General features: G+C 36.5%; 10 protein-coding genes and 2 long non-coding RNA genes across 19 annotated transcripts in view; 3 read left to right on the forward strand and 9 right to left on the reverse strand.

Annotated features, from left to right (window-relative positions):
- The window catches only part of LOC110895659 (putative F-box protein At1g32420), a 10,214-nt gene extending 8,408 nt beyond the window's left edge, over positions 1 to 1,806 (forward strand). The window contains exon 2 of the mRNA XM_022142983.2: positions 1,638 to 1,806. The gene's annotated coding sequence lies outside the window, so the exon portion shown is untranslated. The remainder of the gene's footprint in view (positions 1 to 1,637) is intronic.
- A 26,779-nt stretch (positions 1,807 to 28,585) lies between these two features.
- Positions 28,586 to 32,306, forward strand: LOC110895658 (putative F-box protein At3g16590). 2 transcript variants are annotated; one of them, XM_022142979.2, is made up of 2 exons: positions 28,586 to 29,803; positions 31,543 to 32,306. In XM_022142979.2, the coding sequence occupies exon 1, from the start codon at positions 28,659 to 28,661 to the stop codon at positions 29,601 to 29,603; it is 945 nt and encodes a 314-aa protein (XP_021998671.1). In that variant the 5' UTR covers positions 28,586 to 28,658; the 3' UTR covers positions 29,604 to 29,803; positions 31,543 to 32,306. The 2 variants fall into 2 exon arrangements, with proteins under 2 accessions (XP_021998671.1, XP_035836325.1); XM_035980432.1 differs by having other exon boundaries at positions 31,557 to 32,306.
- Positions 32,307 to 45,474: 13,168 nt separating this feature from the next.
- On the forward strand, positions 45,475 to 49,228 carry LOC110893341 (protein FAR1-RELATED SEQUENCE 5-like). Its single transcript, XM_022140450.1, has 7 exons — positions 45,475 to 45,962; positions 46,046 to 46,304; positions 46,781 to 46,928; positions 47,071 to 47,129; positions 48,266 to 48,400; positions 48,624 to 48,750; positions 48,819 to 49,228. The coding sequence occupies exons 1-7, from the start codon at positions 45,475 to 45,477 to the stop codon at positions 49,226 to 49,228; spliced, it is 1,626 nt and encodes a 541-aa protein (XP_021996142.1).
- Positions 49,229 to 49,790: 562 nt separating this feature from the next.
- LOC110897020 lies at positions 49,791 to 52,655 on the reverse strand. Its single transcript, XR_002568371.1, has 4 exons — positions 52,190 to 52,655; positions 51,383 to 51,748; positions 51,127 to 51,307; positions 49,791 to 50,242 (listed from the first exon to the last, which is right to left on the reverse strand). It is a non-coding gene; the product is annotated as an uncharacterized LOC110897020 (long non-coding RNA).
- A 5,142-nt stretch (positions 52,656 to 57,797) lies between these two features.
- On the reverse strand, positions 57,798 to 83,078 carry LOC110895656. The gene is made up of 2 exons (XM_035980433.1): positions 82,595 to 83,078; positions 57,798 to 58,144 (listed from the first exon to the last, which is right to left on the reverse strand). The coding sequence occupies exons 1-2, from the start codon at positions 82,729 to 82,731 to the stop codon at positions 57,814 to 57,816; spliced, it is 468 nt and encodes a 155-aa protein (XP_035836326.1). The 5' UTR covers positions 82,732 to 83,078; the 3' UTR covers positions 57,798 to 57,813.
- LOC110895655 (F-box/kelch-repeat protein At3g23880-like) lies at positions 64,954 to 67,554 on the reverse strand. 2 transcript variants are annotated; one of them, XM_022142976.2, is made up of 2 exons: positions 66,320 to 67,554; positions 64,954 to 65,399 (listed from the first exon to the last, which is right to left on the reverse strand). In XM_022142976.2, exon 1 carries the CDS (start codon positions 67,451 to 67,453, stop codon positions 66,515 to 66,517), a length of 939 nt encoding a protein of 312 aa, XP_021998668.1. In that variant the 5' UTR covers positions 67,454 to 67,554; the 3' UTR covers positions 64,954 to 65,399; positions 66,320 to 66,514. The 2 variants fall into 2 exon arrangements, with proteins under 2 accessions (XP_021998668.1, XP_021998669.1); XM_022142977.2 differs by lacking the exon at positions 64,954 to 65,399 and adding an exon at positions 65,406 to 65,623.
- Positions 73,958 to 76,060, reverse strand: LOC110895657. The gene is made up of 4 exons (XR_002567296.1): positions 75,979 to 76,060; positions 74,836 to 75,341; positions 74,579 to 74,760; positions 73,958 to 74,204 (listed from the first exon to the last, which is right to left on the reverse strand). It is a non-coding gene; the product is annotated as an uncharacterized LOC110895657 (long non-coding RNA).
- Positions 83,079 to 87,043: 3,965 nt separating the features above from the next.
- On the reverse strand, positions 87,044 to 89,812 carry LOC110895653 (F-box/kelch-repeat protein At3g23880-like). 3 transcript variants are annotated; one of them, XR_004873785.1, is made up of 3 exons: positions 88,537 to 89,812; positions 87,871 to 87,927; positions 87,044 to 87,758 (listed from the first exon to the last, which is right to left on the reverse strand). XR_004873785.1 is itself a non-coding variant. In XM_035980434.1 (1 exon), the coding sequence occupies exon 1, from the start codon at positions 89,687 to 89,689 to the stop codon at positions 88,544 to 88,546; it is 1,146 nt and encodes a 381-aa protein (XP_035836327.1). In that variant the 5' UTR covers positions 89,690 to 89,811; the 3' UTR covers positions 88,414 to 88,543. The 3 variants fall into 3 exon arrangements, 1 of the variants encoding a protein (XP_035836327.1); XR_004873784.1 differs by having other exon boundaries at positions 87,044 to 87,761; XM_035980434.1 differs by lacking the exons at positions 87,044 to 87,758; positions 87,871 to 87,927 and having other exon boundaries at positions 88,414 to 89,811.
- Positions 89,813 to 93,049: 3,237 nt separating this feature from the next.
- On the reverse strand, positions 93,050 to 96,173 carry LOC110895654. Its single transcript, XM_022142975.2, has 2 exons — positions 95,738 to 96,173; positions 93,050 to 93,353 (listed from the first exon to the last, which is right to left on the reverse strand). The coding sequence occupies exons 1-2, from the start codon at positions 96,085 to 96,087 to the stop codon at positions 93,326 to 93,328; spliced, it is 378 nt and encodes a 125-aa protein (XP_021998667.1). The 5' UTR covers positions 96,088 to 96,173; the 3' UTR covers positions 93,050 to 93,325.
- Positions 96,174 to 96,565: 392 nt separating this feature from the next.
- On the reverse strand, positions 96,566 to 97,703 carry LOC110893337 (F-box protein At3g07870-like). Its single transcript, XM_022140447.1, has 2 exons — positions 97,578 to 97,703; positions 96,566 to 97,534 (listed from the first exon to the last, which is right to left on the reverse strand). Exons 1-2 carry the CDS (start codon positions 97,701 to 97,703, stop codon positions 96,566 to 96,568), a joined length of 1,095 nt encoding a protein of 364 aa, XP_021996139.1.
- A 2,650-nt stretch (positions 97,704 to 100,353) lies between these two features.
- Positions 100,354 to 102,853, reverse strand: LOC110895652 (F-box/LRR-repeat/kelch-repeat protein At1g09650-like). Its single transcript, XM_022142973.2, has 2 exons — positions 101,593 to 102,853; positions 100,354 to 100,656 (listed from the first exon to the last, which is right to left on the reverse strand). Exon 1 carries the CDS (start codon positions 102,735 to 102,737, stop codon positions 101,622 to 101,624), a length of 1,116 nt encoding a protein of 371 aa, XP_021998665.1. The 5' UTR covers positions 102,738 to 102,853; the 3' UTR covers positions 100,354 to 100,656; positions 101,593 to 101,621.
- A 9,299-nt stretch (positions 102,854 to 112,152) lies between these two features.
- On the reverse strand, positions 112,153 to 114,544 carry LOC110895651 (putative F-box protein At1g32420). Of its 4 annotated transcripts, none has more exons than XR_004873786.1 (3): positions 113,334 to 114,544; positions 113,098 to 113,166; positions 112,153 to 112,423 (listed from the first exon to the last, which is right to left on the reverse strand). XR_004873786.1 is itself a non-coding variant. In XM_022142970.2 (2 exons), exon 1 carries the CDS (start codon positions 114,477 to 114,479, stop codon positions 113,364 to 113,366), a length of 1,116 nt encoding a protein of 371 aa, XP_021998662.1. In that variant the 5' UTR covers positions 114,480 to 114,544; the 3' UTR covers positions 112,153 to 112,423; positions 113,334 to 113,363. The 4 variants fall into 4 exon arrangements, 2 of the variants coding, with proteins under 2 accessions (XP_021998662.1, XP_021998663.1); XR_004873787.1 differs by having other exon boundaries at positions 113,098 to 113,197; XM_022142970.2 differs by lacking the exon at positions 113,098 to 113,166.
- Between the last annotated feature and the right edge of the window lie 29,635 nt (positions 114,545 to 144,179).

Here is a 144,179-nt window from a genome sequence, read left to right on the forward strand (position 1 = left end):
AGTTGTTGGATGCTGGCTATATCCGCCCATCAAAAGCCCCATACGGTGCACCGGTACTATTTCAGAAGAAGAAAGACGGGTCCCTCCGAATGTGCATTGATTACCGGGCACTTAACGAAATCACGGTAAAGAATAAGTACCCTATTCCTCTTATTGCTGATTTGTTCGATCAACTTGGCAATGCTAGGTACTTTTAAAAATTGGATTTACGTTCGGGCTACTATCAAGTAAGAACAACCCGCTAAAATTCAGATCGCAAGTGTCGGTATTCCGGAATTTTCTACGAGCTTCAAGGGACTTTTATAGCAGATTTTTCCTTAGAAAAATCTAGATTCAAGGCTACAAAAATATCAAGGAGCTCTAGAGAAATCCATGGAAAATATCCAAGATATTTCCTTAATCATTCTAGAGTAGTCTTTGTAAATATCTTAGATATTATACTTAGAAATATCTAGATTAGGAATAATCTAGAACCATGAGCACAAGTATAAATAGGTGATCCATGCTCATTCGCTAATCACCTTCCAAGTTGTAACAAAGCATCCATTGTAAAGAGTTCTCAAAGCAATACAAGCGTTCCTTTCATTCACAATCCTTGTTCCCTTTGTTCAAGTCGTTGAATCGAGTTGTAAGTTGGTGTCAAGGCTGATCTTAGCACGGTGACTAAGAGCCGCACGTGGGTTGAAGGACTAACTCCGTGACATTATGCTTGCATAAAAGAACTCAAAGTGTGTCTGGTGAGTTTTGGGGTGTTCGGGAGAGCAGGGGTGGGGATTATTACTCTTATTTTGTTTATGAGTGTTGAGAGAATAATCTGTGAGGTAGAAATCGGGATGCCGGAAGAAGGAAATTTGCAGGGGTAAGGTTCCCTATAAAGCGTGCGGTAGTGATCTGGCCGTATAGGCTTCCTGTTACCTTCTATAGTGATATGGTAAGCTCTCTGTTTCATATGAATTGTTCAATGAGGGTTTTGTTAGATCATAGTAATTGGGGATTTTTATGTTTGATTGAGGTTTTTGTTCAGTTAGGGTTTCGAGATGAGGGTTTCTTGCTTTCCAAAGTTTAGAATAGAGCGATTGTTCTTGGAGTGTTAGTTATAATCGTAAGTGTTGCAAGCAGTTTTATGGGGTTAAGGATGTTTATGAAGAGAGTTTGATGTATGTGTATTAATAATATTAATTGTATTTCACTGGTAAGAAAGAGAATGAGACACTAGCCCTAGCTTGGGCGGACTTGGTTTTCGAGAAGAATTTTAGTTTATTATGTGTAGGAGAAAGTGAGGATTCACTTTTGTTGTTGAAGGAGGGGCAAAATGTGTTAAATTGCTTTTTGATCACATTAGTTGTTTAAATACTTTAATAGTTGTTGAATCGATGGATTTCAATTGCTTTTTGATCACATTTCTTGATTTCTTGATCAGACTATTGATTATGTTCCAGATTAGTTGTCTGAATGTCTAATTACTTCGATTGTTTCTAACTCGATGCCTTTGAATTGCTTTTTTATGGCATTTCTTGATTTCTTGATCAGGCTAGTGATTATGGTCCGGTATAGATGGATATTATAAACTTGGAGAAATGAGCTAAAACATGATATGCATCAGATTACAATCTGTGTATATGGTTTCTGTTTTTCAGGTATTTGGTGAAAAAGCATTTGAGGAGTTGTTCATCTCTGATCAGCATAATAAATAGTGTGTGTCGGTGTGGGGAAGAACTAGAGTAACATATGATATATGGGAGTGAGTGAGAAGATATATAATAGTATAGGGCATGGGTGTGTGTCGGTTAAGGAAGAGCTTCAAAGTATATGCATTATGATATCACGTCGTTTTGTAAAGATGATTGGAGTGTTTGCTGGAATTTAATCTTCCATACCTTAACAATTCGACCGTTAGGCTTGTATAGCCTCCTCAACATGTTAGAAAATAAAGAAACTAGTATATGAGGAAACAACTGCACTGGAATAACCACTTAGCAAACAACTAGGAAATAACTTAAGAAATGCAGTACAAGTACAACATGGGACATGGAAACGGGGTGTATGGGACGTGACGTGCATGGGATACGTATTGGTCTATTTGGTTGCTGTGAAGGATTGGATAATGTCACACCCCAAATTCCACGTGTCACCGGTGGGCCCGGTGTGGGGGTATGGTGACGTAGTTGGCGTCATCATAGACAAACAACGCAATATAATAATGCACAGCGGAAGCAAAGAAAAATTCATTTCAACTTTAATAAAATGTAATATTTAAATATCACTTGTAGTTGAAACGGATCCACAGGCGGATCAAATAAAATAAGATAATTGTTCAACAGTTTTATTGTCGTCCGAGCTTGCGAGACTATTGTGGACGCTCTAGGAGACAGCCAGCCTAGTACGTGTAGTACCTGCACTTAACCTTTTGGGAAAATACGTCAGTTTACACTGGTAAATACAAATTAACTGACTCATTTTGAAAATGATTGAAAATTGATTTAAATGCACATGGCATAAAATATTTTTATAACTTGGGATAATTATGCAATATAAACTTGTAATGGATTTACTTGTTTCTCCGCGTTCAGTAGCCTGATTCGCAGACCGGGTTAAAGATTAATAGACACACCACAATATAGAGTTATACACTGACGGGTGTACGCCTACACCCCGTGCTCTGGTCGTGGCCATCTCGTAAGATAATGCCAAGGATATCCGGGACATGGTCATTAACCCCCCAAAGGCTTCAAGTAATAAAACACATTCAAAACAGGGTCATCTCAATGGATTTAACCACTATACGATTAAATGATTCGATGCCGGACCAAGCGGTATTTTATATACCTTACCCCAAGCCCGTATAGGGAAAATAAGTTAAAGAGTATTTACCTTAGTAAGTATGAATCACAATTGGCAAGTGAGGGTAGCTTTTACTGGGCCTCCTATTCTGGAACAAAGGTTTATAATAACCTATTAGATTCCTAACGGGTCTTTATTTAAGCCTAAGCTTAGACCGGTTAGTTTTTAAGGACGATACGGTTCAAGCGCACGATTAAGCGGAGACCGGATGGAACGTGATTTAGACCCGACAAGTTTGAATACTTGTATAATATGGGTATACTAAATACATTCTGGATTTTGAGACAAAAATGATAACGTTTGACCCGTTTCGGTCAATTTATGCAAACTAGTTACATAAACCGAACCGAACGCTAAAAGAGCGTTACGGGTAACCAAAAGAGTCATATGCAAGTTCCCTGAGATAATATGCTTTAATTATGATATAATATCAGCAAGTTATGTTCTATTATGCCCCGAACGAATTTAAACTCAATTTATGCCTTAGAAGGGCATTTTGGTCATTTAAAAGATTATAAAAGAGTTAAATTGGAAATCTGAGTTACAGGTCTGGTTTATATAGTAAATATACTTAATTTGATATATTATAACAGTAGGGTATGACCCATATACAAAACTTATCATTTAAAATCAAACTATGCACCGTAGGGGTATTTTAGTAATTTCACAAGGGCTAAAAATGTCAAAACTGGAAATCTGAGTTCAAAAACTTATACTTACTGTTATTATATAAAAATATGCTAAATACATCAGTAGGTATAATCCTTATATGTTTAATATGGGTATAATGCATACTATGCGTTAAAACGCTTAGAAAGGCGATTTAGAGCCGTTTCCGGGTTTTCAAAAGAAAGCTGAGATTTTTATATTTCCAGAATGCCCAAAATAATTTATTTAACAAATAAAATCAGTAGAAAAAGGTTTGGGATCAAAAGGATTTATAAAACTCATTTTACGGCTTAAAAAGGTCAAAACCGGTATTAACCGAATCAAACTTAGAGACCTATGATACGATCAGCCAAAAATTAAATAAAAATCCTCAAAAATCCCAAAATATTATATAACATCAGTGGGTAAAAAGTTTTATATCAAAAAGTGGCCTTAAATAGGTTATACGCTAAATGCGCCGTTTATTTAACATAAAGCTATAGTTTTACGATATCGGCCATAACTCGAAATCTGGACCTCCAACTGATATCAAATTTTCGGTGCAAGTTTATAAATCAGTAATAAAGGTTTCTACTCTTTCATTTTTCCAAAAATCACGTTTTATAACAAAAAGGGCAAAATAGTCAACTTTAAGCATAAATCGGAAACATGCATATGAATCGGTTAAGCATGGACTCAAGATGTAAAATTCCAGAGAGTTAAACATAAATATAAAAGGTCCAAAATAAGCTCTAATGCAGATCTCAAACATTCATGCACGGATCCGAATCGAGAGTCAAAGAAAAAGTCGTTTTATAAGACTTTCGGTTCCGATCCGAGTTTATACTAAAGATTGTCGAGTTGAACATGATAAAACATATTCTTACATTCATTGTAAAGTTATTTTTGATGATCAAACTGATTGCATGTCATCTACATTACCATTTATGCTACATTTTGCAAAAACAAGTTCTGTTGACTTTTTTTAAGAACAACTTTGACTCGACAAATAGCATACTTAGAGTGGGAATCAGAGAATACCTTTTTGAGGGTTTGTTTCCCACATAAATACCAACTTGTAGGTACTTTCAATTTGAGAAATGACTGAGCCATTTTTGTTTAATCGAAAAGTCAAACTATATTTACTACGGATTGACTTTTGGCTAATAATGAAAGCTAGAACGAATTAGAGAAGGTTATGGATGCTTACAAGAGTCCTAATGAAGCTTAGGAATCACTATGAAGTTGCCTTGTCGTCCAGAAAGCTCCTGGAGATGCCTTGTGAATTCTTGAAAGTTGAATGTGTTCTTGGTTACTACTCAAGACCCTCAAAAATGAAGCTTTTGATCTGATTTTATGGAGTTTCAGAGGTTATGAGAGGCTCACAGGTGTCCCAACATGCATGTCCTTCAATTGGTGAGTTTTGGAGGTGTTGATAGCTGTAAACCACTCAAAAATCAGACTCAACAGCAGCTGATCGCGAGTTTCTGTATCTGGGCACGGGTCGCGGCCCGCGTAAGGCCGCCCAGGCGGGCCGCCTGGGGTCTGCAACTCCAAACATTGCTTAAAAGTTGCAGTTTTGGTCCCTGTTCTTTAGTTACGAGGTTTTGGCCATTAATCTTGACCCTTAGACCCTCAAGTCTGATTTTTAGGAACCTTGGGACATTTACCAACATGGTAATATCCTCGGTTAACTTTGCGCTCACCCGAAAAGTCATGAAATTCGACGTTGACGCTTTTAACCCCTTAAGTACGGTTTTGGCCATAACTTTCTCATACGATAACGAAACTTCATGAAATTCTTGCCACATATTCTAGTGAGTATATTCTAGCATTACAAAGCTTCGGGGCTGCTAAATGATCACTCAGAGGTATAAATTTAACATGTTGACACTTTTAGTCCCTGTAGTTTGTAATTCCTCATTTTCGTGCATTTTCCGCTTCGTATGATCCATGATCCATCCGTTTAGGGTTATAAACACCATGTAGGATTATTTTAGAGTCTATTTATCCACTGTTGACACTTTGGACCCTTACGTTCCATAGTTTTCACTGTTTGTCAACTTTAGCCCCTCTAAAGTATGTTTTCGCATATGCAAAGCCTATGACACGCGTCAATACATTATTGGACGTAAATTTTCGAGGTGTTACATCCTCACCCCCTTAAAAGAAATCTCGACCTCGAGATTTACTGGAACAAATGAGGGTATTTTTCCTTCATCGTGGATTCCACTTCCCACGTGTATTCGGGACCTCTACGGGCATCCCATTTGACCTTAACAATAGGTACATGCTTCCTTCGAAGCTTCTTTACCTGTCGATCCTCAATCGACAATGGTTTCTCCACAAACTTCAAACTCTCATCTATGTGTATATCTGTATGCGGTATGACCAGTGATTCGTCAGCGAAACACTTATTCAGATTACAGATGTGGAACACATTATGAATAGCGCTAAGTTCTTCAGGCAAGTTTAACTTATAAGCGACTGACCCGACACGTTCGACAATCTCGAAAGGTCCTATGTATCTCGGGCTTAGCTTGCCTTTCTTACCAAATCGCATCACCCCCTTCCAGGGCGATACTTTAAGCAACACCTTATCACCTACATCGAAGTGAAAATCTTTGCGCTTAGGATCCGCATAACTCTTCTGCCTATCCCTGGCGGCTTTCAAACGATCGCGAATTTGAACGATCTTGTCCGTCGTCTCAAAAACGATTTCTGGTCCTGATAGTTGGACATCTCCGACTTCTGCCCAACAGATGGGCGATCTACACTTTCTACCGTATAAGGCCTCAAAAGGCGCAGCTTTTATGCTGGAATGGTAGCTATTGTTGTAGGAGAATTCAATCAGTGGTAGGTTCTTATCCCAACTACCACCCAAATCGATCGCACATGCACGAAGCATGTCTTCCAAAGTTTGAATAGTACGCTCACTCTGACCATCGGTCTGAGGATGATAAGCCGTACTAAAATTCAAACGAGTGCCCAATGATTGTTGGAAACTCTTCCAAAAATGCGACGTATATCTAGTATCTCTATCGGAGATAATAGATACAGGTATACCATGCAACGCTACAATCTTATCAATGTATAATTGAGCTAACATATCGGAGCTATACGTTTCCTTGATGGGTAGAAAATGAGCTGACTTCGTCAGTCTATCTACTATGACCCATATGGTATCATTTCCCTTTCTCGTCTTTGGCAACTTGGTGATGAAATCCATTGTCACCATTTCCCATTTCCATGTGGGAATTTCAGGTTGTTGAAGCAAACCTGACGGCTTCTGATGCTCAGCCTTGACTTGCGCACAAGTCAAACATTTAGCTACATGCTCTGCTACAGACTTTTTCAAACCAATCCACCAGTAGTTTGCTTTTAGATCCTGGTACATCTTATCAGCTCCAGGATGAACGGAATATTTAGAGCTGTGGGCTTCCTGGAGGATAACATCCCGAAGTCCTCCATAAACTGGAACCCATATTCGTCCGTTCAGTCTTAGCATTCCATCCTTGTCGTAGGATAACTGCTCTTCAGTTACTCCTAACTTCTCTTCAGGATAGTTAGCTTCCAACACAGCTTCCTTCTGTGCAGCTAACACCCTTTCGTTCAAATTATTCCTTATTTCAATGCGCTTGGCATTGATCCTGATCGGTTTCACTCTTTCTTTCCTGCTTAAGGCGTCGGCAACTACATTAGCCTTGCCTGGATGGTATCTTATCTCACAGTCGTAATCATTTAAAGTTTCCATCCATCGTCTTTGTCGCATGTTCAATTCCTTCTGATTGAACAAATGCTGAAGGCTCTTGTGATCTGAATAGATTACACACTTGGTTCCATACAAGTAGTGTCTCCACAGTTTCAATGCAAATACAACTGCACCCAATTCCAAATCGTGGGTGGTGTAGTTCTTCTCGTGCACCTTTAGCTGACGTGATGCGTAGGCAATGACCTTGCCTCTCTGCATGAGTACACAGCCCATACCAGTGTGTGACGCATCACAATACACCACGAATTCTTCTACACCATCAGGCAATGTTAACACTGGTGCATTGCTCAACTTCTTCTTCAGAATGTCAAACGATTCCTGCTGCTTAGGGCCCCAATCAAATTTAATCTTCTTACGAGTCAACGAAGTTAGGGGCGCAGCAATCCTTGAAAAGTTCTCAATGAATCGCCTATAGTATCCTGCTAATCCTAGGAAACTGCGAATCTCGGTAGGAGTCTTTGGCTCCTGCCAATTCATAACTACTTCTACCTTAGCGGGATCTACTTGGATACCACGCTCACTTACCACATGTCCAAGGAATTGGACTTCTCGAAGCCAAAATTCACACTTTGAAAATTTGGCATAGAGTTTCTCATGCTGTAGGAGTTTGAGAATACAACGAAGGTGTTTCTCGTGGTCAGCTTGGCTCTTCGAGTAAATAAGAATGTCGTCAATAAAGACGATAACGAACTTATCCAGATAAGGCTTGCAGACGCGATTCATGAGATCCATGAATGCGGCTGGTGCGTTAGTGAGCCCAAAAGGCATCACTAGGAACTCGTAATGTCCATAACGAGTCCTAAACGCTGTCTTGTGCACATCTTCATCCTTGACCTTCAGCTGGTGATAGCCTGACCTCAAGTCGATCTTCGAAAAGTAGCTTGCTCCTTGCAATTGATCGAACAGATCGTCGATCCTAGGTAAAGGATACCTATTCTTGATAGTAACTTTGTTAAGCTCACGGTAATCGATGCACAGACGCATCGATCCATCCTTCTTTTTAACGAATAAGATTGGCGCTCCCCAAGGAGACGAGCTAGGCCTAATAAAACCTTTAGCTAACAGATCATCTAACTGCGTCCTTAACTCCTTCATCTCCGTTGGTGCCAACCTATATGGTGCCCTTGCTACTGGCGTTGCACCCGGAATGATGTCAATTCGGAACTCCACCTGCCTATCTGGTGGTAAACCGGGTAGTTCTTCAGGGAATACTTCAGGGTATTCTGAGATGACAGGGATGTCTTCAATCCTTGGCTTTGGCTCATCAATAGTAACTTGTGCCATGTAAATGACACATCCCTTCTGCAGGCATCTGGATGCCTTGAGCATGGACACTTGCTCAGGCAATCCGTGCTGCGTATCTCCTTGGATAGTAAGTGACTCACCCAACGGAGTCTTAACTACCACTTGCTTTCTGTTGCACACAATCTGGGCGTGGTTACGCGATAACCAATCCATACCTATCACTATATCGAATCCGGCTAGCTTAAAGGGAAGCAAGGATAACGGGAAAGAATGATTCCTAATGGATATAACACATCCATCTAAAATAGTTGAGGCGGTTTCTATGGTTCCATTGGCTAATTCCACCTCATACTTCACACTTAAGGCTTTAACAGGTAGGTTTAACAATTTACAGAACTTATCATCTACAAATGACTTATCAGCTCCTGAATCAAACAGGACTCTAGCAAAGACATCATTTACAAGAAAAGTACCTGTAATAACGTTGTCATCTTGCACCGCTTCCTTAGCGTCCATCTTGAAGACTCTTGCATTGGTCTTCTTTCCCTCATCGGCTTTCTTTGCATTCTTTGGGCAATTAGACTTAATGTGCCCCTTCTCGTTGCAACCGTAACATGTTGCATCCTTCAGACCTTTGCACTTCAAAGTTGTATGATCCGCAGATTTGCAGATCCCACAGGGCCTCATGGGAGACTGTGATTTCGATTCTAAACGACACTTCCCAAAATGGTGTCTCTTGCAGGTCTTGCATTTGGGCTTATCCCCTGATGGTTGCCAATCTCTCTTAAATCCCGACCCTTCCCTGTGGTCGTTATTCCCTCGGTGTCTTTTCTCCGACCTCCGTGAGGTATCGTCCTCACGTTTCCTTTTGTTCTCCTCCGAGTTCTTAAGAGTCCTCAACCGGACTACGTCCTGGGTGAGAGAGAGAGAGAGATAGATCAGCTGCTGATCTGAACGTCGTAGGCCTCGATGCCTTAACACTTGCCTTGATCTCTGGTGCCAAACCCCCAATAAAACGGGCGATCCTTCTTGGCTCTGGGGTTACCAGGTATGGCACTAATCGAGATAGGGTGTTGAAGGTGGTGAGATATGCCTGGCAGTCTAGGTTCTTCATCACTAGGGATACGAAATCTGACTCAATCCTTTCAACTTCGTGTTGTGGGCAGAAATTTTCTTTAATGAGAGCCACGAACTGTTCCCATGACATACTGTAAAGTGTGGCCTTTCCGGCAGCTTGTAAGAGAGATTTCCACCACGCTAGTGCATCCCCTTTGAACGATTGGGACACGTACTTCACTACGTCCCGATCAGCACACCCACTGATATCTACAACCGTATCCATTTCATCTAACCAGGTCATACAGTCGACCGCTCCTTTCTCCCAAGTAAAATCTCTGGGTTTGCATGAGACGAAATATTTATACGTACAGGACTTGCTGTGCGTTTCATGCTTCTGCTTGATCTCCTTTTTCGGAACACTGCTGTGGTTAGAGGAGTGATTATCCTCATCATCCTTCTTTAGCTCCTCTTTCTTAGACACGTCTTTCTTAGAGGGCGGCTTGCTATGAGCCTCCGAATGAGTCTTGGGCTTGGTGTGCGATGCGGTTCGGGTCCTACTTCGGGTCCCGCTCGATTCTCTGAATTGCCTTTCAATGGCTTTGGCTACAGCATTTTCTACTAGTGCTTGTAGCTCTGCACCAGTTACATGAATCCTAGTGTTACCAGGATTTTCCTCTGAACGACTGTTTGTTTCTTCCGATTTTGCCATGTAGCTTTAAGGGCTACAATAAAGTAAGGACAAGGTCTATTTAGAAACCTAACAGTATTATCGTTCTTGACGATTTATTAACCATGGTAATAATAGCCATAATAGTTAATTTATTTAATTTCATTCAGCACTTTTATTAGCATCATAGAATGAAATTTATATATTGGCACAATAGGCCTAGTCACTTTGGACAAACTTCTAAATTTGAATTTAGATTTTATAGGATTGGATTTGTATAATTTAAAACAAATAAATCCTTTACTTGGTAGGGAGTTTATAAACCACGGCTGCCTTTTTGTCTTATATGACATTAGTTATAACCCGTAGGCATCAAGTCACAATCAGATATATATACAAATATAATCTTTGGATAATTTATTAAAAGGGTGACTTGTGTGATTTTACAGATCACGCTAGCCAAGAATGTTAACATGTTTACAGATGTTAACAGAGATTCGAATCTTTTTAACCAGGTTTTACCATATTGGCCAGGCCTTTTAATAAGACATTCAGGCTTGGTTTTACCTTCTTAAGATTCTTATTAAAATGGTAAATTAAAATAATGATTGATATTTTTCATTTATTTGTATATTATGTTCATGCATATAGATAAAATGAAAAGCTTAAATTAACCATTTTAAATAAAATAGACTAGTACAACTTTGCCCTAAACGGGACTTTTACTCAAGTAACATGCCCACGCAGGGGCTAAACCAAATAACAAACAACAAGCAAACAAACAAACCCACGCAGGGGATAAACAGAACAACATACCCACGCAGGGGTAGAACAAGAGAAATATGCTCTCGCAGGAGCAGAGTACAGAAGATAAATGTCCTCGCAGGGACACGAGTAAATAAGCTAACAAACAAAGGATTTAATAATCCTTCTTGCCTTTCCCTTTGATCAAATCAACCATCTTCTTAAACATTCCACGGTTATGCCGACGATCTTCCCGCAATTCATGTCGCAATTCACGTCGCACATCATTTATCCCTTGAAGGATTTCTTGAACTTGCGGTGGCGACATCATCGGCGCCTGCGGCGGTGGAGGATAATGCGGTGGTTGAGGAGGCTGCGGCTGCTGATATCCATATGAAGGGTATCCAAAAGTCGATTGTCCCGTAGCCCAGGGACCTCCAAAAGTACTCTCCTGATTGAGAGGGTTGAAGCTCGAAGCTATCCAGTAGGGATCCCCTGTGTAGTCATATCCTGGGGGAAAAGTCGGCTCGAAGGGATTGAACGGTGCCGAGCTAGCATAAGCAGGGATTGGCTCTCCAAAGTTCTGCGGTAGCGGTGGCGCGATTGGCGCAGAAGTCACTTCTGAGACGGGCTGCGAAGATTCTCCCATCTCTGGCTCTTCGTGAAGAGGCGAGTATCGGCTGCTACCGGGATGTGGAGGGGTGCCGATGCGAATCCCTCCTCGTGTAGACATACGGGCGTTCCTTCCCCTTCGCCTCGGAGGCTGAGGAGGCAAAACCGGAGGTAGTGGCGGCGGCGGAGTGACTACATCGCGCCAGAAGCCCTCAGAAGGATCCTGCTGCTGAGGCTGCTGCTGAAGCTGCTGCTGGGAGTGATGCTGGGAGTGCAAGGGAGAGTTATGGTAGGACTGGTGCATGGGAGAGCTGTGATAACTAGGGGTATACACCCAATCGTGCTGCTTGAATCTCTCCTCGAAACTGTCGGGACCATTGTAAGGTGATCCCCTGAATGGTGACCCATCTGAAATCTCAATGGGGTGGTTTGGTGTACCGGATGGTGGCATGGAATGATCGGTATCCTCATCGACCTCCATCTCATTGCCACCCGGAAAGTGGTCTTCTGGTCCAAGTGGGTTATAACCCACTGGTTCTCCCAAATAAGCATCAGGGTTGTATAGGCCCTGATAGACAGGTGCTGGGTAATCAAAAGGTGATGGGCGGTCCTGGAGAGGTATGAAGGATTGATGGGAGTTGTGGGGCTCATTTTCTGAATGAGGCCCAAAGGAGTGGGGGAGAGAAGGCGAGGTACTCAGTGAGGCTGAGTGCCTGGCAGGTTCAGCGAACGATCTCCAAAGGTTTCGGGTATCTGCGTTTTGGGGTCCTGAAGGCGTTCGCCTATGCGAAGGCCCAGCTTCGTGGTCGTGTGAGGTTGCGCATGCTTTTCCTCTTCCTCTAACACGCGGCGGCATTTTGAACCTGTCAAAATTAAACAAGTGGCACAACAAAATATATATAAGACAAAGTTAGAAAAATAAAAGAAATTTTTGAACATTTCCTAAGTTCTTTGTCTAGACTCGCGAATCGAGGAATGTGCAATTGTGTATCTGAGTTTAAACACAGAAGGCTAGTGTTTAATTCACTCAGCGTTGGCTCTGATACCAACCTGTCACACCCCAAATTCCACGTGTCACCGGTGGGCCCGGTGTGGGGGTATGGTGACGTAGTTGGCGTCATCATAGACAAACAACGCAATATAATAATGCACAGCGGAAGCAAAGAAAGATTCATTTCAACTTTAATAAAATGTAATATTTAAATATCACTTGTAGTTGAAACGGATCCACAGGCGGATCAAATAAAATAAGATAATTGTTCAACAGTTTTATTGTCGTCCGAGCTTGCGAGACTATTGTGGACGCTCTAGGAGACAGCCAGCCTAGTACGTGTAGTACCTGCACTTAACCTTTTGGGAAAATACGTCAGTTTACACTGGTAAATACAAATTAACTGACTCATTTTGAAAATGATTGAAAATTGATTTTAAATGCACATGGCATAAAATATTTTTATAACTTGGGATAATTATGCAATATAAACTTGTAATGGATTTACATGTTACTCCGCGTTCAGTAGCCCGATTCGCAGACCGGGTTAAAGATTAATAGACACACCACAATATAGAGTTATACACTGACGGGTGTACGCCTACACCCCGTGCTCTGGTCGTGGCCATCTCGTAAGATAATGCCAAGGATATCCGGGACTTGGTCATTAACCCCCCAAAGGCTTCAAGTAATAAAACACATTCAAAACAGGGTCATCTCAATGGATTTAACCACTATACGATTAAATGATTCGATGCCGGACCAAGCGGTATTTTATATACCTTACCCCAAGCCCGTATAGGGAAAATAAGTTAAAGAGTATTTACCTTAGTAAGTATGAATCACAATTGGCAAGTGAGGGTAGCTTTTACTGGGCCTCCTATTCTGGAACAAAGGTTTATAATAACCTATTAGATTCCTAACGGGTCTTTATTTAAGCCTAAGCTTAGACCGGTTAGTTTTTAAGGACGATACGGTTCAAGCGCACGATTAAGCGGAGACCGGATGGAACGTGATTTAGACCCGACAAGTTTGAATACTTGTATAATATGGGTATACTAAATACATTCTGGATTTTGAGACAAAAATGATAACGTTTGACCCGTTTCGGTCAATTTATGCAAACTAGTTACATAAACCGAACCGAACGCTAAAAGAGCGTTACGGGTAACCAAAAGAGTCATATGCAAGTTCCCTGAGATAATATGCTTTAATTATGATATAATATCAGCAAGTTATGTTCTATTATGCCCCGAACGAATTTAAACTCAATTTATGCCTTAGAAGGGCATTTTGGTCATTTAAAAGATTATAAAAGAGTTAAATTGGAAATCTGAGTTACAGGTCTGGTTTATATAGTAAATATACTTAATTTGATATATTATAACAGTAGGGTATGACCCATATACAAAACTTATCATTTAAAATCAAACTATGCACCGTAGGGGTATTTTAGTAATTTCACAAGGGCTAAAAATGTCAAAACTGGAAATCTGAGTTCAAAAACTTATACTTACTGTTATTATATAAAAATATGCTAAATACATCAGTAGGTATAATCCTTATATGTTTAATATGGGTATAATGCATACTATGCGTTAAAACGCTTAGAAAGGCGATTTAGAGCCGTTTCCGGGTTTTCAAAAGAAAGCTGAGATTTTTATATTTCCAGAATGCCCAAAATAATTTATTTAACAAATAAAATCAGTAGAAAAAGGTTTGGGATCAAAAGGATTTATAAAACTCATTTTACGGCTTAAAAAGGTCAAAACCGGTATTAACCGAATCAAACTTAGAGACCTATGATACGATCAGCCAAAAATTAAATAAAAATCCTCAAAAATCCCAAAATATTATATAACATCAGTGGGTAAAAAGTTTTATATCAAAAAGTGGCCTTAAATAGGTTATACGCTAAATGCGCCGTTTATTTAACATAAAGCTATAGTTTTACGATATCGGCCATAACTCGAAATCTGGACCTCCAACTGATATCAAATTTTCGGTGCAAGTTTATAAATCAGTAATAAAGGTTTCTACTCTTTCATTTTTCCAAAAATCACGTTTTATAACAAAAAGGGCAAAATAGTCAACTTTAAGCATAAATCGGAAACATGCATATGAATCGGTTAAGCATGGACTCAAGATGTAAAATTCCAGAGAGTTAAACATAAATATAAAAGGTCCAAAATAAGCTCTAATGCAGATCTCAAACATGCATGCACGGATCCGAATCGAGAGTCAAAGAAAAAGTCGTTTTATAAGACTTTCGGTTCCGATCCGAGTTTATACTAAAGATTGTCGAGTTGAACATGATAAAACATATTCTTACATTCATTGTAAAGTTATTTTTGATGATCAAACTGATTGCATGTCATCTACATTACCATTTATGCTACATTTTGCAAAAACAAGTTCTGTTGACTTTTTTTAAGAACAACTTTGACTCGACAAATACCATACTTAGAGTGGGAATCAGAGAATACCCTTTTGAGGGTTTGTTTCCCACATAAATACCAACTTGTAGGTACTTTCAATTTGAGAAATGACTGAGCCATTTTCGTTTAATCGAAAAGTCAAACTATATTTACTACGGATTGACTTTTGGCTAATAATCAAAGCTAGAACGAATTAGAGAAGGTTATGGATGCTTACAAGAGTCCTAATGAAGCTTAGGAATCACTATGAAGTTGCCTTGTCGTCCAGAAAGCTCCTGGAGATGCCTTGTGAATTCTTGAAAGTTGAATGTGTTCTTGGTTACTATTCAAGACCCTCAAAAATGAAGCTTTTGATCTGATTTTATGGAGTTTCAGAGGTTATGAGAGGCTCACAGGTGTCCCAACATGCATGTCCTTCAATTGGTGAGTTTTGGAGGTGTTGATAGCTGTAAACCACTCAAAAATCAGACTCAACAGCAGCTGATCGCGAGTTTTTGTATCTGGGCACGGGTCGCGGCCCGCGTAAGGCAGCCCAGGCGGGCCGCCTGGGGTCTGCAGCTCCAAACATTGCTTAAAAGTTGCAGTTTTGGTCCCTGTTCTTTAGTTACGAGGTTTTGGCCATTAATCTTGACCCTTAGACCCTCAAGTCTGATTTTTAGGAACCTTGGGACATTTACCAACATGGTAATATCCTCGGTTAACTTTGCGCTCACCCGAAAAGTCATGAAATTCGACGTTGACGCTTTTAACCCCTTAAGTACGGTTTTGGCCATAACTTTCTCATACGATAACGAAACTTCATGAAATTCTTACCACATATTCTAGTGAGTATATTCTAGCATTAAAAAGCTTCGGGGCTGCTAAATGATCACTCAGAGGTATAAATTTAACATGTTGACACTTTTAGTCCCTGTAGTTTGTAATTCCTCACTTTCGTGCATTTTCCGCTTCGTATGATCCATGATCCATCCGTTTAGGGTTATAAACACCATGTAGGATTATTTTAGAGTCTATTTATCCACTGTTGACACTTTGGACCCTTACGTTCCATAGTTTTCACTGTTTGTCAACTTTAGCCCCTCTAAAGTATGTTTTCGCATATGCAAAGCCTATGACATGCGTCAATACATTATTGGACGTAAATTTTCGAGGTGTTACAGATAATCAATCAATGTTGTTTGGTTTGTAGGAAATTGGAATGCAGTACATGAACTAAGGGTTTGACTTTGACTTTTACGTCTTTGGACCTTAGATGTGTTAGAATCAACCATGAATTTGGACTGCCTTCAACTTTGAATATCAACACTTTTCATACCCAAAATCCATATAAACATTTAAAAAGAATCCTTAAACGGGTTGACGCGAACCCACTTATTTTGCGGGTCATGTTTGGGTTAATTGAAGGAATTGAGTAATCACTTTCTTGATTATCTCCTACATAATTACAAATATAATGACAATATCTTCTATCATATTAACCATATGCACACCCCCACAATTGAAGTGGGAGGAGAATGAATGCTGAGACTGGTCCGGAAGTCTTTGAAGAGGACCGTGGTAGACCCTTATTGAAGATGTCTGCAATTTGATGCCGAGTAGGGATGTGAAGAATGCGAACCCGAACCCGACCCCGTTGCACCTGTTCTCGAACAAAATGAATGTCTAGCTCAATATGTTTTGTCCGCTGGTGTTGTACTGGATTACCGGACAAGTATATGGCGCTAACATTATCACAATAGACAAGTGTAGTGACGCCATGGTACTCGGCTTCGGCGCTTGAACGAGAAATGTTGGTTGATGTTTGGAGGACAATGAGAGGAGATTGTCACCTAAGTAGACAAAATAACCCGATGTTGATTGGCGTACGTCCGGGCACCCCGCCTAGTCATTATCGTGCAAGCAAGGAGAGAAAGATTAGTAGACCTGCTGAGAGTTATGCCGAGGGATGTCGTGCCTTGGATGTACCTGATGGCCTGCTTAGAGTTATCATGATTAAAATAACAATAATAATATCAATAAAATAAAGAGTAAACTCAAAATCATCCCTGAGATTTACCTATAATTGTGAGATCTATTAAAAAATGTTTTTTTTTCTCAACTAGACCACCGCTCATGTTTCAAAATCGTTGCCGGATCTATCCATTTCTTTAACCCTGTTAAAAACTAACGTTAAATGAGGTATATTTTGGCCATTCTCTTTATTTATATATTTTTCCTAACTTTTTAATCTGGTTTTATTGTATTATTATATTATGTTCAATGTGATTAGAAAATATTTTTCTCCTTTTTTAACCTGGTACTTTTTCTCTTATTTATGCAGCCACTTAACCAAAATCCAAAGCAAACCCAAATCGTTGTTGATAATTGCATATTGGCAACTCTCGAAACTACATTAAAGCTTTAAATAACTGTTTTATTGAAAACAGTTTTGCACGCCCGTTTTGGACCCCAACCTTCTCCGGTCGCAACAACATAATGACTGGATCGAAGAGTGTAACCGAACAGAAGATAACCTTTGGTTAGAAGATTGGCCCGTCACCACATCATCAAGCTGAGGGTGGAGATTTGCCGCCACACCAGCCATTTGTGCGACGTTAGGTGTTGTACTGGTTCGGCACCGGTACCGGGAACGATTTGCTCATCCCTAGAGCCTCCCGTTAGTGGTGCACAAATCGGGTTTTTTAAAAAACCGGGTTTCGGGTAGGATCGGGTTCGGGTAGGATCGGGTTTTACAAAATCGGGTTTTTTAAAACCGGGTCGGGTCCGGGTCCGGGTTCTCTACCAAAAATGTATACCCTGTATACCCGGGTTCGGGTCGGGTTTTATAAAACCCGGGTATTATAAAACCCTATTTCCGGGTTCGGGTCCGGTTCGGGTATTCATCGGGTAGGGTTAGGGTATGCATCGGGTTGGGAAAAGAACCTGCACCGGGTATTAAAAAAACCCGACCGGAACTATGATTATAAAATGTATCAAACATAACTCTCACACATAGACATCAAATCTATTGATAAACAGAGGCACAATTTATAAACAGAGACACAATTTATAGTTCTTCATGTGGTTATTCTTGAACTTTATAAACAGAGGCACAATTTATTAAATACAAAAACTAATAATGATATTAAACAAACAAAGAAAATAGAAGGGCCAACATATATTGGCATATTTGTTTCCACTTGTAATGAAATATACTAAATAATTAAGTAGCGGTGGCAAATATCATTAGAAACCTAATAATTAAACAAGATTACATCAAAGTGCATACATAATTTTGTTAAATCATAAGAACTAGAAGTCTTAATGCATACATAATTAAACAAGATTACATCAAAATCGGGTTTTTTTTTAAAAACCGGGTTTTGGGTATAAACCGGGTATAAAAGAAACCGGTTCCGGGTTCGGGTTTTAGATCAAATATGCATACCCGGTCCCTACCCTACGGGTAGGGTCGGGTTCGGGTATAAAAAACCCGGGTTTTATAATACCCGGTTCCGGGTTTTTTTTTTTCAGGTCCGGGTTCGGGTTTTTTGTGCACCACTACCTCCCATTGGTTATGAGGAGTGGATTTTACGGGCCAGGTCGCTATTTAACTAATTAATAACTTTAATTAATTTCAATACGCACCGTATTCTTGGATTATTAAAAACAGTTATACATTAAGGTCGTAATAATTTAACAATCTTTATATATTTTTCTTAAAGAGTTAATGTCATTTTAGTCTCTGTGGTTTGGGTCATTTTGCCAGTTTAGTCCAAAGGTTTCATTTTTAACTTGTGGGTCCAAAAATGTTTCACAGTTGCCATTTTAGTCCACTGGGTTATCTTCATCCATTTTTTCTGTTAACGAGAAGGCCAATTCGGTCATTTTATATGGCTGAATTGCCCTTTTAGTTAACAGAATTACATACAAAATGACCAAATTGGCCTTCTCGTTAACAGAAAAAATGGATGAAGTTAACCAAGTGGAATAAAATAGCAACTGTGAAACCTTTTTGGACCCACAGGTTAAAAATGAAACCTTTGGACTAAACTGGCAAAATGGCCCAAACCACAGGGACTAAAATGGCATTTAACTCTTTCTTAAAAAAAGAAACTAATACATTTAACATTTAATGGGAGAGGATCAAATATGAAGTTTATTTTGGCTAGAAATGATAGAAATCAATAGGATTATGACTTGTGGCAAAATTTAAAATAAAGAGAAAATACATTTTAGTCAATTTTATTCAATCTCCTCCCTTCTTCTTCTCTCTGTAACTTCAAAACCCACCATTTTCAAAACCCATCATCTCCAACCGTTTCTTCACTTTCTATCTCAATAATCACTACATTATAGTGTGATTTTCGTCACCAATCAATGATTCAAACACCCAATCAACATGTTCTTCAACTTTTTAGAAGAAACCCAGTTTAATTTCATACAATATCTCATTTTTTTTCCTGTGATTTTGAAGCGAATCACTCGACTCGTTCGATTCGATCGCTGATAAGTGTTTCTAACATTCAAATTTCGTAAATCGGTGAAGAAATCGGAAGAAATCTATGTTAGAAATTTTTGAATTACATTTCTACGATCTGGGTTTTTGAATTGAGTCATTGCATTTTACAAAGTAATCTTGGTGGGGGTCCGGGGGCAGCGCCCCTGGGAGCAAGGTCCAAGGGGCGGCAGCCCCTAGCGGGGTCCAAGGGGCAAAGCCCTTGGCTGGAGTCGAGCTGTACCAGAAAATTTAATTTTCTGGAAATTGCTTTAATAAATTGTCTCATTTCGTAGACGGTTTTTGATCTCCTACTTCCTGGTTCAGACAATTCACAGACAAAACATACACTGGTTCAATGCTTTTTAGAAAAATACATTTTTGAATAATTTTTTTTGATTAAATTGCTTTAATAATACTGCATCAGAAAATTTAATTTTCTGGAAATTGACTCATTTCGTAGACAATTTTTGATCTCCTATTTCCTGTTTCAGACAATCACAGACAAAACATACACTGGTTCAATGCGTTTTAGAGAGAACAATTTCTTTTGTGTTTTTAGGCCATTGTTGTAACACCCTAACACGTTTAACCTTAAAACGATGCAGCGGAAATTCGAGCCTTAAAATTTCTTTCATGATATACGTCTTGACATTCTTAAAATTCATTTTATAATATAAAAACATAACTTATCATCACTAGATTACATATCTAAACATTCCCGTACAATCTGTCTAGTGACTCGATCCTCGATCTCTATACCTTGATGATCCTCATGGCTTGTACAACCTGCACTCACCACATAATATTCATAACATTAGTACGTATTATAAACATATAAGATTTATTCACGTTTATTTTTCATTCCATCAACTCTTTACATCCTGGCTTTCCGTCTGATCATACGATCCGTGGTGAGACTTCTTTGATATTCCTGCATTAAACTTCATCCACAGGCACGCTATTATTATCGTTAGTACTCAATTTCATTGAATGCATGCGTAAATACTTTCATACAACTTATACATACACTTGCGATCTCACATAGCAACTTACATACATACGTACCTACATACATACGTACGTACCTACGTACGTGCATACCTAAATACATCCATTCATACATACATACATACACACTTATTACATGCCTTTACACAAACCTACATACGTGCATACCTTCGTACATACTCACTTCCGTACATATACGTACTACCTACATACACACCTTCATACATACACTTAGACTTATACAACATACACACGTATATACCTACATACATACCTACATTTTTATTCACAATCCCTATCGCAATATACCCGACTCATACTCGCCTACTCATATACAAACCTTCATATATCCGCGTATTCTTGCTCACATACTTATCAACATACCCACGTAGGTGTATACATGTTTTCATACATTCTATATACGTGTATCGAGGTATACAAACATACATATGTACCTATCTACATGTATGCTTACCCTAATGGTCATAAAACATAAGTTAAATTAGTAATACGCAACTTAAAACGCGTTTAAACGAGTTCCCAAGCCAAAACGAAGCAAACGAACGCTTTTCGCTAACAAGGGGGGGGGGGCTCGCGTGACGCCAAGGGCCTTGGCATCACGCCAAGCCCCTGTTTTCACATAATGTCTGCAGCTGAAGATCTGCAGATTCCCAGCACGTCCGTGTTTCACGGAAACGGTCATAACTTCTTCGTTATTGGTCCGTTTTACCCGATTCTTTTTCCTACGCATCCGTAATTTAATTCTCCATCTTATGGAGTTAAGATCCGACATCCGGATTAACAAAATTCCTGACTTTTAAGTCTTCGGCTTACTACCCTTTTTACCAAGAATTGACCCGTTCATAATTCTATCACATAACTTGTTTGTTTGACCTTAACTTCGTATGAATTGATAATCAAGGTCATTTGTCATAAACGAATTCTTTCCCGGATACCTTACATCCTATTTCACCCGTTTGCGCTCAAAGCTTATTTTGACCCGTTAAGGGTAATTGCGCATTAAAACGTTTCTGCCTTACAAAACCATACCCCTCGCTTTCATACTTGACCAAAACATTACACTAATCGAATAACTTGTTCCTAAACTACTTTTTAAGATCGTTTGCCTAAAATACCCATCAGGGGCATTTTGGTCAACTTTAATCCCATCATTTAGGACGAAAGACTACGTCACCTATTTGACCTCAACCATCACGTTTAGTTAATTAAAACACCATGTTACTTAATCGAACTAAGAAGTGATTACAGAAATCACTTACCTTATGCGTCCGTGCTCATATCCGATTCCTTGCCTCTTCGTGACCCGTTAACACCTCATGCTTGAGTCCGTCTCGACGTGATTCCTATACTTTCATTTCATCGAAACCACGCTCTTATTAGCATACTCATTTGTACATGTAACAATCATATCATTCGCATAATTCACACTTAACTTTCCTTAGTCATTTCTAACAAGCATTAAAACATATAATCAACTTCATATCCTTTCCATCACACGTAATTCATCATGTAATTACAAATAATACATATTAACATAACATGTACCAAACGACTTCCTATAATCCTACCTTTTACGACAACGAGTCAAATCATGTTTCTTATACATGTTGACTTTCAAAAGTCAACTATTAACCATATGTAACCATCGACTTATCAACATATACCCGTAACATCATAATCGACTATACGGACGACACTATATACATTTCATCATACACTTGATGTGAGTACTACCTTTTAAGCATAACGTACAACTATTTCATGCACAAATCTTCTAAACTCATACATAACCCATCAAAACCTACTACTAATCATCATGTATCATTCCCAAATAAACATCAAACATATCATCATCACATTTCTCCTAATTCTTCTAACAAGTATTCATCATACCCACATAATACATCAATCTTTCAACAAGACTCGAACATGGGAGGTGATTCTAGTCATCATCTTCACCCTAACTAACGGGTTTCACCTCTAATCATCAAATTAACGCAAACCATACATAACCCATGTTCTAAACGAGGATTCTAACCCTTGTACATGATCAATTTCATATTAACTCACGGATTAGAACATAACCCACTTCACCCATGATCACCAATCTTAGATTTAAGACATACCTTATGATCCCCTCGTGTTGGTGATCATTAATCCATGCTCGGTTATGGATTTAAGCTTCATCTTGCCTTCCGATTTGAGCATAAAGATGATGTTAGGGTTTGAGGCTCCATGGGAGCCTCCTGATCTTTCTCGAACACACATATGTGTGTGTTTGTGTGTGATTAAGTTATTTAATAACTTAACTTTCATTTGTTCCACTTTAGCCCCTCGGGTTTACCTTTAAAACATAACTGACACTACCCTTATCATTTAATACTTTTGACCATACCCTTAACTAGGTTAAATAGCCTAGTTATTTATTTCATGACGTGTCACATAAGAACATACGACAAATATTAACATTCAGATTTTGGGGCGTTACAATTGCGTTTAGAAAGAAAGAAAAAAAGACATTTTTTTGTGTTTTTTGGTCCATTGCGTTTTAGAAAAACATTTTTTGAAGTGTTTTTAGTCCATTGCGTTTTAGGTAAAACACATTTTTATATGTTTTCAGTCCATTGTGTTTTAGAAAGAACACTTTCTTTTATGTTTTTAGGCCATTGTGTTTTAGAAATAAGACATTTTTAAGTGTTTTCTGGCCATTGTGTTTTAGAAAAAGACATTTTTGAAGTGTTTTTAGTCCATTGCGTTTTAGAAATAACACTTTCTTTTGTGTTTTTAAGCTATTGCGTTTTAGAAAAAAAAAACACTTTTAAGTGTTTTTTGGTCCATTGCGTTTTAGAAAAACAAATTTTGAAGTGTTTTTAGTCCATTGCGTTTTAGATAAAACATATTTTATGTGTTTTTTTAGTCCATTGCGTTTTAGAAAGAACACTTTCTTTTGTGTTTTTAGGCCATTGCGTTTTAGAAATAAGACATTTTTTTACGTTTTTTGTCCATTGCGTTTTACGCAACTGGGTTTTCGAATTTTTTTTCGAAAATATAGCAATAGTATACTCGTTTTAAAGATAAAAAACACTCGTTTTTTTGTGCAATTTTTATAAAAAAAATATTGTCGCATGAAAAAGTTATTAACGTTTAAAAAATGAGGGGAGAGGGGATTGGAGGATAGAGAAACTATTGTCCTTGATTGGCTAGAATCCCCTTACACAAACACACGCACCTATTTTTTTTTTCTCTTCAGTTTCACTCATTTAATCTTAGCCATTGATTAAATCAATTGATGGTCAAGATTACTTCGTAGCCTTGCAAGCAAAAAAAAACTTCATATTATATCCTAACCATACGTTTAATTACTTTTTTTAGAATATAACTTTTTTGTTTTTCTTTTTTTTGATTAATTAGCATTAGAAATATCTTATTAAGTTACAATTTGTTATTATATATTTAAAATTGGGGCAATTTCATATACCCCTACAAATTTGCAAAATATTATATATACCCTTGCAAAACTATAAATATCATATATATCCCATATATACCTAATTCATTAAAAACAATTTAATAAAAGACAATTTTACCCTTATTTTTCTATACCTTTGAATCTTATGTGTGACCTTTAACTTGAAATATCATATTTACTTTTTTCTAGCTTAATTTATTTAGCTTATATATATATATATATATATATATATATATATATATATATATATATATATATAGGATTAGGTTCAAACGTGAACAAAATCCTAAGAGTGAACTACGTGAACTGATCTGGGCCCTTGATTTTTATGATCTTAAGATTAAAGTGAGTGGCATGATGGTAATTATTTGGTTAATTTTTTTCATTTAATTAAATACAAAAAGGGTATATGTGTAATTTCAATCTTAAATTGATTACATAAATCTCTCACAAATCAAGTAATCAATTATCTTCTTAAATTGATTGCATAAATCTCTCACAAATCAAATCAAGGATTAGGAAAGATGTAACTTAATTCAATTATTAAAATAATTATTTGTTTAAATGCGATGTACACATGTGTATTCTGATTTTGCCCCCTTTTTAATGCGATGTACACATGTGTATATCGTCTGTTTTTGTGATATATCAGAATTTTTTTTGTATTGAATGTTGATGTACACCTGTGAGGGAATTACTGTACACATATGTACGATGCTGAGTACACATGTGTACTGTTCTATTTATATCCAAGTACACATGTGTATACCGTTTAAATATGAAGGTTACGTGGATCTTAAAAATAAAAAATTGAATTCTCGTGATGAAATCTGAAATAAAAATTAAAATTGAAATCTGGTGATTTGTTGTTTGTTTTGATAATTATCTTATTAATAAATAAACATAATGTGGATAATGAATTTAAATTAGGAAAGATGTAACTTAATTCAATTATTAAAATAATGATTTAAATCTAATTTTTTTATATAATTACAATCCTACCCTTAACAACTAAAAAGGAAATCAAGGGTCCATATCTGTTCACGCAGTTCACTCTTGGGAGGTTGTTCACGCTAGAACCCTACCCTATATATATATATATATATATATATATATATATATGGAGAATAATATTGATTATGGGAAAAATAAAAACAAAAATAGGTAAAAATAAAAAAAATAAAAACAAAAATAGGTAAAAATAAATTTAAGCTTAAAATGTGTCATATAAAAATATAAATTTAAAAGATGAGTATGTATGAAAACTTAGAAGTTAAAAAAATAAGTGTAATAAGTGTAAAATGATTATTTATTAGATTGTTTTTAATAAATTTGCTATATTTGATATTTTAAATATTTTGTAAGAGCATATATGATATTTTTAGTTTTTGTAAGGGCATATATGATATTTTTCGTTTTTGTTGGGTATGTATATGAAATATTTCAAGTTTGTAGGGGTATATATGAAATTAATCCTTTAAAATTTTAGAGCTGTTGCAATATTGGTTCCATGATGAACCGACCAAGTCATCAAACAACATCACTTGTATCGGTGCTATTAGAATTGTTACAAACATTCATTTTTATAATTCCCGATCAATTTAAAATACATGTCACTATATATAAATATTATGTATTTATAAACTATCATGACATAACCAATCATATGCATATCTTACATAAATTGTTAGGGGCCTTTAGATCAGGATCTTTTCGTAACGAACGTGGATGAATCCATGGATCAAGTCACAGAATCACAACAATGTATTCAACGATTAAATCCGTCCGATCTTTCTATTAGATTGATATGAAAGTACAAGAATCAGTAGAGAGTCAGACTTGACCGAGTCTCCTGACAGAATGATCTAAAGTCTCCAAAATTTCAAAAGTTCTAAATGACATACCCAAGTTGGGTATTTATAGGCAAACTCAGGGATGAGATAGGTGCTGTCCGGTCGGATGGCAATCCGGTCGGATGGCCATCCGATCGGGTGACACTTTGCCAGCCGTTGGACATCACCTTTACAGTTCAAAGCCATTTCCTGGTCTGTCATAGTACACACATACATACATATACATACAAGTTTACAAAAGACATAGACAGTACAAAATAAGACTCAATGCTGACGGAAGCTACAGACATATGAACTAACAGACTCCCCCTTGGATGTAGCTGTATTTCCTTCCAGCATAGACTTCAATCCTTTCTCTTACGTCTTCGTTCCTTGGCCCTCTGTCTCCTCTGTTCAGCTTTTTCTTCTAACATTCTGCGTCTTATAAGCCTTCCTTCCTCAATCCACCATTTCCTGTACACTGGATCACCATCACGCTTTCTGTCCCACTTGGGAATCTTGTTTTCTTCTTTTTCGATTGGCGTTTGATCTGTTGGCGGCGGTCTCTTCCACTTAAACTTTCCCATCTTCGCAGCTTTCTCAGAAATAGCCTTGAATCTCTGCTCACGTTTGTACTTCTTCAAAAACTCACGTTTTTTCATTATCATTTGCTCAGTTTCGCCGCAACGCGCAACGTTAAAAAAAACTAGTATAAAATTACTATACAATATTATATTGACATTTGCTTTTAGCAAAAAAAAAAAAAAAATCACACGGAAATAACAATAGAAGAAAATATGTAAAGCAAAAAAAAATTGTTTGGCTGAAGAGTCGAACTCAAAAGCCAGCTTTAATCAAGGTGTCATCAAACCAATATACCAAACTACAATTTATTTAAAGATTTGAAAATTAATTTATTTAAAATGCCATAAAAACGATGGCTATTAAAAAAAATTAAAACCCAGTCGGCCTCCTCCACCAACCAATTGAGGCTGGAGCCGACCACCTTCCACCTCCACCATTTGGAGGCGGGTACTATTCCCGACCAGGGAATTGTAGTTATAGGAAATACCAAAATTACTAAAATATAATATAATGTTTTAAATAAATAAAAGGGTAAATTAGTTTTTGAGTCCCTGTGTTTTATGGGTTTTAACTAGTTGAGTTCAAAAGCAAAAAGTTTAACGACTTGAGTTCTCATAAGCATTTTCTTTAACCATTTGAATCCAAATTCCTAACTCAATCCACCAAGTTTGTTAACTACAAGGGTAATTTGGTCATTTACACACAAAGTACAAATCTTATAAGCACAAGAGTATAAGGAACAAATCTTTAATGCAACCCTCCTCTCTTTCTCTGTACCCCTACCACCACCATTAACACCACCACACCACCACTACACCACCACCACCATCCCTACCGCACCCCCACCACTATCACCTTTATTGTGGGTTTTTGTTGGATGATCAAGCTTATGCCACACGGCAACCTCTTGTCGAAAAGACATACGCAGATTTGCGGTCTCGGCAGCAGTGACAAGACCGTCCTCTCCCCAATCCAATACCTTCACTGTAAAAATTTCAGAGTAGCCTTATCTTTTGGAAAGTGGTTGTACCTCTTTTGCTATGATTTAGTAGCCTTATTTCTACAAGCATGTAAGCCCAGCCACAGTACTCTTTTATCTTCAATTACTTTCTTCGTATTTTTTTATCTTGTTATGATAATCTAAATTTTTATGCCTTGTTTGCGGTGTGCACATGTAACGTATATATGTGTGGGCGCTCGGGGGCAAAAGTGAATAGCTACTAACTTTAACGTTATTTTACTAATTTCGTGAAAATAACGTTAAAAGCAGCGGATGGTTAATCATGCATCATGTGGTGACGTTGATAGCTGAAAGACACGGGGTACATGCACCAATCAGTCTCTGTCCCGATTGTTTGAGTGTTATGTGTCTTAGGTCCAAGGCTTGATACAAAACTACAATCGAGCCGGGGGTCTCACTGGAAGCAGCCTCTCTATTCCTACGGGGTAGAGGTAAGGCTGTCTACATCTACCCTCCTCAGACCCTACCTTAGCTTTGCTATTGGTGAGATTTACTGAGTATGATGATGATGATGATGATGATGATGATAATCTAAATTTTCATTATCTTATCTGACGGAACTTGTGAATCTCATAGGCTCACTGCTGTCGGTCATTATCATGAGTTGTAGAATGCTTGATCGGCACAACAATGGGCATCTTCTTTACAACTTTTCAAGGACCATTACTAGTCTACTGTTTATTACTTTTCAAAAAACTTTCAGTGGTGGGGCTGAGGCGGTTGCTGGAGTAGCTACGGCGATGATTTCTTGACCCATGTTGGTTAATTTTCTATCTGCAACAACAGAGATTGAAGTTGTGGGTGTTGTGGGTGATCAAAAGGGGATTTAATTAGGTTAAAAAGAGAGATTGAAATGGGGATTGAAGATGAAGGATATGTGAAATGAGGATTTAATTAGGTTAAAAAAAGAGCGGGAGAAATATTTTTTTATTTTAGTTATAAAGGTATTTTGGTCATTTAACAATAGTTAACCAAAAAATTCTAACAGTGTTAGAAATTTTGACTCAAATACTTAAAGAAAATGCTTATGAGGACTCAGGTCGTTAAACTTTTTACTTTTGAAATTAAGTGGTTAAAACCTATAAAACTCATGGACTTAAAAAGTAATTTACCTTAAATAAAATATAAAGTTACGCCATCGTATTGCCTCTTAAAATGCTGAAATACGAATGATACGCATGCGTGATCGTCAATGTAAACCCTAGAATCAATCATCAAAGTCCAAATGCCAGACAACATTCCCTTCGAACTCCGAGAGCTAATCATCAACAAGCTTCCAGTGGAACCCTTGATTCGATTCCGAACAGTCTGCAAAGCATGGAAGTCCCTCATCGACAGTTCCGATTTCATTCGAAATCATATCACCCAACAGAATCAGCAACATCTGCTCTTAAGGTATCACGACGCTGTTCATCTCGAGCTAAAATATGTTTCAATTGCTGACAATGATGATGCTACTTTCCCCCATCATAAGGTTCCTGTTACTATCCCCCAATCGGTAGTTAATATGGTTCACTATGAAATAACAGTTGACAGTTCCCACGGATTATTGTGTTTGTTCGGTTATTTCGACGAGAAGGCGGTTATTTGGAATCCTTCTATTAGGAAAGCAGTTGATGTTGTTCTGCCTAATATGGCTGATTTTGAGATTGATGTGTATAGAACTGTTCTAGGGTTTGGGGTTTGTCGGGAGACTAGGGACCCGAAGATTGTTAAGCTTAGAAAAGACATGGAAGGTGTGATCCCGTGGCAAGTTGAGGTGTTTACGTTAAGCACTAGGGTTTGGAGAAGTGCGTATAGCAGCAATGTACCGAGTAAGTATTTTTGGTTTGGTGGGGAACAGGTGGTTGTAGGTGGAGTTGTTTATTGGCTTGCTATTAATAGGGTTGATGCTGTAGGTGGGTGTGGGGATTTGATTGTTTCGTTTGATCTGACAAGTGAAGAATTTGGAGAAGTGAAGCTTCCGCATAGATTAGACTATAATAATTGTCGTTTGTGTATGTTTAAGCCAAGGGAGCAACTTGTTGCAATTGAACGCTGTCCAGAGGGCTATAAACCCCGGGTTTACCATGTATGGGTGATGAAGGATGGTGTTCCAAAGTTGTTTGAAAAGCTCTTCACTATCAGTGGTCATACACTGAATGGATCACTGGTTTCTTCTGTACAGTGATTCAGGAAGACAGGTGAAGCTTTAATCGTGCAAGCTAATCCTGTGCAAGCTATATCTGGCTTCAATAGAACACTTGCTGCCTATGAACCCTATTCTAAAGCCATCAGTGATCTTGGGATTAATGGAAGCTATATTTCTGTCTCTGTGTGTTCCTACACAGAAACACTGCTTCTGCTTTGATCAGCTAATTTATGAAAAAGGTAATGTCATTTTCTCTAATTAGTTTTCAATCCCTATATGTTCAAATATTATGAATGTCATTAATTGTGTATTTATTTGGGATATATTTGTTAGTGGAAATCGATTTAAATGATATAGTGAAATGGGTTAGAAGACATAGTCTAAAGAGGGTTAAGGCAATCCAGGTCAAAGTTAAAGTATAGATCAACGTGTCAAGAATCAAACCTGCTTATGCTTGCATAAAAGAACTCAAAGTGTGTCTGGTGAGTTTTGGGGTGTTCGGGAGAGCAGGGGTGGGGATTATTACTCTTATTTTGTTTATGAGTGTTGAGAGTAGAATCTGTGAGGTAGAAATCAGGATGTCGGTAAAAGGAAATTTGCAGGGGTAAGGTACCCTATAAAGCGTGCGGTGGTGATCTGGCCGTATAGGCTTCCTGTTACCTTCTATAGTGATCTGGTAAGCTCTCTGTTACATATGAATTTTTCAATTAGGGTTTTGTTAGATCATAGTAATTGGGGATTTTTATGTTTGATTGAGGTTTTTGTTCAGTTAGGGTTTCGAGATGAGGGTTTCTTGCTTTCCAAAGTTTAGAATAGAGCGATTGTTCTTGGAGTGTTAGTTATGATCGTAAGTGTTGCAAGCAGTTATATGGGGTTAAGGATGTTTATGAAGAGAGACACTAACCCTAGCTTGGGCGGACTCGGTTTTTGAGAAGAGTTTTAGTTTGTTAGGTGTAAGAGAAGTTGTTAGGTGTAAGAGAAGATGAGGATTCACTTTTGTTGTTGAAGGAGGGGCAAAATGTGTTAAATTTTAGTTTGTTAGGTTTTTAACTACTTTGATTGTTGCTTTTTGATCACATTTCTTTATCAGACTAGTGATTATGGTCTAGATTAGCTGTTTAATTTCTTTGATTGTCGCCGAATTGATGACTTCTATTGCTTTTTAATGGCATTTCTGTATATCTTGATTAGTCTAGTGATTATGGTCCAAATTAGATGTTTATTTACTCTGATTGCTTCTGAATCGATCGCTTTAAAATTGCTTTTAAAAGGCATTTCTTGATTAGTTGGTTGATAACTTCAATTGTTGCTCAATTGATGAGTTTAAATAGCTTTTTAAATTCATTTCTTGATTAGGCTAGTGATTATGGTCCATATTAGGGACTGTTTGTTTACCTCTTAATGAGCCTCTTAATGGTTCAGACCTCTTACTGGTTCAGCACTTAATGGTTCAGACTGTTTGTTTCACAAGCAGATGTCTGAATGGTTCAGACATTTGCCTTTGAATGGTTAAGATTTATACAGAGTCTGAATGGTTAAGACCTCTAATTTGAATTGGTCAGCCATTTGCCTCTGAACGGTTAAGCATTATACATGCTCTTAATGGTTCAGACCTCTTACTGGTTCAGCACTTAATGATTCAGGCCTCTTACTGGTTCAGCACTTAACCATTCAGATGTTGCCAAACCGCCCCTTAGTTGTTTAAATACTTTAATAGTTGTTGAATCGATGGATTTCAATTGCTTTTTGATCACATTTCTTGATTTCTTGATCAGACTATTGATTATGTTCCAGATTAGTTGTCTGAATGTCTAATTACTTCGATTGTTTTTGACTCGATGTCTTTGAATTTGCTTTTTAATGGCATTTCTTGATTTCTTGATCGGGCTAGTGATTATGGTCCAGTATAGATGGATATTATAAACTTGGAAAATGAGCTAAAACATGATATGCGTTAGATTAAAATCTTTGTATATAGTTTCTGTTTTTCAGGTATTTGGTGAAAAAGCATTTGAGGAGTTGTTCATCTCTGATCAGCATAATAAATAGTGTGTGTCGGTGTGGGGAAGAACTAGAGTAACATATGATATATGGGAGTGAGTGAGAAGATATATAATAGTTAGTATAGGGCATGGGTGTGTGTCGGTTAAGAAAGAGCTTCAAAGTATATGGATTATGATATCATGTCGTTTTGTAAAGATGATTGGAGTGTTTGCTGGAATTTAATCATCCATACCTTAACAATTCGACAGTTAGGCTTGTATAGCCTCCCAGGGGCGATGCTTTGAAGGGGCCGGGTGGGGCGCCCGACCCCCCGAACTTTTCGGCCAGTAGTGTTATATATGTAGTTTTCGTATAGAAATTTTTGGGTATATACGTTTTCGACCCCCCGTAAAAAATTTCAAGCTTCGCGACTGTAGCCTCCTCAACATGTTAGAAAATAAAGAAACTAGTGATGAGGAAACAACTATACCCACTTAGCAAACAACTAGGAAATAACTTAAGAAATGCAGTACAAGTACAACATGGGACATGGAAACGGGGTGTATGGGACGTGACGTGCATGGGATACGTATCGGTCTATTTGGTTGTTGTGAAGGATTGGATAATCAATCAATGTTGTTTGGTTTGTAGGAAATTGGAATGCAGTACATGAACTAAGGGTTTGACTTTGACTTTTACGTTTGTGGACCTTATTTGTGTAGAATCAACCATGAATTTGGACTGCCTTCAACTTTGAATATTAACTCTTTTCATACCTAAAATCCATATAAACATTTACAAAAAAATCCTTAACCGGGTTGACGCGAACCCACTTATTTTGCGGGTCATGTTTGGGTTATAATTGAAGGAATTGAGTAATCACTTTCTTGATTATCTCCTGCATAATTACAAATATAATGACAATATCTTCTATCATATTAACCATATGCACACCCCCGCAGTTGAAGCGGGAGGGGAACGAATGCTGAGACTGGTCTGGAAGTCTTCTAAGAGGACCGTGATAGACCCTTATTGAAGATGTCTGCAATTTGATGGCGAGTCAGGATGTGAAGAATGCGAACCCGACCCCGTTGCACCTGTTCTCGAACAAAATGAATGTCTAACTCAATATGTTTTGTCCACTGGTGTTGTACTGGATTACCGGACAAGTATATGGCGCTAACATTATCACAATAGACAAGTGTAGCGTGTGACAATGTACGGCGGAGCTCGAGCAGAAGGTTACGCAACCAACATATTTCTGCCACTACATTCGTGACACCACGGTACTCGGCTTTGGCGCTTGAACGAGAAATTGTTGGTTGACGTTTGGAGGACAATGAGAGGAGATTGTCACCTAAGTAGACAAAATAACCCGATGTTGATTGGCGTGCGTCCGGGCACCCCGCCCAGTCAATATCGTGCAAGCAAGGAGAGAGAGATTAGTATACGTGCTCAGAGTTATGCCGAGGGATGCCGTGCCTTGGATGTACCCAAGGACCTGCTTAGAGTTATCATGATTAAAATAACAATAATAATATCAATAAAATAAAGAGTAAACTCAAAATCATCCCTGAGATTTACCTATAATTGTGAAATCTATTAAAAAATGTTTTTTTTTTCCTCAACTAGACCACCACTGATGTTTTAAAATCGTTGCTAGATCCATCCATTTCTTTAACCTTGTTAAAAACTAACGTTAAATGAGGGATATTTTGGCCATTCTCTTTATTTATATAATTTTCCTAACTTTTTAGTCTGGTTTTATTGTATTATTATATTATGTTCAATGTGATTAGAAAATATTTTTTTCCTTTTTTAACCTGGTACTTTTTCTCTTTATTTATGCAGCCAATTAACCAAAATCCAAAGCAAACCTAAATCGTTGTTGATAATTGCATATTGGCAACTCTCGAAACTACATTACATTAAAGCTTTAAATAATTGTTTTATTGAAAACAGTTTTGCACGCCCGTTTTGGACCTCAACCTTCTCCGGTCGCAACAACATAATGATTGGATCGAAGAGTGTAACCGAACAGAAGATAACCTTTAGGGTGTTAGGAGTGGGCGGCAAACCCACTCGGCAAACCGCCTTTGCCGCGCGGTAACACCGCCGCCGGTGGGTTTGCCGCTCGGTGAAGTTGCCGAAGTGGGGAAAGGTTGCCGTTGCGGGGAATTGATCGGAGGAGAGAGGGAGGGTATGAGAGAGAGAGTAGTATGGGGTGGGGTCCATGTCATCTGTCAACCAATCACACATTTTTCCTTTTTTTTAAAAAGAGTTTACCACTTTACCAAATGTCTAAACCATTGCCAACACTTTTCACCAAAGTTTAAACACTTTTCACTGATTGACGTGGCACACTCTCATTGGTTGATTTTTTTAGTTTGCCACTCTCAAGTGTTTAACCACTCCTAACACCCTTAGAAGATTGGCCCGTCACCACATCATCAAGCTGAGGGTGGAGATTTGCCGCCACACCAGCCATTTGTGTGACGTCTGGTGTTGTACTGGTTCGGTACCGATACCGGGAACGATTTGCTCATCCCTAGAGCCTCTCGTTGGTTATGAGGAGTGGATTTTACCGGTCAGGTCACTATTTAACTAATTAATAACTTTAATTAATTTCAATACGTACCGTATTCTTGGATTATTAAAAACAGTTTTATATTAAAGTCGTAATAATTTAACAATCTTTATATATTTTTCTTAAAAAAGAAACTAATACATTTAATGGGAGTGGATCTTGTGCCAAAATTTAAAATAAATAGAAGGGGTATTTTAGTCAATTTTATCCAATCTTCTCCCTTTTTCTTTTCTCTGTAACTTCAAAACCACCATTTTCAAAACCCACCGTTATAGTGCGATTTTCATCACCAATCAATGATTCAAACACCCAATCAACGTTTTCTTCAACTTTTTTAAAGAAACCCAGTTTAATTTCATACAATATCTCATTTTTTTCCTGTGATTTTGAAGCGAATTACTCGATTCGCTCGCTGATAAGTGTTTCTAACATTCAAATGTCGTAAATCGGTGAAAAATCTGAAGAAATCGGCTTCGATTTATGTAAGAAATTTTTGAATTGCATTTTTACGATCTGGGTTTTTGAATTGAGTCATTGCATTTTACAAAGTAATCTTGGCGGGGGTCCGGCGGCAGCGCCCCTGGGAGCAAGGTCCAAGGGGCGACAGCTCCTGGCGGGGTCCAAGGGGCAGAGCCCCTGGCTGGGGTCGAGCTGCATCAGAAGATTTAATTTTCTGGAAATTGCTTTAATAAAACTACATCAGAAAATTTAATTTTCTGGAAATTGCCTCATTTCGTAGATAGTTTTTTCTCCTACTTCTTGGTTCAGACAATTCACGGACAAAACATACACTGGTTCAATGCGTTTTAGAAAAACACATTTTTGAATATTTTTTTGATTAAATTGCTTTAAGAAAACTGCATCAGAAAATTTAATTCTCTGGAAATTGTCTCATTTCGTAGACAGTTTTTGATCTCCTACTTCCTGGTTCAATGCGTTTTAGAGAGAACACTTTCTTTTGTGTTTTTAGGCCATTGCGTTTTAGAAAAAAAAAAGACATTTTTATGTGTTTTTTGGTCCATTACGTTTAGCTAAAACACATTTTTATGTGTTTTCAGTCCATTGTGTTTTAGAAAGAACACTTTCTTTTATGTTTTTAGGCCATTGCGTTTTAGAAATAAGACATTTTTAAGTTTCTAGCCATTACGTTTTAGAAAAACACATTTTTGAAGTGTTTTTGGTCCATTGTGTTTTAGTAAAACACATTTTTATGTGTTTTCAGTCCATTGCTTTTAGAAAGAACACTTTCTTTTGTATTTTTAAGCTATTGCGTCTTAAAAAAAAGACATTTTAAGTGTTTTTTGGTCCATTGCGTTTTAGAAAAACAAATTTTGAAGTGTTTTTAATCCATTGCGTTTTAGGTAAAGCATATTTTTATGTGTTTTCAGTCCATTGCGTTTTAGAAAGAACACTTTCTTTTGTGTTTTTAGGCCATTGCGTTTTAGAAATAAGACATTTCTTTGTGTTTTCTGGCCATTGCGTTTTAGAAATAAGACATTTCTTTGTGTTTTTTGTCTATTGCGTTTTACACAACAGGGTTTTCGAAAAAAAAATCGAAAATATCCAATATAATACTCGTTTTAAAGATAAAAAAATGCTCGTTTTTTTGTGAAATTTTTATAAAAAAATAATGTCATATGAAAAAGTTATCAACGTTTAAAAAATGGGGGGGGGATTGGAGGAGAGAGAAACTATTGTCTTTTGTCCTGGATTGACTAGAAGTCTAGAATGCCCTTACACAAACCCACGCGTCTCTTTTTTTCTCTTCAATTTCACTCATTTAATCTTAGCCCTTGATTAAATCAATTGATGGTCAAGATTACTTTGTAGCTTTGCTAACCAAAAAAACTTCCTATTATATCCTTACGTTTGATTACTATTTTTAGAATATAACTTTTTAGTTTTTCTTTTTTTGATTAATTACCATTAGAAATATCTTATTAAGTTACAGTTTGTTATTATATATTTAAAATTGGGGCAATTTCATATACCCCTACAAATTTGCAGAATATTATATATAGCCTTACAAAGTAGTTGAAATATCATATATATACCTAATTCATTAAAAACAATTTAATAAAAGACAATTTTACTCTTATTTTTCTATAACTTTGAATCTTATGTGTGATCTTTAGCATGAAATATCATATTTACTTTTTTCTAGCTTAATTTATTTAGCTAAAATGTTATATATATGGAGAATAATATTGATTATGGAAAAAAATAAAAAAATAAAAACAAAAATAGGTAAAAATAAATTTAAGCTTAAAATGTGTCATATAAAAATATAAAGTTAAAAGATGAGCATATATGAAAATTTAGAAGTTAAAAAAATAAGTGTAATAAGTGTAAAGTGATTATTTATTAAATTTTTTTTAATAAATTTGCTATATTTGATATTTTAACTATTTTGTAAGGATATATATGATATTTTTAGTTTTTGTGAGGGCATCTATGATATTTTCTGTTTTTTTAGGTATATATGAAATATTTCAAGTATGTAGGGATCTATATATGAAATTAATCCTTTAAAATTTTAGAGCTGTTGCAATATTGGTTGCATGATGAACCGACCAAGTCATCAAACAACATCACATGTATCGGTGCTATTAGAATTGTTACATTCATTTTTATAATTTCCGATCAATTTATGTCACTATATATAAATATTTATGTATTTATAAATTATCATGACATAACCAATCATATGCATATCTTAAATAAATGTTTTTCTCACTCTGTTTTGAAACATAAGTAGCATATAAACATAGATCAAACATATCATATATTAAATAATATCATGCTCAGTTATCAAGATCTTTATGGTTCTGTTGATATTGTTATATTACTTAATTTTGTAACATGTTACGGAACATTGTTGGGTTCATAAAATCAAATTTTATGCACTAGCCAACCAATTTTCATAAAGTAACATGTTAGAATCAATTTTCATACAATTGTAACTTAATTTAATTTAATCTAGTGAATTAGCTGAGTTTTTGAATGACAATAAATAATAAGAATTGACAACAACGTAACTTAATGTAACTTAACAGTAATTTAATGCAAGCTTCTCGATAACACTGTGCGTTTGCACTTTTATGAAGGTTGTTTAGTCCACTTAAAGATTAAGCACGAATTAAAAGGCTTGTAGCTTTGTCAAATTCTCTGATTCTACTTGTTTTTTTTTGGTCACCAAAGCCTTTGATTGAAAATTGAATCCCATGATGAGAAAAGCAACCGTATAGTTGTGTAGAAATTGATAATAACCGATTTTCACTGTTATCATCACAAGTTGCATAGTACATAACTCTCTTTATGAATTGAGTCCTATAAAATTTTTAGAACTAGTTGATTTTCTGACCCCGCGTTGCGGCGCGGATCCAATGTCTACAAAACACGTGCCCACAACGGCAAGCGGATATCGAATATCAAAACATAGATAAAAATGACTTAGTAACGATAGTTACTCCGTCCAGAAAACGATTTTAACGATTTTAAATAATCTGATATATAATAGTAGGACCACACGTCCTACATGCTGGAAATTCGGTTGTTTTCAGTTTAGTTATGACGTTACTAACACGTTAAAATATGGATGAGCTCGTCCCGATCCCGAAAATAATCAAAATTAGGTACTGTAACACCTCGAAATTTTGTGTCCAATAATGTGTTAACACGTGTCATGAGTTTACACGTGGCATTAAATAATTAATAAAGGACTAAAGTTGACAAACCTTGAATGTATGTAAATTCGAGGGTTAAAAATGTCAACGAAGGGTAAATATACTGTATAGTAACCCTAAATGATGCTCGTACCTTCAAACGAAAAAATCATGGATCGTACGGAGCGAAACGCGGAAGAAAGTGAGAGATTACGGGCTGCAGGGGTTAATTGTGTCAACATGTTTAATTTATACCTCTGAGTGACCCTTTGACGAACCCGAGGCTTTGTAACAGTAAAATACGCTCACTAGAATATGCTATATAAATTTCACGAAGTTCCGTTTTAAAACAAGAAAGTTATGATCAAATTCGTATGAGAGGGGTTAAAAGCGTCAACAATAAAAGTTAAGGCTTTTCGGATAACAATTAAACTAACCGGGGACTTAATAATGCGGGTAAAAGTCACGAGGCCCTTCATTGTAATTAATCGAGGGCCAAATCGCAAAGTTACCCCTTCGAAACCGAAAGGTCAGGTTAATCATTACAAAAGATTTGAAAATCTTGGAATTTAACCCTCAGGCGGGCCGCGTTAAGATTATGATTGAGCTAATGCGGGCCACGCGCCAGTTGAAGATACGTTTTCTGACATTAGGATTCATGCGGCCCGCGTACGAGTTGCTGAATCCTAATGCGGGCCGCGTACGAGTCCCAGATGCAGAAACTTTGGACAGATTCAATGGTTTAGCTTGTGAACGATCTTGTGAGCAATTAATGAAGCGTGGGCGCCCTCTACATGACCCCTAGCACCCAGGGCCACCTGCTGAACATCCATGATCCCTTGTAGGTTGAGTTGTAATGATCCTATGCCATTTTTTTCACTATAAAAGGCAAGGTATTGTGCACAAATGAAACACACCTCAAAACCTGCTCTCTTGATCATCTCTGGAGCTTCCAAGCATTCTTCTATCATCCTTAGTCGTGCACCAAGCTTCTGTAAGTTGCCTAACCCTTTGTGGTTTCGTTTTTCCATAGTTTTAGCCTAAAAGTCAATCCGTCGTAATTAACAATTGACTTTGCGATAAATCACAAATGGTCCAGTGGTTTGTCGAATCAAAGATAGTTATATGATGGTAATCATGTGGGCTTTAAACCCCTAAAATGGCACCCTCTGATTCCCACTCTAACTAGTCCAAATGTCGAGTCAAACGTGCTTAGAAAAAGTCAACAGAAATGCTATTTTGCGATTTCTTGCATAATCTGTAATGTAGATGATATGTAACCTGTTTAAACACTCATAAAACATGATAATAAGTATACTAACTAGTCTAAGCTTGTTTGATCCGACCATTTACTGTTTTGACCAGGTTCGGAGCCGAAAGTCGCAAAAGTTTGATTTTTGCATTGACTTCAGTTCTGACCCGTTAAAGTATGATTTAGATATGCCTTAGGACTCTCTTAGGACCAGGTTACATGATGGTATAAACCTCTGTGACCGGTTCGTTGTTTGTCCGAGTCTTATACACATTTCCGTTAACTGCTTAAAAGTTGACCGTAACGCCCTTTTTAATTTAAAACGAGAATTTCGAACATGTGAAAGGATCATAACCTTGGTTACTGATTTCTAAGCATGTCCCTAAAATTTCACGTCAATCCGAGGTCCAGAATAGGAGTTATGCTAAATAGCGCAAATTACGGAACTTTAGTAATTAAATAGCGCAATTAGCATAACGCCTATCTAAACCCAGATTTCGACACCAAACCTTTTACACACTGATGTAAAATAATATTTTGGGATTTTTAAAGATTTTTAATTATTTTTAACCTGCTCATAACCTGCGGTTATGGCAACGGTTCGGTAAATACCGAATATACCCTTTTCGGCCATAACTTGAGTTCTACAAAGCCTTTTTTACCCGATTCCAGTGGCCACTGATTTTAAATAATAAATGAAGTATTTTAGGCTTTATAAACTGTTCGGGAAACTCAGATTTCCTGTAGAACTCAGAACCCTCTTTTATAATCTTTAAAAAGACCGAAAAACCCCTACGGGGCATAATATGAACTTAAACTCGTTACGGGCATTATGGAAGGTATCCTACTGATACCACAACCTCTTTAAAGCATATTGACTTAGGAAAACAGTGTAGGAATCTTACGGTTACCCGTTGCGCCTTTTGCGCACACGGTTCGGCTTATGTAACTAGTTTACATAAACTAGCCAAAACGGGTCAAACCATATTGTTTTGACCCTAAAATACAGAGTGTGATTATTATACCCCTATAAAACAAGTCTTCAAACTTGTTGGGTCAAAATCACATTCCATTCCCGGTTTTCGCCTTTCACGCGATTAAACCGTAACTATCCTTTGAAACTGACCGGTCTAAGCTACAGCTAGATTAAGGACCCGTTAGGATTCTAATAGGTTATTTTAAAACCTTCGTTCCAGAATAGGAGACCAGTAAAAGCTATCTGCAATTTATTTCAATTAAGGAATTATACTTGCAAAGGTAAATACTTTTAACTTATTTTCCGTTATACGGGCTTGGGTTACGGTATTTAAAATACCGCTTGGTTGGGAAATTGACCCCAACTCATTAGTAGTTGGGTATTATCAATGTGACCCGTTTAAAAATTTGTTTTGTTGGCTTTACGCCTTTGGAGGCTTAATGACCATGTCCCGGATATCCTTGGCATCATTTTACGAAATGGCTACGACCTCGACATCCAGGTGTAGGCGTACACCCGGCATTATGTCCATGACTATAAAAGTATAGCCGTTGGTTTATCCACCACGGTTTTATGCTATGTGGTGTGTCTATTAAACTTTAACCCGGCACGACCCGGGCGACCGAACGCATAGCAAACATGTAATTCTTTACAAGATTTACTTATAAATTATCCCAAGTTATAAAGAGTTTGTGCGTTGTGCATTTAAACCAATTTTTATTAAACATTTTACAAAAGTGTCAGTTGAATGTATTTACCAGTGTAAACTGACGTATTTTCCCAAAAAGACTAAATGCAGGTACTATGCGTAATTGGCTGGGATTTCTCCTTAGCATCATTAGAAGTCTCGCAAGCTTAAGATGCCTAAAGTCTGTTGAACAATACTTTTATTATTACTATTTGATCCCCTGTGGATTTTATTTCAACAATGGTGATACTTTGATATTACGAATAAAGTTGAAATATATTTATCTTTATGCTTCCGTTGTGCATTCATATAATTGTGTGGTTTAACTATATTGTTGCCAACTACGTCACGGTAATCCCCCACCGGGCCCACCGGTGAGATACGTGGAAATCGAGGTGTGACAGGTACCGGCACCGAAAATGGTCGGTACTATCAGTGTGGTATTTGAAGGTAAAAATAAGTAAATATAGGTATGGTGTTAGACCGGTGTCGAATCTAAAGTAACGATTCTGAAAACGCCAAAAGGTGGGTACCAAATTGGTATCGAAAATGATTTGGTATAGTAAATTTGGTACTGATACGATACCGGTTTGATTACAGGATTTGATACCATTTGCTCATCAATAATTTAAATGTTCAAGTTAATTTTACATGTCACAATCCATTCATTACAGGAAAAGACAAAAAAGAAAACAAAAGAAGTTGTGTATATGAAACCTCATTCAAACGAAATATAATTTACTTACCATGTGTATGAAAAACAATCTAAACGGTGTATTACTTGCGTTGCTACGTGGCATGAGCTCGAAGGTGATGTTAGGAATGATTTGGGTACCGAAAACCCCCAAAAGTGGGTAGCGGTACCGAAATACCTGGTACGGCACCGGTACGGTACCAGTATTTAAGGATAAAAACCGGTACCGAAAATGTACCCGCTTTGGTAAAGTTGGTACCGATACCGGTATCATTGGCTTATCCCTTTGTAGTGTTACTGTTCATTTGGTTTTGTTTTTTTAAGGATAAAAACCGGTACTGAAAATGTAAAAAGTCGGTACCGAAAATGTACCCACTTTGATAAATTTGGTACTGATGTGTGTAAAATGCAACATATAAAACACATCAATTAAGGCATAAAACTAACCCTTTTTAAGTACTAATGTTGGGAAAAGAGTGTTTTTGTCTTCCTTTTGTATTTTCAGGATGAAATGAGCTCAAAATCACAAAAGAAGCAAAAAGACCCCTAATTCTACCATAAATACAAGAAAAGGAACAAAAGTGGACTGCCCGGACCCTCAACGGCACCTCCCAAGACAAAGAGAAGAAAAACAGAGTCTGAACACGCCCCGTGTCCAGCGAACACGGGGGCGTGCCCAGGAAGCAGCAGATAAGACAAACCAGTAGAAGCTTCTATTGCTGGGCACGGGGCCGTGTCCAGCGAGCACGGGGGCGTGTTGAAAGTACAGCAGGCGCATTAATTGTAATTCGCAATTACAATTAATGAAGAGAGAGAGTGTCAGACGGGCACGGGGCCGTGTCCAGCGGACACGGGGCCGTGTCCAGCGTTCTGTCCAGCCTATAAATAGAGGAGCTTGGTTTCATTCTCCCTCATCCCTTGGCACACCACCTCTCTCACACTTCATCCACCACCCACCACCACCATAACACCATCATCCACCACCATCATCCATTGTCCATCATAGAGTGTGTGAGTCGTCTCGGGATCCAAGATTGATCGTAAGAGTTCTTGACAATCAAGGCCATGTTTGCCTAAGTCTCTTACATCACTTGGTGAAGACAAGTGTTTAGTATAATACTTTTTATTTTTAATCTTTTGCACTTTTTATTTGGTTTTGTATTAATGACTTTAATAACTAGTTACTTATGTTGAAGGTGATCTTTCCTTATCGTTTGTCCGTGGTGTCTTGGCATTATTTTACTGTCTATATAAAATAAAAGATTTTCACCATTCATATCTCCACGGTCTATATGGAGGTATGTTGGCTACCTGGTCGGGGGTTAAGGGAACGGTTTGGTAAGGGTCTTGCCCTTGTTCAGCGTTTAGAGGTCCTGCTTGGGACCTGGGTCAAATTTAGTAGGATCTCCTTCAATGCCCATAGGTATTGGATGGCGGGGATCCAAACTCTTTGACCCCCTCATAAGTTAACTACTATTAATACTATAACCCGGCTATTTAGGACTGTATCCCTGCTGACTCAGACTACTTAGCCGAGGGTAACGTCACCGCCAAAAGCGGGGCCTACCATAATTTGCATTAATAACTTAATTCATTATCTTTCAATAATCCGACCCTTTAGGATTGTATCCTTGCTGACTCAAACTACTGGGTTGAGGGTAACGTCGCCTTCAAAAGAGGGGCCTACTACAATAACTAAGATAATCTCTTAAACAAGTGCAAAAGTGCGAAAATAATCAAAGGTTATACTAATACACGTGTCGGATCCAAGTGATTCATCTTGTCTATCTGTTTTTATTTTTATTTTATTTTTCAGCATTTAGTTAGTTTTTATTTTTCTTAGTTTAAAACATTTTTCTAACTTTTTGATTTGGTTAGACGTTGAGGATAAACCGGTATTAAAAGCTCTTGTGTCCTTGGACGACCTCGGTATCTTACCAACACTATACTACGTCCACGATGGGTGCACTTGCCCATATGTGTGTTTAGTGTTAGTGAATATCGTGTTTTATAAATTTAAAACTTGGTTAAAAGTGTAAAAAGGGCTTAATTATATATTAAAAACATATACACACTGACACGCATCAGGTACCGATACCGGTACCATTGGCTTATCCCTTTGTAGTGTTACTGTTCATTTGGTTTTGTTTTTAATGTATAGGTTGTACCCGCTTTGGTAAATTTGGTATCGATACCGGTACCATTGGCTTATCCCTTTGTAGTGTTACTGTTCATTTGGTTTTGTTTTTTTAAGGATAAAAACCGGTACCGAAAATGTAAAAAGTCGGTACCGAAAATGTACCCGCTTTGATAAATTTGGTATCGATACCGGTACCATTGGCTTATCCCTTTGTAGTATTACTGTTCATTTGGTTTTGTTTTTAATGTATAGGTAATAACCAAAATATGATCATGGATCAGGTATAAATATGAATGATAACACTTACATTTTTGTTTTCAAAACACAAATGTTGATTAGATAATATGACAAAAGATCAAATACAAATAAAATAAACATACAAAACGTACGCATTGGGGGAAAAGTAAAAAAAAGGGGCGGTGACAATCTTGTAATTATGCAAATATCTTTTTTCTCCTATAATCAACGCTGCTGATTGAGTTGCCCCATTTTATATTTAGGGTTTATTACGATTCTCCTTCATCTCAATTCATACAAACTTACAAAATCAACGTCCCTAATTCTATTCTATTGATCGTTTCGTTGTTTTTATCATCAATGGCGGAAGAACATTTGAACTCTAATTTTGAAGGATTGTGTTGTTTTTATTGTTGGAATTGATATAATTTCACATCAGTTGATTGTATTTTGAAGAATCAGCTACAAATCAACGTCGCCGATGTAGAGTAATTTTAACATTATGCATTGCATGTTTCTTTTTTGGAATATGTAGAGTAATTTTTCTTTTTTTGAAATATGTAGAGTAATTTTTCTTTGTACACCTACATTCACATATGTATTGCAATTTTACATCTGTAGAGTAATTTTTATAGAGTAATTTATTTAGTTTTTGTTTTTATATACGTAGAGTAATTATGTCTAAAGGTTTTTTTGAGTGTTATTTTTGAATTACTGTATAGTTGTTTTGGTTGTAGGGTAATTTTTAATGAGTTGTTTCCTGATGCACTTGTAGGGGTTATTTTTTGTGTTATTTTGATTTAGTGTACAGTTGTTTTGGCTGTAGGGTAATTTTGTAGGACTTGTAGGGTAATTTTGAGTGTTATATTGATTTAGTGTACTGTGTTGTGGTTGTAGGGTAATTTTGTTCTATTGTAGGGTAATTACGAATGAGTTGTTATCTAATGCACCTCTAGGGTAATTTTGAGTGTTTTTTTTGATTTAGTGTACTGTTGTTGATGATGTAGGGTAATTTAGTAGTACCTGTAGGATAATTTTGAGTGTTATATTGATTTAGTGTACTGTGTTGTGGTTGTAGGGGTAATTTTGTGCACATGTAGTGTAATTTTGACTGAGTGTTATTTTGATTTAGCGTATAGTTGTTGTGGTTGTAGGGTAATTTTGTAGGACTTGTAGGGTAATTTTGAGTATTATATCAATGTGTAGGGTAATTTATATAGTAGTAGGACTGCTCCATCAGTAGTGTAATTTATGTGTAATTATTTTAATTTTATGCATATCTGTAGCATAATTATACATCAGTATAGTAATTTATATTTTAAAGTGTAATTATTTATTTGTTTTAATTTCAGATGTTGGAATCGAAGGTATAATTTCAGGTTTTCAGCGTTTGTCGCCTTCTGTTGAAAGGACTTTCAAACCTAGTGTACCTTCTTCTATAACACCGGTTGTTGGCATGGTTTTCTCATCTTTGGATGCTGCATATGAATTTTATCAAATTTATGCCAAGAAGGGAGGATTTTGTGTAAGGAAGGGGTCTCAAATTGAAAAAAAATGGTTTCATTGCATATAAGTATTATACATGTTCAAAGAAGGGTCATAAGCCATTTAAGAAGTTTGATGGTGCTCTAGAAGTTATTAAAGATGGAAAAAAACCAAGAAAGGGTAGGAATAGGCCCTCTATCCGCATGGGTTGTCATGCACATATTGCATTATCTTCTGATGATGGCGAATCATATAATCTATACAGGTTTGTAGAACAACATAATCATACTTTGATTTCTCAAGAAGATATGCAATTTGTTTCATCATCAAGGAATTTAACGGTTATGAAACAAAAGAGAATATATTCTTTGTCAACGTTAAACCTAGGTCCTGTAAAGTCATTTCACATTATGAGGACCGAATATGGTGGTTTTGAAGAGGTTGGTGCAACTATTGTGGACTGCAAGAATTTTAAAAGAGATTTAAACTGTTTCATTGGAGAATACGATGCTGAAATGATTGTTCAAAGATTGACCAATAAGAAAGAATATATGTGGGATTTTTCATTTGAATATACTGTAGATTCAAATGGTTGTTTGACAGGGTTATTTTGGGCAGATGAAGTTTCTAAACAGAATTATTCGGTTTTTGGTGATGTAATATCATTTGATGCAACTTTCAAAATGAACAAGTAAGTTTATAGTCTATTTTTTAATCATTTTTAATGTTATTATTAGTTTTTTTTACTTATTTACTATTTATTTTTTTGGGCAGATACAAAATGGTTTTTGTTCTGTTCTCTGGCATTGATAATCATTTTCATAATGTCAATCTTGGAGCTGGTCTAATTGCAAAAGAAACTACCGAATCTTACGTTTGGTTATTGACATGTTTTTTGAATGCATTTGGTCATCAACCAAAGGTTGTAGTTACGGATCAAGATGTCGCTATGAAGGCAACAATTGAAACTGTTTTCACGGATAGTAGACATCGATTATGTATGTGGCATATTATGAAGAAAGTAGCGGATAAGGTTAGTTTGAGCAACTTATTTAGAGTAATTATATTTATTATTGTAGAGTAATTTAGTAATTTTGGTTGTAGAATTTTAGTGTAGAGTAATTATGATTATAGGGTAATTATGTGGTATTTGTTTTTTTAAGTAAAGTAATTATGTCTATAGTTTTTGGCTTAATATGATGAATATCAGTAGAGTAATTAAGTACTTCTTGTTTTTTATCTAATTAGAGTAATTATGACTAGATTAATTTTATGTGGATATTTGTTCAACTATGTAGAGTAATTTTTATAGATTAATTTATCTATTTCTTGCTTTATATGAGCAGAGTAATTATTTATTATTGTAGAGTAATTATCTAAATTGTGTAGTAGAGTGAAGTGTTAAGTAATTATGTTCATAGGGTAATTATTAAGTGATGTAGAGTAATTAAGTAACTGTTTTGTAAAATTAAGTATGCAATTATTAATTGATCATTTATTTCTTTACAGGTTGGGAATGTATTGTGCAATGATGATACTTTTAAACGACGTGTTTGCAATATTGTGTGGACAGATGCAATTGAACCAGAAATGTTTGAGAAGGAATGGCAAGAAATAATTCATGACTTTGGTCTTTTAGAGAATATTTGGTTAGAAAGTATGTTTGACTTAAGATCAATGTGGATTCCTGCATTTTATCGTGATGAGCCTATGTCAGGGCTTATGCGTACTACTTCAAGGTCTGAAAGTGAAAATCAATTTTTTTGGAAGTGTTTTAAACTCGCAATTGACTCTTGTAGAGTTTTTTACTCATTTTGATACGGCAATTGAAGCTCAAAGATATAAGAAAAATTGGCTTGTAATAATCTCACCTATACCTTATTGGCCATTAATAATCTCACCTCAGAATATTCCCCCCACCAGTCCCACTTTTCACCTATTTTTCCTACAATGGTCCCTTGTTAAAAAACCTAAACGGAGTTAAGCTTTTTTCCAAATTACAAACATATTTTTAAGGCTTTTGATTAGAACGACAATATGAGTCCATTGATGTAATGCTTGCCTCGAAACGGTGCTCCAAACGATGAAAACGGTGCTTCAATTCTGGTTTTTAAATTTCCAATTAACCAAAATCAAATCACTTGGAGCACAATTTCGAAGTAAGTTTTACATCCATGGACTCGTATCATCGTTCTGATCAAAAGCCCTAATAAAACTAGTTGTAATTTGGAAAAAAGCTTAACTCCGTTAAGTTTTTTAACGGGGGACGGGACCATTGTAGGAAAAATAGGTGAAAGGTGGGACTGATGGGGGGAATATTCTAAGGTGGGATTATTAATGACCAATAAAGTCTAGGTGGGATTATTATAGGCCTATAATAATCCCACCTAGATCTTATTGGCCATTAATAATCCCACCTCATAATATTCCCCTCACCAGTCCCACCTTTCACATATTTTTCCTACTGTGGTCCCCCGTTAAAAAAAGTTAACGGAGTTAAGCTTTTTTCCAAATTACAAAAAGATTTTTTAGGGCTTTTGATCAGAACGATGATACGAGTCCATTGATGTAAAACTTACTTCAAATGGTGCTCCAAGTGACTTGATTTTGGTTAATTGGAAATTTAAATACCCGAATTGAAGCACCGTTTTCAACGTTTGGAGCAGCGTTTAGAGGCAAGTTTTACATCAATGGACTCGTATCATCGTTCTAATCAAAAGCCCTAAATAATTTGTTTGTAATTTGGAAAAAAGCTTAACTCCGTTAAGTTTTTTAACGGGGGACCATTGTAGGAAAAATAGGTGAAAGGTGGGACTGGTGGGAGGAATATTCTGAGGTGGGATTATTAATGGTCAATAAGGTCTAGATGGGATTATTACAGGCCAATTTCCCAAGATATAATCATCGAAAAAATGATCATGATACGCGTAATACTGAACCTGATTATTGGACCGATTGTCCTCTTGAAGTACATGCTTATAAGTTGTATACCAGGGCCATATTTTTTACGTTGAAGAAGAGATCCTTGCTAGTTTTGCGAAATGTTTTTCAGTTAATGTCAAAGAAGAAGGAGAGAATGCAAGGTTCTTTATTAGAGATATTTCGGCTTATGGAAGTGGGTTCTTTGAGGTCTTTTTTTTTTATTTCATATGTATCAGTAGAGTAATTATATCTATATGTAGGGTAATTTTATGAAATCTCATAACAATACAAACTGTGATTCTCTCAGTAGAGTAATTGTAAATATATGTAGGGTAATTTTATGAAATACAATAACACCAACAGAGGATATACCAGTAGAGTAATTGTTTCCATATGTAGGGTAATTATCGTCTTTTTTTAATTTTGAAAGGTATTAGCTAAAGTTGATGATGATTTTTCTGCTTCGTGTTCTTGTAAAAGATTTGAGCAATATGGGTTATTATGTCGACATGTTTTTCTTGTCATTCGAATGTTTGAAATTGAGGAAATTCAGAAAAGTACATTTTGAGGTGTTGGAGAAGGGAAGCAGTTACAAATAGAGCCAATTGTTCTTTTTTTGCGGAAGATAGTTCGAATGTCAACATTGATAAGGCAAATCAGGTTGTCCTTGAGATTATGTTTGCTAGTGAATGCCTTTGTAATCGATATTTTACAAATAATGAAGAATTGATCAAGATTAGAGATCAACTGAAAGGAATGATTCAAAAGGCAGATGAGAGTAGTAAGACTGGGCCGGTTTTGAAGAAAAAAGATATGCTGGCTTCTCTTCTTGGATATAATCAACCATCAACATCAATTGTTAAACTTCCTCCCGGTATTAGAAACAAGGGACGTGGCTCACACAGGAGAATTAAATCTAAAAAAGAGAGGGGAAAAGGCGTCGAGGATGTAAGGTTTGTGGGATGGTTGGTCATGATATTCGACTTGCAGTGCACTTGTTCGTCCAGTTGTAGAGGGTTCAGTTTCTACGGATAAATAACTTTTTATATTCTCGAAATTTTGTAAACTTTAATTGATCTTAAGGATTTTTGGATTTTGCAGTGTTTTTTTATATTGAATTATAGTTCAATATTCTTCTTCAATGTGTAGGGTAATTATTGGTTTATATGAATATGTAGGGTAATTAACAGAATCATAACAATGCCTACAGTTGATTTTATCCATAGAGTAGTTATATCAATGTGTATGGTAATTAACATAATTAGAACATAGAACAAGAGTTATTATGACAATTATAACAAATAATAACAATTGTTTTAATTTGTAGAGTAATTATAACAATGTGTAGGGTAATTATCAGAATTATTACAATACCAACTATTGTAGTTATCAGTAGAGTAATTATACAATTATGTAGGGTAATTATCAGAATTATAACAAATCACAAAAGGTGCATAATCCATAGAGTAATTATATCAATCTGAAGTGTAATTATCATAATTATATCTATACCAACAATTTAATAATGCATAAAGTGAAACAAACCATATTCTAAAATAAAGTTCAACAGTATTCAAACATATTAAAAAGTCGACAATTCTAGAAGTTAAATCCAAACATTAAACATGAGTTCAGACCAGCAAATTGAAACAAACATTCAAACAAAGTCTTTTTGCCTTTGATGCATCTTTTCCACCAAATCTTTTTGATGTTCTGCCTTAACTTTATCATCCATTTTCTCATATTCAAGGGCATCCTTCATAAGATTACCTTTCAAGCTGTTGATTTCTGACAACAGAATTTTTGTCAAGAATTTTTTCCTCAATTCAGAAATTTGATCTTTATGAGATTTCTCATTTGATGAGAAGTCGCAATCCCAGTTTTCTGCACCAAAATAAGCTTCCATATGGCGCATTGTATAAATGCCACAGTCAATGTAGTTTTCTTCTGTCCTCCATGACATTTGCAATCTTTTGATGACTGCCCTTCTTAGTGTTTTTTGGCGAATCTGATCTTCTTGAACTCAAGGTAGTCACATAATGCATTTCTCTACAATATTTCAAAAATAAAATATGTTAGTTTCTCAAAATTCTAAAGTTAGTAAAACTGTAAAGTTATTATTAGTCATACCAGCATATTAGGGACCCCTTGATATCTATCATGGAAATTTTTACCCATTTTGATGTTATCGATCAACACAATTTTAGAAGTGTTCATATTGAAACAGATGACGTAATAATGTTCTGAAGCTAAAATGGGGAAAAACAGGAGGTCGAAATCTCTTATCGATTTGACCTTAAACTGTTCAAGCCATTGATCCATGTTTTGTGTGAACATTAAAAGTCGAACTTCGTCGGTGCTTGTAGGTGCATAATGATCCTTTAACTGTAAATTCACAATATCAAAAGTTTTTGCAACAGTTGATCTATCAATAGAGTAATTATAGCTATTTTATAGAGTAATTTTATACTTACAAAAGTACCTATAGCTATAATTATATATATTTTTTGCAGAAATAATATCAGTAGAGTAATTATATCAATGTGTAGGGTAATTATCAGTATTATTAGAAATAACAACAGTTGTTCTTATCAATAGAGTAATTATAGCTATAGGTAGAGTAATTGTATTAAATATAACAATAACAATGAATCTATCAATTTAGTAATTGTATCCAAATATAGAGTAATTATGCATTTTCATATTGTAAAATCATTTTAACATAATGATTTAACAAACTCTAACACAAGATTGAGACTAAAAAAATCCTATGATACTCATCAATTTAGCAAACGACATTATTTTGATCCCATTCGTATACAAATGAAATTTCATGCTTTCAATACTACCACAGCAGAATAATTATTTGCAGAAAACAAAATAATCTACATAATAGCAAAACAAAATATAAAAGAGTAAGTTTGAAAACATACCAATAGAAGCGATGAGCAAAAAAACCTACTAAGAGAATACCGGCTTTTCATTTTTTCTTCATTGTTTAGCACTTCAGCCCAATTGTCAATGATGACGGATGTAATTTTTACACCATCAAACATTGCTTCAAAAACCACTTTGATTGAATCTGTCCCATAAACTGACTTGTATACAAACTTTCTGTTGTTTTAAAAAAGATAGAAAAATTAATAAGATATATAAACAACATTTGCAAACAACTAAAATAGTACTTACAATTCATCTGTTGGAGAAAATATGTAATCTACTATCAATTGTTCATCATCACTCAGCTTTGTTCCAAGTTCAACTTTCCAGTTAACTTAAGGCGATTTATATGCAGAAGTTGGCTTAGATATTCTCTTTTCTTTTGTTTGTGCAGGGGTAGTGTGGGTTTCAGTTGTTTCTTGGGTGATGGGTACTTGAAGAAATGGAAATGTGTTGAGAATTGACTGTATCTTGTTTTCGTTTTCATCTTTGTTCTTTGTTGTAGAAGAATCACCTTCAAGAGGATTTACTTTCCATTGATCCTTTAAAGTAGAAAACTTATTGAATCCCAACGAAGCATCCCTTGTTCTGGTTGATCGTTTTTAGCAATGTCACCTTTATTTCAAATATAATTTTATTTTGTAAGTAGGGTAATTATTTCAATGTGTAGGGTAATTATCAGAATTATAACACATAACAGTATTTGATCTTATTAGTAGAGTAATTATAGCAATGTCTAGGGTAATTAACAGAATTATAACAAATAACAATATTTGATCTTATCAGTAGATCAATTATCAGAACTAAAACAAATAACAACAGTTGATCTTATAAGAAGAGTAATAATTTCAATTTGTAGGGTAATTATCAGAATTATAACAAATAACAATTAATTTTATTAGTAGAGTAATTATTTCAATGTGTAGGGTAATTATCAGAATTATAACAAATAACAACATTTGATCTTATCAGTAGAGTAATTATAGCAATGTCTAGGGTAATTATCAGAATTATAACAAATAACAATATATGATCTTTATCAGTTGAGTATTATACCTTCTAGCCCACCATCTTTATTTTTATCATTATTTAGACTTCTTTCTTCATGACGTGATTTCATTGTTTGTTCGACCTCCGCTTCTTCGGTGAAGACACTTTCAAATTTGTCAAATAATACATATGTTAATTGTAGGATAACTATTTTATAAAACTAGTGTAAATATGTACCTTCTTCATCAGCTTTTTCCATTGATGGAGTTATTTTAGGTGGTTCATTCAAATCGATGATGTTAGTATCATCAGCTTTTTCCATTGATGGGGTTATTTTAGGTGGTTCATTCAAATCGATGATGTTAGTATCATCATTTGTACTTTGACTCAATGGAAATTTGTCTTCCCATTCCTTACACATGTCTTGTACATTTTGATTCCATGGAAACTTTGATTTTCCCTCCTTCACCATTTGATTAATTACTTCTTTAAACTCTTCATATTTTTCAATATGGTTTTCAAGAGTAATCAACCATTGCTACACATGATTAATAAATGAAAAAATATATAAGTATACTAACTATTTTGAATTGATAGCGTAGTTTTTGTTAGTAGAGTAATTATTACCTTTTCATTTGATCTATAATCAGGGCCTAAGTAGGATAATCCAGATAATTGTTGTGGTGTAGCACAATAATCGAAAATCTTTTGAGTTGACGTTCCAATCCCAAATTTATTGATGTCAAAAGTTGAGTCAGACAGTCTTGTATAAGGCACTACATAGAACAAGTAAAACAACAAATGGTTAAAACAGTTTTTTGATCTTTTGATTGCATAATAGTGTAATAATATGACATTACATACTTGATGTGGTGATATCATCATTTGGTTCATTTCGACCTTCTTCAGTTGTATTATCACCAATAGATTCTTCAACATTTGAAACTTGAACACTCTTTTTGCTTTTATCTTCAGTATCAGATTCAACGTTCTTCGGATTTTCATTCATTTCTACATCATCATCTGTTTCTTCATCGTCTGTCAATGGGCCATTATTGTAGAAATGTTTTTGCAAATTGTTGAGTAGCTCCGTTGTGATGTACTTCACTGCTGGTGTTTCAACTTTAAAACCTGATTTTTTATGCCTCTTGAAGTATGAATGTGCGAATATTACCTGCCATTAATTTAACGAAATATAAATTTTAAATTCAATAAGTTATAAAAAATAACTAAATTAGCTACAAATTATAAGTAGAGTAATTATCATACCGCAAGTAATATTATTGGGCCAGTGAATTGATCAATTCCTCCTTTCCATTTTTTCTTTGATCTTCTTAGACATTCGAGCATGTAGCCACACCAGTTCATATTTGGTATTTCTGAATCTTTTTCAATACCAATTATAAACCTCTGGTTGACTGTTGATGATTGTGTTGTTTCCCCCAACAAAGTATTCACCACAACAAGAAAGTTTGTGTTGAATAACTTTCCAGCTTGTGAAGATTCTTTGATCAAATCAATAACTTTTATCACATGGATTTTTGGGTTATCAAATTGATTCTTAAATTCATCAACTCTCTCACCAACACCTTTTCTAGGTTTGTTCTTCTCAAGCACTGCAATCTTACCCCTTGGTATTCCGAGACATTCTTCTACTAACTTTGAAGTTATTTTTATACGATGATTTCCTGTATTAATCTCTTGTCTGTCTTCATCGTAGTTCATTACCAACCAATGTCCTAACCTTGTTGGCACAGAATTTATCTTCAGTGAAAGTAGAGCTTCAAACCCCATTTCTATCACAGCTTTTTTTTGTTCATCCGAAAGTGAACTTATAGCATCCAATAGACCAGATGACTTGCATTTCATGCGTAGGGGATTGCTAGTGAAATCTACAAAGTTCCTTGGTAGGAATTCTATCTGAGGTGTTCTTTTTCCGATCTTAATAGGGGATTGAAAATCATCTTGAGAGTCCACTACTTGAGGTGTTTTTTTACTGCTGTTTTTGACTTTCTCCGTAGATTTTCCAGCTTTTATTTTTTTAATTGGTGACTCGAAATCGTCTTGAGAGTCCACTTCTGTTCTTTTGCCACTCTTCTTTTCACAAACTTGCTCATCTTTCATGTTTTTCTTTTTTTTCCTACTACATTTCTGTTTCACAACAGTCTTTATCGGTGTAGATTTTGAAGTTTTCAATTGTTCAACCGGAGACTCAAAATGGTCTTGTGAGTCTAATTGCTTTCTTTTACGAGTGTCCTTTTCACAAACTTTTTTATCTTTTGCAGCGTCCTTCTCTTTCAGAACAAGCTTTTCTTTTGCAGTGTCCTTTTCTTTCACAACAGACTTTTCTTTTGCAACGTCCTTCTCTTTCATAACAGCCTTTTCTTTTGCAATGTCCTTCTCTTTCACAACAGGCTTTTCTTTTGCAGCGTCCTTATCTTTCACAACAGGCTTTTCTTTTGCAGTGTCCTTCTCTTTCACACCATCGTTCTTCGCAACAGCAACCGTTGTTTGTTTTCTTTTAAGATGTGTTTTTCTATCTTCCTTCTTTCTCTTTGCTATATTTTCTGTTTCAACATAGAGTAAAAAATCATCAATTGTTATATTTGCTATAGATTATTTATCTACATAATTTAGGCTTTTCTAACCTGCTAATGTTTATCCGTCATCAATTTCATCAACATCAAAGCAAACAGGGTTTGTTGCATCATTGGCATATTTTTTAAGTGATTTTAAGTGGTTTGTTGCATCCTTTTAATAGAAACTAAATATACAAAATACACAATTTTTATTGATAATTAATTATTGATAAAATTACCCTACAAGTTCAACAAAATTACCCTACAACATAACAATAGTACACTCAATCAAATTAACACATAAAACTGATTCAAAATTACCCTACAAATGCTTGATTGTCGTTGAAATTACCTTTTGTAGACATGACTAATGGTAGAATCGAAGAGTATTTTGAAGATTTGGAGACTTTGAATCAGAGCATTTGGAAGTTTTTTAGGGCTTTGATCTTTTGAAATGATGGTTTTTGTGGAAAAAGGGAGGAAATAAGACAAACAGTGCGAGTATGTTTAATTACTAAAATGCCACCGTCAAAAACTTCCATTTGTACGTTTAGTACGTTTATTTTTTTATACAGGAACTTAGCATTTCAATTGGTTTAAAAATATTAAAGCCCAATTAAACTAGTATAGATGGTTAATACATCCAGAACTTTATCAAGTATATTGAACAAAATTTAGACATTTAACTCAACGATTTAAAAGATAACAATTACATGTAAAGATACCTCGTACGCCTGTGAGATATCGACACAAACTGCAACATCGACTCAAAAAGTGAGTGGAAAGCTAATGATTGATGGTCTTGTGATAATTGAGCTCCGTGGAAGGACGGTCGGCGTTCTTGGTTGTGGTGGTCGGTTTTCCGTTGGGCACAAACGTTGTGTTGTGGGCGTCTACGGCTTGACAAGACAAAATAAGTGAGTATATATATTGAGAGGATAGGAACTTTGAAGTAGGGATGAGATTGGTACGGTACTTGTATCCGTATAAGTTTGTTTTTTTAGCACTGTACAAGTTTGTTTTTTTTAGCACTGGTACGGTACCCCTTTTGGTACACTTTTATCGGTACGGTACCACCATGTACAAGTTTGTTTAGCAAACCATCTAAGCCCCTGTGCCTGATGACTTTCTTTCTATCTTTCTTACTCTCCCAAGCATGCGACGGCTTTATAATCGAAGTTTTTAGGGCAAGAATGGAGCAAAACCAAGAAGAAAATAAAAATCAGATCTATGTATCTTCATCATCAGATTTGGTGGATGTTACTTTTGAATTAATGGTTGTTGAGATAATGGTTAAAGTTTTAAGTTACCAACTAAAATTCAAATTTTTAACTAAAAATAAAGATATGGGTTACATACTTTAACTAAAAAATTAAGATACGGGTTACATACAACTTTTAAGAAAAGTAACAATTTTGTAAAAAAAAATTAAATCAACTTTTGGTAACAAAACGAAAACAATTTCGGTGTGTATTGATAAATGGATGGATTTACTTTCAATATTAAAATTATGTGTATTCATTGTGTATTTTTTATTTTTTTTGGCTTTTGTTTCTTTTTTTAATCTCTTTTTTAGGTTTGTTTTCAAACGTAAAACCCAATATTTTAAAAACCAGTTTTTAAACAATATCGTGAAGGGCTCATAAATGGGTCAACCGGGCGGTAATACCGAATGTCCGAGTGGTGTCGATCAGTTTAAATTGTCATGGTATTGATACCAATATTCATTTATCATCACTAACAGAGTTGTATAAATGAAAAGAAATGGAAACCGAAAACCATAAAATGAATACAGGTATTGGTACAGATGTTGTTTGGTACTGTACGCTAGCAATGCGATGTCATTTATTATCGAAAGAAAAAACAATAATAATAAATACCGGTACTGAATCGATGTTCGTTCGGTTTCGGTTCAATTCACTACGGTAGCGGCACGGTATATGTTATCAAGCAAGAAACCATAAAAAATAATACATATTGGTATCAATGTTGTTCTGTCCGGTATGGTATGGTAGCCATACGATCTTAGCTTATTGAAAGCAATATATATATATATAGGGCAATGTTTATTTGAGAAGAAATTTAATGTGAGAAGAAAAAAAAGAAGAGGCATAATGGTAAAACATTAAATAGTTTATAACTCCTTCATTAATTGTTATGTTATCTTTCATTAATAAAGAAATAAACATTTTATCCTACACATTTCAAAATTTATCCTACATATATCTTACACTTACCGAAATTTACCCTACGCATATCTAAATTTTCATACATATTTAAGAATTTATTCTACACATACTAAAATTTATCCTACGCATGTCGAAAATTGTCCTTCACCCTAAATTATTTTATCTTGAAAGAGTATATTTAAAAGTGAGTTACAAGTTTTTAATTAGTTAGTTAATTAATTACAATTAGAAATTTACCTATATGCCCTTATTAATAACATTAAATACACATATTAAATGAAATAAAATGTAGCATTTCTATTGGTTTAAAACTTATTCTTTTTATTCTTACAAAATTTTTCTTCTTATTTGAACCATCCACTATATATATATATATATATATATATACCGGTACCGAACATCAATACAAAGAGCCGGTGAAGGTTGATAACATTCTAGGAGGGATCAAGCACTTAAGCTTCATGTGGATCACAAATAGGGCTAGAAGTAAACAAAACGTGCATGAACGAACATCAATACAAAATACAAATCTCTGCTTTGATTTCGATAAACTTGCTCAGGAGAACAAAACTTTCAACCAACCCTAAACGAATGTCGATAATCCATGCTATACAGTTAATGCGGTAAAATCTTGGGTATCAGTAAAGGTCCGATATTTGAGATATAGGCTATCTCGGTGGGATATCGGTAATTTTAAAATCATGCAAAATTTACATATATAGCAATTTAACACTAATAATTCAGTGATATATCGGTTATATTGGTCAATATCGCCAATAATATCAGTACCGATACTAAAAGCTAAACGAATAACTTTCTGTGTAATATCATCAATCAATCAATCAACCAACCGATTAACTGTATGCAAAATCATCAATTTCAAGTACCTTATTTCAAAGACACAACACAACATTTTCACTGATCAACGCAAAAAATTCTTCAATTTGTTCAAGAAGTCGCCGGTTGGTTTCTGTTCTTCCGCCCCTGAATCCGATGCTCCGGCCACCGGCACCGCTGCAAGCGCCTCTTTCTCCTTATTCAACTGGTTAATAGCTTCATGTTCGGCCGCCTTCTCGGCCTGCAAAATAGGAGCATAATAATCTGAATGGGCCTCCATACATTTCTTCAAAGCGGAAGTAACATCGAAACATTTATCCACTATATTCTCCTTGTTTATCTCGCCTTCTACGATGCAGTTTTCCCAGTTGATGAACACTTCTTTGCACCCGCCTCCTTTCATGAACAAACAAAACCCACATTCTCCTTCTTCTTCTTGTTGATGAAAGGGTTAGAAAAAAAGACGTTGGAGACCAAAAGGGTTAGAAAAAAAGACGTTGAGAGCTCAGATGTTAAAAGATTCTTTTTGGACTAAAAGGGTAAAAGTGATATAACCACATGGGCCAAAATCGTAATTTACTCTTATAAATTCAAATTGCTATCCATTTTCTCTCTTAATAGTTACAATTGCAAACTATATTGGTAACATAGATTGATCTAGTATTATTGTTGTTATATTCAAAATTACAAAAGTAAAACTAGGTTTTATTCGTTCAAAGGTTTTCATCTCAGAGGATGTTTGGGATTTCTTGTTTAACTCCAAAATAATAAATAAGTAAGTGCGTCATATGTTACAATACCATGAGGCTAAAAAAAAGTTTTCTATTTTTTTTATTTCACTCATTCGTATTCTATTTCTTATATGTAATTTCAGTTATATTATATCTCGATAGGGTAAGGTTATTGTAAAAAAGACCAAAAGTATGAGAAAGGTAAGAAAGAATCTCAGCGATTAGATCTAAATTAATTGAAAAGGGTAAACAAGTAATTTTATCATTAATTCAATTAATTAAAAACTTCCCATAACCGCCACCTTAATTATAGGAAGTATATAACATCATTCAGCAAGTATATAACACCATTTAGCAAGTATATAACACCATTCAACATTCAGCAAGTATATAACACCATTCAGCAAGTATATATAACACCATTTATTGACTAAACGACTAAACATCTGATCGAAACATATTTTTTTATCTATAAAAATATAGCAATATGGTACTCGTATTAAAGATAAAAAAACGCTCGTTATTATGGTGTATTTTTAAAAAAAAAAAAGTTACGTATAAAAAGTTATTGATGTTTAAAAAAGACGGGGGAAGTTACATGTGCATAACCTAATTTCTAGTGGGTTTAAAAGACTATATTGCCCCTAGATATTTCAAATCAGTCCAAATTAATGAAAATATTTTACAATTTGGTCCCTATTGATCTCAACCATTAGATCAAAAGATCTAATGGTTGAGATTCTTTCTTACCCTTCTCACATTTTAGACCTTTTTTACAGGATCCTCTACCTATCTCGATATATCGTTTATTATTTTTAAATCTTTATCAATAACTACTTAATAATTTCTTTATTCAATCCATTTTATACATGGTTTCTAACCTAGTTTATTGAATAAAGATACATGAAAAATTTATATACCCTAGACCTAATAACTAAAAACAGATGTAGGAATACAAATAAAATGATTGATAAATGGATCGTTTAGTTATAATTCATTTTGTGAAGTTAAAACCAATACTATTTTTTATTTTTTATAAAAAAAATATGTTATATGTTGATGAATTTTGTTGTAATTTTACGATAACATAGAGTTGTTGCTTAATCACTTCGATAAATTACGATAATTGAATGCTTTATTTTACACACTATATAACAGGGTGTCTGGATTTATTAGATGAAATTAGCTTAAATACACTTACGTTCAAAGTTGAAAGTTCGGTTAGCCGAATGAACCAACCCAACTTTTCAATAACCAAGTTAATCCGTACGCTTATAACTGAAATCAATACGTAAGATAAACATAAAAACTAAAACATTGTACAACCTATATGAAATAGGCAAATTGGAAATAAATAATCCCAACTCACTGTTATTGGCCAATAATAATCCCAACTCATTTAATCACCAATAATAATCCGAACTATTCACTTTTGTTTGTAAAATACTCCCACGTTAAAAAAACACTAACTAGGTTAAAATATTGTTGATGTGGCTTAACATGTGTGGACTGACGTGGCTGGTTAACATCTTACTTGTGTATAAAATGATTATCAGCCTCATTTGCACACACAATCGCACTTTCCCTCAAAACCCTAATTCTACAAATTGGGCAAATTCAGTCGATTGTGTGTGCAAATGAAGCTGATAATCATTTTATACACTAAGTAAGATGTTAACCAGCCATGTCAGTCCACACATGTTAAGCCACGTGAGCAATATTTTAACCTAGTTAGTGTTTTTTTAACGTGGGAGTATTTTACAAACAAAAGTGAATAGTTCGGATTATTATTGGTGATTAAATGAGTAGGAATTCTTATTGGCCAATGACAGTGAGTTGGGATTATTTATTTCCAATTTGCCTATGAAATATTATAAAACCTAACATAAAATAACCATGTACTTATGTGTAAAGAATTGTGTAACTGATAATTTGATATTCTGACTTTGGTAAGAAAACATAATAGAAAAGAAAGATGGAGTAAATGGGCTCATTCAGTTTGAGATTTTGGTCCGGTCTTAGTAGACCAATAAGCCTCCTCTTAAAGAGAAAACTCAACTATTTCCACCCGGCATATATAACTCAACTAAGTTCACAATCAAACGATATGCATAATATTTGGTACAAAATTCATTAAAAAGGCATTTACTACATTGATCGTATAGGGAATGAAAACTAATTAGAAAAAATGACATTACCTTTTTCATAAACTGGCTGATCAAAGCAGAAGCAGTGTTCCTGTGAAGGAATACACAGAAATATAACTTCCATTAATCCCAAGATTAGTGATGGCTTTAGAATAGGGTTCATAAGCAGCAAGTGTTCTATTGAAGTCAGGAGGAGCTAGCCATCTGAGTAAAGCTTCACCAGTTTTCCTAAAGCCCCTTATATAAACCATTGATCCATCTGGTGAGTAGTCGATAGAGAAGAGCTTTTCAAACAACTTTGAAACACCATCCTCCATCCTCCATATATGGTAAACTCGTTTATAGTACCCTCGACCGAGGTCGACTTCCTCTGGACCGCGTTCCTCTAGACCGGCTTCAATCACAACAAGTGACTCCCTTAGCTTAAGCACAGACAATTTACGAGTATAAGTTAGGCTATCCGGAAGCTTCACTTCTCCAAACTCTTCACTTGTAAGATCAAACGAAACAACCAAATTACCACTCACAAGAAAATAAACAACTCCACCTACAACCACCTGTTCCCCACCAAACTTAAAACACTTACTCGGTACATTGCTGCTATACGCACTTCTCCAAACTCTCGTGCTTAACGTAAACACCTCAACCTGCCACGGGACCACATCTTCCATATTAATCCTAATTTTAATAATCTTCGGGTCTATGGTCTCCGGACAAACCCCAAAACCTAACACATTTACATGTATCCCATCACCGACCATATGAGGCAGAACAACATCAACCGCTTTCCTAATAGAAGGATTCCAAATAATCGCTTTATCTTCGATACCGAACAAACACAATAAGCCGTGAGAGCTGTCAATTATTGTATAATGTTTATCCATATCAACTACCAATTGGGGAATAGTAACAGGAACCTTATGATGGGGGAAAGTAGCATCATCATTGTCAGCAATTGAAACACATTTTCGCTCAAGATGAAGAGCGTCGTGATACCTTACGAGCAGATGTTGCTGATTCTGTTGCTTGACATGATTTCGAATGAAATCGGAACTGTCGATGAGGAACTTCCATGCTTTGCAGACTGTTCGGAATCGAATCAACGGTTCCACCGGAAGCTTGTTTATGATTAGCTCTTGGATTTCGAAGGGAATTGTTAGATATTTTAGTGTAATCGGGATTGACTTGGTGATCAAAGCGAATAATAATACACATCAAGCAAGTTAGGAGGTGCGGGAGTGCACGCTTGTTTGAGTTATTATTATTCGAGGTGTACGGGCGGAGCCCGTACTCTACGGGGGTTCCAAGGGGGCAGCGCCCCTTTGGTAGGGGGTCCGGGGGAAGCGCCCCTGGGAGCAGGGTCCAAGGGGCGGCAGCCCCTGGCGGGGTCCAAGGGGCAGAGCCCCTGGCTGGTTCGTGAGCTCATCACGCAAGTGTATAATAGGAAGTCTAGACACTTAGGTGTTAGACACAGCATGATTCGTGAGCTCATCACGCAAAGGGTGATATCGGTGGAGTTTGTGAGAACTCAACAGAATTTAGCCGACCACTTAACCAAAGATTTATGTAGAGATCTTGTGCACAAGGCGGCTGTAGGGATGGGATTAAAGTCCACCTGAGATTTCTCGTGTTAAGATACCCAATTCCCACCTAATATGACGTTAGGTGCTGAATTCAATGTGGAAAGCTTAACATCTAGAAATTGGAACACATTAGTAGCATCATCCCAAGGTATGTGTTTAGACCTCCAAGTTAAAGGAGATTGAAGGTTCTCTTCTTAATAGTTCTTTGAAAAATTGCATATGCAGGTGCAAGAATAAAGAGCTACCTATATGAGCATGAAGTTTAGCCGCTTCAAGAAGCTAGGACTTGTCTTTGATATGTTCATTGAAGGATGGGACACAGGCTAGTAAAAATAGTGTCAAGAAAGAACATTAGAGTATGTAAACTTGTGTGTATATTATCTTCATGTATTCACTGAATAGAAAGGGTTCAATCCTTAGCGACACCCCTATATTCGAATATTTGGAATGTGTAATATACTAATGTGAAATTCAATCGTCGCGATATTTCATTTATGCATAAGTTTGATTGTTGTGAATTTGTTTAAGTTAATCAAGGATTACGCTAAAATGGGGGAGGAATGTTAGATATTTTAGTGTAATCGGGATTGACTTGGTGATCAAAGCGAATAATAATACACATCAAGCAAGTTAGGAGGTGCGGGAGTGCACGCTTGTTTGAGTTATTATTATTCGAGGTGTACGGGCGGAGCCCGTACTCTACGGGGGTTCCAAGGGGGCAGCGCCCCCTTGGTAGGGGGTCCGGGGGCAGCGCCCCTGGGAGCAGGGTCCAAGGGGCGGCAGCCCCTGGCGGGGTCCAAGGGGCAGAGCCCCTGGCTGGGGTCGAAAATTTATGATAAATTTTCAAACAAAATTTCAAGGCAGTTTTTAATGCAATTTACTAAAATTCGAAAATAACTGCCGGAGGCAGTTATCTGCAAGAAAACCCTAAATTCGTTTCTCAGTTTTTGGTCACAATTCTCTGGTTCGTCAATTTCACTCAAAAACACATACTCAGGTTCAATTCTCAAAATCAGAGTTGTATCCGATTAAATTATTCGGGTGAACCACCGAAATAATTTGATCTGAGAGTGATTACACGCCTCTCTGATCGTCCGGTTTCTGAAAATTCCCCAACAGGAATGTTGTCTGACATTTTGATTTTGATTTTGATGATTGAGATATGAGATTTCTAGGGTTTATGATATATGAAATGGAAGATCATATATGCGTCCTGTTTCAACATTTTGGTAGCAAAACGATGTCGTGGTATGTTTGTAGTCCCAACTGAATAAATTAAAGGTAAAATGCCAAAAATGGTCCCTTGTTTTTATGTCACTTTTATTACTTCAATATAAAAAATGAAACTTTTTTAATTTGGGCCACTTTACGACATGCCTCTTGGAACCACTTTCATAGACAGAGATGATAGAGCCGGTATGACCGTTTATTAAAAAGGTCAATCCGAACACGGCCTATTTAATGAACATCACATATTTAATAAATAAGTTAACCTGAACACAACCCGCAAAGTAAGTGGGTTATATGTATAAGCCAGGGGATAAACGGGCTAGTTTTTTACTGGAATTGGAGCCGTCAAAATTTGACCCAGGTGGAACAATTAAAGCTGAATAATCTCTCAGCAGAGCTGATGCATTTCAGCTTTTCGAATGGTCCGGATGGTTGGGTTTGGACTAAGGCAAATGACGGTTTGTTCTCTGTGGGAAGTTTAAAGGAGCCGCTTAAGCTGCCAACAGTCCCTTCCAACAGTCAGATCCCAGCAAAGGTGAGATTTGTCACATGGCGCGCGGAGCTTCGGAGACTAACTACTATGGATGCTCTTCTTAGGAGGAATATCCACGTCCAAAACCCCATGTGCCGTCTATGTGGGGACATCCAAGAATCAGTGGAACACACGTGCCATTTCTCTCAAACGGTATGGAGTATTATCAGTATTTGGTGCCATCTCTTCCCCATATACGCTTTTGAGATGAAGGATTTGCTTTCTACTCACAAGCTTTGGAGCGGATCAAAGAGAGGCAAAAAGGCTGTCCACACGGTATTACTCACTTCTCTTTGGAGCATCTGGAAATCGAGAAACATGGTTGTGTTCGAGTCAAAAGTTCCTTCAGTGGCTGCGGTAATTGAAGAGGTTAAAACTCTAAGTTACATGTGGATGAAAAACAGATCAAAATCTATGGCGTTGACCTGGGAGGAATGGAAAGCTTTTAACCTTGAAAATTTGGGATAGTCAGGTTGTAAAATGCTTCGAATGTCTGGTTCATTATTCTGATTTCGTTTGAATAAACTTGTTTTGTTGGTCGTTCAAAAAAAAGTGGGTTATATGTAGATTTAAGAAAATGTTTTGCGTCAACCCGTTTAAGGATTTCTTTAAAAATGTTTATATATGAATTTTAGAGACGAAAGTGTTGAATCACTGTTGATATTCAAAGCTGGCAGTCCCAAATTCAAATTCATGGTTGGCTATACACAAATAAGGATCAAAAGCGTAAAAGTCAAAGTCAAACACCTCTATTTTCGTTTTGATTTTTGAAAATATGTTGTGGTTTATTAGAATAATTGCTGTCCATTCTGGTATCAAAATAAGCTGGCCCAAACTGGCAAACCGGTGGAACGTAACCCTTTTCTGACGGGTCGGCTAGCCGGTTTGTTTGATGCTTTCCTAAACCTTAGTCACCGGTCCGGCCAAATTCCCCCCCATTCCCCCCATTCCCCCCCCCCCCCCCCCCCCCCCCCCGCGCAAGAACCGGTTGTGTATCCAGTATATCCCCTTAGTTCAAGTACTGCATTCCAATTCCCTACAAACCAAACATTAGTACAGGATTCCAATTCCCTACAAACCAAACATTAATTGATGATCCAGTCCGATCCAATCCAATACTTGATAATCATACAGACCGATACGTGTCCCATGCACGTCTCCAACACACGTCCCATACGGCCATACACCCATGTCCATGTTCTATAAAACCCAAACTCATGGTTTTGAAACACAACTTTTTAATAAGACCCTGTGCTATTCCGATCATCTTTACAAATCCACCCGATATCATAATCCAAATACACTTGAAGCTCTTTCTTAACCGACACACACCCATGCCCTATACTAATATATATTTATATATCTACTTCGCCACACGAGACACACTATTATGCTGATCAGAGATGAACAACTTCCCAAATTCCTCAAATGCTATTTTCACCAAATACCTGAAAACAGAAACCATATTCAGAGATTTACACCACTAATCTGGAACATGATCAATAGCCTGATCAAGAAATGCGATCAAAAAGCAATTGAAAGCCACCGATTCAGCAACTTTTGAAGTATTTAAACGACAAATCTGGACCATAATCGCTAGCCTCATCAAGAATTCAAGAAATGCAATCAAAAGCTCTTCAAAGTCATCAATTGAAGTAATCAACTGACTAATCTGGAACATTATCAATAGTCCGATCAAGAAATCAAGAAATATCATCAAAATGCAATTAATAGCCATCGATTCAGAAACAATTAAAATAACTAAACATCTAATCTGGACCACAATCACTAGACTGATCAAGAAACGCCATTAAAAAGCAATACAAGTCATCAATTCAGCAACAATCGAAGAAATTAAACAACTAATCTAGACCATAATCACTAGCCTGATAAAAAAGTAGTTAACCTACTCGGGACCATAATCACTTGCCGACAAGAACAGCTTCAAAGATCAAACTCTTCGTAAACATCCTTAACCCCATATAAATGCTTGCATATATCCTGATTGTGAGTGAAGAAACCAGCCGATGAAAACCTCGAAACACTTACAATTATAGCTAACACTCCAAGAACAATCTGCATCATACCTAAAATTCACCCTAATCTAAACTTTGGAAAGCAAGAAACCCTCACCTTGAAACCCTAGTTGAACAAATACCCCATTCAGACTTAATCTAACAAAACCCCAATTAAACAGTTCATATGTAACAGAGAGTTTGCCAGATCATTAAAAAACTGAATTTTGCACCAATAAATATAACTCAAATAAGTTCACAACTAAACGACATGCATAATATTTTGTAAAAAAAAAAAATCATTAAAAAAGACATTTATTACATTGAAGACTAATTAGGGAAAGTGGCATTACCTTTTTCCTAATTTGTAATATCGGGCTGATCAAGCAGAAGTAGTGTTTCCGTGTAGGAATACACAGAAATATCCCTTCCACTAACTCCAAGATTATTGATGGCTTTAGAGTAGGGTTCATAAGCAGCAAGTGTTCTAATGGAACCAGGATGAGCTTGCAATTCGACTAAAGCTTCACCGGTCTTCCTAAAGCCCCTTACAGAATCCAATGATCCATCTTTGGTGAGTGACCACTGATAGTGAAGAGCTTTTCAAACAACTTTGAAACACCATCCTTCATCACCCATACATGGGAAACCCATGTATAGTCCTCTAAACCGGCTTCAATCACAGCAAGTGACTCCGACTTAAACATACACAAACTACAACGAGTATTGGCTAATCTATCCGGAAGCTTCAGTTCTCCAAATTCTTCACTTGTCAGATCAAACGAAACAATAAAATTCCCATACCCACCTTCACCATCGGCCCTATCACTAACATCCCCGTTAACACGCCAATAAACAACTCCATCGACAACCACCTGTTCCCCACCAATAACAAACTTACTCTGTACATTGCTGCTATACGCACTTCTCCAAACCCTCGTGCTTAACGTAAACACCTCAACCTGCCATGGGACCACACCTTCCATACCTTCTATCGTAATCTTAAAAATCTTCAGGTCCCTAGTCTTCTGACAAACCCCAAACCCTAAAAAGTATGCAGATATCTCTTCAACATCCCTATCAAACAGATGCAGAGCAACATCAACCGCTTTCCTAATTGAAGGATTCCAAATAACCGCTTTCCCGTCGAAATAACCGAACAAACACAATAATCCGTGGGAGCTGTCAATTGTTATTTCATGTTTACGCATATTAACTACCAATTGGGGAACAGTCACAGAAACCGTATTTTGGGGGAAAGTATCAGTATCATTGTCAGGAATTGAAACATATTTTCCCCCGATATTAACAGCGTCTTGATACCTTACGAGCAGATGTTGATGTTGGGTGATATGATGAAGAATGAAATCGGAACTGTCGATCAGTGACTTCCACGCTTTGCAAACCGATCGGAATCGAATCAAGGGTTCCACCGGAAGCTTGTTGATGATTAGCTGTTGGAGTTCCATGGGAATGTTGTCTGACATTTTGATTTTGATGATTGATTCTTCTTCTAGGGAGGGTTTACAGAGATATCAACTTTTTTTTCTAGGGTTTATGAGATGTGAAATGGAACATCACATATGATATACGTAATACGTGTACTGTTTCAACATTCTGGTAGCAAAACGATGTCGTATTATGTTTGTAGGCCCATCTGAAGCAAAAACTGAACTTCAAAACCAATAGGCTCAAACTATCGACACACCAAGTTTGGTGCGAACATAGTCACACCCAAAAATGTGTTTTTTGTCTATACGTATATCCTGTAGTGTCGAGCTGTGGCCAAAGCGCGGCGTTTTGATCCGGTCAACTAGACAAAGACTGACGAGTGTGTGACGGGTCTGTTGACCGGACCAAAATGCCGAGCTTTGGCCGCGTTTTGGTCCTGTCAACCAGACAAAAGACTGACACCCGGTCTGGTTGACAGGACCAAAACGCGGCCAAAGCTCGGCATTTTGGTCCGGTCAACAGACCCGTCAGACACTCGTCAGTCTTTGTCTCGTTGACCGGATCAAAACGCTGCGCTTTGGCCACAGCTCGACACTGCAGGGTGTCCATATAGGACAAAAAACACCTTTTTGGTTTGCCAATAGGCAAATGAGTGTGCAAATAGGTACACCCAACCAATAATTCACTAAAATAAGGAGTCACAAACACCCCTTAGGGTGTCCGGAGTGGGCGGCAAACCCACTCAGCAAAGCGGTTTACCGCGCGGTAACACCGCCGCCGGTGGGTTTTGCCGATCGGCAAACATGGATAGGCGGTAAAGGTTTGCCGATGCGTGAAGTGTTTATTATTTTAAATATGTTAGTTTAAAAAAAAAGTTTATCAATTCATGAAGTATCTAATATTGCCAATACTTTTCAGCATAGTTTAAATTCTTAAGGTTGAATGACATGACACACTCTCATTGGTTGATTTTGATGTTTACCACTTTAAAATGTTTAACCACTCCCTATACCCTTAGAGTGGTTAATAAATATAGCCACTTTGGCCCTCTTGCCTGGTATCAAGTAGGCCCATCAATGTTCGTGGGGGGAAATTCAATGTAGTCAATGTTCATTTTGGTAATCTTGTTGTTCAAGTTGTTCATTTTCTCGTCAAATATGCAGTCTCATTTTAGCTGTAAGAAAACTGATTATTAAATAACAAATAAAGTTACTTAACTCTTCTACTAGTCTAATTCAAGAAACTTGACTTCCACTTTTAAAGATATTCAGAATTACAACCGTTGTATATTTTTTTTTTTACATAGAGCATCTCAACTCCGGGGTTTGGGGCGTTTTTAAGCTCACATGAAGGAGAGAGGGGGAGGAGAAAGGGAGAGGTGTTCGAGGGTGTTTTAGGGGCAACTTGGGCTGCATTGACGTGAGCACATTTCTAGATGATTCTCCTTTTAGTTTTTTGAAAATGTGTTGGCATGATTTCATCCGCCTTTTTCATCTTCCGTCATTTGTACATAACTTATTATACTTAAACACCTGGGTTTGGGATGGGGAGGTCTTCGGTCCCACAGACGACAGCAATTAAAAAAATTTACCGTTCAAAAAGAAGAAGTAAACTTCATATGCATTTAAGTAGACATCAATTCTTCAAAAGAAAATTATATGCTCTGTTTAGTGTCTAATCGTTTTAGAGGTAATATGTCAAAATCAGTTTCGGTGTTGAAATGGAAGATGTTGACTGATTTGTAAATACCTTTATGAAGTTTTATGAATAATGTAAATAATCTAACGTATTAGTCAGTGTCGGCCCTGAGAATTTGTGTACCCTGTTCGAGCTTTAAAAAAATGTGCCCTTAGGCCTTAAAGAAATTGTGTATTGAGCTCAATAAAATGTCTAAATCTAATGCCAATGGGCTAGTAACTAATCTAAAGCATAAGAATAGTTTTGTAAGTGGGCCTATGTTGGTGTTTTTATTGGTATACCCTATTTAAAAAATAAATTTTTACGTATACGTATTGGGTTTTTTTTTTTTCTAAAAATAGTGTGCCCTCCGAAATATCGGGCCCTGGCCGGTGGTCCTCCCCGTCCACCCCAGGGCCGTCCCTGGTATTAGTAACGAATAAGTGATAACTTCCAAAAATTACATCATGTTATTGACATGTTAGAATACAAATATCAATTTAGTTAGTAATAGAATATTCAGCATTTTAAATACATACTAGTTAATGCCACCGCCCGCGTTGCGGGGCGATAGCCGAATAATTCTCAATCAATTAAAAAAACACTATTATAGTTTTGTTAGGAAAAAAAACTAAAACGATGACAAGACCGTAGTTTTGAGCTCAGGGCAAAACTGTAGTTTGTAAGGATTAATGAGCGAGTTTTAGGAAGCTCCTTGACATGGAAAAAAATTAAATCCAGTCAACTAATAAAAAAATACTTTTATAGTTTTGCTAAAAAAAACTAAAACGATAGCAATACTGTAATTTGAACTAAGGGCAAAGTTGTATTTGTTGACTTGGGTAAAATCGTAATTTGGCAAAAGTTAAAGTGATGGCAATACTATAAATTTGAACCGGAGACAAAATCGTAATATAACTTTGCACTAATCACAAAATCGTAATTTTAAGCTGGGGACAAAACTATATTTTTAATTTGAACCGGAGCAAAATCAAAATTTTGAACTGAGGGCAAAATCGTAATTTTGAATAGGGGGCAAAAGCATAGTTTTATTTTGAACCGGGCAAAAACATAATTTTAAACCGAAGGCGAAATCATAATTTTTGAAACAGGGCGAAAATGCAAAGTCGTCATTTTTAGTTTGGGGCAAAATAAAATTACGTTTTTTTATAATTTACGATTTTGTCCCAGCTCAAAATAAAATTACGTTTTTGCCCGCAGCTCAAAAATTATATTTAAACTGGAGGCGAAATTATAAATTTAAACTGAGAGCAAAATCATAATTTTGAGCTAGGGAAAAATATAATTTTATTTTGAACTGTGGGCAAAAACGTAATTTTGAGCCGAGGGCAGAAGCGTAATTTTGAGCTAGAGAAAAGGGGAACAATTTATTTTGAAGTTGGTGCAAAAATGTAATATTAAACGAAGGGCGAAACCATATTTTGAAACTGGGAACAAAATTAAAAGTGAGTTTTTGAACCGAGGGCAAAAGCGTAATTTTGAGCTAGAGACAAAATTATAATTTTATTTTGAGCTAGGGGCAAAAACGTAATTTTAAATAAAGGACGAAAGCGTAATTTTAAACTGGAGATAAAATAAAATAAAAAAAAGTTGGTCCAATAGAGAAGTGCCACACAGCTGTGTGGCACTATTCCCCTAAACTTGGTTTTGTATATTAAACGAAGGGCGAAACCATATTTTGAAACTGGGAACAAAATTAAAAGTGAGTTTTTGAACCGAGGGCAAAAGCGTAATTTTGAGCTAGAGACAAAATTATAATTTTATTTTGAGCTAGGGGCAAAAACGTAATTTTAAATAAAGGACGAAAGCGTAATTTTAAACTGGAGATAAAATAAAATAAAAAAAAAAGTTGGTCCAATAGAGAAGTGCCACACAGCTGTGTGGCACTATTCCCCTAAACTTGGTTTTGTATAGTAGGGTAATTAGATATATACACATGGACCAACCCTAGTTAAGTTTAGGACGCTCAAATCAAATCTCGCAAACTAAAATTTATCTACTTTAAATTAGCGTACGTAGATTACTCACACATAGTTGCCCAGACTTTTGCTCGTATTTGGCTTGTTTTACGAACGGAACCTAGTTGATAGGCTCGTACGTAGATTACTCACACAACCAAGTATATACTCTAATATTATATGGGAAAACCCATGCATAAGAAAGTCCCATACAAATTTGGTTAAAGGTAAAAAACGAATCAAACCGACTTTGAATCTTCAAAACAGCCTGCTGAATCCATTTTTAACCATAGTTTTTCAATACCTTGAGCTGGTTTAAGTGTTCCCCAAACCCCCAAATCAGTGTGTAACATTTGTAGGATCTAGATCATGCCTTGAACAATTCAAAAACACTTGTAAAAATCTTAAGGGTTCATGATTTCCTATAAAAAGCAAGGGGTTTCTTCATTCTTCCTTGCTCATTTGCTCTCTTCTCTCTATTGCTCTAAGTTGAGGCTCTCACACTTGTTGAAGGCCTCATACCTGAGTATTCTTAGTCTTCTTTTCCAAGCTTGGACCCTTTGTAAGTGTTCCTTCATGCCTGGTTAGTTATTTTAAGCAAGAAAGTCAAACAGTGTTTGACTTTCAGCTTTGATCATGAATTGGTCAAGACAAAGTTCGTTTGAACTTTGCAACGTGAGTGTAATCACGATGGTTATAATCCCTTATGACTATACCTACTAATTACCACGTTGATTAGTCGAATTGACGAGTCAAAGTTTCGGTCAAAACGCACGATTATGTGCATTTTAGCTAAACTAACATAAGGTTAGTGTTGGCACCTTTAAAAGTACGATATAATTTACACGGCTTAGTTTTTAATCCTTTTTATATAAGATTTTCAAAATGTGAATTATATACAACTTATGGCCCAAATAATGAGCCTGTTGGTTCTGTTTTGAGCCAACTTCAAAGCTATCTGCTACTTTTTTAAATACTAGGTGGGAAACCTGTGTATTACTCTGGGCTCGAAGACCCAAATTATCACTTCCACTATGATTGGGCCTACCAATATCAGGCTTTAATTGGCTTTTAAGGACATCGTTTTGCTTCCAAAATGTTGAAATGACAAAGATAAAACGCATATCAAACCCTTAAAAATATTAAATCCCACCTTAACCTGTCTAATAGACAAACAATATTAAATCCCACTTTAACTTGGTTGAAATAAGTTGTTCAATTAACTTGGTTAAATTATTGTGTGACAATAAGTTCGTCCAATTAACTCCGTTCCACAAGTTCGGACTTAAGACAACAAAATTCGTCCAATCTAAGTTTATATGATCACAGACCACAACGTTCGAATAAAATAAGACAGCTAAGTAGATGCACCAACAGACTTGTTCGAATAGAAACTCATGTATGTTCGTATGACCACACACAACCGACTTGTTTGAGAAAAAAATAATTATCAAAAACAAATAACTTGTTAAGACCCAAGGTATTGGGTACAGTCTAGAACCCGATTATGTCTGTTCAAAATAACGTTTTTTTTTTCATTATCATTATCATTATATTATAATAATTTAGTTAAACTGTCAAATCGTTTTTTAACCCCAAAGATAAAACAATAATTTGGTTAAACTGTCAAATCGCTAAAACCGAGCCATAACCCGAACGAAACCGGCAGCCAACTAGCAACTTAGGTACTACATATCGGGTCAGTTTTGGTGAACAATCGGTCTGGTACTCGATTACTTTAGGTCCGACCCGAAAATCGATAACAAGTTTTAATGGCACACCATGAGCACTATGTAGGGAATTCATACCATAAACACTAATTATATTGAAACAAATCCGAAAGTGTAATACCATAAACACTAATAATACTGAAACAAATCCGGAAAATGTCTTATATTTAATAAAAACTGAAATAGCAAAGCAAACGAAAGGACGTGCAAACTCACCATCCATTATTTGTCCGCACTACTCACCGGCCACACCCTAGCCACCGCCGCGGCGCATCTGCTCCTATCCGATGTCTCTCATGAAACGAAGATGGATTCACTCCGTCAAGCTCGGAAATCTTTTTCTCTAACTCTTGGAAAACGAGATTCGTCTGCTTTCTTTCATTTTTAAGTTGCACCTCATGTTGCGCATCCATCGCAACCAACGAATCCCTCGTTTCTTTTTCTTTCAGCTCCATAAATTGTTTCACACCACCAACAGGATGAGTTTCCGAGATCTTGATTTCGAAAAGAAGACAATTGATAAATTTCTTCCTCTCTTCGTCGGTGTCCAAACGGAAAAGCTTTTCTCTGACACTCTCCATGTTTCTTTCTCGACTGATGGCGAGAAACGAATCGATAGCTTTCGCTTTGTCACCGGGGAAAGAGTTCCGGTAGATACAATCGGCTGGGCAAACGGTATTATCTAGAAGCTTACATGGTTCACACCGGGACGACATGGCCCTTCTGTGGGTGGTGGTTTTGAAGTGTAATTTATAAATATAAATAGTAAAGTAATTCTGTGGGTGGGGTGGGGTGGGGTCCTTCTCGATTTGCGCGATAACGATTTTTGGTAAATAACGTTTTGTCTTTTCTTCTACTCAACGGTAATTAGTTACGTATATATTCCATGTTATTTATTTATTAGATAAAAATTAATATTCCATATGGCGCATTGCATAAATGCCACAGTCAATGTAGTTTTCTTCTGTCTTCCATGGCATTTCCAATCTTTTGATGATTGCCCATCTTAGTGTTTTTTGGCGAATCTGATCTTCTTAAGGTCAAGGTAGTCACACAATGCATTTCTCTACAATATATCAAAAATAAAATATCTTAGTTTCTCAAAATTCTAAAGTTAGTAAAACTGTAAAGTTATTATTAGTCATACCAACATATTAGGGATCCCTTGATATCTATCATGGAAATTTTCACCCATTTTGCTGTTATCGATCAACACAATTTTAGAAGTGTTCATATTGAAACACACGACGTAATAATGTTCTGAAGCTAAAATGGGGAAAACAGGAGGTCAAAATCTCTTATCGGTTTGACTTAAACTGTTCAAGCCATTGATCCAAGTTTTGTGTGAACATTAAAAGTCGAACTTCGTCGGTGCTTGTAGGTGCATAATGATTCTTTAACTGTAAATTCACAATATCAAAAGTAATCGCAACAGTTGATCTTATCAGTAGAGTAATTATAGCTATCAGTAGAGTAATTGTATGAAATATAACAATAACAATGAATCTATCAATTTATTAATTGTATCCAAATGTAGAGTAATTATCCATTTTCATATTGTAAAATCATTTTAAAATAATGATTTAACACAAGATTGACACTAAAAAATCCTATGATACTCATCAAATTAGCAAACGGCATTATTTTGATCCCATTCGTATACAAATGAAATTTCATGCTTTAATACTACCACAACAGAATAATTCTTTGCAGAAAACAGAATAATCTACATAATAGCAAAACAGAATATAAAAGAGTAAGTCTGAAAACGTACCAATAGAAGCGATGAGCAAAAAAACCTACTAAGAGAATACTGGCTTTTCATTTTTTTCTTCATTGTTTAGCACTTCAGCCCATTTGTCAATGATGACTGATGTAATTTTTACACCATCAAACATTGCTTCAAAAACCACTTTGATTGAATCTGTCCCATAAACTGACTTGTATACAAACTTGCTGTTGTTATACAAAAGATAGAAAAATTAATAAGATATATAAACAACATTTGCAAACAACTAAAATAGTACTTACAATTCATCTGTTGGAGAAAATATGTAATCTACTATCAATTGTTCATCATCACTCATCTTTGTTCCAAGTTGAACTTTCCGGTTAACGTAAGGTGATTTATATGCAGAAGTTGGCTTAGATATTCTCTTTTCTTTTGTTTGTTCAGGGGTAGTGTGGGTTTTAGTTGTTTCTTGGGTGATGGGTACTTGAAGAAATGGAAATGTGTCTAGAATTGACTGTATTTTGTTTTCGTTTTCATCTTTATTCTTTCCTGAGAAGAATCACCTTCAATAGGATTTACTTTCCATTGATCCTTTAAAGCATAAACTTACTGAATCCCAACGAAGCATCTTTAGCAACTAAATGTTATATTTTTGTTTCTTGACATCTGATCTCGATTTCATTTAGTAATGTTTCCGTTGTCCCTGGTTCTGGTTGATCGTTTTCAGCAAATTCATTCTCACCATCATTTTTTTCACCAGCATTGTCACCTCCAATACCATCAACTATTTTTCCAGCATTATCACCTATAATAGTTGATCTTATTAGTAGAGTAATTATTTTAATGTGTAGGGTAATTAAAATAAAACTGAAAATTACCCTACAATGCATTAGGCAGTTACTTAGTCAAAATTACTCTATAAGTGAAACAAAATTACCCTACAACCTCATCAAGAATACACTAAATCAAAATAACAGTCAATGTGTAGGGTAGTTATCAGAATTATAACTAATAAACTTTTATTTTATCAGTAGAGTAATTATTTCAATGTGTAGGGTAATTATCAGAATTATAACAAATAACATCATTTTATCTTATCAGTAGTGTAATTATAGCAATGTCTAGGGTAATTAACAGAATTATAACAAATAACAATATTTGATCTTATCAGTAGATCAATTATCAGAATTAAAACAAATAACAACAGTTGATCTTATAAGAAGAGTAATAATTTCAATGTGTAGGGTAATTATCAGAATTATAACAAATAACATTGCATTTTATCAGTAGAGTAATTATTTCAATGTGTAGCGTAATTATCAGAATTATAACAAATAACAACATTTGATGTTATCAGTAGAGTAATTATACCAATATGTACGGTAATTAACAAAATTATAACAAATAACAATATATGATCTTTATCAGTTGAGTAATTATACCTTCTAGCCCACCATCTTTATTTTTATCATCATTTAGACTTCTTTCTTCATGACGTGATTTCATTGTTTGTTCGACCTCCGCTTCTTCGGTGAAGACACCTTCAAATTTGTCAAATAATACATATGTTAATTGTAGGATAACTATTTTATAAAACTAGTGTAAATATGTACCTTCTTCATCAGCTTTTTCCATTGATGGAGTTATTTCAGGTGGTTCATTCAAATCGATGATGTTAGTATCATCAGCTTTTTCCATTGATGGAGTTATTTCAGGTGGTTCATTCAAATCGATGATGTTAGTATCATCATTTGTACTTTGACTCAATGGAAATTTCTCTTCCCATTCCTTACACATGTCTTGTACATTTTGATTCCATGGAAACTTTGATTTTCCCTCCTTCACCATTTGATTAATTACTTCTTTTAACTCTTCATATTTTTCAATATGGTTTTCAAGAGTAATCAACCATTGCTACACATGATTAATAAATATATAAGTATAGTAACTATTTTGAATTGATAGCGCAGTTTTTGTTTGTAGAGTAATTATTACCTTTTCATTTGATCTATAATCAGGGCCTAAGTAGGATAATTCAGATAATTGTTGTGGTGTAGCAAAATAATCAAAAATCTTTTGAGTTGACGTTCCAATCCCAAATTTATTGATGTCAAAAGTTGAGTCGGACAGTCTTGTATAAGGCACTACATAGAACAAGTAAAACAACAAATGGTTAAAACGGTTTTTTGATCTTTTGATTGCATAATAGTGTAATAATATGAAATTACTTACTTGATGTGGTGATATCATCATTTGGTTCATTTCGACCTTCTTCAGTTATGTTATCACCAATAAGTTCTTCAAAATTTGAAACTTGAACATTCTTTTTGCTTTTATCTTCAGTATCAGATTCAACATTCTTCGGATTTTCATTCATTTCTACATCATCATCTGTTTCTTCATCGTCTGTCAATGGGCCATTATTGTAGAAATGTTTTTGCAAGTTGTTGAGTAGCTCCGTTGTGATATACTTCACTGCTGGTGTTTCAACTTTAAAACCTGATTTTTTACGCCTCTTGAAGTATGAATGTGCGAATATTACCTGCCATTAATTTAACGAAATATAAGTTTTAAATTAAATTAGTTATTAAAAATAACTAAATTAACTACAAATAATAAGTAGAGTAATTATCATACCGCAAGTAATATTATTGGGCCAGTGAATTGATCAATTCCTCCTTTCCATTTTTTCTTTGATCTTCTTAGACATTCGAGCATGTAGCCACACCAGTTCAGATTTGGTATTTCTGAATCTTTTTCAATACCAATTATAAACCTCTGGTTGACTGTTGTTGATTGTGTTGTTTCTCCCAACAAAGTATTCACCACAACAAGAAAGTTTGTGTTGAATAACTTTCCTGCTTGTGAAGATTCTTTGATCAAATCAATAACTTTTCTCACCCTGATTTTCGGGTTATCAAATTGATTCTTAAATTCATCAACTCTCTCACCAACACCTTTTCTAGGTTTGTTCTTCTCAAGCACTGCAATCTTACCCCTTGGTATTCCGAGACATTCTTCTACTAACTTTGGAGTTATTTTTATACGATGATTTCCTGTATTAATCTCTTGCCTGTCTTCATCGTAGTTCATTACCAACCAACGTCCTAACACTGTTGGCACATAATTTATCTTCAGTGAAAGTAGAGCTTCAAACCCCATTTCTATCACAGCTTTTTTTTGTTCATCTGAAAGTGAACTTATAACATCCAATAGACCAGATGACTTGCATTTCATGCGTAGGGTATTGCTAGTGAAATCTACAAAGTTCCTTTGTGGGAATTCTATCTGAGGTGTTCTTTTTCTAGTCTTAATAGGGGATTGAAAATCATATTGAGAGTCCACTACTTGAGGTGTTTTTTTACTGATGTTTTTGACTTTCTCCGTAGTTTTTCCAGCTTTTATTTTTTTAATTGGTGACTCAAAATCGTCTTGAGAGTCCACTTCTGTTCTTTTCCCACTCTTCTTTTCACAAACTTGCTCATCTTTCATGTTTTTCTTTTTTTTCCTACTATATTTCTGTTTCACAACAGTCTTTACCGGTGTAGATTTTGAAGTTTTCAATTGTTTAACCGGAGACTCAAAATCGTCTTGCGAGTTTAATTGCTTTCTTTTACGAGTGTCCTTTTTACAAACTTTTTTATCTTTTGCAGCGTCCTTCTCTTTCATAACATGCTTTTTTTTGCAACGTCCTTCTCTTTCACAACAGGCTTTTCTTTTACAGCGTCCATCTCTTTCACAACATGCTTTTCTTTTGCAACGTCCTTCTCTTTCACATCAGGCTTTTTTTTTGCAGCGTCCTTCTCTTTCACACCATCGTTCTTCGCAACAGCAACTGTTGTTTGTTTTCTTTTTAAGATGTGTTTTTCTATCTTCCTTCTTTTTCTTTGCTATATTTTCTATTTCAACATAGAGTAAAAAAAATCATCAATTGTTATATTTGCTATAGATTATTTATCTACATAATTTAGGCTTTTCTAACCTGCTAATGTTTGTCCGTCATCAATTTCATCAACATCAAAGCAAATAGGGTTTGTTGCATCATTGGCATATTTTTTAAGTGATTTTGAACAAGTTCTCTGACTTCTCCTCCTTTTAATAGAAACTAAATATACAAAATACACAATTTTAATTGATAACTAATTATTGATAAAATTACCCTACAAGTTCAACAAAATTACCCTACAACATAACAATAGTACACTCAATCAAATTAACACATAAAACTGATTCAAAATTACCCTACAAATGCTTGGTTGTCGTTGAAATTACCTTTTGTAGACATGACTAATGGTAGAATCGAAGAGTATTTTGAAGATTTGGAGACTTTGAATCAGAGCATTTGGAAGTTTTTTAGGGCTTTGATCTTTTGAAATGACGGTTTTTGTGGAAAAAGGGAGGAAATAAGACAAACTGTACGAGTATGTTTAATTACTAAAATGTCACCGCCAAAAACTTCCATTCGTACGTTTAGTATGTTTATTTTATTTGTACATGAACTTAACATTTCAATTGGTTTAAAAAAATTAAAGCCCAATTAAACTAGTATAGATGGTTAATACATCCAGAACTTTATCAAGTATATTGAACAAAATTTATACATTTAACTCAACGATTTAAAAGATAACAATTACATGTAAAGTTACCCTGTACGCCAGTGAGATATCGACATAAACTGCAACATCGACTCAAAAAGTGAGTGGAAAGCTAATGATTGATGGTCTTGTGATAATTGAGCTCCGTGGAAGGACAGTCGGCGTTCTTGGATGTGGTGGTCGGTTTTCCGTTGGGCACAAAAGTTGTGTTGTGGGCGTCTACGGCTTGACATGACAAAATAAGTGAGTATATATATTGAGAGGATAGGAACTTTGAAGTAGGGATGAGATTGGTACGGTACTTGTATCCGTATAAGTTTGTTTTTTTAGCACTGTACACGTTTGTTTTTTTAGCACTGGTACGGTACCCCTTTTGATACACTTTGTTTTTTTTTATCGGTACGGTACCACCATGTACAAGTTTGTTTAGCAAACCATCTAAGCCCCTTGTGCCTGATGACTTTCTTTCTATCTTTCTTACTCTCTCAAGCAATGCGACGGCTTTATAATCGAAGTTTTTAGGGCAAGAATGGAGCAAAACCAAGAAGAAAATAAAAATCCGATCTATGTATCTTCATCATCAGATTTGGTGGATGTTACTTTTGAATTAATGGTTGTTGAGATAATGGTTAAAGTTTTAAGTTACCAACTAAAATTCAATTTTTTAACTAAAAATTAAGATATGGGTTACATACTTTAACTAAAAAATTAAGATATGGGTTACATAAAACTTTTAAGAAAAGTAACAATTTTGTAAAAAAAATTAAATCAACTTTTGGTAACAAAACGAAAACAATTTCGGTGTGTATTGATAAATGGATGGATTTACTTTCAATATTAAAATTATGTGTATTCATTGTTTATTTATTTATTTATTTTGCTTTAGTTTCCTTTTTTTAGTCTCTTTTTTAGGTTTGTTTTCAAACGTAAAACCCAATATTTTAAAAACCAGTTTTTAAACAGTATCGGGAAGGGCTCATAAATGGTTTAACCGGGCGGTAATACCGAATGGTGTCGATCACTTTAAATTGTCATGGTATTGATATCAATATTCATTTATCATCACTAACAGAGTTGTATAAATGAAAAAAAAATGAAAACCGAAAACCATAAAATGAATATAGGTATTGGTACAGATGTTTGGTACTGTACGCTAGCAATGCGATGTCATTTATTATCGAAAGAAAAAACAATAATAATAAATACCAGTACTGAATCGATGTTCGTTTGGTTTCGGTTCAATTCACTACGGTAGCGGCAAGGTATATGTTATCAAACACGAAACCATAAAAAATAATACATATTGGTATCAATCTTGTTCGGTCCGGTATGATATGGTAGCCATACGACCTTAGCTTATTGAAAGCAATATATATATATATATATATATATATAGGGAGCCGCTAGAATGAGAACCAACTCGAGTTGTAAGAACCGCGAGAACTACACCCCACGGAGCGCCGTTCGCCGCGATTTTTTTTTACAAGTAGATGTGTGCATTATAAACACGGCCGTAAAAAATCACGGCGAACGGCGCTCCGTAGGGTGTACTTTTTTACACCTCAAGTTTGGTGAAAAAAAAAAAGAAAAAAGAAAAAAAATTAAAAAACACCAAACTTGAGGTGTAAAAAAGTACACCCCACGGAGCGCCGTTCGCCGTGATTTTTTACGGCCGTGTTTATAACGCACACATCTACTTGTAAAAAAAAATCGCGGCGAACGGCGCTCCGTGGGGTGTAGTTCTCGCGGTTCTTACAACTCGGGGTGGTTCTCATTCTAGCAGCCCCCTATATTATATATATATATATACCGGTACCGAACAACTCAGCTGGTTTCGGTTTGGTACGATAGCGGCACGATAACCGTTTTCGATAAAGTTTATATGGCAATGTTGAAAAAAATAAGCATAGAACGCAAACCAACTAAACCGATATTAACTGAACAACATTGGTATCGGTATCAATATTCATTTTTGTTGTTTTCGATCTATGTAAAGTTTTTTATTTCGCTTATTATAACGAGTACCAATACCATAATGAACTAAACAAATACCGATCATATTCCCATCGCGTGGTTGGGTGATAAACCACTATTGATGCGTTGATTAAGAGAAGGACAGGCCTGAACATATGCAGCCTTTGTATGTCTTCTTCATCCGAGTCAGTGGACCATATCTTCACTTCTTGCCATATGGCGTCCGCGGTGTGGCAAAACATAAGTAACATTCCTCCGATCTATGTAAACATAAGTAACATTCCTCCGATCTATGTGTTTTCAATCCATGATCTTTTTGAACTTCACAAACATATACCAGGATAGCAACACAACAGAAAAATGATTTAATCTACGGCTCGCGAAGAACAATATGGTGTCTAACAAAGAGCCGGTGAAGGTTGATAACATTCTAGGAAGGATCAAGCACTTAAGCTTCATGTGGATCACAAATAGGGCCAGAGTGTAAATCGGAATAAGAAAACAAAGCGTGCATGAACTAACATCAATACAAAATACAAATCTTTGCTTTGATTTCGATAAACTTGCTCAGGAGAAAAAACGTTCAACCAACCCTAAACGAATGTCGATAACCCATGCTATGCAGTTAATTGCGGTAAAATCTTGAGTATCGGTAAAGGACCGATATTTGAGATATAGCAATTTAACACTAATAATTCAGTGATATATCAGTTATATCGGTCAATATCACTGATAATATCAGTACCAATAAAAGCTAAACGAATAACTTTCTTTTTTTTTTTTGAACGGCAAATTTGGATCACTGACGGACCACTGGAGTATCATCGTGCCACCAGCAGAACCACCCGATCATATCCATCTCCACTAGACAATAATGCCTATACACCAATTCAGGAGGAAACCCAATAAATCATGGGAAAACCCCCTATGTGGGAATCGAACCCATGACCTAATGGTCATAAGCCTTATCCCACCACCAAAATACCACTAGGCTATAATGCCATGGGTTAAACGAATAACTTTCTAGTACACTCATATCAACATTCAATAAAAGCTAAACGAATAACTTCCTGTGTAATATCATCAATCAATCAACCAATTAACTGTATGCAAAATCATCAATTTCAAGTACCTTATTTCAAAGACACAACATTTTCACTGATCAACTCAAAAAATTCTTCAATTTGTTAAAGAAGTCGCCGGTTTCTGTTCTTCCGCCCCTGAATCCGATGCTCCGGCCACCGGCACCGCCGCAGCCGCCTCTTTCTCCTTATTTAACTGGTTAATAGCTTCCTGTTCGGCCGCGTTCTCGGCCTGCAAAATAGGAGCATAATAATCTGAATGGGCCTCCATACATTTCTTCAAAGCGGAAGTAACATCGAAACATTTATCCACTATATTCTCCTTGTTTTTCTCGCCTTCTTCGATGCAGTTTTCCCAGTTGATGAACACTTCTTTGCACCCGCCTCCTTTCATGAACAAACAAAACCCACATTCTCCTTCTTCTTCTTCGTGTTCTTGATTATTCTCGTTTGTTGGAGACGGGTCTGTGGATTCTTGATCTGGGGTTTTGGTTGTGGGATCGGGTGATGGGTTTTGGGGTTCGTCGGATTGGGAGGAAGACATGTGGTGGCGGTGGTGGTTTAGGGTTTATTGGGTAACGAAGGAGGGAGAAGGTACTTCACCACAGAAACGCTCACAAAAAATAAAATAAAATAAAATTTTGGGTATGAGATAGTAATAATCTAAAACTACCTAAGAGGGGACGGGGTGGAAGCGTGATACACAAAGTTCACGCGTGGAATTTTCCAAAACGAGTTATAACACCGGCGCCACTCAAACAATAACGCGTGGAATTTTAAACGCGTTAAACCCAGCACGCGTGAAACTTTTGAGTTTTATAGGGTATGACTTGTACATTGTGCATTAATACTTGTATATTGGAATACCCATCACTAGTGATTCCACCCCTAGTCCATTTCTATCACTAGTGATGGAAATATGGTTGATGACATGGCATTTCCTGATTGGATAGTGGGAGTGATGGAATCCATCACTAGTGATTCCACCCCTAGTCCCCTAATAAATCTGGTTATTTGACTTTCAAATTATAAAATTCGATTTGCTTCCATTTTATCTCTTATCTTCAACTTATAGCTACCTAATAAATCTGGTTATTATTAGCATGGTTGTAAAACAAGGTTTCCAAGACCGAGTATTTTCGGAGTAGTCGCTACAAGGTAGGCTGTCGAGTCGACTTTCTTTGACTCCGCCTAATTACTCGGAATCGGTCAAACAAGGTCAACCTCGGCCAAAATCGTATCTAGTAGGTTAACTCGGGCCTTGTTTGACTTAAAAAATAATAAACCATAATTTCTATGTCTATTATATTAAAGGATGAGTATCATTTTCACGTATTTTGTTATAGATATTAGTAAATTTATGTTATTTGACATATATTTAATTTCCAAACACTTATTTCTTTATAATTTAACATGTCCGAGTACTCCTCGAGTACTCTCCGCCTAGGCCGAGTACTCTAAACTCCCCGGTCGGCCGACTAGGGAGCGCCTAGCGACTTTTACAACCCTGATTATTAGGCATTTAGGCATGAGGGTGTGGAGGGCTCCATCGTGCAACCTCATCACCTATAGCGTCACCCGGCGCTATATACCCACACCCATCATGTTAACAAGGGGCGCTATAGGAGAGGGCTCCATCATGTTAACGTCAAGAATGAGATGTTCAGTTGGGGCCACTTGATTTAATCCAATGATTTTTTTTTTAATTTTGTTTAATAGGGAGCTCCATCCCACATCCTGCAAGTTGGGGGGGGGGGGGGGGGCGTGATAAAACCCTCTGACTGACGTGGATCCTACGTATCACTTATGTGTCCTGATAATAAAGCCCCTAGGGGGCTCCAACCATACCCTCGAGCCTTATTGTTGTTATATTCAAAATTACAATTGTAAATTATTGTTGTTATATTTTTCTCATTTAACTTTTGTAAGGTTTGTTTGGGATTTGTTTATTTAACTCCAAAATAATAAATAAGTAACATGTTGCGTTATATGTTACAATTTCTATTGAGTCTGAAAAAAGATTTCTACTCTTTTTTTTCTGTTTCACTTATTCGTATTCTATTTTCTATATGTAATTCAATTATATTATATCATTGATATTTTTTAAATCTTTATTAATAGCTATTTAATTATTTCTTTATTCAATTCATGTCATACATGGTTTCTAGTTTATTGAATAAAGATACATGAAACATTTATTAATAAATGGATCGTTTAGTCACAATTCATTTTGTGAAGTTGGAACAATACTATTCTTTTGTGAAGCTAGAATTATACATACCCAGGCTAATTTCATCTAATAAACCGGGTCCAGGTATGATCGGGTTCTACAAAATATTTCATAGTGGTGCTCTCCATAGTTTGTGCACCACTATGTACTTATAAAAAAAGATGGAGTAAATGGGCTCATTTAGTTTGGGATTTTGGTCCGGTCTTCGTAGACCAATAAGCCTCTTAAAAAGTTGAAGACAATATGGGCCAGTGTCTGACTTGGTTCTTGGGCATTCTTTAGATTACGGGTCCTGAAACTCTCACTTTTCATAGTTAGAAATTTAAAATTTAAAATTCAAAAATTAGAATTTGATGAGAGTTAGAAATTATTTCGTTTCGTTGAATGTATTAAGATGATTTATATTAGTTTCTTGAGATTGAATCAATTAACATATAACATCATCTCTAGTGGAAATATGGAGTGGTGTGATCTTTGCCACTTCACACTTCAAAACGCATGAACACCGCCTCCCGTGGGAGTGATTTTTTGTATTTTGCTCTTGGCGTGATTGTGAAAACGCTAGGAGGGGCTTGATCTTTGCTTTTCTGGTCTTGATGTCATATGTCACATGACCCCCAAGGGAGAGGCTTGATCTTCCCATTGCCATTACACATGATCTAAAAAAACTTCATTAACCATTGTGAATTGTCTGCCACATACCCGGCTACCCCACCCTATGTTCATCACAATCCATCTCGGTTTGAAACACAGCTCTAACTAAATAACCCCACATAGAACATATACTAAATACAAATTAGACCATCTGTAATGCTTAATGTCTCCTAATTCGACATGGGTCTGTGTCACGTTAACACGTGTCAGAAAAAGTGGCATGGTGCAAAAACTGGAGGAGGGGGAGTAGTGTGGTTACTGGCGTGGTGCAAAAAATGTATCCATGTCCACCCATTATGTTTAAACAAAGATGATTTCAAACGAGATTAAACGATGATTTTGTGGATGAGTAATGATGCTTTTGACAATGTTGTTAACAGGATATATGATTTAACAATGATGTTTTTAAAACTTGTTTTACGACCATGTTTTTGTGAAAACTGTTTTGGGTCAAACACCTAACTTACATACTATGGAACTCACTCAACGTAGTTGTTGGTTTTTAGCATGTATTTCAGGTAAGGAGAATGTTTAAATCTACCTGTTTTGGAATTTTTTTTGATGAACGAGTTTTATATTAAGTGTTTACATTAGCGCGTACGCCATATTTGTATTTCTGCTGCGCTTTGGCCGAAATTTTATGTCTATAATTATGTGTGCTATCCATTTACCAACAAGCAGGGCTCCTTGGGTTTTGGATTCTTTCGTCAACTCCGTTTCTAAGGCTGGAGGGTGTGGGGGCGCCACCCCCGCCACCTCAACCACTATAGCGCCCATATGGGCTCCATCACACACCCTCCAAGTGAAGAGGGGGGCACCATACCTTCATCGCCACCATGGTAACGCCAAACTTGAAGGTTTCAGGTGGGGCCCACAACATGTCAACCAATCAATTTTTTTTTTTAATTTTGTTTAATAGGGGGCTCCATCCACACCCTGCAAATTAAAAGGAGGTTCCATGGCTGACGTGATCCTACGTGGCCTGATAAAACCCCTAAGGGGCTCCAACCACACTCTCCAGCCTAACATATTTATTTTCATAAGTTCAACTACCAATTTACCAATCATTTCATTCCTTTCTTCTAATATCGAGGTCAATATATAAAGGGGAAAGTGAATATGTGACTGATGTGAAACCACCCAAAACTAGGTAGTTTTGTTAAATAACTCTCTAAGCTTTAATTCCTAAATTAACTTAACTAAAATTATGTAAATCCTTTTACTTTGGAAAAGAAAATTATCCACTACAACAATTACGTAAAATTCTGTTTGGATCATCCAAGAAATTCATCCACTCCAGCAATTACTTAATCCAAGAAATTCATCCAATTTATTCAAAGCGAGGAGCTTTTCTTATTTAGTTTTTTGAATTTAAAATTGTTACAGTGGTTTAGATGGAATTGTGCAAAATGAACATGTTGGTGTCTTTTGAAAAATTTTGGGTTAATTATACCATATGGAATGCTCGTGTTATGTCCTAAAGTGTCTGGGTCAAAATATAGGAATAAAATGAAACGGGCCAATATAGCGATTAGATTTGAAACGCGTCAAAATAAATGTACTTATATGAAACGGGCCATACAGGTCAAAATATAATAATGGAAATGAAACGGGCCAATATAGCAATCAAATCTGAAACGTGTCAAATATAGCGATTAAATTTTAAACGGGTCAAAATAAATGTATATAGTTGAAACGGGTAAAAATATAGCGAACAAATATGAAAAGGGTGGAAATATAGGATAAAAAATGAAACGGGTTAATATAGCGATCAAATTTGAAACGGGTCAAATATAGCGATTAAATTTGAAACGGGTTAAAATAAATGTATATAGAATATAAAAAAACATACGTTTACTAAACAAAATGAGAGTTACGGCTCATACAATTAACTGCCATACAACAACAAGGAAAGGAAAGAAAAAAGATGGAAATTATTACCTATTGTATAACCAAAGATATTAATTAAGATGAGCTTTGTATCAACAAAAGGAATTGCATAACCCAGTCTTTGACAACACCAGCTACACCAACAGTAGCTAGCAGCCAATGTTCCACTATACACACTATCACTTGATAAAACCGATGACAAGAAGAAATTGGTCAGTTGTTTGTTGTCGCATCTTATACCTTATCGTAAGTGCTGATTTTTATCCCAAGCAAAGTTATTAAATCGAAAATAAGGCTTTTGAGGAGCTCATCAATGCTAAGTGCTAACATATTCATTGGGGCATTTCATCAAACAGGTTCAAGGATATATTCGTTGATCTAAAAATGAACCACTTGTATAAACAAAAGATTATCCCTTTGATGAACATCTGACTTGTTATACTCGCTCATCGTAAATTGTAATCTCGTTTTACCTTTTTTATTAAAATCTTTGAATAAAAATTAGTGGGTTTCTTGCCAGAAAGTACCTCGAGCTTGAACTAAATCCGGTAATCAATGACTCCTCTCTACACATACTTTAGGTAATTAATGCCCTAACAAAGAAATTAAACACGAATATATTTTCATACAGTTCGTGCCTGTGGCGAGACGAAGGGAAGATCGTATTGAAAGAGAAACTGTAGATCGGATTGGGATAGTGGGAATAACCACTCGACGGAGAAAGGGATTGGAATTAACCATTTAATGGAGAGGAGGCCTGCCCAGCAATGGATTTGGAGAATAATGAACCTAGCTTGCTGCTATCAGAATTGAGAACAAAGATTAGGATTATGAAGTATGACATAAAAATAAAGCGATTTAATTGGTTTCCATCAAAACTACGTAGTTTTGGGTGATTTCGCATCTAACCTTAGATGTGAAACAGCCACATATTCACTTTCCCCATATACAAATCCACGTTTGAAACTGAAAATGATAGATAAAGAAACACAAAAACATTTAATTAAACCACACAATTACAAAAAATTTCACTTGAGTCGAGATAATTGTCGTTTAAATTATTACAAAGTCACAAGTTATTACTCATATTCGCGCGAACGAACGCTAAACAAATCACGACACAATTTTAGATATTAAATGGGTTCAACATGACACAACACGAATAACCACATTCAACCCGCTAACCTCAAACCTATCAAGCCGACACGCTTCACATCCTTAAATTGTTTCCTTAAATTGTTCAATGTAACGGTTTTAAATAGTTTACGATAAAACCAAAACATGCCATATTTAACACAGGACAAAATGGGTTGGGTCTTATTTCTTGGATAACTGGTAAAAAAATAAAAACAAGCATAATTTCATAGCATTGGTCATAAAAATTTAGGCGACTGAGGGAATAGCATTGGTCTACAAACCATCAACGAAAAAACTGAAGTTTGCACCAACAAACATAACTCAAACAAGTTCACAATTAAACAGCATGCATAATATTTGGTACAAAATTCATTCAAAAAGACATTTACTACATTGAACGCATAGGGATTGAAGACTAATTAGGGAAAGTGAAATTACCCTATTCCTAATTTGTAATAACGGGTTGATCAAGTAGAAGTAGTGTTTCCGTGTAGGAATACACATAAATATGCTTTTCACTAGTCCCAATATTTTTTATAGATTTAGAGTAGGGTTCATAAGCAGCAAGTGTTCTAATGGAACGATGAGCTTGCAATTCGACTAAAGCTTCACCGGTCTTCCTAAAGCCCCTTACAGAATTCAATGATCCATATGGTGAGTGACCACTGATAGTGAAGAGCTTTTCAAACAACTTTGGAACACCGTCTTTCATCACCCATACATGGTAAACCAGTTCAGAGTCCTCTACACAGCCTTCAATCGCAACAAGCGACTCCCTTGGCTTAAGCATAGACAAATTACAATGAGTATGAGCTAGTCTATCTGGAAGTTTCACTTCTCCAAACTCTTCACTTGTCAGATCAAACGAAACAATCAAATTTCCATACCAGTCTCCATCACCAACCCTAGGAACAGCAAGCCAATAAACAACTCCACCTACAACCACCTGTTCCTCACCAAATATAATAAACTTACTCGGTACATTGCTACGATACACACTTCTCCAAATCCTTGTGCTTAACGTAAAGACGTAAACACCTCCTTCCTTATGTATTTTTGTATCCATCTTAATCTTAACAATCTTCGGGTCTCTAGTCTCCCGACAAACCCCAAACCCTAGAACAGTTCTACACATCTCATCATCAGCGATATCGGGCAGAACAACATCAACCGCTTTCCTAACAGAAGGATTCCAAATAACCGCCTTCCTGTCGGTTATACTGAACAAACACAATAATCCGTGGGGGCTGTCAATTGTTGTATAAGGTTCATCCAAATTAACTACCGATTGGGGTACAGTCACAGAAACCGGATTTTGGGGGAAAGTATCAGTATCAGTGTCAGCAATTGAAACATATTTTAGCTCGAGATTAACAGCGTCTTTATACCTTACCAGCAGATGTTGATGTTGATGTTGTCGATGCTTAAGAATGAAATCAGAACTGTCGATCAGTGACTTCCAGGCTTTGCAGACCGATCGGAATCGAATCAACGGTTTCACAGGAAGCTTGTTCAGGATTAGCTCTTCGAGTTCCACCGGGAGCTTGCTTATGATTATCTGTTGGAGATCGAAGGGAATGTTGTCTGACATTTTGATTTTGGTTATGGAGGATGATGATTGATTGATTCTAGGGTTTATATAGAGAGAGATATGAAATGGTAGACCACATATGCGTATTGTTTTTTTGGGAGCAAAACGATGCCGTACTCTTGGTAGACCACTTGTAACCTTATGGTTGTAGGCCCAACTAAAGTTAATAAATTTAGAGTGTGGGGTATGGGGCGGGGTTGGGGCGAGGGTTGGGTACAAACGCTCAAATCATCACTTCGGGTGGGCTTGGGTTTCGGCGTGGCCCCTTGGGCAGAGTTTTTTCCCCAAAAGGGTGTTGGTGGAAAAGTTATTTGCTAAAATGGGTGATTTGAAAAATAATTACCAAAATGGGGGTTTTCTATATTTCTTTATTTTTTAACTAATCTGTTATAATTCTTCTATTTTTATTTAATCAACGCGTGAACTTTTCAATGGAGTTATAAGTTTAACGCGTGAAGGGAGTGGAGGCGGCGGTGTGCTAACGCGTGATAGAGTTTATCATGATAAAATAACGTGCCACCCCGTATGGCCTTATGCTTGCATTTATTAGTACTACACCAAAACATGTCATATTTAACACATGTCAAAGTAGGTTGGGTCTTGTTTCTTGGATATATGGTAAAAAAAAAAAGGCAATATATAATGTAGGTCAAAATGGGTTGGGTTGGGTTTGGTTTCAACGGTAATCTACTAACCAAAAAATGTGGACCCTCCGATCAGTCAAGCTGTTTGACTACTGAAAGTCAACACATGACTTTTAATAACTCCAATTGTGATTTAACTGATGAAATTTGAGTTTGGTGGAGGTCACCATCATCTGCGTGGCACTTGGTCTTAGAAAAACTCTGTTATTTGCATGAGGCCACTTAAACCATTTAAGATATTGCTGTAACCACATTGTTGAAAGTCAGCATTTTCATGGTTCATATGGCATTGACTCACTGGACAAATTTGGGTATTTAACTGGTCAAATTAACAGCATCCCATGGTTAATAGTTGTAACAAATACATCCTCATCAACATCCTACCTACATCAACCCATGAAGCACTGTAAATGAATGTTAAGTGGGTTTACTAGTTCTTTTATTGTCTCTTTAATTTAGTAATAGTGGTTAGTATTAGGCCGCTCGGTTTGGAGGGGCGTCCCCCCGTCTTAGACCGGCGACGGGCCTCAACACCGTCCCGGGTGCCCCGTCGTCGTCCTCCTCGGCTTCTTGAAGACGTTGGAGCCGGGCGGATAAAGACAAAAAATGTTAACAATGAACGGCTAGTTTTAAAAAAAAATAATTTAATTTCCTTTTAAAAATCAAATTAATTTCCTATAAAATCCCCCCACTTTTTACACAATACCACCTATAACATATAACATCATCTCTAGTGGCAATATGGAGTGGTGTGATCTTTGCCACTTCACACTTCAAAACGCAGGAACACCGCCCCCGTGGGAGTGATTTTTTGTATTTTGCTCTTGGCGTGATTGTGAAAACGCTAGGAGGGGCTTGATCTTTGCTTTTCTGGTCTTGATGCCATGTGTCACTGACGGGTGGTCCGTAGGACAACCCTTAAGTGCCTTAAAAAGATTAAAATCCCATGCTTTACACGTTTAATTGTTTGAACTTGGTAACTACTAGTTGTTTGGACGTGCAGGTGCAAATAGAGCTTAAAAGGGAAGTGATTTGGAGCATCAATGAAAAAATCAATTTTTGGAATTGAAGAATTAAGAGGATAGCATGATAGAGAGCGAAATTACGAGAACGTAGGCGAAAACGGTGAAGAAAACGGAGTTGAAACGAAAAAGTTATGCTGAAAACAAGTTTACATGCTGAAGCCTGCCGTAAGCTACGTTTGAAACTGAAAATCTATCTACTATAATAATAGAAACCAAGTTTTAAACACGTGTCATTCATTGAAGCCATCTATTTTTATAGATAATTAATATCAATTAAAAGATAATTATACAATTAAATTTAATATAAATTTAAACAATTCATATAAGAGATAATATATATAATATTTTAAAATAGATTAAATTACAAAAATCGTCCTTTATGTATGTCACTTATTGCAAACTGTGTTCTTTGTCTTCAATAATTACAGAAAACATACTCGATGTTTGCAAACCCTTGCAAGTTATGTCCTTTAGCCCTAACTCAGTTAATTTAAATGATTTATTTATTTTATTTAACTAAAATAGTTAAGGGTAAAACCTATTTCAAAAATGTTTAAAAGGTGTTTATTGGTTCTATATTTATATTTTAGTGTTCAATTCTCAACTCAAATACGGTAATAACTATGTTTATGTGACATTTATAAGAACAATCACCACAATCACCCCATCCATCGTATATCGAGTATATCCGTTAGTTTTTTTAAGATATAAATTTTTATTAGATTCATTCAACCCGTGTAATAAACGAGGTTTTTTAAAGATATAACATTTTTATTTTTTACTATACAAAATTACATTTATGCATCTCGGGTAATACTCGGGGTTTTAAAAATATAACCTTTTTTTATTATGTAGTATATAAAAATAGATTTATTCAACACATATAATACATAGGATTTATAAGGATATAACTTTTTATTGTTTGGTATATAAAATTACATGTGTTCAACCTGTATAACACAGCCTCCCGCTTTAGTCTCCCTAACGGTCGGACTTAGTCTCGCTCCTCAGCTCGACGAGGTTCTTAAAAATGTAACTTTTATTATTATTTAATATATAAAATTAAATTTACTCAACCCATACAATACACGAGGTTCTTAAAGATATAATTTTTTTATTATTTAATATATAAAATTACATTTATTCAACCAATGTAATAACCGAGATTTTTAAATATATATGTTTTATTAATTGGTATATAAAATTGCATTTATTCAACCTGTGTAATAAACGAGATTTTTAAATATATATATTTTTATTATTTAGTATATAAAATTGCATTTATTCAACCCGTGTAATACACGGGGTTCTAGTCTAGTGATAGATAAAGAAACACAAAAACATTTAATTAAACCACACAATTACAATAAGTTTCACTTAAGTCGAGATAATTGTCGTTTAAATTATTACAAAGTCACAAGTTATTACTCATATTCGCGATCGAACGCTAAACAAATCAGGCTATGCGGTATGGTAACCATCCTCTCTTGGAGGATGATCCACCACGTAGGCGCCACATCATAGTCCCATAGAGGATGATCCAACACACTAAAACACTGGAAATGGGAGGATGATCCTACCCCACAAGTTTACTTTTTTTTTTTTAGTTCATCTACTTTTTTAAACATTTATCAAATAAGATAGAAAAATAAATTGCTTATTATTGTAAACCGACAACTGCCATACCTGCCAAATTTTCAACCTCAAATAATCATCACTACGATTTCATTTAAACAAAACCTTTTTTTGTAATCACAATTTAACTAGTTGTATGTCTACAAATACAAGAAACATTCAAGGTTCAAAAGTTGACTGCAATGACTTGATGATCAAAGAAATAACTGCAAAAATCCCATGCCACAAATGAGAACTACCGAGTAAACGCTACAGTCCATGAACAAAGCACTCGAACCCGTTTTCACCAACAAACCCCACTCCAAAGTCATGAACGTCCAACCGAATGCCTCTTACAATCTCACATACAACAGATTTGAACTACAGAATAACACAAACAACACAAAATCAGTTCATAACTTCAATGAATCAAACAAATCGAGATCTAACAGGCTTTCAATAGAACAAATTTGTTATCTCCGATCAAAATTTCACAAAATATCCTCACGGATACAGCAGAACAAACACCTCGAGAAAATTGATCATATAAGCAAATTATATATAAATACAATACAATTAGCAACTTAAGTTGCCTTTTGCATCCCTTCGTAAAAGGCACCCATTCAAAATTTAACAGACACCGATTCATTCAAAATGCAAATAATATGTATGTAACCACCAAACCGATGTGATTGGTCAATTAAACAAACTGCCAACAACATAGCCAAATTATGCGTCGACTAAACGGCGGGAAACCGACGCGACGGTTAACTTCATATCAATTGGAGTTCACAATCAAATTAAATACACATCTTCGATTTAAATATACAGCCAAACCGACGCAACGATTAAAAACATTCCGGACAAAACCATTCAAATGAACAAGTATAAATTTATTCCCGCCATCCCATCACCGCCATATATCCGCCGGTAACCGTAACTGTCACTTTTCAGACGTTTTCCTATTTTTCTGTTGCCGATTCTCACCTTCATTTTCCTCCGTTATAGACCGTAATAGCACTTTTGTTTATCCTTGAATTAGTGCCATATTTTTTCACTCTCCATCTGAAGTTTCGATTCTGTTATCTTCTCGCTAGCATCGATCAAACAAAGAAAATAGAACTACAGACAAATAAACGTGATTTGGAAGAAGAAATAAATCAACGATGGGTAGCATACTAAAGACCCATGACTTGATAAAATTGTAAGGTTTGTAGACGAATGATTTGATTAGGGGTTGTTAGTATGATATATATGTTTTCGTTTAATCATGTAGATGACTCCCAGAATTATATATAATCTGATTAGGGAATATAAGAAATTTGTTTAATCATGTAGACGGCCCCAGAATTATGTATAATCAGATTAGGGGATGTAAGAAATTTGTTTAATCATGTAGACACCTCCCTGAATTATGTATATTCAGATTGAGGAATGTAGCAATTACAAGAATTTCATGCAGTTGTGTGATTCATATATGTTCTTTGTTTTTATGGTATGAACAAGGCACATGTTTTCATGTGTACACTGCGTATGTGTATTTTTTTTTAATCGGAATTCCTATTCTATTCTATTCTATTCAATGAATTAGATTTCAATTCTAATGGATTATCGATTCTTTCATATCACCGCCGTGCTATTAATTACCAGTTTCTGGCAACGTGGGTTCGGGTCCGATTGTGGGTATATGTTCCTGTTGCGACAAAACCCGTCACGTGTGCACAACAATGGCGGTGACGGTATATGTTCCTGTTGCTTCTATTGTAATGTTCTATTGGGGTTTTTTTTATATATTTTATTTGTCCAGAAACAGTATTTTGAATCATGGGAATTCAATCAGAGAAGATAACGAGGGATCATGGGGAATGGGAGTTTCTATGGTATTTCCCGCTTTTTCTGGGAAACCTATTGAAGTATTAAGTTTTCAATCAGTTTGTATATGTTCTGTTATGCATTTTTCTTTTGATTAAAGGGGATTTCAAATCTTTTGTGAGGTCTTTGCGGTGCAAAGTAGTTAGTGTTGCTATTTAGCCTATTTTGTAGTTTTTAATTTCTAGTATCGAATCATATTCCGTTTAACATCAACATGTTTAGTTAAGGATCAACTTTAAATATACGAAATACGAATCCAAATATATTATTTAGCTTTCGCTTTCTTCAACTTTCCAAGTTTTAGAGTTAAATTTTATACACCGTTGTATCCTTTTAGGGATTTGGGTAAACACGAATCCAAATATGTTGTTTAGCTTTCGCTTTCTTCAACTTTCCAGGTTTTAGAGTTATATTTTGTTCACCGTTGTATCCTTTTAGGGATTTGGGTTTTATCTTTTGGTTGCTATAGCAAATTACATTACCGTAACGAACTAATTTCCCATATGAGTAACGCCGACCAGATAATCACTGATATAAAAATCTACATCCCGCCGCAACGCGCGGGTTAACACCAACTTGTTATGAACAATTACGACTCAATCAATCAGAGAACGCTTCCAGAATATTAATCGTATATGCAAATTAAGAACAATTACGGCTCAATGATTTAGAGATGTGACAGATTTGATGAATATCAACTACGTAATCAACACAAAATCAGTTCATAACTTCAATGAATCAACCTTAATCGAGATCTAACAGGACATCAATAGAATCAAAATCTTCACAAAATATCTAAAAACACTAACAGATACACAACTACAGCAGAAAATCTCAACAAAATTAATTGCAGAAGCAAATTAAGAACAATTAAAGCTTGAATAAACACATACCGGAGATCGGTAGTTGATCGGAAACGGAAGTAGGGCACGGAGGTGATGAGAGTTCCGATTGAGCTACAAAAGGTGATGATGATAGGGACTGAACACGGCCGGTGATGAGAGCCAAACGCTCCGCTCCTTTCTTCGCTATACGCAGCGGCGGTAGCATCCCTGGCGGTTCCACCGTTGGTGGTGATGGGTATTTGGCTGGATGTTGGTGAAAGCCCTAACCTGTTTGTCCTTTTGTGAGCGTCCCAAACGTCCTGACCCCGACGTTGGCGACGCTGGAGGAACAGCGACGGAGGGCTAGCAATGGAGAGGGGGACGGCGACGGATGGATGACGATGCTGGACGGTCCCCATAGCGTCCAGCCTCACGACCAGAACACGACACAATTTTAGATATTAAATGGGTTCAACATGACACAACACGAATAACCACATTCAACCCGCTAACCTCAAACCTATCAATCCGACACGGTTCACATCCTTAAATTGTTCAATGTAACGGTTTTAAATAGTTTACGATAGAACCAAAAAATGCCATATTTAACACAGGTCAAAACGGGTTGGGTCTTGTTTCTTGGATAACTGGTAAAAAAATAAAAACAAGCATAATTTCATAGCATTGGTCATAAAAATTTAGGCGACTGAGGGAATAGCATTGGTCTACAAACCATCAACGAAAAAACTGAAGTTTGCACTAACAAACATAACTCAAACAAGTTCACAATTAAACAGCATGCATAATATTTGGTACAAAATTCATTCAAAAAGACATTTACTACATTGAACGCATAGGGATTGAAGACTAATTAGGGAAACTGGCATTACCCTATTCCTAATTTGTAATAACGGGTTGATCAAGCAGAAGTAGTGTTTCCGTGTAGGAATACACATAAATATGCTTTTCACTAGTCCCAATATTTTTTATGGATTTAGAGTAGGGTTCATAAGCAGCAAGTGTTCTAATGGAAGGACGAGCTTGCAATTCGACTAAAGCTTCACCGGTCTTCCTAAAGCCCCTTATAGAATTCAATGATCCATATGGTGAGTGACTACTGATAGTGAAGAGCTTTTCAAACAACTTTGGAACACCATCTTTCATCACCCATACATGGTAAACCAGTTCAGAGTCCTCTACACAGCCTTCAATCGCAACAAGCGACTCCCTTGGCTTAATCATAGACAAATTGCAATGAGTATGAGCTAGTCTATCCGGAAGTTTCACTTCTCCAAACTCTTCACTTGTCAGATCAAACGAAACAATCAAATTTCCATACCAGTCTCCACCACCAACCCTAGGAATAGCAAGCCAATAAACAACTCCACCTACAACCACCTGTTCCTCACCAAATATGGTAACCTTACTCGGTACATTGCTACTATACACACTTCTCCAAATCCTCGTGCTTAACGTAAAGACGTAAACACCTCCGTCCATATGTATTTTTGTATCCATCTTAATCTTAACAATCTTCGGGTCTCTAGTCTCCCGACAAACCCCAAACCCTAGAACAGTTCTACACATCTCATCATCAGCGATATCGGGCAGAACAACATCAACCGCTTTCCTAAGAGAAGGATTCCAAATAACCGCCTTCCTGTCGGTTATACTGAACAAACACAATAATCCGTGGGGGCTGTCAATTGTTGTATAAGGTTCATCCAAATTAACTACCGATTGGGGAACAGTCACAGAAACCGTATTTTGGGGGAAAGTATCAGTATCAGTGTCAGCAATTGAAACATATTTTAGCTCGAGATTAACAGCGTCTTTATACCTTACCAGCAGATGTTGATGTTGATGCTGTCGATGCTTAAGAATGAAATCAGAACTGTCGATCAGTGACTTCCAGGCTTTGCAGACCGATCGGAATCGAATCAACGGTAAGCTTGTTCAGGATTATCTCTTCGAGTTCCACCGGGAGCTTGCTTATGATTATCTGTTGGAGATCGAAGGGAATGTTGTCTGACATTTTGATTTTGGTTATGGAGGATGATGATTGATTGATTCTAGGGTTTATATAGAGAGAGATATGAAATGGTAGACCACATATGCGTATTGTTTTTTTGGGAGCAAAACGATGCCGTACTCTTGGTAGACCACTTGTAACCTTATGGTTGTAGGCCCAACTAAAGTTAATAAATTTAGAGTGTGGGGTATGGGGCGAGGGTTGGGTACAAACGCTTAAATCATCACTTTGGGTGGGTTTGGGTTTCGGCGTGGCCCCTTGGGCAGAGTTTTTTCCCCAAAAGGGTGTTGGTGGAAAAGTTATTTGCTAAAATGGGTGATTTGAAAAATAATTACCAAAATGGGGGTTTTCTATATTTCTTTATTTTTTAACTAATCTGTTATAATTCTTCTATTTTTATTTAATCAACGCGTGAACTTTTCAATGGAGTTATAAGTTTAACGCGTGAAGGGAGTGGAGGCGGCGGTGTGCTAACGCGTGATAGAGTTTATCATGATAAAATAACGTGCCACCCCGTGTGGCCTTATGCTTGCATTTAGTAGTACTACACCAAAACATGTCATATTTAACACATGTCAAAGTAGGTTGGGTCTTGTTTCTTGGATATATGGTAAAAAAAAAAAGGCAATATATAATGTAGGTCAAAATGGGTTGGGTTGGGTTTGGTTTCAACGGTAATCTACTAACCAAAAAATGTGGACCCTCCGATCAGTCAAGCTGTTTGACTACTGAAAGTCAACACATGACTTTTAATAACTCCAATTGTGATTTAACTGATGAAATTTGAGTTTGGTGGAGGTCACCATCATCTGCGTGGCACTTGGTCTTAGAAAAACTCTGTTATTTGCATGAGGCCACTTAAACCATTTAAGATATTGCTGTAACCACATTGTTGAAAGTCAGCATTTTCATGGTTCATATGGCATTGACTCACTGGACAAATTTGGGTATTTAACTGGTCAAATTAACAGCATCCCATGGTTAATAGTTGTAACAAATACATCCTCATCAACATCCTACCTACATCAACCCATGAAGCACTGTAAATGAATGTTAAGTGGGTTTACTAGTTCTTTTATTGTCTCTTTAATTTAGTAATAGTGGTTAGTATTAGGCCGCTCGGTTTGGAGGGGCGTCCCCCCAGTCTTAGACCGGCGACGGGCCTCAACACCGTCCCGGGTGCCCCGTCGTCGTCCTCCTCGGCTTCTTGGAGACGTTGGAGCCGGGCGGATAAAGACAAAAAATGTTAACGTTGAACGGCTAGTTTTAAAAAAAAAAATTTAATTTCCTTTTAAAAATCAAATTAATTTCCTATAAAATCCCCCCACTTTTTACACAATACCACCTATAACATATAACATCATCTCTAGTGGCAATATGGAGTGGTGTGATCTTTGCCACTTCACACTTCAAAACGCAGGAACACCGCCCCCGTGGGAGTGATTTTTTGTATTTTGCTCTTGGCGTGATTGTGAAAACGCTAGGAGGGGCTTGATCTTTGCTTTTCTGGTCTTGATGCCATGTGTCACATAACCCCCAAGGGAGAGGCTTGATCTTCACATTGCCACTACACATGATCTAAAAAAAACTTCATTAACCATTGTGAATTGTCCGCCCCATACCCTGCTACCCCACCATATGTTCATCACAATCCATCTTGGTTTGAAACAAAACTCTAACTAAATAACCCCACATAAAACATATACTAAATACAAATTAGACCATCTGTAATGCTTAATGTCTCATAAGACTATACAGAGTGGGGGGGGGGGGCATGAAAGAGTGACGTCATTCGATACGTGTCTGTCACGTTAACACGCGTCAGAAAAAGTGGCGTGGTGCAAAAAATGGAGGAGGGGGAGCAGCGTGGTTACTGGCGTTTTTATAAAAATAAAAATAAACATCAATATATTATGACACACCCAAAATCCATCCATCAAACAAGAGCATCCACCTCACATACCAAATGCCCCCCACGCTGGTGGAAAACTCTCCGCCCTCACCACCACGCCATGTCCACGCCACCACAAGGGGTGGTGTTGCCGACGTGGAAGGGCCACCACGTCACTTTTCCACGCCCACACCGTGTAGTCTAAGGGGAAATTTTCTGCCACATCAATATCATAATGTCCCCAGAAAATGTGTAATGGTTAACGTCCCTTAATGCCCTTTCAGTCACTAGTTTCCAATTTTTTTTCTCCTCATTTGACGTCATACTAGAAATGTCTCTCCCCATTTATGCCCCTATAATACCCTTAAAGACGGTGTTAAGGGTGTTATCAAGTCCCTTCACACTCCTATAATACCCATTACGTTTTAGAAATGAAAACTTATACACTTTGCATTTTGTTATTATTATTTTTGTTTATTATTGGGTCAATATCTTCAAGTTTGTTAGCTATTCAAATTTTATGTTTATTATTATTGGGTCAATATCTTCAAGTTTGTTGGCTATTCAAATTTTAAACAGTAGTTGAAAATACATATTATTTTTGTTTATTATTGGGTCAATATCTTCAAGTTTGTTAGCTATTCAAATTTTAAACAGTAGTTGAAAATACATATAGAAGTTACAGTATTTATTTACGTTTTTATCTTGTAACACCTTATTTATTAAGGTTAAACCGTTCTTGAAGATCATTATGAAAAAAAATATCACAATTCTATCAAATTATCGACACGACACGACGCTGCCATTACATGAAATCACTAGGATGAACTTCATATGTAGATTGACTGAGATTGTGATTAATGTCAAGTTCCATCACTCTCAGCCTCATATTACGAACTATCCATAGAAACAAAGCGGTTCTTTTACGGTCTTAAGTAAATACCATTCACCGCCAACAGGTACAGTTAGAATCAGTGAAAACAATAAAGTTAAGTTGTATGAGACTGGGACCTTCCTTCCTTCCAGTTTAAGTGAGAGTGTTCTTCAGGTATTGTATTGCTTTAGCTGCATAGGTCAAAATGCGCCGGGTCAACTGATCTGGTTAATCACTTTAAACAGTTCGGTAATTAACCGGTTTTCTTGCCTTTTTTCGGAATTTTTCAGTAAACCAGTCTACCGGTTAACAACCGATTCCTATACTAAACATCTATAACCGGTGGCGGTTAAAACTAACCACTAACCGGTTAATGCTCTACTGTTTTTTTTTTTTTTTTGCCCACCTCTAGTTGTATGCATTATAAGTACACTTTGAGCATCTTTCGGCCCATTCCTATTTTTTATTTTTCCCGTTTGAATTGGTTCAGTCCCACTCTTAACTGAACCTAATTACATCCTTTTTCAAGTTTTTTAAACCTAATAAATATTTAAATAAACCCGGATGCTTAACCCCATAACCACCTCGGACAAGTGTCCAATACACATGATAGACTCAAGACCCAAAATAAAATAGCCCATACAAAAAACTGAATAAAACTAGGTTCCTTGGCCATTCTACGGTGCTAAAAAATGTAAATGGGGCGAAGTAAATTTCCTATAGACATTAGCCATATCTCTCCACAGTTAACACTCCCCATAACATCCTAAAATCCCTGTAAAAGCCGCTAAATTGGTCAAACGAGATAGCATGTATCCTAAACCATCGATCAAAAGTAATTTCCTAAAATCAAAGAAATACCGACGGTGAATGAACATGTCTATACTTTAAGTTCTTTTCTACAGGCATACGAAGGTTTGACTTTTAACAGGTCCATCTATACTTGAGACTTTGACCTGGATTGCCTTTAAGTGTAACCCATTTCACTATTTCCACCCGGCATATATAACTCAAATAAGATCACAATCAAACGATATGCATAATATTTGGTACAAAATTTATTAAAAAGGCATTTACTACATTGATCGTATAGGGAATGAAAACTAATTAGAAAAAAATGACATTACCTTTTTCAAAAACTGTAATAACGGGCTGATCAAAGCAGAAGCAGTGTTTCTGTGAAGGAATACCCAGAAATATAACTTCCATTAATCCCAAGATTAGTGATGGCTTTAGAATAAGGTTCATAAGCAACAAGTGTTCCATTGAAGTCAGGAGGAGCTAGCCATTCGAGTAAAGCTTCACCAGTCTTCCTAAAGCCCCTTATATCAACGTCTGATCCATCTGGTAGGTAGTCGATAGTGAAGAGCTTTTTAAACAACTTTGAAACACCATCCTCCATCCTCCATACATGGTAAGCTCGTTTATAGTACCCTCGACCGAGGTCGACTTCCTTTAGACCGGCTTCAATCACAGCAAGTGACTCCCTTAGCTTAAGCATAGACAATTTATGAGTATAAGTTAGGCAATCCGGAAGCTTCACTTCTCCAAACTCTTCACTTGTCAGATCAAACGAAACAATCAAATTACCACACCCATCTCTACCATCAACCCTATCACTAACAAGAAAATAAACAACTCCACCTACAACCACCTGTTCCCCACCAAACCAAAAACACTTGCTCGGTACATTGCTGCTATACGCACTTCTCCAAACCCTCGTGCTTAGCGTAAACACCTCAACCTGCCACGGGATCACATCTTCCGTATTAATCCTAATTTTAATAACCTTCGGGTCTATAGTCTCCGGACAAACCCCAAACCCTAAAACATTTATATGTATCCCATCACCAAGTACCATATGAGGCAGAACAACATCAACCGCTTTCCTAATAGAAGGATTCCAAATAACCGCTTTATTGTCGGGACCGAACAAACACAATAATCCGTGAGAGCTGTCAATTCTTGTATAATGAAAATGATTAAACGAATTAACTGCCAATTGGGGAATAGTAACAGGAACCTTATGATGGGGGAAAGTAACATCATCATTGTCAGCAATTGGAACATATTTTAGCTCGAGATGAAGAGCATCATGATACCTTACGAGCAGATGTTGATGTTGTTGTTGCTTGATATGATTTCGAATGAAATCGGAACTGTCGATGAGGGACTTCCATGCTTTGCAGACTGTTCGGAATCGAATCAAGGGTTCCACTGGAAGCTTGTTGATGATTATCTCTTGGATTTCGAAGGGAAGATTGTCTGACATTTTGATTTTGATGATTGAGATATGAGATTTCTAGGGTTTATGAGATATGAAATGGAAGATCACATATGCGTACTGTTTCAACATTTTTGGTAGCAAAACGATGTCGTGGTATGTTTGTAGTCCCAACTGAAAGGTAAAATGCCAAAATGATCCCTTATTTTACGTCACTTTTATTACTTCAATATAAAAATGAGACTTTTTTAATTTGGGCCATTTAGGCCATGTCTTTTCTGGAGTTGGTTTCGGTACAAACCATATTTATTCTATAAACCGTAAGAATAGATCCTAGTACTTAAAAAAAGTTAAATTAGCACAAACTAAAACAATACATACATAAAAGTAGCACTTTTGAATTATATTAGCACATGAAAATTAATCAAGATAATTTGATTTTAGCACATATGTGAATTGATATCAGCACTTTTCTTTATCAACACATTAAAAACAAAAGGAAGATCCAAATAAAGAATTAATTACTTGTTAGCATAATCATAAAGAATTCAAGATAATTGATATTATTTAGGTTGTCATTTTACCATTTCTCTATAATTTTTTGAATGCTACATGTCACTTTTCAAATGGTTCTTACAGTTTGTATACGAAATGTGGTTTGTATTTGATCCTACTCCTGCCTCTTGTAACCACTTCCATAGACATAGATGATAGAGACCGTGTGACCATTTATTAAAAAGTTCAATCCAAACACGGCCTATTTAATGAACATTGCATATTTAGTAAATGGATTAATTCGAACACAACCCGCAAAATAAGTGGGTTATATGTACTAGCCAGGGGACAAACGGGCTAGTTTTTTACTGGAATTGGAGCCGCCAAAATTTGACCCAGGTGGAACAATCAGAGTTGAATAATCTCTCAGCTCTGCTGATGCATTTCAGCTTTTCGAATGGTCGGGATGGTTGGGTTTAGACTTAAGACAACAAAATTCGTCCAATCTAAGTTTATATGATCACATACCAACGTTCGAATAAATTAAGATAGCTAAGTAGATGCACCAACAGACTTGTTCGAATAGAAACTTATGTATGTTCGTATGACCACACACAACCGACTTGTTTGAGAAAAAAATACTTATCAAAAACAAATAACTTGTTAAGACCCAAGGTACTGGGTACAGTCCAGAACCCGATTATGTCTGTTCAAAATAACGTTTTTTTTTTCATTATCATTATATTATATTATAATTTAGTTAAACTGTCAAATCATTTTTTTAACCCCAAAGATAAAACAATAATTTGGTTAAACTGTCAAATCGCTAAAACCGAGCCATAACCTGAACGGAACTGGCAACCAACTAGCAACTTAGGTACTAAATATAAGGTCAGTTTTGGTGAACTATCGGTCCAGTTACTCGATTACTTTAGGTCCGACCCGAAAATCGATAACAAGTTTTAATGGCACACCATGAGCACTATGTAGGGAATTCATACCATAAACACTAATTATATTTTAACAAATCCGAAAATGTAATACCATAAACACTAATAATACTGAAACAAATCCGAAAAATGTCTTATATTTAATAGAAACTGAAATAGCAAAGCAAACGAAAGGATCTGCAAACTCACCATCCATTATTTATCCGTACTACTCGCCGGCCAACCCCTAGCCGCCGCGGCGCATCTGCTCCTATCCGATGTCACTCATGAAACGAAGATCGATTCACTCCGTCAAGCTCGAAAATCTTTTTCTCTAACTCTTGGATAACGAGATTCGACTGCTTTCTTTCATTTTTAAGTTGCAACTCATGTTGCGCATCCATCGCAACCAACGACTCCCTCGTTTCTTTTTCTTTCAGCTCCATTAATTGTTTTACACCACCAACAGGATGAGTTTCCGAGATCTTGATTTCGAAAAGAAGACAATCGATAAATTCCTTCATCTCTTCGTCGGTGTCCAAACGGACAAGCTTTTCTCTGACACTCTCCATGTTTCTTTCTCGAGTGATGGCGAGAAACGAATCGATAGCTTTCGCTTTGTCACCGGGGAAAGAGTTTCGGTAGATACAATCGGCTCGGCAACGGTATTATCTAGAAGCTTACATGGTTCACACCGGGACGACATGGCCGGAGTGAAGAATGAGTGACGGTGGGTGGTGGTTTTGAAGTGTAATTTATAAATATAAATAGTAAAGTAATTCTGTGGGTGGGGTGGGGTGGGGCCCTTCTCGATTTGCGCGATAACGATTTTTAGTAAATAACATTTTGTCTGTTCTTCTATTCAACGGTAATTAGTTACGTATATATTCCATGTTATTTATTTATTAGATAAAAAGTAATTCTGTGGGTGGGGCCCTTCTTTTTGCTTTTATCTTCGGTATCAGATTCAACATTCTTCGGATTTTCATTCAATTCTACATCATCATCGGTTTCTTCATCATGTGTCAATGGGCCATTATTGTAGAAATGTTTTTGCAAGTTGTTGAGTTGCTCCGTTGTGATATACTTCACTGCTGGTGTTTCAACTTTAAAACCAAATTTTTTATGCCTCTTGAAGTATGAATGTGCGAATATTACCTGCCATTAATTTAAAAAAATATAAGTTTTAAATTAAATTAGTTATAAAAAAATAACTAAATTAGTTACAAATTATAAGCGGAGTAATTATCATACCGCAAGTAATATTATCGGGCTAATGAATTGATCAATTCCTCTTTTCCATTTTTTCTTTGAACTTCTTAGATATTTGAGCATGTAGCCACACCAGTTCATATTTGGTATTTCTGAATCTTTTTCAATACCAATTATAAACCTCTGGTTGACTGTTGTTGATTCTGTTGTTTCTCACAACAAAGTATTCACTACAACAAGAAAGTTTGTGTTGAATAACTTTCCTGCTTGTGAAGATTCTTTGATCAAATCAATAACTTTTATCACACTGATTTTCGGGTTATCAAATTGATTCTTAAATTCATCAACTCTCTTAACAACACCTTTTCTAGGTTTGTTCTTCTCAAGCACTACAATCTTACCCCTTGGTATTCCGGGACATTCTTCTACTAACTTTGAAGTTATTTTTATACGATGATTTCCTGTATTAATCTCTTGCCTGTCTTCATCGTAGTTCATTACCAACCAATATCCTAACATTGTTGGCACAAAATTTATCTTCAGTGAAAGTAGAGCTTCAATCCCCATTTCTATCAGAAGCTTTTTTTTGTTCATCCGAAAGTGAACTTATAACATCCAATAGACGAGATGACTTGCATTTCATGCGTACGGTATTGCTAGTGAAATCTACAAAGTTCCTTTGTGGGAATTCTTTCTGAGGTGTTCTTTTTCTGGTCTTAATAGGAGATTGAAAATCATTTTGAGGGTCCACTTTGAGGTGTTCTTTTACTGATGTTTTTGACTTTCTCCGTAGATTTTCCAGCTTTTAATTTTTTAATTGGCGACTCGAAATCGTCTTGAGAGTCCACTTCTGTTCTTTTGCCACTCTTCTTTTCACAAACTTGCTCATCTTTACTGTTTTTCTTTTTTTTTTCCCTACTATATTTCTGTTTCATAGCAGTCTTTATCGGTGTAGATTTTGAAGTTTTCAATTGTTCAACCGGAGACTCAAAATCGCCTTGTGAGTCTAATTGCTTTCTTTTACGAGTGTCCTTTTCACAAACTTTTTTATCTTTTGCAGCGTCCTTCTCTTTCACAAGAGGTTTTTCTTTTGCAGCGTCCTTCTCTTTCATAACAGCCTTTTCTTTTGCAGCGTCCTTCTCTTTCACAACAGTCTTTTCTTTTGCAGCGTCCTGCTCTTTCACAACAACCTTTTCTTTTGCAACGTCCTTCTCTTTCACAACAGGCTTTTCTTTTGCAGCGTCCTTCTCTTTCACACCAACGTTCTTCGCAACAGCTGTAACACCCCGAAAACGTGTTTGATAATAAAACCCTGTTAATACTAAAGAGCGGGTAAAATACTGTTAGCGGTAAAGATCAACCCGGTAATTATTAGGATTTAAACAAATAAGCCTAATAATAAATAAAAAGAGACTAAACGTATTGAGAAGACAAAGTTTATAAGGAGCCTGAGTTAACGGAACCTAAAATAAAACGAGTTATAACTCCCTGAACCCGCTAAGTTAACTAGGAATAATTAACCTAGTTTTGCGGTTCGTCGGATTGGGAGGAAGACATGTGGAGGCGGTGGTTTAGGGTTTATTGGGTAACGAGGGAGAAGGTACTTCACCACATAAACACTCACAAAAAAGAAAATAAAATAAAGAGTAAATTGCCATTTTGGTCCAAATAGTTTTTTTCTTCTCTGGATCCCTGACTTTTCCATTTTGTTGCATTTTGATCACATTGCCTAACTCAGTCTAAAAATCTGGTTATAACCGAGGGTATTTTTGGCATAACTGTTGTGTAGTGATAACCAGGTGTAGTTTACAACATAATTTATAAACCTTATAATAATTTAATGCAAAAAATACACCCGATTATAACCTGGTTTTTAGACTAAGTTAGGCAATGTGATCAAAATGACAAGAAAAAGGAAAAGTCAGGGAGCCAGAGGAGAAAAAAAACTATTTGAACTAAAATAACAATTTGGATAAAAACTCAGAGACTAAAAGGGTAATTTACTCTAAAATAAAATTAAAATAAAATTTTGGGTATGAGATAGTAATAACCTAAAACTACGTAATAAATCTGGTTATTTGACTTTCAAATTATAAAATTCGATTTGTTTCCATTTTATCTCTTATCTTCAACTTATAGCTACTATTGGTAACATAGATTGATCTATTTATTATTGTTGTTGTTATATTCAAAATTACAATTGTAAGGGTGGAGATACAATAGGGAGTTTATTTGGCTAGAAATGCTAGAAAGTGATCTTGACCATCCATTAAGTTAATCAAGAGCCAAGATTAAATCAGGGAAATTGAAGAGAAGAAAAGAGGCGCGTGAGTTTGTTCAAGGGCATTCTAGTCAATCCAAGCCAATAGTTTCTCTCTCCTCCAATTCCCCCCCCCTCCATTTTTTAAACGTTAATAACTCTTTCATACGACATTATTTTTTTATAAAAATTGCACCAAAAAAACGAGCGTTTTTTATCTTTAAAACGAGTATACTATTACTATATTTAAAAAAAAAAATTTAAAACCCAGTTGCGTAAAACGCAATAGAAAAACCACCAGTTACGTAAAACGCAATGAAAAAAAACTTAAAAAATGACATTTTTCTAAAACGCAATGCACCAAAAAACACAAAGAAATGACTTATTTGTAAAACGCAATGGCCAGAAAATACACAGAAATGTCTTATTTGTAAAACGCAATGGCCAGAAAACACATAAAAATGTGTTTTACCTAAAACGCAATGCACCAAAAACACAAAGAAATGTCTTATTTGTAAAACGCAATGGCCAGAAAACACTTAAAATGTCTGTTTTCTAAAACGCAATGGACTGAAAACACATAAAAAAGTGTTTTACCTAAAACGCAATGCACCAAAAACACAAAGAAATGTCTTATATGTAAAACGCAGTGGCCAGAAAACACTTAAAAATGACTCATTCTAAAACGCAATGGACTGAAAACACCTAAAAAATGTGTTTTACCTAAAACGCAATGACTAAAAACACTTAAAAATGTGTTTTTTCTAAAAAATGTGTTTTACCAGGGGCTGCCGCCCCCGGACCCCCGCAAAGATCGTAAAACGCAATGACTAAATCAAAAACCCAGATCGTGAAAATGAAATTAAAGAATTTCTTATATGGATCGAAGCCGATTTCTTCATCAATTGACGAAATTTGAATGATAGAAACATTTATCAACGCTTGAATCGAACGAATCAAGTGATTATCTCCAAAATCACCGGAAAAAACGAGATTTTTTTATGAAATTAAACTGGGTTTTCTTCAAAAAAAAGCTGAAAAGCACATTGATCAGGTTTTGAATCATTGATTGGTGATGAAAATCGCACTATAATGTAGTGATTATTGACATAGAAAGTGAAGAAATAGTTGAAGATTGTGGGTTTTGAAAATGATGGGTTTTGAAGTTACTGGGTTTTGAAAAAGGAAGAAGAAGGAGTTGGATTAACTAAAATACCCTTTCTCTTTATTTTAAAATTTGCCACATGTCATAATCCTATGGCTTCCTATCCTTCCTAGCGAAAATTAACTTCCTATTTGATCTTTTCCCTTGTAAGTAAATTATTGTTGTTATATTTTTACTCATTCAACTTACACAACTTTTGTAAGGTTTGTTTGGGATTTGCTTATTTAACTTCAAAATAATAAACAAGTAACATGTTGCGTTATATGTTACAATTTCTATTGAGTCCGAAAAAAGATTTCTACTCTTTTTTTCTATTTTACTTATTCGTATTCTATTTTTTATATGTAATTCAGTTATATTATATCATTTATATTTTTTAAATCTTTATTAATAGCTATTTAATTATTTCTTTATTCAATCCATATCATACATGGTTTCTAACCTAGTTTATTGAATAAAGATACATGAAACATTTATTAATAAATGGATCGTTTAGTTATAATTCATTTTGTGAAGTTAAAACCAATACTATTTTTTTTGAAGTTAGAATTGTACATACCCAGGCTAATTTCATCTAATAAACCGGGTTTGAGTATGACTGGATTCTACAAAATATTTTATAGTGGTGCTCTCCCTAATTTGTGCACCACTATATACTTATAAAAAAATGTAGTAAATGGGCTCATTTAGTTTGGGATTTTGGTCCGGTCTTCGTAGACCAATAAGCCTCTTAAAGAGTTGAAGACAATATGGGCCGGTGTCTGACTTGGTTCTAGGGTTGTTCACGAGCCGAGCCGAGCGGAACTTTGCTCGTGCTTGGCTCGTTTACAAACCGAACCGAGCGGAGCGACTCATTTAATGCCGAGCATCAAATCAAGCGAGCATTTTTCGAGCAGTAAAAATTCCGAGCGAGCGTCGAGCGAAGTTCGAGCGATTTGGATAACCGTGTCACCCAATTTAAATTTGCTGAGAGAGATAGTGACAATGTTGGGTCTCAAGTTTTTATGTCTTTAAAAGATGCGCATTTCATGGCATAATATTATTCTTATGAATAACAATGTTGTCGCTGACGAGGCGATGATCATATTGTACGAACGATTACGTTGAGAACAGGAGATGATCTACTTAGGGTAACAACATGAAACATTGAGGCGATGAATAGACTGTCGTTTATCGGTTTAGAGTTTAATTTTTAATTTTGATTTTAATTTTTTTTATTGGTGTGGTTAGGCTAGTACGTATAGATATAGTTGTAAATGTGTATGTAGTTGACCTAAATCTAATAGATTGGTACATATAAAACTATAAATTTAATTTATGATTAAGTATATATGTATGTGTAAGTGTAAGTGTGGGTCTATATATATAGGTGTATGTGTGTATATAAATGTATAATTTATATTTGTGTATATATATATGTGTATATACATGTGTACAGATGTATGTGTATATGTATATATATACTAATTAAAATAATAATTCGAGCTGAACCGAGCCGAGCGGACCTTTGCTCATGCTTGGCTCGTTTACAAACCGAACCGAGCAGAGCGGCTCGTTTACAACCGAGCGTCAAATCGAATGAGTATTTTCCGAACAATTTCCGAACGAGCGTCGAGCGAGCGACGAGCGGCGAGCGATTTGAACGGCCCTACTTGGTTCTTGGGCATTCTTTATTAGACAACGGGTCCTGAAACTCTCACTTTTCATAGTTAGAAATTTAAAAATTAAACTTCAAAAATTAGAATTTGACGAGAGTGAGAAATTATTTCGTTTCGTTGAATGTATTAAGATGATTTATATTAGTTTCTTGAGATTGAATCAATTAACATATAACATCATCTCTAGTGGCAATATGGAGTGGTGTGATCTTTGCCACTTCACACTTCAAAGCGCAGGAACACCGCCCCCGTGGGAGTGATTTTTTGTATTTTGCTCTTGGCGTGATTGTGAAAACGCTAGGAGGGGCTTGATCTTTGTTTTTCTGGTCTTGATGCCATGTGTCACATAACCCCCAAGGGAGAGACTTGATCTTCACATTGCCACTACACATGATCTAAAAAAAACTTCATTAACCATTGTGAATTGTCCGCCCCATACCCGGCTACCCCACCATATGTTCATCACAATCCATCTCGGTTTGAAACAAAACTCTAACTAAATAACCCCACATAGAACATATACTAAATACAAATTAGACAACCAACTGGGGTGTCCCAGTTGGCCGGTCCCACCTCTACTCTTCACAGAGACCCGGGTTCGAGTCCAGGCAGGGGGTATTCTGCCACCTTCTTCCCAGAGGGAAACGGACTCAGCTCGGGATGGGGTATTCACCGCCAGGCAGCATTGGGACGTTGCTAGCTTGTGGAGTGGGATCACTCCAGCGGCCGGGAGGTCCGTGCATTAACCCCCCCCCTAAATACAAATTAGACCATCTGTAATGCTTAATGTCTCATAAGACTATGCAGAGTGGGGGCATGAAAGAGTGACGTCATTCGACATGTGTCTGTCACATTAACACGCGTCAGAAAAAGTAGTGTGGTGCAAAAAATGGAGGAGGGGGAGCAACGTGGTTACTGGCGTTTTTATAAAAATAAAAATAAACATCAATATATTAAAACACGCCCAAAATCCATCTACCAATGAAGAGCATCCACCTCACATACCAAATGCCCCCACGCCGGTGGAAAACTCTCCGCCCTCACCACCACACCATGTCCACGCCACCACAAGGGGTGGTGTTCCCGACGTGGAAGGGCCACCACGTCACTTTTCCACGCCCACACCGTGTGACGTGTAGTCTAAGGGGAAATTTTCTGCCACATCAGTATCATAATGTCCCTTCAAAAAATGTGTAATGGTTAACGCCCCTTAATACCTTTTCAGTCACTAGTTTCCAATTTTTTTCTCCTCATTTGACGTTATACTAGAAATATTTCTTCCCATTTATGCCCCTATAATACTCACAAAGACGATGTTAAGGGTATTATCAAGTCCCTTCACACTCCTATAATACCCATTACGTCTTAGAAATGAAAAATTGTGATAGTCTATTAAGATATCGAAGACTACCCTTTGCATTTTGTTATTATTATATTTTTGTTTATTATTGGGTCAATAAATATCTTCAAGTTTGTTAGCTATTCAAATTTTAAACAGTAGTTGAAAACACACATAGAAGTTACAGTATTTATTTACGTTGTTATCTTGTAACACCTTATTTATTAAGGTTAAACCGTTCTTGAAGATCATTATGAAAAAAATATCACAATTCTATCAAATTATCGACACGACACGACGCTGCCATTACATGAAATCACTAGGATGAACTTCATATGTAGATTGACTGAGATTGTGATTAATGTCAAATTCCATCACTCTCAACCTCATATTACGAACTATCCATAGAAACAGAGCCGGAATGTATGTGAAACGTGTTTATAAAGCTTGTTTCGGATAACCATAAACCGTGATATTAACTTAACACAATCAAAACTAGGGTACATATTAAGGAGTTGTATTTGAAACAGGTACAGATAGAATCAGTGAAAACAATAAAGTTAAGCTGTATGAGACTGAGACCTTCCTTCCTTCCAATTTAAGTGAGGGTGTTCTTCAGGTATTGTATTGTATTGTATTGCTTTAGCTGTGTTGGTCAGAATGCGCCGAGTCAACTCTGAAAAACTTCTCGTCCATAAATAATATAATAATTTTCATATAAACAAATATTTTATCAAATATAATTATAAAAGTTATATTATGCCAGTATAAATCTGGTTTTTCTAGATACAAGGTTTAGGAAGCTGAATGTAGAGGTGCACAAATCGGTTAATTTTCCATAACCGGTTCGGTTAGCTGGTTATGGCCGTTAATTTCGATTTTCTTCTTTAACTGGTCCGGTTAATCAGTTTAACCGGTTTTGTTTGCCTGTTTTTTGGAATTTTCGGTTAACCGGTTAACAACCGGTTCCTGTACTATATATCTATAACCGGTTACTAGCCAACGGTTAAAATTAACATCTAACTGGTTAATAACCGGTTCCGGTTAATTAACCGTGTTTTTTTGCCCACCTCTAGTTGTATGCATTATAAGTACACTTTAAGCGTCTTTTGGCCCATTCCTATTTTAACTTTTACCCGTTTGAATTGGTTCAGTCCAAAAACTGGACTGTTAACTAAGCCTAATTAAATCCTTTTTCAAGTTTCTAAACCTAATAAATAAATAATTAAATAAATAACTGGTTCAAATCTGGTTCTGGACCGTACCAGAAACCACCTTTATAAAGAAATAAAAGCATCTGAGATCTAGTTTTTTAAAAATCTAACCAACTTTGTAGAACTCAAAACTCACCAGACACACTTTTATGCAAGCAGAAGCAGGTTTGACTCCTGACACTTGAATCTATACTTTAACTTTGACCTGGATTGCCTTAACCCTCTTTAGACTATGTCTAACCCAGCATGTATAACTCAAATAAGTTTACAATTAAACAACATGCATAATATTTGGAACAAAATTCATTAAAAAAAGGCATTTACTACACTGAACGCATAGGGATTGAATACTACTTAAAAAAATGACATTACCTTTTTCATAAGCTGTAAGTAACGGGTTGATCAAAGCAGAAGAAGCAGTGTTTCTGTGAAGGAATACACAGAAATATAACTTCCATTAATCCCAAGATTAGTGATGGCTTTAGAATAGGGTTCATAAGCAGCAAGTGTTCTATTGAAGTCAGGAGGAGCTAGCCATCCGAGTAAAGCTTCACCAGTTTTCCTAAAGCCCCTTATATAAACCACTGATCCATCTGGTGAGTAGTCGATAGAGAAGAGCTTTTCAAACAACTTTGGAACACCATCCTTCATCCTCCATATATGGTAAACTCGTTTATCGTACCCTCGACCGAGGTCGACTTCCTCTAGACTGGCTTCAATCACAGCAAGTGACTCCCTTAGCTTAAGCATAGACAATTTATGAGTATAAGTTAGGCAATCCGGAAGCTTCACTTCTCCAAACTCTTCACTTGTCAGATCAAACGAAACAATCAAATTACCACACCCATCTCTACCATCAACCCTATCACTAACAAGAAAATAAACAACTCCACCTACAACCACCTGTTCCCCACCAAACCAAAAACACTTGCTCGGTACATTGCTGCTATACGCACTTCTCCAAACCCTCGTGCTTAGCGTAAACACCTCAACCTGCCACGGGATCACATCTTCCGTATAAATCCTAATTTTAATAACCTTCGGGTCTATAGTCTCCGGACAAACCCCAAACCCTAACACATTTACATATATCCCATCACCAACCATATCAGGCAGAACAACATCAACCGCTTTCCTAATAGAAGGATTCCAAATAACCGCTTTATCGTCGGGACCGAACAAACACAATAATCCATGAGAGCTGTCAATTATTGTATAATGATCAACCGAATTAACTACTAATTGGGGAACAGTAACAGGAACCTTATGTTGGGGGAAAGGATCAGTATCATCATCATTGTCAGGAATTGAAACAAATTTTAGCTCGGGATGAAGGGCGTCGTGATACCTTACGAGCAGATGTTGCTGATTCTGTTGCTTGATATGATTTCGAATGAAATCGGAACTGTCGATGAGGGACTTCCATGCTTTGCAGACTGTTCGGAATCGAATCAAGGGTTCCACTGGAAGCTTGTTCATGATTAGCTCTTGGATTTCGAAGGGAATGTTGTCTGACATTTTGATTTTGATGATTGAGATATTAGATTTCTAGGGTTTATGATATATATGAAATGGAAGATCACATATGACTATATGAGTACTGTTTCAACATTTTGGAGGCAAAACGATGTCGTATTGCTTGAAACCGTTGCAAGTTGTAAAGTGATGATTGTAGGTAGAGATGGGCATAATCGGGTATTTTTAATACTCGGAACTGGGTACTATCCGTACCCGGGTACTGATAATTGTGAATGGAACCAGGTACACTGAGGAACCTTGTCCGGGTTGAACCTGGGTATAAGTCAAAAAAAGTGTAAACGATGTAACAGGTTACGGGTATTGTCAAACCGGGTTCGGGTATTGTTTGGAACCGGGTATATCGGGTACTGTCAGGAATCGGTTCTTTCGGGTATTTGAAATCAAAAAGCTGCAGAACACTGTTTGGAACCGGTTCCAACGGCTATAAGACAGTTGGAAACCGATTTAATATTAAAAAAAATCGGTTTTTTTATATAAAACCCCTAATTTTTACCCTTCACTCCCATTATTACCCAAGTTCTTCATTTCCTTCAATTACTACTCCAAAAATTCATCAAACGAAGAGATAATGGCATTCAACGACGAAGTTGTGATGGTTTTGGAAACCAAACGAAACCCGACTATTTGGAAGCACTTCGATTTGTGTTTGATGACCGACAACCATGAGATGGCTAGGTGCAAGGGTTGTGGAAAGTTTATGAAAGCGGCCGCCAACTCGACGCTAAAGAAACACACCGAACGCCATTGCCCCGTGACCAAGGCGAAAAACGAAAAGGGTGAAGGATCCGGGACCGGTTCCTCAAATGTTTAGTTAAGGTTGTTGTGTTATGTTTAGTTAAGTTAGGTTTGTTTAGTTTAATTAAGTCACGATGTAATCGGTTCCTTTGAAATAAATAAATGGTGTGTTTTAGTAACGGGCTAGTAACCGTTTCTAACGGTAACTTTTTACCGGGTACTGGAAGAACCGGGTACGGCTACTAACCGGGTACGGGTTCGGAACCAGGTAGCACCTGTTTATTATCATAAAATATGGAACCGGGTAAGAACCTCCGGGTTTTTTGAACCTGAACCCGGTACTATACTATATATCGGGTTGGACCTGGAACCGGTTCCGGGCTGGTTCTACGTGGTCGGGTTTGAAACCGGATTTGATGCCCATCTCTAATTGTAGGCCCTAATAAATTAAATGGGAGTGATAATTTGGGCCTGGATGAGCCCAGACCTTAGAACGGCCGAATTGAATTTTTACGTACTAATTGATTTTTTTTTTCAGTACAATCTCATATGTAATGTTAAAGTTCACAATAAATGTTGAGAGTGAGGTCAATTGAGTTAGTATATGATGAAACAAGGGTTAACCGGGCAGGGTTAACACACTGGTCTCGTCAAGAAGGGTTAATCCCTTCCTCTCGAGGATCGCTGGCTGGATCACCGGTGGTTGATCTCCTGCACAAGGAAACAAGCCGTGACTCGTAACAAGGAGGATGGGGTGGGGGGTGCTCCTTGTTACCACTCTCCGGCGTGAGAATCAGTAGTTTGCTTGAGAAGCAAAGTAAGATAGTAGTAGTAGTGAGAGAGTTGTGAAGAGATACCTCAAACCTGGTTTGGGGTTGGTATTTATAGCCGAGGAGTGAAGGAGGATGATGATGGATGGATTGACGACGTGCTGCACCTTTGCAGGTGTGTCAGGCTTGTCGGTTGTGGAGGTTACGCCACGTCAGTCCATTGCTTACGTAGCTCTGACAGGTAACTGCCATTGGTGCTACTTGCACTGTGGTGTCAGTCCCACTTGTTTGAGTGCATAGGATGCGGTGCAAGCCGCATCGCTACGTGCGGTAACATCTGAAGTTACCGCGTCTCCTACTTGTGATCAAGGAATACGCGAGATGCGGTGCCAGCCGCATCGTCGTCCGCGGAGACTATTTGCCTGCATCCCTTGTCGTGACGAAAATGCCCATATGATGCGGTGTCAGCCGCACCGTTACGTTCATCTTCTTTTATGCCTAAGGTAAGGCTTTCTTGTATTGATAGAAGTGTTCACTGGATGCGGTGCGATGCCGCATCGCTGTGAATACTTCCGTTTTCGTACACCAGATGTGATGCTCTGTCGCATCACTCTACCGTTCTCATATTCCATGTAAGTCCTCCTTCGTTACTAGATAGATTGGATTCAACCCTTGTGCCGACGCGTTCTCGCATGGGCACAAGTAGGTTGTTAGCTAGTGGGGGTTTTGATAAGGGTAATGGTCACTCGCGGTCGATGCTGACGCGAGATCTGGGACCATACCCCTTCAAGTCCCCCCAGTCTAGTGTTGCTGCCACATACAAGTTGTATGTGGGAGGAGTACTGGACTATGGTGTTTGGAAGGTAGTTTGGAGTCTGGAGAAGATCCTAGACCATGTGTGGTCTTTTCTGTATGTAAATCAAGCTGGAGGTCTGGAAGGGTTATCTGACGCCTCTTCCGTATCGGTGAAGGAATCTCGTCTGATGCGAAATTCTCAGCCGATTTATGTCACCAGGTGGCTTGCTGTCACGACCCCCGACCCCATCTAGCCGGAATCGGTGTCGTGAGCAGTCCAGTGGTACCGGTGATTATTTTGAAAAATATTGCAGCGGAAATTTCATCAGGACCGTGAGTTAGGAAAAATATCAGAGTTTAGAAACACCGGATTTTATTTAAATGGATGGAATAAATTCCAAGTTTTACAAAGGTAGCGTTTAATGAAAACAATATTTCTTAAGTTGATTTAATTAATAAAATAAGCCACTTCTTGAAGTCTTTTAGTGCCGGATCCAATCCTTACTCCAATCTACTGTAATTACCTGAAACGCGTTTTAAAAGGATTTTGTCAGCGGGAAATACTGAGTGAATTCATTCATTTTACTGAAAACGACACATGTGTTATAATTTACAGTATTAAGGGTTTTTACATATGTTTATTATCAACCAACATTTCAAGAATAGGTATTTGTCACAGACCAGCTCTGTGACTGTGGTCATATCACCATTGGCTGGCCCAATGAGTGACGTATATCACTTACTTTTAGGCTCGCCCATCTAAAGTGATTAAAACAATAGTAATACTGTGCACAATACCCCACATACCGGCTGTAATTTGGTGATTACATAAACTTAATCACTGTAATTATAACTTTGAAAAATGATTTGAAGTATTGTAAAACAGTTAATAAAAAGAGAATGACTCACAAATCAGCATGCAGTATTTGAATTTAACAAGCTTCATGGTTCAGATTCTTCTGAGAATTAGCATCTACTTTGATTGTAAGTGTATTAAGACTAATAATCCTAATTTAGGAAAGGATGCACACAAACCGGGTTAATGATCAATACAGCTTTTACGATAACTCACGAGATCAAATTCTCACAATGAATGACAAAGTGCAATACTTCAACTCATTTATCGTACTAACGACAAACGACAAAGTATAATACTTCAACTCATTTATCGAATTATCGACAAACGACAAAGTATAATGCTTCAACTCATTTATCGAATTATCAACAAACGACAAAGCATAACCCAATATGGGCGGCACTTAGACATTCTTTGGATATATTGATCCCGGAAAATGAATCGTAATAGCGATCGAGTTATTACCCGGCATCGTAGCAGAATTCGAGCTTATGTGTGTGTTTGGTAGTAAACGGACTATAACTCGGCGTACGAATTGAATTCTAACGTCGTTCCAACGCAGAAATTCAAGTCCCACAGCCTACTATTTATAGCTGGAAAATCGTCCCTCTCGCGTGTCGCGACAAGAACATGTGCACCCATCGCGTGGCGCGACGGGTTTATTTTCTAGCCTAGGGTGGACACGTTTAGGGGTAGGCTTGCTGAGTCGACTGTACGACTAAATTCAATTTTGACAACATATTTTGAAGATAATATCGAATGAGAATTGCCCCCTTTGAGTTTTAGGGGCCCTGATCCTGATTCTGATTATTCTGAAAATTTTAGGATTTGTGCAGGTTTACTTGGGTGTCTCAACTATGGTTCCCTATTGGGTAAATAAAATAATAGGCATGACTTTTGATGAAAGTTTGTTTACAAAATAGAAATAATAAATAATAAATAATAGTTTTGGGTAACTTACAAAAAGAGAATAAAATGGTGGGAAAAGAGAATGGACCCCTTGTGTAACTTTAGGGTTCAACTAGAAAGATTCCTGGTATAAATTTTGGGTATAACTTTTGAGCTATATAAAAATATAATGCACTCGTGTTAAGTATAGTACCCCTAATTCAACCTTGTCCCGAAGTCTCGAGATAGAATCCAAACGAACTTAGTCGGGCAGAGCCTTGACATGCGTTATGGGACTCAGATCAATCGGAAAGGATAGCGGTGATCGGGAGTTACAATACTTAAACGAAGCAGGGTTTTATTATTACTACATATGAAAAATAAAATAACTAAGTATAATTCTAGAGAGGGGCGACGAAAGGAAAGAAGGGATGGAAAGCTTGTCATGAAGCCCTCTTATTTATACTATTTCATAAAGATCATGCATACCTCCACGTATATTTTCAAAAAGACACATAAGGGTTGGAATTATTTTATTCCTTTATGTTGAAGCCACGTTTCCTTTCATTAACTTCCATCAATTTCTATGTTTCCATTTGTCCTGCATACTCATGCATTTAGGTTTTATTTTTTTTTTCTATTTTAATATTTTATTGAACATACATACTACATTTTAATTTAATGTAAATGTAAATTTTGATTTAGATTTCTTTTTGAATTCTACGTTTACTAGAAAAAATATATATGGTAATATTATTTTGTTATTTTATGTATTATAATTAATTCAACTATTTTACTTATTGGCGCATATAAGTTCTAAAATATGACGTTCTAGGAAATAATAAATGTCTTTAGAACGAGAATATTTTTGTCTACCTTTGGGTCTAAGTTTTATTAAAAATAAAGTAGGTTTAAAATACAATGTATTTTTATAATTTAATTATTAAACGGTTCCTGTGTCAGTCCAGGTACTTCATATTTCTAATAGTCAACTTACCCTTAATCTACCCGTCTAATAATATAAGTTTTTATAGACTTTTATTTTATTAGAAAGGTCACTCATATACAGGCCAATAATATTTCAACCAACTATATAAAATAGTGTTTAAAACTATTTGGGTTGAATATTTATATTAAGAATTAACTAGTTACTAGTTACTTTATATGATAAAAATTGGTATGTTACATCCTCCCCACCTTTTTTTAAATCTCGTCCTCGAGATTTGGGTTACGATATTTCTTTTTAGACTTATGTCATATTTTAGCCAATAAAAATAATATTAAGGTAGATGACAAAAATTAAAATATCGAAGTTTGTAAATACGAGTTGTACCATAAGTAGGATTTAATGATTCAACTGAACTAGTTCAAGAAATTGATGACAAATAGAATGGGATGAAATGATTTAATTTTGAAAGTGACTAGGTTGAAGCCAAAAGATATATGATCGATAGATGTGAAGGATTTTTAGAATCAATAAAATTCTTTATCAAAAGAAATCTTACTTTGATTGGCAACTGAGGATGACTTAGAATTGACGGGTTCAAATGAAATAAAAGCATGAAAAATGATTCGTCAAATATTGAATTATGATATGAGAAAAATCAATGTGCTGAGATGAGATGAGTGAATTGCAAAGATACACCAAAGGACAATAGAGTTAGTGTATTAGAGTTCCAAGTTGTTTTAAATGGTGAAATAATGTGATAGTATATTATTGGTGACTATATTTTTCATATTATGTCATAGAGATGGAAATGTAAAAAGAACAAGTTGTTTTGGCATGACCAACTATTATATTATATTACTAAAGCAAATGTAATATATATTATTTGTTACGCATTTTTAGTATATGTAAATGGTTACTACTTTCAAATAGATATTATTTTAGTATTTTATTATACCATGTAAAATAACTTATAGTTATTATGTAATATAGATTACAAAATACTATAGTGAAGTTATTACATTTACAAAATATTTTAGTATTATGATTTTGTAAAAGAATCACTATTATTTATAACGTTTAAATGAAAGTTGTGAATAAAAAGGGGTAAAAGTATTTGTAAAATATTTTATATAACACTGGGTCAATTCTATGTGATTACTTATTTTTATTTTGAAACCATATAGCGTTGTAAAATGTAGTTACAAATGTTGTGGTGACTATTCTTTATGTATTACAATGTTCTTCTAACCCAATGTAGTCACTGACTACTATATTATTCTTATATAGTTATTTTCTTGCTAGAGTGTTATAGTACATAGTTATCACAAAATATGTGATACATAATTATTTGTATAATTTTATTCGTCCCTCTAATTCTGGTATTGTTTTATAAAAATATGTCTTCTCTTTTTAGTACAAAGTAAAATATTTTTATATATAATTAAAATTTACTAAATAAGTATGATGACTTAATTAACTAGTCATTATCATGGCGGATATTGGTTAGCGCTGCCTTGTTTAAGCATAGGTGGCCAGTCCATGCCTAACTAAGGCTAGGCTATTCAATACATGCCTTTGATAATAACTCTAGTATCTAGAAAAATAATAATACCAATAATATTACTAAAACTAATATTAATTGTCAATAAACTTAAATGAGAGTATACTTCAAACAAAATTTTATACGTAAAAATTATAAATTCTTTACCTTAATGGTTTTAACAAATTTTTTTTTTTAAATATAGGAATACTATAGTGGAAGTATTCTATATATAATCAATTAAGGTAAGAAATATCATGAAAGACTCGATTTAGGTTGGAAGGACTAAGAAATTATGAAATGGTGGATTATTATCTTAGCACATAGTTGTGTTAAGATTGCTTTTATAAAATAAATCAATAAAGCGGATTCAATAAATAAATAAATAATTAAATTCTAGATTAGCGCAATCTTCAAATTTTTGTGAAAATGTCGTTACAAAGTGCTCGTGATCAAAGAGATGATTTGATGAATTCGAAAACTAAACAAGCATGTTATGGTTTAAGAGAATTGGAGTGCTTGTTGGGACTATTTTGTATATGATTGTTTCAATCCATCATATGGGATTTCGAATTGAATACGTGATACGGGCAAGTTTAAACAATTGAACTTGGTGTAAACAAAACGAGTTCATGTATTAATAAGAAATTTTGGATATGGTTATAACAAAACCTATGTATGCTAAAGGAAATTGACTCGATATCAAAGAGTCAACGTTTTGCAACAACCGTGGTTTATAAATGCAAAGATCAAGTATAGTAATACGATATTTGAACTTTTGATAAAAATAATAATTTGGAATGAAGCCCTCCAGTGGTCTTTATAACTCAAATGAACCATATGCGCAACAAACAGTGCATGTGTAAGGTGTGGAATTACCAAGAAATGAAATAAATCAATATTTGCTACTATGAAAGAAATCCTCATGATATGACGATTATTAGAGGAAGTAGAAATGCGAAAGTCAACTTTTTATAGGCAGAAATCAGAATTGTAACGAAAGAAATATAAGAACTTCTTATCTGGAATTTCGTGTGATAACTATTTGTTAAATGACATTATCAGAGAATGTCGAATGAAGTGAAATGAAATCGGGGATTTGTAAAAATATATGACTTCTTTTTGTAGTGATGATAATTATGACTCTGATTATACTGTGCACCGATAATTGTGAAATCTTGTTACAACGTACCTCGGCGAGATTTATGTCAGTTGTAGGATCCTGTGGAAAAGTGCTTCTTTTTAATTAGTAGTTTTTCTACTTACAGAGTTAGTATTGGTGTCATCGTGCCTAATTTATATTTTCCAAAGGTCTTTGTATGTGATATACTTTGACCTTTGTGGACGTATAATTTTAAGTTTCATGTGTTTTCTTGTGCATTAGCACAACTTGACATGCTTCTTACTTGCGTTCATAATTTATGGCGTTAATAATTTATGGTAACGTGTTGGTAATTCTTATATTTTTGATGGTGTCCCAACTTAATGGGTTTCCATTTATTATTGTTGCTCGAGTTACAAGGTAGATGATCAAACAAAATAATGTTTGATATCGATATAGAGATTCTTGATAAAGGAATCTAGATTTATTATTGACACATATACTTGTGCTTTATTCTTAATTATCAATTGTTATGGCTTTTGAAATTTCTTATAGATATACATATCTATATAATCATATATTTCACATGCTGTAATATACATACCCTTTATAAGATTAATGTATTTAACAGATTCTTTATTTTCAAAAACAAGTCTGATATCAGGCCACAATACTTATTTAGGGAAATCTTGTCACTTGTTTGACATTTTATATACCCCATCTTACCCGGTTCGCGCCGGAGAGGTAACCTCAGTATATCCGGACAAGCTGGAGAGTCTGCTACTCTATACCCAGTTTTGCCAGAGAAAATTTTCTATTTCCCATAAATAGTATCTTTTCAAGATTTTAAAAGTGTCTCTTTTATTAGGACTTTTATCCAGAATCAAGGAAATTTGTATTCCCATAACATATCTTATTCTAGACCAAATAATATCAATAAGCAAGAATAAATAGCAATTAAGTGCTATTGTCTGCTAACCGTCATACCACTATTGTAACATCAGTCAAAATGGATTCCTGAAATCCGACCCGTTTTGAAATCCGAATCCTAACCTTGAACCAACGGGAATTTTTTTCGCGAATTAAATAACCGTCGAAAGACTTTTGTATGGTTCTTATATGTCTAATTAATTATTTATTTGTCAAAAAAAAAACTTCAATATAGTAAGTAATTAGTTAATTTGATTAACTTAAAGGTTATTAAGATAACCCAGTTAGTTATAGGAAATTAAATAAACCTAGTTAAGTTAGCTATTTAATTAACTCTTAAGAGGAGGGGCTATTAGTGTAAATAATTGAGTGTATAAACAAAATCTAACCCTAACTCCTTTGTCACGCAGCCACACCCCAAGCACAGACCTGCTTCTTCGCAAAATCTGGTCACCGGAGCAACTCCGGCCGATGCCGGCTTCGTTTGTCGACAAACCCAACCCAGCCGCACACCTTCACCCCTTCTTCTCCGACCACGCCCGAACACCCCTGCCTCTCGCTCACCCCTCTTTCTCTTCAGCAGCGGCCGACACCACTCCTGGTGGCGGCGGCGTCGATTTTTCCGGCGGTGACGTTCACCTGCAACTACACGCCTGCACCTCACGTCTCCTCCTCGCTCTGATTTGGTTACCGAGATGTTACCGGGGACGATGATGATGCTGACAAGCAGCTGTGGTGGTGTTCTTCGACGGATGTTGACGGTAAACCCTCTAAACAGATCTTCATTGAATTTTCGTTTGTTTTTCCGGTGACCGACGACAGCAGCTCGGTTTGGTTTGAGTTTGTTACGGGTCGGGTGACAGTGGTTTCGCGACCGGAATGACGACGACAATAGTGGTGAGTGTTTCTCAAGTTTAACAGTCGGGTCAGGCCACTATGGTGCGGGCCAAGCATGGTTCGAGTTTTAAGCGGGTTTTGGGGTTCAGTTCGAATTTTGCAGTTTCGGATTCATTTGGGTTTAACTCACTCGGTTCAGTTTTGACGTTTGGTTCGGTTACGGTTCATCTCAGATTTGGTTCGCGGTTCGTGGTTCGGGTTGCCTCGGTCAAACAGTCAAACTCGGGTCAACTTCAACGCGAGATTCGGTAAAACTCTAAACAAACAAGTCTCGTCTATATTGTTTCGTATAATTATTAGCAAATACTAACCGAGTTTGAACCGTCTTATATAGTTTATATATTGTTTAAGCATTCGTCAAACTTTATAAAAATATTCGCTTATTATTTATATATTATTGAATTGTTGCATTTTGACTTATATATCGACAACTTGTGTTGTCGGGATTGTCCCAAAAACAGAGGAAACTCTGCCCGTTTTTCATAAAATTTTGTAAAACGAAACGCGTTAATTTTATAAGGCGAAACCTATCAAATTCGACTAATTTTTATGAAATAGAGATAAATGTATAGTTATTTTGACAAAACTTATAAAATATTTTAATAAAACCTTTATAATTTCTACTCTTTTAAAAGTTCTTTTAAAACCTTTATTTCTTAAATCCATTACTAATTAAGCGAGTTATCATGTAAAATTCCCTTGTAAGAATCTTTATAAACCGTAAAATTACAAAATAAATATTCTTCTCTACTTTATAATAAACTCCAAGGACAATAATCAATTCGCTATAATTCCTTTTATAACTTTAAGGGTTAATATTGAAGTAAATTATCTAAATAAAGTAATGTATTTAACTATTAAATAATAGCGAGTTCATAATATTTTAAATATCTAGGTCAAACACCCTCATTCGTTCTCTTGAATTTGTTCCAACCTTCACTCGTGCGTTATTTTACTAGGAGTCGCAATCGTAACCACTTATAGTCTCGAGACTTCGGTGTTCCGTCCTTCTCATCTCATACACTCGTCAATACTTGGATAATCGGAACACTTAACAATTTTGTGAGTATACTCGTACTTTTCCCCTTTTTACTTTTACCACTTTTGGGGTGTAACATGTTTACCTATTGAAACTTACACATAAACTTTTGTCTAAACACATGAACATTCCTATAACATGCTTGTATATGTGATGGCTTGAAACTTTAAATTTGGGTGATTCTTATGTGTTGAACTTATCATTAACTTCGTACGAGCCAAACCTTGACATATGTAGCGCTATAGGATTAACGACCCGCCTCTACTGAAACTTTGGTTATGTCATGAGCAAGTTGCGTTTTCTTGGTTTGATATGTTAGACACATGCCATATTTAATGTTTATCTTGAATCGCATGCTTGCTATGAGGAATTGTTCACACTTTTATCTTATGCTATGTATGTACCAAACTTGTATACTCGCATTTGCTTTTGCATTGAATTGTATTTTAAACATGTTACAGGTTGATGATGATGAAATGAAAGAGGTAGCACGATGCCTAGATACACGCTGTAGACGTTAGGTTTAATATGTTGTATCAATTTTGTATTGTCGTCATGTTATTTTGTTAAACTTGTTGTATTTGAATTTCTTGTAATGTTGACAATTTATCTTATGAAATGAAATCGAATTATTTAAATACTTGTCACAATTATTAGCGTTATGATGTCTCGAGCAATCTTCACACTTCGTCTCATCCCGATGTTTCCGCCATTGGTTGGGGTGTGACAGATTGGTATCAGAGCCATAACTATAGGGAATTCGGAAAAGTAGAAATGCTTTTACCTAGTCTATAGTTTTAGAGCCTTATTCGTATGTTTTGCTTGAACTACTACATGATACTTTATTTGTTTCTTATTTATGCTCTTTTAAACATGTATGTCACTCGTGGGTAATATTCGACATGTTATTCTTATGCATTAATGCTTGTCTTTTTATGTGTTAATACTTGTTTCGTTGTTCGATCCTTTACGTATTATTCTTGACCTATTTCTCTATGTATTAATACTTGTTTTATTGTTTCATTCTTTATTCTTTATGTACCATTGTTGATATGCTTTCTTATATGTTTATACTTGTTTATGTATTCTTTTGACGTACACTTTTCCTCATGCATCTTACTTGACTATTCTAAATCCGTAAACCCTCACATTATACAAATTGGACGAATTCACCAAAATAGGCGTGAAACCCACAATTTGGTGAACGACGCTCAATCTATATATTCTTCTTTTTACACGAGATATCGCCATTAAGCTAGGAGTGAAATCCACATCTTAATGGTAAATCTCAAATTTTAAATTCTAGTGGACCCTTGTCAACATGTCGAAACTAAATTTCGACCCGACAAGTACCAACCACACTTAGGATACGAAACCGTCAAGTTAGGGGTGAAACCCGCACCTTGGCGACTAGTTCCACTCCTTGATATATATATATATATATATATATATATATATATATATATATATATATATATATATATATATATATATATATATATATATATATATATATATATAGGATAATGCTTGGTAAAAAACCCCATTTCTTTAAGAAACTTAGCAAACTATATATGTGGCTAGCATGTTGCCACGTTGATCTGATCTCATGATTTTAAATTTTACATCAAGGTTATATTAGTAATTTGCTTTAACCCCAAGAATTATGAGATGACCTTTTCATTAATTGCCCATCAAGCCATCAAATCGTATACATTCACCATCCCCATATTTCTTTTTCATATTTCCCTTTTATCTCTTCTACATCTCTCATCAGAGAATCATCAATCTTCTTATTTACACCACAGTAGCAAGCATCTCCATTAATATCAATGGAGACAAATCCACCAACCTCTGAATTAATGTCGCCGGTCCGTAGTTTCCCAAACCAGTTCTTTTGCAGCGACTTCCAAAACGATGAAGAATTTAATGCTCCAGGTTTGTCCATATATAGTTTGCTAACTGTTCTAGAAGATCTGTTTTTTTTAAAATGGTTCTGTTTTTTGTGTTAAAATGGTTCTTAAAAGGGGTAAATGTTTATGTAATTTACAGGTTTTTATTTTTGTGTTAAAAAGTTATGCTTGGTTCTTAAAAGGGGTAAATGTTTATGTAATTTACAGGTTTTTATTTTTGTTAAAATGGTTCTTAAAACGATGAAGATCTGTTTTTTGTGTTAAAATGGTTCTTAAAAGGGGTAAATGTTTATGTAATTTACAGGTTTTTATTTTTGTGTTAAAAAGTTATGCTTGGTTTGCATATGAACTGATTTTTGGTTGTGTTGTGATTTTATTTTAGAAAAAGATTGCAATTTAGCTAAAAAGTTGTGATGTTGTTTGAGAAAAAAGATTTTCTGGCTATGAATGTGTTAATAGTTATGTGTGGTTAACGACTTAACGGTTATCTTATCTTTTTGTTATTAGGATGGTGATGGATACAAGGGAAACAAGATCCAATTCTCGGGACCGTTGGTTTTGTCAAACGTGGATCAGATGCTTAAGGATCATGACCATGTTTATGTTACAGCACAACACAACTAACACGTGTTATAGTTTGAACTTCAGGACATGCATGTGTTACATGTGACATGAAACCCATGTACAACGTAACACGTATTAGTGCTATGTATTTTTGTTTACTAGTAATATGTAATGTGAGACTCTTCTTGTTTTCTCTAGTACACGATGTTAAAACGGTCTAGACTTAACACATTTTCTGTTGGAGGCGCCCCTATTTGTACCTTTACTGTTACAGTTACTATTGAAGTTTATGCATCCATTCTAGAAGTCTCAACACATGTTATAATAGAGGCTTAACCCACGTTATATCATGTTTACTCTGTTGTTATTAAGTTACTATTGGAGTTTATTCATCCACTGTGGAAGTCTTTACACACGTTATAATAGATGCTTAACACACGTTATACATTTCAGTCGCTTAACACATGTTACAGTATGTATATACACATCATGGTGTTTTGGAAACTAATAGCTTATACATGACACCATGTTAGGTTAAACCAAGATTATAACAGAGGGTTAACACATTTTATCCCAGGTATACGGTGTTACGATATTAACTTGTATGTTCCATATTAACTTGTACACGTTTTTACTATCAGTATATGCACATCATAGTGTTTTGCAAACCACTTTCATATACATGAATACAAGTCGGGTTACAACAAGATTATAATGGTGGAGGCGCCCGTATTTGTACCTCTACTGTTACAGTTACTATTGAAGTTTATGCATCCATTCTGGAAGTCTTAACACATGTTATAATAGAGGCTTAACACACGTTATATCATGTTTACTCTGTTGTTGTTAAGTTACTATTGTAGTTTATTCATCTATTATGGAAGTCTTAACACACGTTATAATATATGCTTAACACACGTTATACATTTTCAGTCACTTTAACACATGTTACAGTATGTATATACATATGGTGTTTTGGAAACCACTAGCTTATACTCATGTATTCAGGTATAACAGAGGCTTAACACATTTTATTCAGGTATACGGTGTTACGATATTAACTTGTATGTTCCATGTTAACTTGTTCACGTGTTACGGTCAGTATATGCACATCATGGTGTTTTGCAAACCACTTTCATATACATGAATATAAGTCGGGTTATAATGGATGCTTACATGTTATCATATGTATACAAGTGGGGTTACAACAAGATTACGATATTAACTAAGCTCCCCATTAAACTCATCGCCCCCGTCGACTGTTTTCACCCTTGTCACATGTTAAGCAATTACATGTTCCGAACAGACAAATTGTAACACATATTAGATCAGTATATACACATCATGGTGTTTTGTAAACCACTAGCTTATACATGAATACAATATTATATATTCCAAAATTACCGGTACATGTGTTACCATAAATGGCTCGTTTCATATTACACGTTACATCATGGTGTTCTATTACAGCATGAACCACCAACACATATTATAAATGAACGAAGACTTCTTTTCCAAATGATGTGACTTATTCAATGTCCTCGCATTAACGTCGCCTTCATCCATCCAGCTTGTCAATTGAATATCTTTTATGCATCTGTTTCTGTAAATCAACACACGTTATATATCATTCTAACAGGTGCTTAACACATGTTATGTGTCTGTCTCTGTAATTCAAGCAACCCAACAAAAAAACAATTATTGTTAAGATCAAAAGCCCCAAACAAGCAACCAAACCAACAAGAAAACCCGTTCAAAATCTCATCCTAAAGTTTTAGATTTATTTAAAATACATGAACATTAACCATTACTAGAACACGTATTAACTTCGCCTACATCCATCCAGCTTTGTCAATTGAATATATTTATGGGTTTGTTTCTGTAAATCAACACACGTTATATAACATTCTAACAGGGGGCTTAACACATGTTATGGGCCTGGGTCTGTGAATCAAACAACCAAACAAAAAAACACTTACTATTCAGATCAAAAACCCAAACAAGCAACCCAAACCAACAAAAAAACAGCTACTGTTAAGATTAAAAGCCCCTAACAAGCAACCAAACCAACAAAAAAACCAGTTCAAAATCTCATCCTAAACTTTTTGATTTGTTTAAAATACAAAATCATATTAACAACCATTACTAAAACACTTTCAGCACACAAAAACATATTAATAACCATTTCAACAAAAAAATCAAGTGTGAAATGATATTTCAAGAACACTTACCGGATCTATAACCGTCCGATGAACATGAAGAAGATCTTCAAACCTTCTTCTCACACACACACTTGTGCGTGTGTCATCGTTCTCTCTCTAAAACAACATACTTTAAACTTCTTCTCTCTCACACACTTGTATGTGTGTTCTTGGTGTTATAGATGAACATGATGAAGATTGTTGTTTCTCTCTCTAAAACAAAAAATTCATCTCTCTAAAAACATTCATCCTGTCCTCGTTCTCTCTCTAAAACAACAATCTTCAAACATTTTCTCTTTCACACGATGTAGATCTGAACTTGAAGATCGAAAGTTGTGTTTGGTGTTCATCATGATCTTGATTGAAGAGAGAGGAGAGAGGAGAGAGGAGAGAGATAAGATGTGTGTGTAAGAGAAATAAAGTTGATGTGAGTGAGAGAAAAGTCAGATTTTTAATCCCTTAAATGCCCTTCTCCTTTACTTTTTTTCTAATTTATGGTTTTATTTAAATGTAAAGGACACCAAAAAAAGCTCAGCCATTGATCTACTTGGATGAAACAAAATCAATGGATGAGGTTGGGTTTCCAAGGTTTTTTAAAAAAAGATGGGGTTTTTCATATAACCCATCCCTATATATATATATATATATATATATATATATATATATATATATATATATATATATTTTTAATCCCGCCAAGTCTCGAAATTTCAATTGATATGGGACATGTAGTAACCGGAAGGGTAAATACCGTTAACCGACTTGTCGGCGAGAGTATTTTACCTATTAGGCCAAAGCATGCTCCTCAAATTCAAAAGACTTTTTCGACCACTTTGGTTAGTCAAAGTTCCGTTTTGGAACACTCCAAACTTTGGTTAAACATGCGTTTCTATTATTCATTTTATACGATACGATCTTTCAAATTTGAATTTACTTTCGATATTCTTTTTTACACACACAACATATTGAATCTCTTCCATACATTTATACATATGCATGATTTCATATAATTTAAATTCATAATCATTGTAATGACAAATGGAGACATATCATCGAGATAGGAGTGATTTCCTTACCTTGACGATTAACTCCACTCCCCTTTTCTTAAAAACGACCTCACCAACGAGTTAGGGGTGATTCCCTTACCTAGGTGATCGTTTCCAAAACGTCTCTTCAAAATATCTTATTATGCAAACTCAATCATATTTTATACCTAAATTGTTTATCATTAACCAAATCCCTACTCATGCGATTTTCAAAATTTATTATTTTATCAAACTTATTCTTTATTCCATGATACATTTCACATAGATCATATACACGAGATACTTAATCACGTCTTAAACGTTTTACTACACGAATTTCCAAACCTTACGAAATGCTACCTATCTATTTAATCGGTCTAGTGAATCTCTTGCCCATGAACTTCACATCCGATTTATTAACTAAAACACGTTCATATTATATCATCATATTAGAGACTTCCACTCTTAATCGAAATCAAACTAACCTTTCTCAAATTACTAATAAGATGTTATATGATCGTTTTACCAAATACTCTTTTCAACATCAACAAATCTTTTGTTAAAGCTTTTAACAATCACTAAGTCCTTTTGCTAAATTCTTTTCTAAGGATCCTCGTTTTCACAAGAACCTCCTAAATTCATAATTTCTTGTTTGATGAAACGAACTTACTTTTTATCGAAAACCTTTTTCCTACACCAATTTACAAAACACGTGGGCAAGAAGACTTCATGGGAACCGACCATCCTCGAATTACATAAAATCTTTTAAACAAAAGTAGCATTCCATTCATTACCAAATATATTATGCACAACCAATGAGTACTTTGTATCCTCTTACATATGCAAGCTAGATTCTACCTTTCAAACCAAGCTCAATCTAATTTTGACTCGATAAACTCAACGTTTCGTTTAAACAACTATACATGCATATCATCATACACGTTTTAGTCGTTGCATCGCGAAAATTTCAGTTATATCATTCGTATTTACATGCTCAACCTTTTGAACACTTTTACATGCTTAACTTGTTTACGTTTCAATTAATACTATATACGAAATCATTAGTATTCATACTTTCACTCACGCTCATATTCATAACAATACATTTTGTGCTCATACTTATAATCGTATTCATACTTATACTCATGTGTTTTATGCTTATACTTATATTTATACGTTTCATGCTTATACGTATACTCATACTACTCGTACGTTTTATGTTGATGCCCATACTTACGTGCATATTCATATTAAACTTATACTTATGCTCGGGCTTTCATTCATACACATGATGCATACATTCGTACCTATACACGAGCGTAATCCGAGGGATTCGCTTGCGTGGGTCCCTTACATACTTAAGCATGGACTTGTTCATATTTTATTCTTCTACGCACACATTCTTATTTTTTTAGTGCACCTACCCAAGTTCATACACACCTAGTAAAAGCTAAGCGGATCATGCGACGATCAATATAATCACGGGTGCACACGGGATTATAGTGATGGGTGTATGAGAAACCATAGAGTGTACTACTGTATGGTAAGACACGGGATGTAACATGACACCGAATACGAAACGGACGTAATATGGTCAAAACATGGTGGATACACCGCTGGTAGTTCCTATATATAGGTGTTTTCTCCATGTTACCAAACTTTCGTAAAACGTGCCATGAGAAATTCGGTGTTTTGCAGACCTTTGTACCTAACTCAAACTTTAAACAACTCACAAACGCATTATAACCGATTATCCACGACGAGACTTCATTCTTAGTACGCTACTTTTGCCTATCCGGTACTTATGCTATTCTTATACTCGCATTTGTGTATTGAAAATCAATCGTTCACTTTTATACTCCCATCAATCGCCTTTATTCTTTGTCTTTTATACGAACCCCGTTCGCGATCAAGTCTCATCTATTCTCTCTATTGAATCCTTGGATGTCATCTTTTCAAAAGTCTTCCTCTTAGATTTCGAGGACGAAATCTCCTAAAGTAGGGGAGACTGTAACATCAGTCAAAATGGATTCCTGAAATCCGACCCGTTTTGAAATCCGAATCCTAACCTTGAACCAACGGGAATTTTTTTCGCGAATTAAATAACCGTCGAAAGACTTTTGTATGGTTCTTATATGTCTAATTAATTATTTATTTGTCAAAAAAAAAACTTCAATATAGTAAGTAATTAGTTAATTTGATTAACTTAAAGGTTATTAAGATAACCCAGTTAGTTATAGGAAATTAAATAAACCTAGTTAAGTTAGCTATTTAATTAACTCTTAAGAGGAGGGGCTATTAGTGTAAATAATTGAGTGTATAAACAAAATCTAACCCTAACTCCTTTGTCACGCAGCCACACCCCAAGCACAGACCTGCTTCTTCGCAAAATCTGGTCACCGGAGCAACTCCGGCCGATGCCGGCTTCGTTTGTCGACAAACCCAACCCAGCCGCACACCTTCACCCCTTCTTCTCCGACCACGCCCGAACACCCCTGCCTCTCGCTCACCCCTCTTTCTCTTCAGCAGCGGCCGACACCACTCCTGGTGGCGGCGGCGTCGATTTTTCCGGCGGTGACGTTCACCTGCAACTACACGCCTGCACCTCACGTCTCCTCCTCGCTCTGATTTGGTTACCGAGATGTTACCGGGGACGATGATGATGCCGACAAGCAGCTGTGGTGGTGTTCTTCGACGGATGTTGACGGTAAACCCTCTAAACAGATCTTCGTTGAATTTTCGTTTGTTTTTCCGGTGACCGACGACAGCAGCTCGGTTTGGTTTGAGTTTGTTACGGGTCGGGTGACAGTGGTTTCGCGACCGGAATGACGACGACAATAGTGGTGAGTGTTTCTCAAGTTTAACAGTCGGGTCAGGCCACTATGGTGCGGGCCAAGCATGGTTCGAGTTTTAAGCGGGTTTTGGGGTTCAGTTCGAATTTTGCAGTTTCGGATTCATTTGGGTTTAACTCACTCGGTTCAGTTTTGACGTTTGGTTCGGTTACGGTTCATCTCAGATTTGGTTCGCGGTTCGTGGTTTGGGTTGCCTCGGTCAAACAGTCAAACTCGGGTCAACTTCAACGCGAGATTCGGTAAAACTCTAAACAAACAAGTCTCGTCTATATTGTTTCGTATAATTATTAGCAAATACTAACCGAGTTTGAACCGTCTTATATAGTTTATATATTGTTTAAGCATTCGTCAAACTTTATAAAAATATTCGCTTATTATTTATATATTATTGAATTGTTGCGTTTTGACTTATATATCGACAACTTGTGTTGTCGGGATTGTCCCAAAAACAGAGGAAACTCTGCCCGTTTTTCATAAAATTTTGTAAAACGAAACGCGTTAATTTTATAAGGCGAAACCTATCAAATTCGACTAATTTTTATGAAATAGAGATAAATGTATAGTTATTTTGACAAAACTTATAAAATATTTTAATAAAACCTTTATAATTTCTACTCTTTTAAAAGTTCTTTTAAAACCTTTATTTCTTAAATCCATTACTAATTAAGCGAGTTATCATGTAAAATTCCCTTGTAAGAATCTTTATAAACCGTAAAATTATAAAATAAATATTCTTCTCTACTTTATAATAAACTCCAAGGACAATAATCAATTCGCTATAATTCCTTTTATAACTTTAAGGGTTAATATTGAAGTAAATTATCTAAATAAATTAATGTATTTAACTATTAAATAATAGCGAGTTCATAATATTTTAAATATCTAGGTCAAACACCCTCATTCGTTCTCTTGAATTTGTTCCAACCTTCACTCGTGCGTTATTTTACTAGGAGTCGCAATCGTAACCACTTATAGTCTCGAGACTTCAGTGTTCCGTCCTTCTCATCTCATACACTCGTCAATACTTGGATAATCGGAACACTTAACAATTTTGTGAGTATACTCGTACTTTTCCCCTTTTTACTTTTACCACTTTTGGGGTGTAACATGTTTACCTATTGAAACTTACACATAAACTTTTGTCTAAACACATGAACATTCCTATAACATGCTTGTATATGTGATGGCTTGAAACTTTAAATTTGGGTGATTCTTATGTGTTGAACTTATCATTAACTTCGTACGAGCCAAACCTTGACATATGTAGCGCTATAGGATTAACGACCCGCCTCTACTGAAACTTTGGTTATGTCATGAGCAAGTTGCGTTTTCTTGGTTTGGGGTTGGTATTTATAGCCGAGGAGTGAAGGAGGATGATGATGGATGGATTGACGACGTGCTGCACCTTTGCAGGTGTGTCAGGCTTGTCGGTTGTGGAGGTTACGCCACGTCAGTCCATTGCTTACGTAGCTCTGACAGGTAACTGTCATTGGTGCTACTTGCACTGTGGTGTCAGTCTCACTTGTTTGAGTGCATAGGATGCGGTGCAAGCCGCATCGCTACGTGCGGTAACATCTGAAGTTACCGCGTCTCCTACTTGTGATCAAGGAATACGCGAGATGCGGTGCCAGCCGCATCGTCGTCCGCGGAGACTATTTGCCTGCACCCCTTGTCGTGACGAAAATGCCCATATGGTGCGGTGTCAGCCGCACCGTTACGTTCATCTTCTTTTATGCCTAAGGTAAGGCTTTCTTGTATTGATAGAAGTGTTCACTGGATGCGGTGCGATGCCGCATCGCTGTGAATACTTCCGTTTTCGTACACCAGATGTGATGCTCTGTCGCATCACTCTACCGTTCTCATATTCCATGTAAGTCCTCCTTCGTTACTAGATAGATTGGATTCAACCCTTGTGCCGACGCGTTCTCGCATGGGCACAAGTAGGTTGTTAGCTAGTGGGGGTTTTGATAAGGGTAATGGTCACTCGCGGTCGATGCTGACGCGAGATCTGGGACCATACCCCTTCAAGTCCCCCCAGTCTAGTGTTGCTGCCACATACAAGTTGTATGTGGGAGGAGTACTGGACTATGGTGTTTGGAAGGTAGTTTGGAGTCTGGAGAAGATCCTAGACCATGTGTGGTCTTTTCTGTATGTAAATCAAGCTGGAGGTCTGGAAGGGTTATCTGACGCCTCTTCCGTATCGGTGAAGGAATCTCGTCTGATGCAAAATTCTCAGCCGATTTATGTCACCAGGTGGCTTGCTGTCACGACCCCCGACCCCATCTAGCCGGAATCGGTGTCGTGAGCAGTCCAGTGGTACCGGTGATTATTTTGAAAAATATTGCAGCGGAAATTTCATCAGGACCGTGAGTTAGGAAAAATATCAGAGTTTAGAAACACCGGATTTTATTTAAATGGATGGAATAAATTCCAAGTTTTACAAAGGTAGCGTTTAATGAAAACAATATTTCTTAAGTTGATTTAATTAATAAAATAAGCCACTTCTTGAAGTCTTTTAGTGCCGGATCCAATCCTTACTCCAATCTACTGTAATTACCTGAAACGCGTTTTAAAAAGATTTTGTCAGCGGGAAATACTGAGTGAGTTCATTCATTTTACTGAAAACGACACATGTGTTATAATTTACAGTATTAAGGGTTTTTACATATGTTTATTATCAACCAACATTTCAAGAATAGGTATTTGTCACAGACCAGCTCTGTGACTGTGGTCATATCACCATTGGCTGGCCCAATGAGTGACGTATATCACTTACTTTTAGGCTCGCCCACCTAAAGTGATTAAAACAATAGTAATACTGTGCACAATACCCCACATACCGGCTGTAATTTGGTGATTACATAAACTTAATCACTGTAATTATAACTTTGAAAAATGATTTGAAGTATTGTAAAACAGTTAATAAAAAGAGAATGACTCACAAATCAGCATGCAGTATTTGAATTTAACAAGCTTCATGGTTCAGATTCTTCTGAGAATTAGCATCTACTTTGATTGTAAGTGTATTAAGACTAATAATCCTAATTTAGGAAAGGATGCACACAAACCGGGTTAATGATCAATACAGCTTTTACGATAACTCACGAGATCAAATTCTCACAATGAATGACAAAGTGCAATACTTCAACTCATTTATCGTACTAACGACAAACGACAAAGTATAATACTTCAACTCATTTATCGAATTATCGACAAACGACAAAGTATAATGCTTCAACTCATTTATCGAATTATCGACAAACGACAAAGCATAACCCAATATGGGCGGCACTTAGACATTCTTTGGATATATTGATCCCGGAAAATGAATCGTAATAGCGATCGAGTTATTACCCGGCATCGTAGCAGAATTCGAGCTTATGTGTGTGTTTGGTAGTAAACGGACTATAACTCGGCGTACGAATTGAATTCTAACGTCGTTCCAACGCAGAAATTCAAGTCCCACAGCCTACTATTTATAGCTGGAAAATCGTCCCTCTCGCGTGTCGCGACAAGAACATGTGCACCCATCGCGTGGCGCGACGGGTTTATTTTCTAGCCTAGGGTGGACACGTTTAGGGGTAGGCTTGCTGAGTCGACTGTACGACTAAATTCAATTTTGACAACATATTTTGAAGATAATATCGAATGGGAATTGCCCCCTTTGAGTTTTAGGGGCCCTGATCCTGATTCTGATTATTCTGAAAATTTTAGGATTTGTGCAGGTTTACTTGGGTGTCTCAACTATGGTTCCCTATTGGGTAAATAAAATAATAGGCATGACTTTTGATGAAAGTTTGTTTACAAAATAGAAATAATAAATAATAAATAATAGTTTTGGGTAACTTACAAAAAGAGAATAAAATGGTGGGAAAAGAGAATGGACTCCTTGTGTAACTTTAGGGTTCAACTAGAAAGATTCCTGGCAATGTTTTAAAAACCGGTTTTTAAATCAAACCGGATTAGGCTAAAAAATGGTTCAACCGGTTGAACCAGGCTGTACCGAGAGGTTCAACCGGGTTGACTAGCTAACTCTATAATTTCATAAATTACAACATCAACTCAAAAGTTAATCAAAAAATGCATGATTACATATTAAAAGGTGATCCAAAAGTAAATCCATAATAAAAAATAATTCAAAAGATAATCGAAAATCATTCAATTTTCCAACAAGCTTTTTTTAAATGAAAGTGTACGATATGTTTAAGTCAACTGAGTGTTGAATACATCAAGTTCACGATCGCATAAAAGATAAAATTCACTATTATCGCCGTCCTCATCAACTAGAGTATAGCTATTTTCGTTTCATAAAATATTAAATAAGAACTTTTAGTTAAGAGTAATCATAATATATAAACATTACGTAAGATAAGTAATATCTATAATAACAATAAGTAAACCCAAACTAAAATAACCCTGGGCCGGTACCGGTATTACGTTTCAAACCGGTATACCGGATTTTACCGCCGGTACAAACCTTATGCCGTTTCACTTATTTACCGGGGTGTTTCGTACCGGATTTACATATGAAAACGATAATACCGGTATAACCGGCCGGTATTTACCGGTTTTTAAAACATTGATTCCTGGTATAAATTTTGGGTATAACTTTTGAGCTATATAAAAATATAATGCACTCGTGTTAAGTATAGTACCCCTAATTCAACCTTGTCCCGAAGTCCCGAGATAGAATCCAAACGAACTTAGTCGGGCAGAGCCTTGACATGCGTTATGGGACTCAAATCAATCGGAAAGGATAGCGGTAATCGGGAGTTACAATACTTAAAACGAAGCAGGGTTTTATTATTACTACATATGAAAAATAAAATAACTAAGTATAATTCTAGAGAGGGGCGACGAAAGGAAAGAAGGGATGGAAAGCTTGTCATGAAGCCCTCTTATTTATACTATTTCATAAAGATCATGCATACCTCCACGTATATTTTCAAAAAGACACATAAGGGTTGGAATTATTTTATTCCTTTATGTTGAAGCCACGTTTCCTTTCGTTAACTTCCATCAATTTCTATGTTTCCATTTGTCCTGCATACTCATGCATTTGTCCTGTAAATGTAAATTTTGATTTAGATTTCTTTTTGAATTCTACGTTTACTAGAAAAAATATATATGGTAATATTATTTTGTTATTTTATGTATTATAATTAATTCAACTGTTTTACTTATTGGCGCATATAAGTTCTAAAATATGACGTTCTAGGAAATAATAAATGTCTTTAGAACGAGAATATTTTTGTCTACCTTTGGGTCTAAGTTTTATTAAAAATAAAGTAGGTTCAAAATACAATGTATTTTTATAATTTAATTATTAAACGGTTTCTGGGTCAGTCCAGGTACTTCATATTTCTAATAGTCAACTTACCCTTAATCTACCCGTCTAATAATATAAGTTTTTATAGACTTTTATTTTATTAGAAAGGTCACTCATATACAGGCCAATAATATTTCAACCAACTATATAAAATAGTGTTTAAAACTATTTGGGTTGAATATTTATATTAAGAATTAACTAGTTACTAGTTACTTTATATGCTAAAAATTGGTATGTTACACTTGCCACCTGTTGTTGTGCCGAAGGTCTCTTGGAGACTTTGTTAGTAATGCTGCACAAATTTCGAACCAAACTCTGAGATGGTGGTTTGAAGGTATGCAGAGGTTTCCCACCTCTGATAGGTGGTCTTTTCTTCAAACCAATTGTTGAATTGGTGCATGAAGAAGAAAAGAAAACTTTTGGATCAATCTCTGAGATTGGGATCAAAAGTAGTGGATGCTTGTAAGTGCTTTGCTCAAGCTCTATGTTCAGCATCTAGTTACGAGATGACGATCCCTTTTTTGTTGGGTTTTCGTGTTCGTCGTCATAGCTCTCTAGTAACCGCACGTCCTTTGCGGTTATCTCGTTGCGTCATTGTTGGCCATGTTTGGTCGAACAATGTAGGTTTGTACTATGGGTAAATAAACATGGTCATAGGCAAGGGTATGCCCACCATTGTTTATTCTATGCGGCCCATAGGCGGGCAAACAAAGTCATAAGCAGACTTGTTACCGCTGTTCGGACGCTTGTTGTTCGACGAGGGCTCGTTTAGAGCGCTTATCTGCGCTCGTTTTGGAGCCACTTACCTTCCCGCTCCAATACCGAGTTTGCCTTGAAGTAGCATTGCTCGGTGATGTGGAGTGAGCTTGGCTCTTCCGTAGCAACTACTCTGCGGAAGCTATGGTTATGTCCGTAGCTCCTCGTGAGTGTCTGTGGTTTTGCATTACCACATTCGCTCGAAGCGGGTGTGTTGCTCGGATGTAGCTCTTGAAGGTTCAGGAGACAGGGTTGCTGATGTGCGTTCGCGTACATTCCCTTCCTTCCTTTTGTTAAAGAAGGTGTTCATGTACCCTCTGCGGTTGTGAACCGGACAGGAGAGATTTGAAGCTTGAAGAGAATGAAGGCAATGCGGTTCCCTGTGTCTGAGATGCGGTTCAGTCCAACGGACTACGCTGGTTCTGAGTATCTGACACACCTGAACGGGCTCGTGTGTGTCATGTCCGCATATTCCACGTGTGCTCGTGGGTAGTGCGGATAGGTATTATACCCCCTTATAGTGTAGAGATATATATTTTTACCTATTTTTAGGGGTATGTTAAAAAACGACATGCGGTATGGGTTATGGTGCGGTATACCAGAGAAACCGCATGCCGCTTATAATTGGATAATGTAGTCGCTTTTTGTTGCATTCGTGGCTGATCTCACGTGTGAGTTGGTGGAAGTTGGTGAGATCTTCCTGGCATGTGCTGAAATGAAAGGACGTTTGCACTGCCCGAGGCATTAAATGCACTGTAGCAAAGAGTGTAAACGTCTCTTTTGTCAGGCGCGTGGGCGGCCACGCGCGCGTGATAACCGTCAGCGAAAACGGCGCTTGACACGTGGTGTCATACGATTCGCTCTTTTTGAACGTGATGATTTGTTTTCTCCCTCCGCATTAATTGCGATGGGTATATAAGGGGAAACCGTTCGTGGTTTCCCCTCACTTGTTCGAAATTTCAAAAATTTGCCGGTGAGAGAAAATCTTTTCTTTGTCTTCTCCGACGATATTTCTTGAAGTTTCGGTGAGGTTTTTAGTTTTTCCACTCACTGTCGTCTGTTTCTCTGTTATATCTGATAGCTGAACCATCAAGTCCACATAATGTGGAGGGTGAAAACCCTGAATAGCCGGTAGTAGCGGCTGATGAAGATGAAGATGATGACGTTGACGTTCCCGGTGGTGGGTTACCGGTGTTGAAGTGGTCAAAGGGTGGTTTTAAACTCCTGATGGCCACTGTGCAGATGGCCGACGATTGGGATGCCACCTACCCACAAGAGGGGGACACCGGTGCCGATGCTCCGGCCGGTTATATAACCTTGTGGGCTGATTTTTTCAACGACGGCAACCTTAGGTTGCCGGTGACGGTGTTTGTTGCGGAGGTATTGGAGTATTATCATCTCCATATCTCCCAACTTAGTCCCTTTGGAATGTTCCGAATTAGGAACTTTGAATATACATTCCGTGCCTATGGCTTGCCCATTACAGTGGAAAATTTCCGGTGGTTCTACCAGTTGACGGTGAACACCGGTTTTTTCTCGTTTACTCAACGGCATGGGAGCTTGAAGTTGATGACGCCTCCTAAGGGTGTGACAGGCTGGAAGAAGAGGTTCTTTTATGTGAAAGCCTGTGCGGTCTACGCCAGCATGTCTTCCAGGAATGTCAACGTTGGAGTTTCTGATGAAGATATTCCTGTTGCCACCGCAAAGACCGTGGACTGGTTCTCTAGGCTGCGGCCTATTGAACTCAAAAAGTTGGATAACAATCAACTGTGGGTATTGCGGACGATGCTCACGAGACCAGATAGGAAGGCAAGGCCCGTTTTGCGGGAAAAGAGTGGTGGTAAGCTCTTTACACTTTGTTATTTTCCTTACCTCCTAAGCCTTATAGTAACCTGCATGCATGTATCAGCGGATGCGGTTGGCTTGTGAAGAATGTTTGAGCCCGATTTCGAGGGCCGGGTTGAACTTATTGCGGTTGAGCTGAAGAAAGGCTTCAACCTTGAAATTCTTAGCAACTTCCGCGTACCGTCGCGTGCGGTGCTGGATGCCCCGGTGCTGGGAGACACAAGAGGTATGTCGTACTTGGCATTAGTTTTTTCAGTTTATTGTTTTGACTGGTTTTGTTGATTGTGTCAATCCAGGTATCCTTGCGGATTTGGGGAAGTTTGAGAAGCGCATTCCCAAAAAGAATGCGGAGAAGAAACCGGTGAAGAAAACCGTGCGGGGTCGTGGCAAGGGGAGTTCTGAAGGCTCAGTTGCCCCTTCTTCAGTTTCTGAAGCCGCAGGTACCTATCGATCTTGTTATCGCGGATATACCGATTACGTGGTAGTATCTGACACCTTTGAGGGTTTGGGTGTTATAGGTAGTGGTGCGGCTGCGGGTGGAACTGCTGTGGTTCCCCCCGTTGTTGGTGAGAAAAGAGGAACAGAGCAGAAGGCTGCTGGTGGTGGTGAACCGAAACGTCGGAGACTGCAGACCAAGAGAGTTGCTCCGGCGCAAAAGAAACCTGCAGTTGCTGCTGGTAAGTATATCCCTTTTCATTGTTTTGTATGTACAATAGGTGGGAATAATCATTGATGCTCTTTGTGTTGCAGAATCCCGAGATGCAGGGTATTCTTTCTTTGACTTCCCTTCGTCTCCTCCGCATACCGCTGCTGCGGGTGCGGGGGTATCGAAGGAGACTGTCGTGCCCAAGGAGCCTACGGCCCCTTTTGTTGGGCCGGTTCGCGATCCCCCCTTGGAGAAAACGGTGGAAACGACTGCTTACCAGATATTCGACACTGTGGATTCTCAGACAATCTGATCTCTCCTAATGAGGGTGATGGATTGGACTTGAGGTTTTCAGATACTGGTAAGCAGAAGTCTGATGCTGAGGTGCGGCAGCAGGATGCTGAGCCGCAGAAGTCTCCTGCTGGTGAGAAGGGTACCGGCTCGTCTGCTGGTGGTGCGGGTTATGATGGGCCTCCAATTCAGCCTGGGGAGTCTGAATTGGAGTATTACTACCGCACTTACACGCAGGGTCGCAGTACTGTGTATCACCGACCCCCCTGGACTGTTATGCAGGGGGATGATATTTCTAATGACCCTTCTGAATGCAAGGAGATTTTGGGTGGTCTGGGCACCCCTTTTGAAGTGGAACGTGCCCGTGCTGCACCACGGGAGCTGCGCATAAACCAGCTCTCAACAATGTTGATAGGATCTTCCATTGTGGCGAATGCCATTTTGGAAGATTACAAGGTGTTGGGCCGCCGCGAGGAAGAGGCTGCTCGCATGCGGGCTGAAGCGGAGAAGTTGGTCAAGGCTGCCCGTGCGGGTGCGGAGCAGCTTGAGAAGGATAGAGCTGCTTTTGAGAAGCAGAAACAGACCACGGAGTGGGCTGCCGCTGCTCAGCTTAAACAGGTTCGTACTCTTGCCAAACTCCTTGCTGATGAACGCAAGACTTGGAATGAAAAGTTGTCCAATGAGCGTAAGAAGTGGAACGAATCCTGGGCTAAGCAGAATGACACTCTGTTTTATGCTCGGCAGGAGTTAACGAACGCCAAGGCAGCGAACGTTGCCTTGGGTAAGGAAAAAGCTGCAGCAGAGGCCATTGCTGTGAAAGCGCAGCAGGCGAAGGCCGAGGCCGAAAAGGCGCTTGAAGAGACCAAGGAAGCCAGGGCGCGTGCGGCAAAGGCCCTTGAAGATGCCGCAGAGAAGGGGAGCCGTTCTTCTAAGGCTCTTGAAGAGGCGAATGCGGAGCGCATTCGTTTGGATAAGGTTGTTGCCAGCCTTCAGGTATGTTTCGTTACCTTTGTTGTATATTTCCTTCATTGTTTCGAAAATGCTTATCGAGTGAAGTGTTTGCTGTTTTTTGACAGGGTGAGGTTCAGGCCCGGGAGGTCGCGGTTACAGACCTTACTGCCCGCGTGTCGGTTGCGGAGGAGCGGGCTGATGCCGCTGTTGAGGCCAAGGATGCCTTGGTGTCCTCTGTTGACCAGTTGGAGGCTGACCGTGAGTGGTTGCCGACTCACGGTATCGCGCGTGTAAGTGTCCGTTGCCTTTACATTTGCTTGGATTTGTATCCATGACTTATGATCCTTTTATTGCAGATTGTTGAGGCTATCATGAATGCCCCTGAGACCGCATCTGGTTTGGACCTGGTTAAGGAACGTGCGCGCGATGCTGGTTTTAAAGCTGGTTATAACCGCTGCATTGGGCATATCAATGTATTATCCGCGGGTGGTTATACTGATAAGCGATCCGGGTTCCATGGTGTGGACACCGAATCGCTTCTTAAGGCGGCCGAAGTCTTCTTTTATAATACGTCCCTTGCCTGTGTAGAGGAACTGGACGATTGTTTGGAGGCTGCGGACTATGTTGATCGCTTGCGGATGCTTTATCCGGATGCGGAAGAGGAAGAACCCGCTGGTGGTGCCGGAGGAGATGCGGGAACCAGCGGTATAAAATAGGGTTTAGGTTGGCTAGTGTGCCTCCTTTTTGTGTTCCTCTTGTATAGAATAGGAACTTTATGTAAATTCATTAAGCATCATGTGGGCGC

This window comes from Helianthus annuus, chromosome 12, assembly GCF_002127325.2.
Source record: "Helianthus annuus cultivar XRQ/B chromosome 12, HanXRQr2.0-SUNRISE, whole genome shotgun sequence".
Lineage (NCBI taxonomy): Eukaryota > Viridiplantae > Streptophyta > Magnoliopsida > Asterales > Asteraceae > Helianthus > Helianthus annuus.

What these genes read in the sequence shown, in the direction of transcription:
- LOC110895654 (XM_022142975.2), bottom strand. Translation starts at nt 96,087, where the DNA reads ATGGGGACCGTCCAGCATCGTCATCCATCCGTCGCCGTCCCCCTCTCC. An exon ending in CGATCAACTACCGATCTCCG is followed by an intron (nt 93,354 to 95,737) that starts GTATGTGTTTAT and finishes GTTATTCTGTAG; the next exon opens with TTCAAATCTGTTGTATGTGA.
- LOC110895652 (XM_022142973.2), bottom strand. Translation starts at nt 102,737, where the DNA reads ATGTCAGACAATCTTCCCTTCGAAATCCAAGAGATAATCATCAACAAG.
- LOC110895656 (XM_035980433.1), bottom strand. Translation starts at nt 82,731, where the DNA reads ATGTCTTCCTCCCAATCCGACGAACCCCAAAACCCATCACCCGATCCC. An exon ending in GAAGAAGAAGGAGAATGTGG is followed by an intron (nt 58,145 to 82,594) that starts GTTTTGTTTGTT and finishes AGGAGAATGTGG; the next exon opens with GTTTTGTTTGTTCATGAAAG.
- LOC110895653 (XM_035980434.1), bottom strand. Translation starts at nt 89,689, where the DNA reads ATGTCAGACAACATTCCCTTCGATCTCCAACAGATAATCATAAGCAAG.
- LOC110895655 (XM_022142976.2), bottom strand. Translation starts at nt 67,453, where the DNA reads ATGTCAGACAACATTCCCATGGAACTCCAACAGCTAATCATCAACAAG.
- LOC110895658 (XM_022142979.2), top strand. Translation starts at nt 28,659, where the DNA reads ATGCCAGACAACATTCCCTTCGAACTCCGAGAGCTAATCATCAACAAG.
- LOC110893337 (XM_022140447.1), bottom strand. Translation starts at nt 97,703, where the DNA reads ATGTCAGACAACATTCCCTTCGATCTCCAACAGATAATCATAAGCAAG. An exon ending in TCGGTCTGCAAAGCCTGGAA is followed by an intron (nt 97,535 to 97,577) that starts GTCACTGATCGA and finishes AAGCATCGACAG; the next exon opens with CATCAACATCAACATCTGCT.
- LOC110895651 (XM_022142970.2), bottom strand. Translation starts at nt 114,479, where the DNA reads ATGTCAGACAACATTCCCTTCGAAATCCAAGAGCTAATCATGAACAAG.
- LOC110893341 (XM_022140450.1), top strand. Translation starts at nt 45,475, where the DNA reads ATGGGTTGTCATGCACATATTGCATTATCTTCTGATGATGGCGAATCA. An exon ending in GCAACTTTCAAAATGAACAA is followed by an intron (nt 45,963 to 46,045) that starts GTAAGTTTATAG and finishes TTTTTTGGGCAG; the next exon opens with ATACAAAATGGTTTTTGTTC. An exon ending in GATATAAGAAAAATTGGCTT is followed by an intron (nt 47,130 to 48,265) that starts GTAATAATCTCA and finishes GTTGTATACCAG; the next exon opens with GGCCATATTTTTTACGTTGA.